This window comes from Ovis aries, chromosome 8 (genome assembly GCF_016772045.2).
Source record: "Ovis aries strain OAR_USU_Benz2616 breed Rambouillet chromosome 8, ARS-UI_Ramb_v3.0, whole genome shotgun sequence".
NCBI classification, from domain to species: domain Eukaryota; kingdom Metazoa; phylum Chordata; class Mammalia; order Artiodactyla; family Bovidae; genus Ovis; species Ovis aries.
The window spans coordinates 9,275,478-9,419,656 of NC_056061.1; the positions used below are offsets into that span (position 1 = coordinate 9,275,478).

The 144,179-nt window shown below is 38.1% G+C and overlaps 1 protein-coding gene across 8 annotated transcripts; it reads right to left on the minus strand.

Moving 5' to 3' along the window:
• Positions 1-11,572: 11,572 nt before the first annotated feature.
• On the minus strand, positions 11,573-111,455 carry IBTK (inhibitor of Bruton tyrosine kinase). Of its 8 annotated transcripts, none has more exons than XM_004011124.5 (29): positions 111,282-111,455; positions 98,167-98,857; positions 85,484-85,580; positions 82,184-82,308; positions 78,219-78,329; positions 76,442-76,612; positions 74,523-74,640; positions 74,254-74,434; positions 72,011-72,134; positions 69,959-70,136; positions 67,016-67,190; positions 65,146-65,745; positions 64,096-64,182; positions 63,183-63,265; positions 63,064-63,101; positions 62,545-62,641; positions 53,881-53,982; positions 51,300-51,417; positions 48,440-48,500; positions 40,816-40,937; positions 39,344-39,456; positions 37,294-37,442; positions 34,676-34,839; positions 33,505-33,597; positions 32,798-32,941; positions 23,977-24,126; positions 14,077-14,148; positions 13,552-13,684; positions 11,573-12,835 (listed from the first exon to the last, which is right to left on the minus strand). In XM_004011124.5, the coding sequence occupies exons 2-29, from the start codon at positions 98,671-98,673 to the stop codon at positions 12,704-12,706; spliced, it is 4,245 nt and encodes a 1,414-aa protein (XP_004011173.3). In that variant the 5' UTR covers positions 98,674-98,857; positions 111,282-111,455; the 3' UTR covers positions 11,573-12,703. The 8 variants fall into 8 exon arrangements, with proteins under 8 accessions (XP_004011173.3, XP_012037839.3, XP_042109104.1 ...); XM_012182449.4 differs by having other exon boundaries at positions 67,016-67,193; XM_042253170.1 differs by lacking the exon at positions 65,146-65,745.
• Positions 111,456-144,179: the final 32,724 nt, after the last annotated feature.

Genomic DNA, 144,179 nt, shown 5'->3' on the forward strand with positions numbered 1-144,179 from the left:
ACTCCACCACAGATTTTTGCCTTAACATATCTAATACAGTATCTAATAACATAGAGTGAAGACAGATGTCTTGTACGTCTTCTGAAACTGGGGCTTATTTTATGGAGGAAACTTGGCTTAATATTTCAAACTTTCATGCTAACCAAGTTCAGGGCACTTGCTTTACATAGTTTCAAATTTTAAGATTAAACACAGGGTAGATCAGTATTTATCTTGAGCAAAAATCAAGTCTGGTTCTCTTTTCTATAAAGCCACCTATCTACTTACTACATTTTTGAGTTTATAGTTAACTTTACAATCTTTAAATTTCATCACTAACTTACACTTGCAGAGCTTAGAAGTCAAACCCTGCTAAAAAGATGAGTGCCAAAAGGGGCTCCCGACCCCAGCTCAGAGGCATCACTTTCAGCTCTCCTGCTCCTCCTTTTTTACTTTCACTTATTTTGAAAACCACTTTATTGAGGTATGGTTGACACAGAAAAAGCTGTATGTATTTATACAACTTGATGAGTTTGGAAATGAGAACACACCATGAAATCACCACCACCATCATGCTGCTGCTGCTGCTGCTGCTGCTGCTGCTAAGTCGCTCAGTTGTGTCCGACTCTGTGCGACCCCATAGACGGCAGCCCACCAGGCTCCCCCGTCCCTGGGATTCTCCAGGCAAGAACACTGGAGTGGGTTGCCATTTCCGTCTCCAATGCATGAAAGTGCAAAGTCAAAGTGAAGTCGCTCAGTCGTGTCCGACTCTTAGCGACCCCATGGACTGCAGCCCACCAGGCCCCTCCGTCCATGGGATTTTCCAGGCAAGAGTACTGGAGTGGGGTGCCAGTGCCTTCTCCTACCACCATCAAGGTCACTGACAAATCCTCCATCATGTCCAGTTTCCAACCACCCCCTTTAATAGTATTTTGCATGTGTCTCTGAGAATACATGATCTGCATGTTTTCAGTATATAATCATGCTGTTAGCTATAGACACTGTGCTAAAATAGTAGGTCTCCAGTACTTATTTTTGCAAGGTAAGTTAGTTCTGGCCCTTACCAGTCCACTGGGGAAAGAACACACACACACACTCCATCACTCCAGGGAAAGTGAGGCTGTGCTTTGTGGGTTGCAACATGGTAGCAGTTAGTAGAACTGGTGATGAGCCAGCGAGATGCTGTTTTGGGGTCAGCCTGATATTGCGGTGGCTTGGGCCATGAGCACGCAGCATACTGATGTTTATTACAAGTCAGTTCTATTGGCTGACCCACAATTACTGAAACTTATCAAACTGGATGACCAAGTCTACTCTTTGGGGGAAATTTTTTAAAAACTCAGGATACATACATTGGACCCAGAAGAGCTCAAATCAGAACCAACTAAAAAAGGATAAAATACTTAAAAGAACAGGGGCTTTATGGAGTTATAATCAACTAATACAAGTGGAGGCCATTCTATGACAAGTTTGATGGGCCCACACTCATTCTGTCTTCCTACCCTGTGAAGCAGTCTTAGAGATATCTCCTGATTTGATAAAAAAAAGGAACTGTGTGTTTGCTTCTTGCTTTTCTTAGCATTTAGAGATGATTTTCAAGAGATAGGGGAAGATGTCTTTTCTCTATCCTAAAACTAGAAATTCTAGTACACAGTAAATTGTGCCTACAATATTGCTGTAAGTAAAAGTTTACAGCACCTTTTTTTTTTTCCATCACTTCATGTAGAGATGAAAGGATTATAGATTCTTTTAATATTTTTAGCTGAATCTTTAAAAGCTAGTTTTACTTGTGGCTGTGCTGGGTCTTTGTTGCTGCGAGGGCACTTTCTCTAGTTGTGCCGAGCAGGGTCTACTTTCCAGTTGCAGAGCGCGGGCTTCTCACTGCGATAGCTTCTCTTGTTGTGGTGCACCGGCTTAGCTGCCTCACAGCACGCGGAGTCCTCCCAGACCAGGGATCTTGTTGTGGTGCACCGGCTTAGCTGCCTCACAGCATGTAGAATCCTCCCAGACCAGGGATTGAACCCAATGCAGGAGGATTCTTAGCCACTGGACCACCAGGGCAGTTCCTGGCTGAATCTTTTAAAAGGGACAATATATTTGCCATCTATTCCAAATGCCATCTATTTTAAAAGGACTATGTTTACAGGATTTTATTTTTTAGGAGCTTCAAATACAAAAGTACTACATTAAGCTCCGCAGCTAAAGAAAAATTTTAAGCATTTGGAAAATCATTTGCATTATAGGTTGATATTAACCATTTAAAATATACCCACTTCTTCATTATCTATACATATTAACTTCAAATTTAAAGATAATTATACTAGGTATGGGATCTAAGGACTTCCCAGGAGGCACAGTGATAAAGAATCTGCCTGCCAAACAGGCACTCTTGGGACATGGGTTTGATCCCTGGCTTGGGAAGATCCCCTGGAGTAGGAAATGGATGGCAACCCACCCCAGTATTCTTGGCTGGAAAATTCCATAGACAGAAGAGCCTGGAAGGCTGCAGTCCATGGGATCGCTGGGCACGTGCACACCACACACACACAGAATCTAAAAAGATTCCATGGACATTTGTTGTTCAGTCCTTATGTCGTATTCGACTCTTTGCGACCCCATGGACTGCAACACACCAGGCTTCTCTGTCCTTCTCTATCTCCCAGAGGTTGCTCAGACTCATGTCCATTGAGTTGGTGATGCCATCTAACCATCTCATCCTCTGTCGTCCCCTTCTCCTCCTGCCCTCAATCTTTCCCAGCAGCAGGGTCTTTTCCAATGAGTCAGCTCTTCACATCAGGTGACCCAGTGTGCTGGAGCTGCAGCTTCAGCACCAGTCCTTCCAGTGAATGTTCAGGGTTGATTTCCTTTAGGGCTGACTGGTTTGATCTTGCTGTCCAAGGGACTCTCACGAGTCTTTTCCAGCACCACAGTTTGAAAGCATCAATTCTTGTGCACTCAGCCTTCTTTATGGTCCAACTCTCACCTCCCTACATGACCACTGGAAAAACCGTGGCTTTGACTAGACGGACCTTTGTTGGCAAAGTAATGTCTCTGCTTTTTAATATGCTGTCTGGGTTGGTCATAGCATTCCTCCCAAGGAGCAAGCGTCTTTTAATTTCATGGCCACAGCCACTGTTCACGGTGATTTTTGAGCCCATGGAAACAAAACCCGGCACTCTTCCTACTTCCTCCCCTTCTTCTTGCCGTAGTTTTTTGAATGTTGACTTTAAGCCAGCTTTTCATTCTCCTTTCACCCTCATCAAGAGGCTCCTTAGTTCCTCTTCCCTTTCTGCCATTAGTTACCACTCTAATATCTGAGGTTGTTGATATTTCTCCCAGCAATCTTGATTCCAGCTTGTGATTCATCCAGCCTGGCATTTCACATGATATACTCTGCATAGAAGTTAAATAACCAGGGTGACAATATACAGCCTTACTGTACTCCTTTCCCAGTTTTGAACCAGTCCATTGTTCCATGTGTGGTTCTAACTGTTGCTTCTTAACCTGCATACAGGTTTCCCAGGAGACAGGTAAGGTGGTCTGGTATTCCCATCTCTTTAAGAATTTTCTACAGTTTCTTGTGATCCACACAGTCAAAGGCTTTAGCATAGTCAGTGAGGCAGATGTTTGTTCTGGAATTCCCTCGCTTTCTCTATTATCTAATGAATGTTGATAATTTGATCTCTTGTTCCTCTGCCTTTTCTAAACCCAGTTTATATATACATCTGGAAATTCTTGGTTCGTGTATTGCTGAAGCCTAACTTGAAGGATTTTGAGTATTACCTTGCTAGGACATGAAATGAGCACAACTGTATGGTGGTTTGAATGTTCTTTAGCATTACCCTTCCTTGGCATTGGAATGAAAAGTGAGCTTTTCCAATCCTTTGGCCCCTGTTTTCCAAATCTGCTATCATATTAAGTGCAGCACTTCTACAGCATCATCTTCTAGGATTTGAAATAGCTCGGCTAGAATTTCATCACTAGCTTTGTAGCAATGCTTCCTAAGGCCCACTTGACGTCACACTCCAGGATGTCTGCCTCTAGGAGACCGGCCACACCATCATGGTTATCCAGGTCACTGAGACCTTTTTTTGTACAGTTCTTCTGTATATTCTTGCTACCTCTTCTTAATCTTTTCTGCTTCTGTTAGGCCCTTACCATTTTTGTTCTGTATTGTGCCCATCTCTGCATGAATTGTTTCCTTGATATCTCAAATTTTCTTGAAGAGATCTCCAGTCTTTCCATTCTATTGTTTCCCTCTAGATCTTTATTTCTATATGCACATAAACATATATAAAACATGGGTGAAGGGAGACTGTAAAACAGAGTATCTGATTACTTCAGAAGTCATGGTCTATCTTGAATATTTGAAATTGAGCTCAGCCCTATAATTTTTTCCACACAGCCTTAGCCTGAGCCATTTATTTTTTATTTTCAAGCAAAGAAGAATGGCACTAGGAAATTTTTTATTGAGGTATAACTGACATGAACATTAGTTTCAGGTGTACAACCAAATGACTCAGTATTCACATAGACTGTGAAATGATTACCATGGATGAACTTAATTAACATCCATCACCATACCTAGTCACAAAAGTTTTGTACAGTGCTGTATAGGACACCCCATGACTTATGTTTTTTGTACCTGGAAATTAGTACCTTTTGGATCCCTTCGCCCGTTTTGCCCAACCCTCACCTCCTACCTCTGGCAATCACCAGTCTGTTCTCTGAGCTCAGGTTTTTTTCCGTGTTGTTCTAAATTACATATAACAGTATATGCCTTTCCCATCTGACTCATTTCACTTAACATAATGCCCTCATGGTTTATCCATGTTGTTGCAATGGCAAGATTTCCTTCTTTTTTATGACTGAATATTCCACTGTGTGTGTGTATGTGTGTGTATCAGTTTCTTTATCCATCGGTGAACACTTAGTTTATTTCCTTACTTCCCCTATTGTAAATAATGCTGCGTATTTTCATTTTCTTCAGGTAAATACCCGGAAGCAGAGTTACTGGATCATATGGTAACTTCTTAAATTTTTTGAGGAGCTTCCACGCTGTTTTCCACAGTGGCTGCACCAGTTTCTCTCATGCCAACAGCTCACAAGGGTTCCATCTCCACATTCTTGCCAAAATGTTTACTTGATAACAGTCATTCTAACAGGTGTAGGGTGATGTCTCATGATGATCTTGATTTTCATTTCCCTGATGATTAATAGTGTTGAGACCTGTTCATGGCCACCTGTTAAGTATTTTTTGAAAAAGTGTCTGTTCAGGTACTCTGCCTATTTTTTAATCTGTTTGTGTCTTCGTGTTGCTGCTGAGTTGTATGTTCTTCGTACATTTGTTCTTTATATGTTTTGGCTATTATTCCCTTATCAGATATATAAGTTGAACATATCTTCTCTGATTCACTAGGCTGCCTTTTGACCTTGTTGGTTTCTCTGTGCAGAAGCTTTTAGTCTGATGTAGTCGCACTTCTTTGTTTTTGCTTCCACCACCCTTGCTCCCAGTGACAAATCGAGAAAACCATCACCAAGGCCACCTACCACCTTCCCCCCCCCCCAATTTTATGGTTTCACATCTTTCATTTAAATCTAACCCAGTCATTTTTTATATAAGACAGTAGTCATTTCATTCTCATGCATATGCTGTCCAGTTTTCCCAACACCTTTTATTGTATGATTTTGGTTCCTTTGTCATAAATTAATTGGCCATATGTGTGTAGGTTTCTATTTTGTTCCGTTCACCGATGTATCTACTTTTGATTACTATAGCTTTAAAATCAGAAGTGTGATGCCACCAGCTTAATATTGCTTTAGCTATTTGAGTTCTTTGTGGTTCCACTGAAATTTTAGGTTCTATTTTTGTGAAAAATGCCACGGAAATTTTGATAGGGATTGCATTGAATCTGTAGATACTTTGAGTAATGTGAACATTTTAACAATAATTCTTCCAATTCATGTGCACAAAATATTTTTTCACTTGTCTTCTTCAATTTCTTTCATCAATATTTTAGTTTTAACAGGCGTTTCACCTCCTTGGTTATACTTATCCTGAAGTATTGAATTCCTCTTGGTGCAACTATAAATGGGATTTCCTTAATCTCTCTGACAGTTCTTTATTAATGTGTAGAAGCACAACAGACTTTTATATGTTGATTTCTCACACTGCAAGTATACTAAATTCATTTATTCTAAAAGCTTTTCGGTGGAGTCTTTAGTGTTTTCTGTAAATAATATCATGTTACCTACAAATAGTGAAATTTTACTTTTTCCTTTCAAGTTTCAGTGCCTTTTATTTATTTAGCCTAATTGCTCTAGGGCTTCCAAAACTCTGTTAAATACAAGTAGTGAAAATTGGCATCTTTGTTTTGTTCCTGATCTTAGACGAAAAGCTTTTAGCCTTTCACCGTTGAGGTATGACACTGGCTGTGAGCTTCTCATATAGTACTTTTCCTCTAAACCCACTTTGTTGAGTCATCACAAATGAATGTTGGATTATGAAATGCTCTTTCTGCATCTACTAAGATGATGATTTTTATTCTTCACTTTGTGGTAGATCACATTGATTAGATGTTGAATCATCCTTGCATCCCTGAAATAAATTCCACCTCATCATAGTGAATGATCCTCTTCATGTATTTCTGAATTCAGTTTCATGTTTTGTTGAGGATTTTTGTCTTTATGTTCATCAGGGATATTGGCCTGTAGCTTCCTTTTCTTGTGGCATCTTTGCTTGGTTTTACTGTTAAAGTAACATGGCAAACATCAGATTCACCTGGAGGCCTTGCTGAAGCACTGATGTGGGGATTCACTCTACACATTTTGGATTCCATAGAATTCAAGTGGAGCCCGATACTTTGCATTTCTCTTAAATTCCCAGTGATGCTGATGTTGCTGATGTGAAGACAATCTGAGAACCACTGATTAGAGATTATCCAGTTTCTTCCCTGCAGTTTAGGAGAAACAGATAGCACTTCTCTCCTTTCCCACAAGTTTTACTTCTGCAATTATGCCCTCTTTTCCCAGCACCCTCTATAAGCACTGACTTCCCACCTCCTATTGTCTGGATGCAGAGACTTCCATTTTTTAAAACACTAAACATGTGCCCTATCTAACCATTATTTCTGTGTCTCATGCATCTATCTATTCACTGCCAAGTTTCTAAATGATATCCTGGAATCAAAACCTCTACATTCTGTTACTTTTCTCCATTACTTGGATCATCTCTGAATTAGTTAAGAGTCCTAGCAAGAATCAGCACTCTCAACTTGGGAAACTATTGAAGGACTGTCTTATATAAAAGTGTGGTCACAGTGGATACTAGCAGTAACCTGGGCTGGAAACAGTGGGAGATCTTCTGCCAGTCCTAGAACGGAATGGGTGAAGGGAAACCAAACCTGGAGGGAAAATGCTGTGTGGAGAGTGAGCTACCTGAGGAGCTGTGACCTGCCTGAGAGACATACGGCCCACAGCAATACCGTGCAGGTAAAGGGCAGGGGAAGAAAAAGCTTTTCTTCCTGTCAGTATGCCAGTATTTTGCTAGTGTTCCAAACTGGCTAATATAACCAGAAACCAGAGGTTGCCTAATGCTGGCTGGTAAAATCCTGGAGTTTAACCCTATTGAGACGTAGTAGAGGGGAGAACAGAGAATGGGTCTGAGGTACGAACAGAATACATCTAGAATCATCCACCCCTTTTGTTCTTCAGCTTATTCTTGTCCTTTATTTAGGCAACAAATTTATGTTCTCAATGTAAGAATCATAGGAGTCCTGAAGCCATCATTTCATAAGAGGTTGATATCAATTTAGCCATACTCTTCTCATGAATACAATGGAACTTTCTCCAGGATAGATCATACATATGTTAGATGGTAAGACAGGTCTCAATAAATTTAAAAGACTGAAACAATACAAGATCCAAATTTAACAATTAAATTAAAAATCAACAATAAAAGGATATTGGGGGGAAATTCCCAAATATTTTGAAATTGAACAATATACTTTAAATAATCCTTGGTTCAAAAATGAAATCAAGAAGAAATCAGAAAATGTTTTGAACTGAATGAAAATGAAAACACAGCATATAAAAAATTGTGGAATGCAGCTAGAGCAGTGTTCACTGGCAAATTTATAGCTTTAAATGCCTACATTTTAGAAAGAAGACCTTAAATCAATAATCTAAGCTTAAACATCTAGAAAAAGAACAACAAATTAAACCTAAAGCAAGCAGAAAAAGGGAAATAATAAAGGTCAGGGTTGAAACCAAGGATGATGCAGGCACAACAGGGAAAGATCTAAAGGAACCACAAAGTTGGTTCTTTGAACAAAACAGTAAGATTAATATGATCAAGGAAAAAAAGAAAAACAGACTACCAAAATCAAGAATGAAAGTGGGGACCTCACCACCAACTTTACATAAATTAAAAGGATTAGAAGTAAATGCTATCAACAACTTTATGCCAACAAACTAGACGATTTAGATGAATTAGAAAAATTCCTAAACATACAAATTATTTAAACTGACTCAAGATATAGAAAATCTCAATAGGTGTATAACATGTAAAGAGAAAGAAACTGAATTAATAATTTAAAACCTTTCCATAAAATCCATATCCAAATTCCAGGACACAGGAAAAAAGGACTATTTAAAACAATCTATGAGGCCATCATTATACTAATTCTAAAGGTAGAAAAAAGAGCAAAAGAAAACCACAGACCAATATCATGAATTACAGAAACAAAAATCCTCCATGAAATACTCGCAAATCAAATCCAGCACCTCTTTTCCAAGGGGCTGTTAATGGTCCATTTCTTGGTAAATCACTGAACTAAATATTTTTCTCTTGTGCACTTTTGTCTGTGTAATTGTTCAAGTTTAATGATTTAAATACACACAAGAATGAAGAGTGCCTATTTCTATGCGTTCAAACGATAAGTAACAGTAAAAGATAAGGACTAACAGAAAAACAAAAGTAATGGCAGAATATGACAAATTCCCTAAAAGGTATAAAGTTGTCAGAGGAAATGGGAACATAATTGATCCATGTATGCTCCTCTATTTTACTTTTTGAGGTGGTATGAGAAGGAAAAAACAAAAACTTTATAAGAAAAATAGAACTGGGATTGCATTTATCATGGATGGGTAGAATTTCAATAGGTGAAGAGAAAGAAAAATTTAGGTAGAAATATGCATGGGAAAACTTTAAGCCTGTCTGGAAGAAACACCAGGCCAGGTTTGGCTCTATCACTATATATACATATAGATTAAAAAAAAAAAAAATCACTGGAAGCCCAAGGTGAGCAGAGCATAGAGGGAGTCACAAGTTTTCAGAGCAGGAAAATATGCTTTGGGGGGTATTATTTTGAAAGTTAAAGAGTTGAATGTCTTGGACCAGGAGAAAGAGAATAGGCTGGCAGTTAAGGGGCTCTGGCAGTTAATTGGACCACTTTCTCAACCTTTCAGGAGTTGGCGAGGTCAAAACTATTCATGTTATTTGCCTTTTTCAATCTCAGTCTTTCAAGTTTCCAGACACTGTATGACTTTTGTTTTCATACCAGATTAAATGTGGAAATAGATATGAGAGTCTAGGGGTCCTTTGTTAAACCAGGTGGTAAAGACCTGAACCTGAAATACTGAGTTACATACTTTTACATATGAAAATATAAAACAAGCTCACTGCCGTAATTTTTGTAAAACAGTTACATTTTCATTAGAAATGTTATTTATGTTAGCATGCGTTGGTTTATGATTTTTTAATTAAAATTTTACAGTCTGTTGTAACTTGCAATACATTTTATATGACAGATATGTAATCAATGTAAGTGAACGTTGTTTGGGGTCCTCAAATTTTTATCATTATAAAGGGATCCTGACACCAAAAGGTTTCAGAACTTTCAGGAAGACTTAAGGACATACAACAGAGTAGTACTGGTAAGAATGAAGTGAAAAATATTAGATAAAAGATATTGCAGAGACAGAACTGATAGGAATTGGACAGTAAATGTAGGGGCAAAATGGTGAAAAAGACAAAGAATTCAAAAGTTTTTGACGTAGGAGAATGACAGATTAAGAGAGAAGGAAATAAAAAAGATCAGAAAGTTTGGGAAAGGCAAAACTGATAAGAATTCAGCTTAGCCAAGCAATAACATGTAAGAAAATGAACTATGTATAGGGTCTAAGATATAGTTTGATGGTCATTTTCAAGCAAAAGATATACATAAATATTACCATGAATATCTTAGATCACTTGTCCCCAGTTCCTTGGTGGAAGGTTGTGGTAGCTTCTTTGAAAGTAGCTCTTAAATTGATAATTATGGAAGCTTCCAGATTATATTTATTTTTACTAAGTGTCTTTTAATATTTTCTTAGTCCTGGCTATATTACTATAGACAATTAGAAAGAGGGCAGTCTGGTGTAGCTGTAGGTGGACCAGACTGAAAAAACAGAATTCTTATTATTCATTTTTTCTGGAGTTCACATTCTTTTAATTTATGCAATAAAAAGATATACAGGGTTGATCTATTAGGCTTCTTCAAATCTAAAATTATATGAATCAGCTATCAATCCCCTTCTCATGAACTAAAACATATATACCAGCTTCCAGAAGAGTTATAGAAAAAACCCAGATGTTAGCTATTAAGTAGCAATATCTTTCTCAATTGACTGTTATCTACTGTTATTCCTCTTTACAATAAGTCCTAAATCCTAGTATTTTGTCCAAAAATATGACTTTATCTAACTCGTAGACTTCTTGATTTTGCAAATTTTAAGCATATGCTGCTCTGACACGTCTATCCCCAGCAATTCTCCATCCAGTCAACACCTTTCCAGGCTGAGGAGTTCTACAAGTGTTGTCATCAATCTTAAAAACCTCTTCATCCCACCGATCCCTTAAATTGCCCACTTCTGGAGTTTTAAGACTTTCTCCAATTCATAAGAGTAAAGATGAATTAATTATTGTAGGCTGAATAATGTTAGGGGGAAAAACCAGTTACTTCCCTAGGCTTTTTGGTCACAATGTATCAGGTTGCTTTCATGCAATCATTTACGAATCAGTTTATAGCAGTGCTTACCTTTCATTTCAATAGCAAAAGAACTCTTTCCACTCCCGCCAGATGAAGTTTTATATAATACTCTACTCTATAAAACAGGTCATAAAGTGCAATTACCCTCAATGAGGTTGGTAAAGACCTAAAACTCCATAGATTTGGTCAGCCCCTGCCCCTCCTTCATATCCCATCCACTAAAGGCTCTTAGGGTGCTTCCCAGGCAGCATGAAGCACGCCAGGAAAATCATCACTTTATGGAATCTTTAAAGATGCCACAATGCATGGAAGAATCAGAGGTTCAAATGCGGTAGAATTATTTCAGAAAATCTCTTTACAGCAACATCAATAACACATTACAGAAGTTGTTTTTTCTCAATTTACTCAAACGTATATAATATAAAACTTTTCACAGCTGCATTTCAGGAAAACTGCCCTTTCGAGTAGTGGCTACAATACATGATTAGGAAGAATCACTGGTAATTCCTCCTATAATAGATGTCAGTAGAGTACAAGATATCAAACACACGTCAACAGTGAAATGGATCAAGATTATTTTTTATTGCACATTTGCTTACAAGTTTGTTGCTTTGGGCGGAGCTAAAAAGCTCAAGTGTTGTTAATTTCAGCCATATTTCATCAACCTAATTACAGCAGTGATTTGCCTGTATGTTCCCCAAGGCTTATTATTTCCCAGAAACATTAACCTTTGCAATTTGTCTAGGCGCCAGAGCAGATTTAACATTTGTTGTTTTAAAATTTTAACCACTCAAAAACAACCCAAACAGCACACTGTAAAGAAAACAATGTTTCTGTCTGTTCATATAATCCAGGCTCAGAAAATCTGATTATGTAACATTGCAAAGGTAACTATAAGCCAAACTTCTTCCACACTATTCAATTCTTATATGTATAATTAAGCATTTATTTTAGAAAATTTTAACACCTTTAGGAACTGATTCTTTCACAATTAGGCTTTTTATAAGGTCTCCTCTCCCTATGAAAAAACAATCCCCACAATGACTCCTAATTTTATCTTAGACTAAGCTGCTCAGAATAGTTTTATTTCCTTTCCACAATACTCCACAGATTAATGTAAAATGGAGAATGTGGTGTTCAAACTGAAATAATATGGCATTCAAACAGCTCAAGCTTTAAAAATCAGGCTAGAACCCAAAGCCTGATGAAAAAAAGACACAAGAAAGGAGACATAAAACTACTATAGCAAACAGAAAATTTTGACCATTAACAAATCAGAAGTAATGGCTGATGCTCCTACTTGAAGCCCATCAATGTCACACTAAAAAAAAAAAATTTGGCAAAACTCTTCTAAATTATTTATCCCAAATGAAAGTTACTTTTAATCCATCACTCTTATATTTTACACTTCAATCACTCATTTTTTCCTTTTAAGACTATTCATAAGAAATAGTTCTACTTAAGCTAATAAGTTTTTCCTCTCACATTTTTACATAAAAGTTACTAAAATCACAATTCTGAAGAATTTCTTTTTTAATCATACAAACATTATATACTTAAAATTCAGTAAAGAAATTATATCCTTTCATATTCTATCCAGAATGATCAGTTACTAAATTTGTATGAACTCTTTTTCCACAGCATTTACTTATAACAATCACAATTTATGAAACTTGTCTCAACTCCATGGTGAACTAGCATCCATGCTTATTCCACATAGGTACTGCCAGTGGTCCCTGTGGTGTCCTTTCAACAATGACAAACTCATCAGGGTTGCCAAATGCTTCATAGAAAACCAACAAATCCTGTATTGCACGCTCCTCAATCTGAAAGGAGGAAGAGAAGAAAACTTGGTTTACTCTTTGAATTACCACTTTCTATGCCTGCAATACAGTGCAATAGGTATCCTGCAAGGAGAAGGGCTGAGGCCTGAGCTAGAATAATCTGATACCCACCTTTCCTTGATTTTAATCTTGAGCAGAAGGAAAAAGAAACTGAAGATAGCTGATGGAATCCATTCATTGCAATCTCTCATCCTGTGAGATACTTCCTGTTATTGTACGGGTTGTCTAGCTCTTTGAGCTCTTTAGGACAACGATGAGTCTTGCCAGTTTCCTAAACCTGGCTCTCTGGTTTTCAGCTAAGTCTATGGAATCTTAGTGTCTCTCAAATAAGTTCTGTTCTCCTTAAGTTAGCCTGGCTGGGTGTCTGTGGCTTACAACCTACGAACTCTGACTGATACAGAAGCCAGGTGGAGAGCTAGGTAAGGCCAGTTCTCTACTGGTCAGTTTCAAGAACTAAAACAGTCCAAAGCATCACCAGTGCTAAAAATATTAGCTTTACATAATTTAATTCTAAATGTATTATCCTGAATACCTTCAATTAATACTTGCTGAATGCTTCAGTTTTTACATTGCATTTATATTTTAATGTGCTAAACAATGCACCTCTGCAAAGCAAATAGAATTTTCTTAAGACCTAAGAATGAAATACAGTATCTAGTTCTTACCCTGAATTAAACCCCAAAAGGTATGTTACTTACTTGAATCAAAGCCAAGGGTTTCTCTCGGCTTCTGATAAGAGCTGCTTCCTGCTGTAACTCCTCTTCTACGATAGATGCAAAAGTGACTGGCGCTGCCACAGAAGGAGCGGTCAGTGAAGAAGACAGCCAGGGACTGAGAGAACAGGAATAAAGAGCTTTCAGTCATCTTGCCAAATTTTTGCACATAAAATCTCCCCTGAAATAGTCTTTACCAGTATGGCACTGTCTCCTTGTGACCTGTAACATAAGGGGACCTGGAAGCTTCTACATTCAAACTTAACGGAATGACAAGGTGACAAAGAAAACAAGGAGAATTGATGTTTTATTTGAATCAGTGCTGTAAGGTTTGGAAGCACCAAAAAGTGGAATAGGGCAAAGCAATATAACTGAAAGATGACTCAGATTGTAGAGCAGAGTATTCAGATAATACATTTCTATTTGATACTGTTCTCAGTTCTTAGTGTGCTCTCCCAGTGCCAAACCAAGCCTAGCTTTGAGGTCCCAAAGCTGATCGCTTCACCTTACTTGGGACTGTCCGGAAGCGGCACATCTGAAACGCGGTTGCCTTCTCGTCCCGGGGAACCATGAGCAGAACACCTGCAAAACAAACGCCGACACTGGAGGTCGACACTTTCGGTAACACGAGTAAAGCTCCTTACTGACAGAAACACAGGGGAGGGGCTGCAAGGCTCTGACTGGAGACAGATTAATCTATGAAGTCAGACTTACCTTTGAAATTGTAAATAAAACAACAAAAATCTCTAGATAATTATAAAATTCTGTGTATAAAATACCATGGGGGAAGATCTTACAAGGTCTGTTCTTCAGAAACAGAGTCGCAGATGTAGAAAACAAACTTCATGGTGAGCAGGGGAAATGGGTGGGCGAGGGACAACCTGGGAGACTGGGACTGATATCTACACTGCTGTATGTAAGACAGATAACCAAGCAGGACTTACTGTGTAGCCCGAGGAGCTTTACTCAATACTTTGTAATGACCTATATGGGAAAAGAATCTAAAAGAGTGGCTATATGTGCAACTGCTTCACTTTGCTGTATCCCTGGACTAACACAACACTAAATCAACTACACTCCCCAAAACAGGTCTGCTTCTAATGACATTCATGTAGCCAATTTATTATAAAAACCAAACATGAGGAAATAGCTCTATGAAGAATGTCTTACATTAATAACATTTTGTGAATAAAAGTGACAGCTTAGCACGAAGCTTCAAAACATATAAAAACATGATAGCAGCCAGTCTGTGAGTGACTATAATAGATAGTATAAATACTGTGAGCAACAAAAATACAGAAAATGCTTTGATACCCCAGAGATTATAGACAGGACAGAAATTTGTTTTATTCAAGTACAGATGACATGCAATGTTAATTACTGCTTACTGCTGTTCAGCAAACTGATTCAGTTATACGTATCTATACATTTCGTTTTTTAAAAGCATTGTTTTCCATTATGGTTTTTCATAGGACACTGAATAGTTTTCTGTACTATACAGCAGGCCCTTGCTATCCATTTCATACGTAATAGCTTACACCTGCTAACCCCAACCTCCCACACCATCCTTCCCCCACCCCTCTTCTCCTCGGGAACCACAAGTTTGTTCTCTATGTCTGAGAGTCCGTTTCTGTTTCGTGGATAGGTTTGTTTGTGTCACAGTTTAGATTCCACATATAAATGACACCATACGGTATTTCTCCTCTGTCTGATCTACTTTATGATAGTCTCTGGGTCCATCCATGTTGCTGCAGATGGCACTATTTCCTTCTTTTTTATGGCCGGGTAGAACTCGGTTGCATCGATGTACCTCATCTTCTTTACCCTTTCCCCTGTGATGGACATTTAGGTTGCTTCCATGTCTCGGCTATTGTGAATAGTGCTGCTAGGAGCATAGGGGCGGCATGTATTTTTTTGAATTACAGTTTTGTTCAGATATACGCCCAGGAGTGGGGTTGCTGTGGTAATTCTACTTTCAGTTTACTGAGGAACCTCGATACAGTGGCCACACCAACTTACACTCCCACCAAAAGTGTAGGAGGATTTCCTTTATTCCACACCCTCTCCAGCATTTGTTGTGTGTAGGCCTTTTAACGATGCCCATTCTGGCTGGTATGAGGCGGCACCTCATTATAGTTTTTATTTGTAGTTCTCTAATGATCAGCAGTACTGAGCATCCTTCTGTGTGCCTACTGGCCATCTGTATGTCTTGCCCATTTTTATCTTGTTGAGTTTTATGAGTTATTTACATATTTTGGAAATTAAGCCCTTGTCAGTTGCATAGTTTGCAAATATTTTCTCCCATTTCATTGGTGATCTTTTCACTTTGTTTATGGTTTCCTTTGCTGTGCACGAGGTTTATTTTTGTTTTTATTTCTACTGCTTTGGGAGACTGACCTAAGAAAACACTGGTATGTTTATGTCAGAGAATGTCTTGCCTAAGTTCTCTTCTAGGAGTTTTATGGCATAATATCTTATATTCAAGTCTTTAAGTCATTTTGAGTTTATTTTTGTGTATTTTTGTATATGGTGAGAGGGTGTGTTCTAACTTCACTGATTCACATGTGGCTGATAGAACAGAAATTTAAAACACACTAAGAACTCACAAACTAGATGAGGAACCAAGATATAAAATGACATAACAGAGAAGAATTTAAGAAAACAAACTTAAAGGTCTACTGACTGTAAAGACTAAAACAACCAAATAGATTCGGTCATCTGAGAAGGCCTCACAGAGAAGACAATAAAAAGAGTATAGAATGAGGGAGGTAAGAAACATTCCTGTAAGGAGAAAAATGAACAAAGGAACTCTGAGAGAGCCCTAGTTGTGGAATTTTATGCTTAGAAAGATACCTAGAAATTACTTAGATTAATCGATTGCCCTCTTTCAGCAATAAGCACATTTAGGTCTAGATGGGCTTTACAACAGGAAGCCAAACAGAGCAAGAATAAATGGGGCCTAAAATACTGACTTTCTGATTCATTTATGCACATTTATTGGGTATATGTCAGTACTATGGTACTGAAAATCAGGTTATAACCCAGTTCTCTTCACTCTGGTAAAACATTTTTTTAAAGGTATTTAAGTAATGATAAAGCAATGTGAGAGTAGATAATTGATATTTATATCAATATGTACCAAGTACTATGGATTCACGGGAGAAATTACATAATATGGAGAAGGGTATATACACTACTGGCTTCACTAAGGAAATGACGTTAAAGCTGAGGAGAGTGGCACCGAAACGGGGCTTGATTATACAAATACAGGGAACAGTTCAAGACTGTTGGCTTAAGTAAAGATAGGTTGTTCTCTTCAATGAACTGATTGACTGGGTTAAGAGATTAAGAGGGAAATAAAGTTAAAATGAAACAGGAAGGTCAGAGTACAAATGCACTAAGAATTAAAATGTTTAAACCTGATGTGTGTGTGGGCAAACAAATTTACTGAGTCTATTTTCATATACATTATCTCACTTAATCTTTCTAATACTCTGAAGAAAGCACCTATTGTTCCTATTACATTGATTAGGAAACTATTAAAAATACTCAAAGAATATTTAATAATTTGCCTGATTAGCAAGCTGGGTAAATGGTAAAGACAGAACTCAAATCCAGGATTTTTCACTCAAAATACAGAGTATTTTCCATACACTGTAACACAGTCCATTAAAAGGATCTTCTAATTCTCTAAGGACTGGTTCAAATATCACCTTTTCTCTCTGTGAACAGAACTGAATATAAGGACTAAAGTATCTTGTATAGGTCTTGTTAAAGCCAAGCAATCAGAACTTACTTAACCTTATATAATTTATAAAGTACTATCATGTGAATTACCTGATATAATCCTTGTAACAAACCCATATGATAGGCATTACTGTTCTCATTTCAGAAAGGTTCACAGTGGACTGCTGTAAGAATTATACCCAACTCAAATCTGTTTTGTAAGATGTTAGAATTGTTTTCATTAATGATTTTCCAATGGATAATGTCATTAGTTATAAATTTACTCAAACATCTTTATCAAAATTTCATCTTAGAATGAAGTAAAATTGCTAAATAGAGCTATGACTGAACAAATACAAAGAAGAGTAAAAGCTTTCCAATAATAAATAACCGCATTATTAAGCCTCAGGTATTTGTAGCATAGAAGCAGACATCCCAACAGATAATCTTATAAAATTTAGCCTTCTGGAAATAAAAGCAACATAAAAGGGCTGGCTAAAATCTTTCAAAGATTTTTGTTCAAAGTGAAGAACATTAATCTTGCCAAATTTAGACTTCAAGAGAAAAACTTACTTTTTGCTCACATGGTTGACAATTATTAAAAATAACTTTGTATTATCACAATTACAAAGATTTTATATAAAATTAGAGCTGATATAATGATTTTATCTCACATGTAGTTTTCCTTACTAAGTAGAAATGCAAGATCACATTTTCTGCCTAGAAGCACATAAGGGGGTATTTAAGTGAAAGGAAAATGAAGAAAACACATTAAAATGAAAATGAACACGGAAGTAACAATAAACAAACAAAAAGTGCATAAACTTCTCTTTTCACATCAGTAAGTAACTTTGCCATTCTTTTATTAGCTCCCTAGCCTGGGGGTGGGGGATGATCACATTTTCTACAATTAAGACAAGAATGTATCATTTGTGGAATGTCCTGAGATGAGTCCTCCATCCCTGCCACTGAGTTCCTAAAGTACTCCTCTCTTCTTGTGCTAATTCCCACTGTTTCCTCTGTTTATACTGCCCTTTCCCCTCTCTTCTTTTGAAAATCCCATAGATATATGGCCGTTTGATCATTATGTTACATTAATATAAATAATCATTTAAATATATAGCCATAAATATAATGATCAAAAGTTAACTGAGATCAAAAGTTCAATTTGAGATTGAACAGGAAAAGTGTTTATGAACTACTGTTCAAACTTTTCCTCTTCAACGAAGTTTTTCTGGACAGCTCTAGCCCATGGTGATTTTCCCTTCTCTGAACCACTCATACAGCATATAGTCATATATTGCTGTGTGACTTCTTTAACACTGTTATATTACACTGTATTTTTGTTCTGTCAGTTAACTTCCATGTATGCATATTTAGACTTACCAGCCAGATTTCAAACATATTTCAGGCTGGGTCTGTGTATGATATTTTTATATATACACCCAAGAGATGCCAGCAAAATACATATATCAAGTGTCCCATAATCTGGTGAATTAATAAATATTCTACTTTATTTGTTATATTTTATTATTTCCTTAAATACAGCTCTCTTATAGTAACATATTTTCTATGATGAAATTAAAAATGAAATCAAAGCTGTTTTCTTTCTCAGTGACCAGAAGACAAAATACTATTTAAAACATTAACTTCCACTTGCCAAACACCCAAGCTATGGATAGCAAGATACTATCTCATACACTCCTCTAACTAAAATGTCTAAAGCACTATAACATCACACACCACTTTTCACAATTAATAGCCTGATGTTATAGCACACCCTAGCGATCAACTATGAAACCACACATCCTTAATATTTTAAAAGATAAACAGAGAAAATTAGAAAATGTTTAAAATACATTCAATACTTAAAATGTAAAAATGTTACAAAACAATCTTAACATTCACACCTTGACATTTATACATCCAAGGCAAACAATATAGCTCATTACATTAAAAACAAATACTACCTGAAATAAGAGCTATAGTTTTGTTTCATTTATTCTTCCCCTCATTCACCAGATGCTCACTGTAGGAAACATTCTAATCAGTGACAAGCAAAGGTCAGTCTTCGTTGCTCTCACTGAACATACAGGTGAACACAGACATTAAAAAAGACTAGTATTTGAAAACACTGGGCTTCCCTGGTAGCTCATAAAGAATCCGCCTGCCAATACAGGAAACATAAGAGACACAGTTCCATCCCTGGCTCAGGAAGATCCCCTGGAAGAGGAAATGGCAACCCACTCCAATATTCTTGCCTGGGAAATCCCATGGACACAGGAGCCTGGTGGGCTACAGTCCATGGAGTCACAAAAGAATCGGACACGACTTAGTGACTAAACGACAATTCAAAAACAGTTAACAAAGAATCACACCAACAGTAAGTTTACAACAGCTCCCATGTTATCCACAGGAATACATCCCTAGTGCCCTAGTGGGTGCCGGAAACTGCGGGTGGCACTGAGCTTCATGCACACCATTGTTTTTCCCCATACATACATACCTATGGCGAAGTTTAATTTCTGCATTAGGCAGAGTAAGAAACTCACAACAATAAAAAACCAACTATATAACAATATAATGTAATAAAAATTATGTGAATGTGGTCTCTGGCTCTTTCAAAATATCTTATAGAAACATAATGCCTTTTACTTCTATGTTCTAAAGTATGATAGCAAAACTAGCATAAATTTTTCCTTCTTCATAATTTCATGGGTAGAAGATTCATTTATAACATAATCTTAGCACCCTAAAGATACAATTAGTTTTTTCCCCCTCTCATTAGCTTGAGAACTTTCCACTTTTTTTTTTTTTTTTCCACTTGAAGCTTTCATTTAAATGGCTTCTCTTTGGCATATTTGCATTGTCAACATCACTACTCCTGTGCTTTGGGGCTGTTATTAAGTAAAGATTACTTGAACATAAGCATCGTGAAACCCTAACAACTGATCTGATAACTGAGACGGCTACTGAATGACTAACGGGCAGGGTACACTGCACAAAGGGACAATTCATGTCCTAGGTAAAATGGTAAAATGGATCAGGTAAAACGGTCAGGATGGGGAGAGATTTCATCACGTTACTCAGAACAGTGCAGAATTTAAAACTAAAAATATTGTTTATTTCTGAAATTTTCCATTTAATATTTTCACACTACAGCTCACAGCAAGTAACCAAAACCATGTAAAGGAAAACCACAGACAAGGGGATACTACTCAAACTGTGGTAAATGTGATAAGTGAGAAGAGCTATGAAGGCATGTAACAGGAAACTGACCCAGTAAGAGAAGTCAGGCTTCTTCAAAGAATTTGACTGAACAGAGACTGGAAGAAGCAAGTCAACAAGTCAAAAGGCAGTTAAGTGGGAAGTAGTAACTGGCATTTGAGAAACTACAAGGTCAAGGCTAAAATACAGAGATCATGTTAAAAGCTAAAGAGGTTGACAGGAGCTAGATTGTATCAAGCCTTGAAGGCCATATAAGAGTTCTAGCTTTTATCCTACGAGGTAAGATTTGCATTTAAAAATACATAAACACTAGCCAAATATGCTATAGAGCAGGATAAAAGGCTATGGCAAGACTTGTTAGCAGTCTTACTCCGATGGCCCAGGTAGAAGATTAAAGTAGTCTAAATGGGGGTAGCAGTAGTGGAGATGGTTTAATACACAAATGGGTATAACAGTGAAGAGACAGAACTGGCATTGTCCTGACAGACTGGATACTGCTGGGAAGATGGCCATGTAAAGCCTGCGAATGACATTTGCTGAGGAAACCAGGAATAGACTGGGTTTGTGTTTTGCCTGTATTTTTGCTTTTACGAGAAGGCTATGGTTTGTGACATAAGAGTTTAAGGTATTTCTGAACATTCAAATAGGATGGCAGCATCAGAGAAGGCAGATGGAGACCTAAGTCTGAAGCGCAGATGACAGATGCGGACAGGCAATGTGAGTCTTTCATGTGTAGCTGATAACTGAGCAGTGAAACTCACAAAACAACACAGAACATAAGCGAAATGAGAAGACAACCTATACGTGAGCTTCAAGGATGATGAGTCATATAAGAAGCCCACGGTGCTGGCAATACGGAGGCTACTTCTGAATTTAGCCTGAATGGTTTCAGTTTAGTTGTGGGATTGGAAGCCAAAATAAAAAGAAGTGGGCAATGACAGCTCTTTTGAGAAATCTGGCTGTGAAGGAAGCAGGGAATTGGGAACAACAGGACAATTCTAGAAGAAAGTGAGGAGGCTGAGTGAGGGATTGACTTCCCTCACCGACCCCCACCCCCTGCCACTCCACAAGTGAGACACCTGTGCATATTCAAAACCAAATGGGAAGAATCTACTTAAAAGGAAAACACTGAACATCCATTAGAAAAAGAGAGACAGTTAATAATTTAAGCCTTCATTAGTGGAACTGGGTTAAGATACAAGTACAGGTATAAATCGAACCTGCGTCTCTTATGTCTCCGCTGAGCCACCAGGGAAGCCCATAATGGCTTATTTAGAAGATCCCGACTGAAATAAACGGGCTTCCCTGGTGGCTCAGCGGTGAAGAATCTGCCTGCCAATGCAAGAGACGTGGACTCAATCCCTGGGTCGGGAAGATCCTCTGGAGGAGAGCATGGCAACCCATTCCAGTATTCTTGCCTGGAGAATCCCATGGACAGAGAAGCCTGGCAGACTACATACAGTCCATGGGGTTACAAGAGTTGCGAGACAGCAAAAGAGACACAGATGTATAGAACAGTCTTTTGGACTCTGTGGGAAAGGGAGAGGGTGGGATGATTTGGGAGAATGGCATTGAAACATGTATAATATCATATATGAAATGAATCGCCAGTCCAGGTTGGATACAGGATGCTCGGGGCTGGTGCACTGGGATGACCCAGAGGGATGGTACGGGGAGGGAGGTGGGAGGGGGGGTTCAGGATGGGGAACACATGTATACCTGTGGTGGATTCATGTTGATGTATGGCAAAACCAATACAATACTGTAAAGCAATTAACCTCCAATTAAAATAAATTTATATTAAAAAAAATTAAAGCAGTTAGCCATAAAAAAAAAAAAAAGAGTCAGACATGCTTTAGGAACCGAACAACAGTGAAAATAAATACTATACAATTAAAACATGAGAAATAAATCCAGTATCGAGGCTGATAAACCTCCTCTTCATAATGTGCTGTCACTTTTGTGTAAGGTTGGTCTTCTCTTCTGTATGAGCAGGGACTATGTTAATTTTGTTCACCATACTAATCTACTATAATGTCTAATATACATCAGCTAATATTTGTTAATATTAAGACATCTTACATCGCACCCAATTTGTATTTATGAGCCTATCACAATAGCTTTAATATTCTCCCTTAATCATAGGTAAACATTATATAAAAAGGTGTATCTATTTTACACATTAGAGTTCAATTTAAGATTTTTGTTTTAAAATAACATTACACTGCCAAAAATATTTGAAAAGTCAGAGACAGATCACGACTTCTTTAGATCCTTTCTAATCTGATTTTCTGTACTATAAGTAAAAGACTCAAAAACTACAGTCATAAATATACATATCTGTAACAAGAAAGCTAGTTACAAAAACAACGAAACTATGTTTAAACAGTTCCTCTAAACCTGCACTTCGCAGTGCTGTTAGAAGACTCTGACACTCCTCAGGAGCTGCCCACAGGACAGGGAAGGTGACAGTAAAGTAGTATGGTTCTAGACTCCTCTCTTCACTCCAGCAGAGAAGTGTATATTACCTGTTTGATATGTTATAATTGGACGAAAGATTTGATTTTTAAAAAGTAGAGGGGGTGGGGATCTGACAGTGAAAAACTGCTTAATCATTATGACAAACAAAATTATTAATCTGGTCACAACTAATATTTTTAATTACATTTTTATTTTGTCTAAAACATTCTAGGGAGTATAATATATAGGAGATGTCATATTAGCAGAAATACGGGAAAAAAGAAAACTCCATTTAGTCAACCTACTTGAAATCGTTTTTCCTTCCAACTTTGACCTATCTAATGCCCCAAGAATGTTTGTTCCCTTTTGAACAATAATTAGAAGAGAATTTAATCATGGTGGGGAACCTTTTTAAAAATACCACTTTTAATCTATGTTTAGGTTTTCATGTAGGCATTTATAATATGAAACATCTTTTCAAAATACATTGGACTTTGACAACCAGTATCACAAACAGCTAGAGAAAAAGATGGAAATACCTAAACAGGCTCAAAAAACCTTGGATGCATCTCAAAATGTATGCTAAGTGACAGAGATTTTTTAAAAAGCATGTGCTGAATGATTCCACTAATATAATAAAACAACAGAATATAAAAGTTAGTCCATAATGACAGAATCAGGTTAGAGCTGCAAGAAGACAGGATGGGGAAGGACTGTAAAGGGGCATGGAGAAACTTCTGAGAATGGTGGTTAATAGTCACCAACCCGAAGAGCTGGTGATAATGGTTTCACGAAGGTATATATATGCCAAACTGCAAATTGTATACTTTAAATATATATAGTTTACTGTAAGCCAACTGTCAAAATATATCTTAAAAATAAACACGTTAATTTTGAATGTAAAAAGAATGTATAAAAAGCTGCCTCAAATTTTTAAAGATTATTTCAGAACATAGAACCACTATAAGAATATTTCAAGGTAGGAAAATTTATTACCTTACAACTTTTGGAGACTGGGAACTTTCAATCCCTTTAAAACAAACTTTTTTGACATGATCTCCTGAGCTCTGGCCAATAACAGATTTCTTTTCTTCTACTGAGAAATCCCGGAATGACTTGGATGAAACTGAATGTTGAGAGGATGCCCTGTAGAAAGACAACAAAGTTCATGGAAAAATACTCATTTTTCTTAAAAGGCTGTTGCTGGAAGTGACAAATTGGTTACAAAGCAATAGATAATACAAGATAACAATTTCAAAGGACAATAAATATAACTATGCAAATAAATTTGACAATTTATAAGAAATGGACATACCTTACTCAAAGATAACAAAAAATAAAATAGAATATCTGTATAAACCTGTATCTAAAAAACTGAATTAATCCCACCAGCTTTTTATTGTAGAAACTAACAAATTGATTCTAAAATTTATATGAGAATACAAAAACCTAGATTAGCCAACTCTATCTTAAAAAAGAAATACAAAACTGGAAAAAGATAAAACAAGTTACTGTAATCAAGACAGTGTGGTATTGACATAATTATTAACAGATCAATGGAATAGATTAGAGAACTCAGTAACAGACCCTCATGTGATAGTTACTTTACTTTCAATAATGGAACTGCTAAAGCAAACAAGTGGGAAAAGTGTTTTTTATAGTAGAAAATAAAAAGACCTTTATTTCACACCATACCCCTCAAATTATTTCAAGATGAATTACAGACCTAATGTAAAAGCTAAGTGTCCTGGAAGAAAATTGAATTACAGACTTAACGTAAAAGCTAAATATCCCAAAAGAAAACAGATTATCTTCATGACTTGGTGGCAAGCAAAGGTTTCTTTGGACATAACCAGCAATGACCATCAAATGAAGGAATGATAAATTAGAGTTAACCAAATCAAAAACTTCTGCTTATTAGAAGATATCATTAAGAAAATAAAAAATATCTGTAAAACATACATCTGACAAATAACTTTTTTTTGGACAAGCCAAATCTAAGATTTATATAAATGTGGTTGAAATTAAAAATAGAAAAAATAATTCTGAAAAAAAAAAAAAACAAAATCAGAGAAACTGCACTATCTGATTTTAATATTTATAAAAAGTTATCACCAACAAGTCAGTCTATATGGGCATAAACACATGCATGTAAGTCATATGGAACTGAGTAGAGTCCAGAATTAGACCCACACATACATGGTCAACTGAGTTCTACCAAAACTGCCAAGTGATAAAATAGAGCAAGGGCAATCTTTTCAGTAAGTTCTGTTGGAACAACTAGATATCTGCATGAGGAAATAAACAAAAACCTTGCCCTGTACCTTACCCACATACAAAGAGACACTTAATCACAAAAGCTAAACTAAGGAAACATCTACATCAAAACAAAAAATGTTTGTAACCTTAGTCAAAGACATGGAGATACTAATACCATCTCCTTCCTTATAAAGGTTGCTATGTGGATTGAATGTTAACTTATGGTAAAATATTTAACAGTACCTGATACAAAGAAATGCTATGTAAGTCTGTTACTATCCACATTTTCATGGCATTTAACAAAGTTTGCTTAAAGAAAAAAGACAATGAGAACACAAATTCTGATATGAAGAAATATAGTCAATTAACAGGCATAATATCTTTCCTTCCTAAAGCCTGACTTAGAAAAAAATCCAGAAATGTAACTTTTTCACTATTCATCCTAAGCATCATTTTCAGAATCCTTAATAAGTCAATATTATAAATAACAATATAAAAAATTTCCTAGTCAGATATTAATTTCATGTTTTATTTCCTCAGAAAACAAAGTGAATACAAATGCTAACCAGTTAATTGCTCCCAAAACTAAAGTCATACTTTGAAGAAACCATAAAATCCACACCAGATTAAATTCATAAACTATTTGGGGTTCTCCATAAAAGATTAGCAAAGCCTTCTAAAATCCTATTATCTTATCCGAATTCAGGGACTCAGTTCAGTCGCTCAGTCATGTCCGACTCTTTGCAACCCCATGGACTGTAGCACCCCAGGCTTCCCTGTCCATCACCAACTCCCGGAGCTTACTCAAACTCATGTTTATTGAGTCAGTGATATCATCCAACCATCTCATCCTCTGTCGTTCCCTTCTCCTCCTGCCTTCAGTCCTTCCCAGCATCAGGGTATTTTCAAATGAGTCAGTTCTTCACATCAGGTGGCCAAAGTACTGGAGTTTCAGCTTCAACATCAGTCTTTCCAATGACTATTCAAGACTGATTTCCTTTAGGATGGACTGGCTGGATCTCCTTGCTGTCCAAGGGACTCAAGAGTCTTCTCCAACACCACACTTCAAAAGCATCAATTCTTCAGCACTCAGCTTTCTTTATGAACTCCAACTCTCACATCCATACATGACCACTGGAAAAACCATAGCTCTGACTAGACAGATCTGAGTCGGTAAAGTAATGTCTCTGCTTTTTAATATGTTGTCTAGGTTGGTCATAGCTTTTCTTCCAAGGAGCAAGCATCTTTTAATTTCATGGCTGCAGTGACCACCTGCAGTGATTTTGGAGCCCAAGAAAATCAAGTCTCTGTTTCCATTGTTTCCCCATGAAGGGATGGGACCAGATGCCATGATTTAGTTTTCTGAATGTTGAGTTTTAAGCCAGCTTTTTCACTCTCCTCTTTCACTTTCAAGAGGCTCTTCCATTCCTCTTCACTTTCTGCCATAAGGGTGGTGTCATCTGCGTATCTGAGGTTATTGATATTTCTCTCAGCAATCTTGATTCCAGCTTGTGCTTCATCCAGCCTGGCATTTCGCATGATGTACTCTGCATATAAGTTAAATAAGCAGGGTGACAATATACAGCCTTGACATACTCCTTTCCCAATTTGGAACCAGTCTGTTGTTCCATGTCTGGTTCTAAATGTTGCTTCTTGACCTGCGTACAGATTTCTCAGGAGGCACGTCAGGTGGTCTGGTATTCCCATCTCTTTCAGAATTTTCCACAGTTTGTTGTGATCTATACAAATGCTTTGGCATAGTCAATAAAGCAGAAGTAGATGTTTTTCTGGAACTCTCTTGCTTTTTTGATGATCCAACGGATGTTGGCAATTTGATCTCTGGTTCCTCTGCCTTTTCTAAATCCATCTTGAACATCTGGAAGTTCATGGTTCACGTACTTTTGAAGCCTGGCTTGGAGAATTTTGAGCATTACTTTGCTAGCATGTGAAATGACTGCAAATATGTGGTAGTTTGAACATTCTTTGGCATTGCCTTTCTTTGGGATTGGAATGAAAACTGAACTCTTCCAGTACTGTAGCCACGGCTGAATTTTCCAAATTTCCTGGCATATTGAGTGCAACACTTTCACAGCATCATCTTTTAGGATTTGAAATAGCTGAACTGGAATTCCATCACCTCCACTAGCTTTGTTCATAGTGATGCTTCCTAAGGCCCACTTGACTTCGCATTCCAGGATGTCTGGCTCTAGGTGAGTGATCACACCATCGTGGTTATCTGGGTCATGAAGATCTTTTTTCTATAGTTCCTCTGTGTCTTCTTGCCACCTCTTCTTGTATCTTCTGCTTCTCTTAGGCCCATACCATATCTGTCCTTTATTATGCTCATCTTTGCATGAAACATTCTTATCTGAATAACTGATACATATCTGATATCTAATATATATCTGATTCTGGCCTAACCACCAAAACACTTTTATATGCATCACTTTATGTAATCTTTACAACAATGCTCCTTTACATATTTTCATCACATCCTAAATTTAAAAGAGCACAACCAAAGCTGAGGCATTTGAATGACCCTCAGATCACCAGAGATAAGCAGAACTGGGATCCAACCCCAGTTCTTAATGATCACAAAATTCATGCTTCGCCATCTAGTCTAACACTGGCTTCAATAAGAATCAAAATAATACTCCTTATAAAGTGCCAAAGATGGAAGGAAAATGATGATTCACACTTAGTTTTGTTATTATGAGCTAATAAGCATCTATTCATAATAAAATCAGCTGAAACCTATCAAATTTCTACCTGCTCAATAATTAAATACAACTGCCTCACATAAGGTTTATCTAAGTAAAAAAACTCACTAATAACTCAATACATGCTAAAGAAATCAATCATGTGAACATATTACAAATAAAGTTACATTTTATTTATAAACTAATGGTTAATATTTATATTATACAATGCTTAAGGTGCTCTTCTAAATGTGTTTCATTAACTCTGTTTACTCTTCACAATATCCTTGTGAAATAGGTCCTGTTTTTAGCCTATTTATGAACAAGAAAACAGAGAAAGATTAAATAATTGATCTGACAGAGAAAGACTGAAAAGTCAGATTAAACACTTAATCTGAATTCACACTGCTACTAGGCAATAGATCCACATTTTAAAGTTCAGGCAAGGTTGACTCCTGATTACCAGGCTTAATCACTATACTACTATGTTCACAGAAAGTCATTTACCCTATGCAAAATTCTTAAATCATATGAGAGAGATTTTCTTTACAGATTTATCAGAAATATGATCTACCAAGGCATTCACATTAAAGATATTTCTTCAAAAGGAACTTACCTGACTTTGACTTTATCAGAAAATTTTCTTCAAAGCACATACATCGGCAGAACATTAAAAAATTAAACACAAAGAACCACACCCCATTTCCTTACCAACTCTCTTTTCCTCCCCAAAATACACATACCTGAAAGTTTCTACTGGCAAACAACACAACTATGCTATAAAATACTTTGTATTATTAGTCACTGGGAACACTGCTGGCAAACACTCTGCCAAAAAAATCTGATGAATGTCTTTTGTAAGTAATTCATGTCTCTAGATACAGAAACTTCACAATCATCTGTATAAAAACCACAAGACGTCAGACTCACCTTAGTGGTAATTTGCAAACTTCTAGATGTGGTAAATAGTGTACACCCTAAAAAAAATTATTTCTTTCATAGCTATTTTATGATAACATCTCCTTAAGAATAAATGTAGGTAACAATGCTTACTTACAAGATATCTTATATTCACGTTTATTAATCATGCATAGTGGTTACTTATAAAATGTCTTATGCAGACTTCTTTAAATGAATTCTATTATTCTTTCCACTGATCATGCCATAATTTGAAACAGTGTCTGATGTCTGATTTCCCACAATTTTACTTTCCTAACTCAAAGGCTCTGGCTCTTTTCCATTTTAGCAGCCAGAGAAACTTAAGAAGCATTTGCAGACATTTGAGGCCACATAAAAAATTAATCAACATTTTTTTCTCAACTAAGGAAGCTCTAAAAAGTGTGCTTTTAATGAGCAAAATTTCTAGCTAAAAAGTTAAGCAACTGAACTTAGTTTATAGGTTAGCTCAAAATGGAATTTGGAAGAAGTTACAGTCATACAGCCAGGCCACAAAGATCATGCATTCTTCCACTCAAGATGGCTGGTGAGAAATGTAGTTTTATTTCTCCAAGTAAAATAAAGGATAATGAAAAGTGATCAGCTCCCATATGCACTTGGTGTTTTCACAACAGATTTAAAAGTCAACTGGTTAGAATTTCACTGTAACGCAAAAACCAGTTATTTTTCATATTTAGCACTGTCACACCTACCTGCACGCAGCAGGAGTACTGTTACATACTGGAAGTCGTCACACAGACTAGTGCATGAATGGGTGCACAAACTAAGCAAATCCCCTACCGCAAGCAGTAGACTTAGGGCTAATCTGCGATTTGCTAATGGACTGCACATTAAGCTTATTATTAAGAAGTTGTTGTTTAGTTGCTAAGTTGTGTCTGACTCTTTTACAACCCCATGGACTGTATGTAGCCTGCCAAGCTCCTCTATTCTTGGGATCTCCCAGGCAAGAATATGGGAGTGGGTTGCACTTTCCTCCTCCAGGGGATTTTCCCAACCCAGGGGTCAAAAACCACACCTCCTATATTGGAGGTGGATTCTTTACTGCTGAGTTACCAGGGAAGCCCGTTACTAAGATAAAAAAAGAATAAAAACATCCTTTAATAATTAAGAAAAATCACATTAGATGATTCATCAGGAGATGAGAAGTAGTTGAAAAAAATCACTATAGCAATGAATATATTCCATATATACAATCTGTAAATCAAATCAAATTAAAATGCTAATTTCATATTAATTTTCTACTTTTTTCAAAGCTGAGCAAATTTTAAATTCTACCAACTTTATTTCGACCAATATTTACAAGAGATATCCTCAGAAAAACAAAGACCAACATTTACAAGAGAGATCCTCAGAAAAACAAATCTATTCCTTTTTTTTCTAATATGATTTCTAGAGAAAATAGTAAGGAAGAAAGTATCAAATAGTATACAAGTTGTTCCTAGACTTGGATTGCAGATTCACAATTAATAAAAGAGCCCACCAAGTAGCCCTTATAATGTATCAAAAAAGAACCCCACATCAAGGCACTTCACTATGAAATTTAAGAACACCAGAGATAAAAAGGGGGAAGGGGGGAAAGAAACTGGTAACATATTAAGAGTTAGGAATTGGAATGGCATTAGACTTCCCAACAGAAATAAAAAAAAGGAACTCTACGAATGATTTCCAACTCAGAATTCTGTTCCCATCTATCAGTCAAAGGTGGCAAGAATAAAAACATTTTCAAAGTTATAAGAGCTCCAAAAATGTACATCCTATACACTCTTTATCAGAAAACTACTGGTTTTGATGTGGAGTTTGCTACCTCAAATCAAAGAGTAAGCCAAGAAATCAAAATACACAGCCTCTAAGAAACTGGGGATCAAACACTGGAAGGAAGCAAAGGAAATCCCCAGGATGACAATTAAGAGAAGTCTCAAAATCATGGTATTATTAAGCATGCCTGAAAAAGGCCTAGTTCAGACCAGAGAACTCAAGAGTTCTAAATGAAAATGTTTCCAATAAAAAACAAAAGTCATAAGTAATCTGGGATGTTTCCCAGTAAGGGAATTAGTTATTCCAGGGAAAAATAAAAGCGTAAAAAAGGAACTAATTCTTTATTGGGGTTGGAATAAACTCTGGTGTTTGAAATAGATTCTAAAACAAGAGTTGGATTAAGTCTATTAGTTGGATTTCCCAACTTGAGTGATCATTGTTTTGTTCCCCCTGTTCATTTACTTTTTGTTTTTTAATAAGGAAACTGGTTGATGGCATGGCTGAAATTGTATTTACTAAGCCCAAAGCTTCCTCGGGCTTCCTAGGTGGCACTAGTTGTAAAGAACCTGCCTGCCAATGCAGGAAACATAAGAGACACAGGTTTGATCCCTGGGTTGGGAAGATCCCCTGCAAAGAGAATGGCAACCCACTCCAGTATTCTTGCCTGGAGAATCCCACGGCCAGAGGAGCCTGGTGGGCTTTGGTCCGAGGGGTGGCAGAATCAGATATGACTGACATGACAGCAGAAAGCTTCCTCATGTGCTTAGTTAACTGGCTCAAACTGCAATATGTTTAGTATCTTGAGAACTAATTTAAGAAGGGTTTTTTTTTTTTGGTCTTTTCCATACTTTTGTTTAGGAAAAACATTAACTCTATTTTAACAGCTACTCCATAAACCTAATAGAGGCAGTGATCAAATTACTTTTGTATATTGCCTTATCAGAAACTAGAACATGCCTTGCATGTAGAAGCTACACAACAAATACCAATGAATTGAAACATTCTACTAAACCCATTCCCTCAAGTTTTACTCTTTTCTTTTTCACTTGGGTTTTCTCATGTCCTCTTTTTTCTGTGATCAAGTTTTAGATTTACTAGTGGTTCTGACATTTAGTCTTCCCGATGACAATCAAAATAAAATGACTTGCCACTCTCTTCAAAATAATTTGCATTTTAATTGGGAAAAAATATTCCTTCTTACAAATAGGAAAAAAATGGCATAAGAAGCAATGCAAGGATCTCCCCACGACCCCTCCTCCCCAATTAAGGGTAATCTCTAGTACCCTCTTCTGTGCTTGAGACAGCAACAGAGTCCTGCCCTTCGTATTTCCATGTATTTTCCCTCTAAAATTCGTTTCCACATATTCTATTAGTGGACTTCCCTGGTGGTATGGAGGCTACCAATCCAGGGGACATAGATTCAACCCCTGGTCCAGGAAGATTCCACATGCCACAGAGCAGCTGGGCCTAAGCACCACAACTACTGAGCCCACCCGCCACAACCAGAGAACGCCCAAGCATACTGATGAGGACCCAGTGCAGCCAAAAATAAATAAAATTTTTTTAAGCCTATTATGATATTAGTTACCAAAAAAGGAGGATGGAAGGGAAGCAGGAAGTACAATCTATTTTACATATCTCAAAATTGCCATCTGAACTCTTTGGAAATGACTCCTATTAATGCTGCATTTATGGTTAAATTCTAATGGAGAAAACTATATAACATATTGTTAACTAAACAGCCCTGCTTAAAAGTGACAATGACAAGCTATGATAACATGATACATACAGGGAATGTGCAAAGAAATTAGGGTGCTAGAGGAGATTTATCAAACTTCTCCATGATATATATTATTTTTATAAAACAATGAAAAAAATAATGCTCTCAAATTACTTTAGCAATAAACATTAAAATACCAAGAATAAATTTTATCTACACATATAAAAAAATTTGAAAATCATGATATACTTGTCAAAACAAACAAAAAAATAAAGCATTTCCCAAGGTCTGATTCAAAACATAAAAGCAAACGGGGAACAAAATATTTGAAAAAACAGGTGGGGGGAAAAAAAACACAAAAACCAAAGCCAAGAACCACCTTAAAAGCTAATGTACAAAGCTTATTTTAATAAAAATTAGAGCATACCATGCATTCGCTGGCTTGGGGCTTTTTGAAGGAGCACTTAAAGCTGTTTCCATGTTATTCATTCCTGAATTATTATCTTTGGTAGTCATTGCAATCATTTTTCGTTGCTTCTGAGAAAGTTTAACTCCATGAGAAATCATTTTTCTAGAAATTAAATTAAATCAATCAGTTTTACTGCTTCTGAGAAAGTTTAATTCCATAAAAACTACTTTTGCTAGAAATTTCTGCTTAAGAATACAAGTAATTATATTGCTTTGTGTTTATTTGTTGACATTTTACTATTACTAGATCAACATGACCACAAGTTTCAACAGTGACCATATATATGTGTGTGTGTGTATATATATATATATATATATAAAATCAGTTTATACTACCAAGGATAAAGTAATAGCTACAATGAGCCCTTGTAATAGTGTGCATAACACTTGTATCAGAAATAGCCTATACTGATTATTTTAGAGGCCAATTCCTGGCATATAATATTGTATTCCACAAGAGCTAGACTATCAACCCAACTCAATCTTTATCACATACTTAAGAAATAATGTTATGGAGGCTAAATTACCTATTTAGAAAAGAGCTTAGAACTAACTTTAACATCAAATGCAGAAAAATAACAGGAAAGATCCAGTAGGTCTTTCTAATTCTTTAGGGCAAAACTATAATACAACATGTTCTTTCCTTTTTATGATTTTGTAACCAACCCCAAATTTGTCTTTGGTGTAGTTCCACACTTTTGTCTGCTTTCTTCAATTTGCATGATGGTTCTGAGATCCATGACAGGAGGGCTGACAGGACTAAAAGACATATAAAGGTTACTTTACAACCCATTCGTTACTTTATACCCAAATATTACTGAAACTGTAAATTATATATAACATCATTAATGAGAGGACAATTTAGGTCCATTTTGTCAGCTGTGGTCAACTTCAAAAAGGATAAATGAAAGGTACTTTTATATATACATACATAAGTAATAATTAAAATGTATCTAAAGTCAAATGTTAAGTGATACATTTTAATAAAGCAGTCTAACATTAATGATTAGAAGATGCTTCCAAGTGTTCCCACAAGTATGTTTACTTAGGCAAAAAAATTTGTAACTACTTTCTGACTATCTTTAGCTCATGAACCATCATAAACCAGGACATCATAATCTTTATTCCAACTGTGCAATAGAGCATATTTCAAAATATTTACACAAATGTTCCAGATGATAGTATAACTAGTAAGGCAATTAACAGTTTTAAGCCTATAATAAACCATACTAGGTAATAAAGATGAAGAACAACCTCAATAAGCATTTTGAAAGAATACTGTATTTTAATTATATTTACTCCTTCAGTTTTAAAAACTGGATTTTCTAAATAAAAGAAAATTATGGATAGAATATATAGGTAAGTTAAAACTACAGTATAACATTAAATGAGTATCTTCTGACAGTAACTGTGAATAACAACACATTTTATGAGATCTTAAATACCCTTTAATGTGCTAAAGAAAAGATAAAGTAAGCCTATAAAAGACAAAATGGTCTTCCTGAGTGGGTGTTTTTACTAATATACACTATTCATTAGGAAAAAAACGGTGGTATCAAGGCACTGTGTGCATATATGTGTTTGCTACGGAGGATTTACTAGTATTCATTAATGACACCACAAAGGCAACTATATTTTGTCTGGAAAAAGAGCCTATTTTAGCTGATTAGTAATTTGTATGTACTTTAGCTGGTAATTTGTATGCAGTTAGATAATTTTCTCTATACTAGAAATTTATATTAATATTTTTAAATGTGCTCCATTAAATTTTTCATTTGACTAAAAATGAATGATATTTTGCTGACAAGTACAGTACAGAACAAAATAAAAATCCTACCTGAAAGAGCCAGAAACCCAATTGGAAGAGCTTGTAGTATCAATTCTGTTACTGGGAATGGGCTGTGGAGCAGTTATTTTAAGTACTGGTGATTTTTCCCATGGTTTTAAATCTTCCCTAAAATATGCAGGAGGTGTACCATTAACATATGATTTAATTTTCCCCTAGAGGTAAAAAAAAAAAAAAAAAAATTTTTAATTGAGTAATAGCAGGCACCCCTAGCATAGCAGTTTACATACAGTTGGTACTCAGTAAATACTGGTTAAACTATATTAAAGAATAAAATTTTATGACAATAATCATCTAGCACTTTTAATTCACTTCTTCTATAGGTTAGTATCTTGATCAGTTTTCAGATCCTCAGTGGCTATAACCTAATTACTGGAAGCTTTGGGAATAATTTTTAGGGAAATAAATCTACATATGAAATCCCTATTTACATGAGCATTAAAGAAAAATGTTAATAAATATAAGTGGTTCAAATAAGATATGAAGCAGTAACCAAAATTAATGTCCATGATTTGAAGATGAAAAAAAAATTAAAGTTTTGTATAAATGTCACACAATTTACTCTGAATATACTTAAAGGACTCTGAATAAAATGAAAGCCAAACAATATTGTCACTTCAAAAGGGATGCTAAAACTATTGCTATTAAAAGAGGTCAAGGAAGTTATTGAAACAGTTATTTCCATTGCCAGGATAGATTCTTCTACTACTGCTAGAAAAGCACTTCAACCTTCGTTTAAACCTCGACTGTCTTCCAGACCAACCTTAGCGTAATATGAATTGCCCCCAAACTTCTACTCTACATAAAAAAATTTAATAAAAACTTGTTTTGTATCAATGCTTGAGGCCTAGAAGACTCTTAATAAAGGGTACATTTTCTGAGGTCTCACAAATTTCTAGATATTCTAATATGTTTTGTGAATGTACAGAGGTTAAAAAAAAAATCTGGTAAGTTAGATGTTTTAATTCCCTACAGATTAACAACTATGGAGTGAAATGTTAAGAGATGTCTAAAATATGGCCTCCCAGAGTTGGCCAGACTAGGAGTTCAGCAGCGTGGTGTCAATTATGCTAGACTGGAAGAGCTCTAATCCTAGGGCTTCCCTGTGGCTCAGCTGATAAAGAATACGCCTGCACTGCGGGAGACCTGGGTTCGAGGCCTGGGTTGGGAAAATCTCCTGGAGAAGGGAAAGGCTACCCACTCCAGTATTCTGGCCTGGAGAATTCCATGGACTCTGTAGTCCATGGGGTCGCAAAGAGTCGGACACAACTGAGTGACTCTATTTCAGATTGCATTGTTCTTAAATACCATGGAGAAAAGATACTAAACAGATTTTGCAATTCAGCTCATTTTCAAAATCACTTTCCCTAGTTTTCACTACTTCTGCTACTACTACTAAGTCGCTTCAGTCGTGTCCGACTCTGTGCGACCCCACAGACGGCAGCCCACCAGGCTCCCGTCCCTGGGATTCTCCAGGCAAGAACACTGGAGTGGGTTGCCATTTCCTTCTCCAGTTTTCCTTTAAAATTGGAGGAAGTTACAGCTCAGTACACACCGGCAAAATTGTATCCGACTCTTTGTGACCCCATGGACTGTAGCCCACCAGGCTCCTCTGTCCATGGAATTCTCTAGGCAAGAATACTGGAGTAGGTTGCCATTGCCTTCTCCATCCTTAGTTTTTAGCTGGTGTTAACTGACATTCCACAAAATAAATTTTAAGTAATCCAGCCATGAATATAGGTGGTGCTACTGGTAAGGAATCTGCAGGAGACACAAGAGACATGGGCTCAATTCCTGCATCAGGAAGATGTCTGGAGTAGGAAATGGCAACCCACTCCAGTATTCTTACCTGGAAAATTCCATGAACAAAGGAGCCTGGTGGGCTACAGTCTATGGGGTTGCAAAGAGTCAGACACGACTGAGCAACTACACATACACGTATATTTCAACTGCCTATACAGTATTGTTACACTTTACATCAATATTATATTTAATGTAGAAAGATTAGAAATATAACATCATAAAGAGCTCAACACTGTCATTAAGAGGAAAACATTAGGCAAATTTGACAAAATTAATACTACAGGTATTATGTCACTAATTATATATATATATATATATATATATATGTGTGTATATATGTGTATATATATATATAAAATAAACCAGTTAGAGGAGTGTTTTAGAGTAAAACACTCGTAAAAAAAGCCCAGTAAAAAAAGCTAGGTTCTTAGTAGCTCAGCTGGTAAAGAATCTGCCAGCAATGCAGGAGACCTCAGTTCAATTCCTGGGTCAGGAAGATCTCCTGGAGAAGGGATAGGTTACACACTCCAGTATTCTTGGGCTTCCCTGGTGGCTCAGCTGGTAAAGAATCTGCCTGCAATGCGGGAGATCTGGGTTCAATCCTGGGTTGGAAGATCCTCTGGAGAAGGGAACAGTTACCCACTCCAGTATTCTGGCCTGCAGAATTCCATGGACTGTAGAGCCCATGGAGTTGCAGAGTCGGACACAACCAAGCAACTTTCACTTTAGAGCAAAAACAATGAAAGACTAAACTGTCTCTAGATTAGAACTTGAACAAAACAGTGCATTAAAAAACAAAGACAAACCTCAGACTTATCTGAATGAAATCCTGTTGTGAAGTCAGGAGACTGCAAATCTCTAGGACTACCCACTCCTGCATAGCTTCCTTCAGAGTCCGATGTCAACAGTTCTGGAAGAGACTCCACAGAATTGGTCTTACCAGACTTTAACAATCCTAAAAGGTAAAAAGTTTTTAAACATGTAAACACATTTACATTAAACATACATGAATTACATTTAAAGAACCAAGTAATTTAATGAAGTAAAAAAACTGAAATGGAGGTTTTAAAACAAGTTTTATTCATTTCAATTACATTATCAATTATAAGGAAGATTATTATTTGGTATCTAATTTAAGAAGTGACTCAGAATATTTTCCCCCATAAAGATAAAAAAGGAAGACAAAAATAAGTAAACTCTATTCTTTTTATAAGAAAGAGTATATTTACTAGTGGAATGTTCCCAAAAGTCAAATATAAATTAATCTAATAAATAATGTCTTCTAACTTTAAGGATCAACACAAATATTAAGTGTTCACATAACTATCCTTGATGAAATTAGCCTCAAACTCAAAATTTCATCAAGAATAGTTTTTTTTTTTTTTTTTTTTGGCCATTAAATTTAACCTTTCAATCATTATTTGCTTTGGCCACAGAAAGAGTAGTATAGCAGGAAGAATACCACAGGGAAATCAAGAAAAAAAATTCTACTTCTGTCTGTTACTACCTGAAATCACATAAAAGTTTTCTGACCTTGCTTCAAGTTTAAAGGAAGGGGCATAAATTAGTTCATTACTAATGTCTCTTCCAACTCTGAAATGCTATGACTCTAACACATGTGCTAACAATACCATTGTTTAAAACAAACCAAATGTCTGCTTTTTCCATAAACCTTTAGGTATTTGGAAAATCACTAGTTCCATGACTGTCTATCCATTTAAATATCTTCCCATCAATGTACCTATGCTTCCTTCTAAGGATGTGAGGTAATTCATCTAACATAGAGAATGAAAAATCACAGAATTTTAAATTTGCAAAGGTCCTAAAATAGGAATCAAGATATGTAGTAAATAAGAAATACCTTTATATTAGCTATCTTTTAAAATATCTTTTATATTACCTAAAACAATTATTCTTCGCATTACTTATTAAACATGTCAAATACCTCATTTGTACTTAAGTTGTTTGTATAAAGCTGACTGACTATGAAAGAAAATACTGTGGATAGAAATTGCACCAGTGTGTCTTACTGCTATAGATACACCTACTATTCCTTGAAGCCATATTGTAGTGTCATTATCTGTTTACACTTCAAATTTTTATCTAAAGAAACTTAAAATTTAGGTAGCTTAATTTAGATCTAATCAGATGAATCTAGAATATAGGGTAGTCTATACCACCATTGGCCTCAACTTCTGAAAACAGAACAAAACGCTGTGAGGGGGTGCTACTCTAGTTTAAAAACACTACAAAAACATTAATAAGCAAAGGCAAGGTCAATCTTAGTAAGACATTAGATTTTCTTTTACATTAAAACAAAAAAGGCTATAAAAACATTTTTGGACAAGTAGGGAAAATTGAGTGTAGACTGTAACACTAGATAGTATTATTAATTAATGTCTTCCAAAGTCTGACCCTCTCCAACCTATCTCCTATCTGCAGAGATCTGATATGGCTGAGCCAAGCTGAACTGTATGCGTAAGATATGTGCATTCTTTCTAGGCTTGAAACACTGCCCTATTCTCTTACCATGTCAACCTGCCTCTTCTTCTTAACTAACCTCTCGTTACTCTGCAAGAGCCAGCTCAGCTATCACTTTCCTCTAACAGATGTGTCCTCTAACAGATCTTCTCAGACTGCTCTGCATGCCTCTCTTGTGCTCACAGAGCAGATATCAGAGTACTTAACCACAATACACACCATTTTCTGTGGCCTCCCTGAGACAAGGATTATCTGTTTCTGTAGACCCAGCAGATGGCATGCAATAGTATTCAACACATGTTAGATGAATTAGATAAGGAAGAGAGTCTTGAAAGATTAGATCAGAAAATACACCCTCAAATAGATTCCACTCACCTGTAGATGGTGGACTCTGAATAATATCTGAAAGATTATAACCTCCAGAACTATCTGACCGTTTACGTGGCTTCTTTTTTGCTTTTGTTTTCGTCTTCTTGACCATACTTTCCCTAGGAAAGAAGCAAACATAAAAGTTATTTTTAAAAAGTTAAGTTAGAGGTAAAACAGAACAATGAAATTTTGAGCAATGGAATACAGCATCTTCATCAAACAGAAAACACAGAAGAATACACATGCTCTGGAGTCCCATGTATCTACGTGGCCCAGAGTTCCACTAAACTTCAATGTGATCCTATCACACTGTAACTCTAGTATTTCCGTGAAAGTCAGAAACAAGCTGGTATATATGAAAATACTTTAAGAAGTAAAATACTGTATATGTTCACATACAAACTATTATAATCTATGATCTGGAACTAGAAATATTTGGTGATAATAAGTCAGATATTTATAAATATCAAGTATCCCAACAGCTACCATCAAACTCCAGAAAAGAGGTTAAAAGAAATTCTTGGAACCAAGAACTTTTCAGAGAGCAACATAGTTGATTATTATACACTTACAGATATATACACTCATATGTAGTAAATTACTTGAACATCCCAAAATTTTAACAGGTCATTTACCAAGTAAGGGGAAAGAAATTCTATAACCAGATGATACACTAGCCTGAAACACAGACTGGAAATTCTAAACCTGACTTGTCAAACAGTCAACAGGGAGATTATGTAGAAGCTGGGATATTTTATTGGAGGACTCCCAAATGCCAGGCACTACAGGTCATGTCTCTTGAACTGGTAGGGTTCTCTATACTAAGGGATCTAGAGGAATGGCTGATGAATCCCCTTGGTTCACCCTCCCCAGAAGGCACACCTTTTCTCTTCTATCAAGGGAGGAGAGGCACTTATTTGGTTCAGGAATAGATCAATGCTTTTTGAATAATTCTCAAACAATGCTCTTTTTGAAATCCAACCACGTACACTGCTCTTCATAAACACAGTGCCTCTACTTCTTAAGCCTGTCAAGAATTCTGTTTCAGTCTTTTCTGTTCTAAGTCATTATTGCTCAACAACCACTTTCCAACTTCCAAAACATTAGCATCTCCTGACTGCCGTTTGCTCCTTTCCCGTTCTCTCTACTCTAGCACAATATGCCCTTTTCATTTCTTTACTATGCTCTCTACAGGGTTTGGAAAGGTACTGAAGATAATTGCACTTATTCAACCCAACATATTAAACTGGAAGGCTATATTCCTTTTATGCTTATGCTTAATTTTGTTATATCTGCAAATATTAATTATGCATTCATATCAAGGCTAAGAATGAACATAATACCTATTTTCTATGTTAATTCTGTAAAAATTAAAAAATTTTCTTTCAGTGTCAATACAAAACTGCCAATAGTGTCCAAGATTGGAAATGGGGGAAGGAGAAAAGAAACAGAAAAAAAAATCCAAATCTAAAGCTTACGAGTAATTCTGTTCCATATTTACTTCTTCTTTCAAAAAGATATCTCCATCTTCTACATCCAAATAGCTAATATCTGGTCCATCTTGATATGGTGTAATGACTCTTCTCTCCATTGCTGGAATCTATAAGAAAAAAGATGTTACTTTTTTCTTATAAATTCTACAAAATGTGTAGAGGAATGACATCACCTACCTTTCTCTCACCCCTTCAATCTACAACCAGTAAAACAGAGCTCAAGAAAGGTGCTTCTGTCCAACACACTAGGACACCAGAGATTTCCGCACATCTGTACATCTAAAGGTATAGGTTGGAACACACAGAGGAAGGAGGCAGAACCCCTAAGAGTGGAGTCTGTGCCTGTGATCCTGGGCCTCTAACCACGGCAGTTGAGTCCACAGCTTCAGGGAACCGAGAAGCAGCAGGCAAGGTGGTACACACATCTCTAGCCTCCTGAAAGGAGTGGTGGTGCTCACAACCACAGGTTACTGGGTAGCAGCGCCAGTGGGCCCCGGAAGCCAGCCCTCAACCCCCACCTCCCACCGTGGTGGAGCCCAGAAACCTTATACGACAGCAGACACAGTGGAGACGCCTGTGAAACTGTGCCTCCTGCCACTCTCATGCTCCTCCTCCCCCTGTGCAGAGGAGACCGTCACAAAGAATCCCAGACACTGGGGAGGGGCCCGACATCCCAATGATGACAGCAGCTCTGGCTGAAGGAAGGCAGTACGGATCAGGGAGGCACAGAAGGAAGAGTGATGGCACTAAGGCACCCTTCTCACAGAGCCAGTGGGAGCTGCAAAGTGCCAACTAGAAAATGTAATCGGACGCAACTCAGGGAAGAAACCAAAACCTAGTGTTACAATGCCACCTACTGGAAAACAAAAGTAAGGACTCTAACTTCCAACCTATCGTTAACTTCAAATGCACCTGCAGAGGAATAATTCATCAAGCACTATATACAACCACAATAAAACAATATCACAAAAAAGAAAATAATTCTCCAGAAACCAAACTGAATCACAGAGTATTTCAATATAACTGAAAGATAATTCAAAATAGCTGCTAACTCAAAGAGCTACAAGAAAAGTCAGAAAGGTGGTTTAATGAGCTCAGGAATAAAATTAATGAACAGAAGAAATACTTTACCAAAAAGATAGAAACTCCAAAAAGAGAACCAAACAAACACTGGAACTGAAGAATCCAACAAATGACATAACGAATGCATTAGAAAGAAATAGAAGTAGAGTTAATATATGGAAGAAAGAATTAGCAAGCTCAAAGACAGAAATCTTGAAATGATACAAGTATAAGAAATAGGAGGAACAAAATATTAAAAAATGAGGAAATTCCTCAAGACCTATCTCTTTTAGCAGGACGACACTAAGGTAATCAGTAACCCAAAAGGAGAAGAGAGGGAGAAGGCAGCAGAGCGCTTAATTAAAGAAATAACAGCTGAGAAAGTCCCAAATCTGGGGAAGGAACTGGATAAACAAGCACATGAAATTAAGAGAACACCAAATTACCTCATACAAAATGACCTTCTCCAAGACAGCTAATAAATGATAAAGTTGTTAAGAGTAAATAGCAAAGTTTTTTAAAGGCAGGCAGTGTAAAAAGGATGGTGGCCTATAAAGGAACCTCCACTAGGCTATCAACAGATGTCTTAGCAGAAACTCTACAGGCGAGGAGGGAGTGAAATGACAGTCTCAAAATACTAAAAGATCAATAACTGTGAGCCAAGAATATTCTATCTGGGAAAGATATCATTTAAATATGATAGAGAGAGAAGGTTTTCTCCAATGAACAAGCTGAGGGAGTTATTCAACATTAGACCTGCATAACAAGACATATTGAAAGCAGTACTTTAATAGAGACAGAAGTAAATAAAACTTTGAGCAAGATGATAAATAGAACCAGGAAACTGTAGAGCATAAAGGTTAAATGGAGAAAAAAGAAAAAAAACTATAAGCCATTGCTGTTTGGTAGCAAACTCACAACATAAAAAGGGATAATTTGAGAAAGCAAAAACAAAAAAGAGGATGAGAAAAACTGAACAGGTAAGCAAGGTAACATACTATCAGCAGAAAAAAGACTTTTTCTATGAGACGTTTTTTACAAAGCTCAGGACAACCACAAAACTTTACGTTACAGAGCAGAGAGATGAAACATAAAAAAAGAAAGCACTGAGAAAAAGACCAAAGAAACCTCCACACCAGAATGACAATAACACAAGGAAAAAGAAACAACAGAGACGCCAAGCAACCAAAAAGCAAAACACAAAATTTCAGGACTAAGGCCTCATCTATCAATAATCACCCTAAATGTAATGGGTTTAGGGTGTCTTCATGAATCAGAGGACAGAGACTAGGTGAATGCACCAAAAAATAAGACTCAACTATATGCTACCTCCAGCAGACACACCTCAGCTGTAAGGACAAACACAAGCTCGAAGTGAAGAGATGGAATATTATACTCCAAGCAAATGGCAGCAAAAAGGAAGCAGGTATAGCCACCCTCATACCAGACAAAACAGACTTCATGCCGAAAAATGTAACAGACAAAAAATGGTCAGTATACAGTTATAAAGAGGACAATTCATCAAGAAGACACTGAAGTTACTAATGTATGTGTACCTAACCTAAGAACAACAAAATATATAAAACAACTATTAACCAACACAAAGGGAGAGAAATGACAGCAACAAATAATTGTAGGGAGTATTTACCACCCACTTACATCAAGAGATGGTCTCCCCTGTGGCTCAGCTGGTAAAGAATCTGCCTGCAATGTGGGAGACCTAGGTTCAATCCCGGGGTTGGGAAGATCTCCTGGAGAAAGGAAAGGCTACCCACTCCAGTTATTCTGGCCTGGAGAATTTCATGGACTGTATAGTCCATGGGGTCACAAAGAGCCAGACACATCTGAGCAATTTTCACATACACATCAACAGATAGATCAATCTAGAAGGAAAGTCTACAAGGAAACAGTGGCCTTAACTGAAACATCAGACCCAATGTATTTGACAGATCAGATTTGAACAGAACATTCCATCCAAATGTAGCAGAATATACATTCTTTTCAAATGCGCATGAAACTTAATCAAGTATAAGCTGCATGTTGGGACACAAAAGTCTGAACAGATTTAAGAAACCCAAAATCCTATCAAATATCTTTTCTGATTACAATGGTATACGAAATTAGAAATCAAGAACAAGAACAATAGAAAAATTACAAATATGTAAAAAACAACATGCTGCAGAACAACTGGGTTACTGAAGAAATCAAAGGAGAAACAAAATTCTACCTGAAGACAGATGGAAATATGATAGAGCAAAATCTATAAACAGCAAAAGCAGTACTAAGGGTTTGTAGCAATAAAGGCTTACCTCAAGAAACAAGAAAAACTTACACCTAGAGGTACTAGAAAAAGAACAAATGAAGACCAAAGGAAATGAAGACCTTCTAGAAAGAAGGAAATATAAATATAAGAAAGGACAATAGAAAAGATAAAGTAAGAGTTGATTCTTTGAAAAGATAACAAAATTGACAAATTATTAGCTAGACAAAGGAAAAAAGAGAAGGCCTGATAAATAAAAGAAAAAATGATACCAAGAAATGTAAAAGAATATAAGAGAATACAAAAATTGGAAAAGCAAGAGGAAATGGACAAATTCTTAGAATCATAAAACATTCCAAGACTGAATCATGAAGAGACAGAAAATCTGAATTGATGAAACATGAGTACAGAGATTAAGACAGTAATCCAAAAGCACCTATAAAACATAGATCCAGGACCAGACTGCTTCATAGGTGAATTCTACAAAATATTCAAAGATTTAATACCTATCCTAAAACTCTTTCAATGAACTGAAATGGAGGGAATGCTTCCTAACTGCTTTTATAAGGCCAATATCACCCTGATACCAAAACCAGACAAAGACAACAAAGAGAAAGAAAATCACATGCCCTTATCTCTGCTGAACAGATACAAAAATCCTCAACAAAATATTAGCAACCTGAATTGAATTATACATCAAAAGAATTATACAGCATGATCAAGGAGGATTTATACCAGGGATATAAGAATGGTTAACATCCTCAAATCAATCAATGTGATATACCACATTAACAAAATAATGCATAAAAATCATGAGATCTTCTCAATAGATGCAGAAAAAGCATTTGACAAAATTCAACACCCATTTAGGATCAAAATTCTCAATAAAGTGGGTATAATATATGAAAAATCTACAACTAAAATACATAATGGCAAAGTATTAAAAGCTATCCTCTAACATCAGGAATAAGACAAGGATGCTGACTCTCACCACTCTTATTCAACACAGTATTAGAAGTGCTAGCCAGAGCAATTAGGCAAGAAAAAATAAGACATCCAAATTGGAAAGAAAGAAGTAAAACTGGCCGTATTTGCAGATGACATGATTTTACACATACATAGATACTCTACACATTCCACCAAAAATCTGTTAGAAATAACAAATGAATACAGCAAAGCAAAGGATGCAAAATCAACATACAAAAATCTGTTGCATTTCTATACACTAAGAATAAGCTATCAGAAAAAGAAATTAAGAAAACAATCACATTTACAATCACAACAAAAAGAATAAAACACCTGAGAAAAGATTTAAACAGGAAGGTGAAAGATCTGTACGTTGAAAACTCTAAGACACTGTCAGAAGAAATTCAAGAAAGTACAAATAAACGGGAAGATATTCCAGTCTCATGAAATGGAAAAATTACCATACTACCTAAAGCAGTCCAACTCAATAAAATCCCTATCAAAATCTCAAGAATATTTTTCACAAAAAATTCTAAAATTTATATGGAACCAAAATAGATGCTGAATAGTCAAAGCAACACTGATTAAAAAGAACAAAGCTGGAGGCATCATGTGCCCTGATTTCAAACTATATTACAAACCCATAGTAATCAAAACCACATGGTATTGGCAGAAAAATAATACAAAGATAAATAAACACTTGCATATATGGACTATTAATTTACAACAAAGGAACAAATATACAATGGAGAAAGGACAATCTCCAATAAATAGCGCTAGGAAAACTGGACAGCCACATGCAAAACAAACTAGACCACTATCACACCATAGACAAAAACTAATTCGCAGTGGATTAAAGGCTTTAAGACCTGAAACAATAAGAGTCCTAAAAAAGAAAACGTAGGTGGCATGCACTGTCATATGAGTCTCCCAGTATCTTTTTAGATGTTTTCTCAGTCAAGGAAAACGAAAACATAAACAAAGTGGATTACATCAAACTAGTTTCTACAGAGCAAAGGAAACCATCAATAAAATGAAAAGACAACCTACCAAATGGGAAGAGATATTTGCAGATGATATATCAAAAAATAACTCATATATATGAATTCAATGATATATTTAACAATAAAAAAACTATCTGATTAAAAAATAAACAGGAGTTGAATACATATTTTTCCAAAGAAGACATATAGATGGCCAACAAGCATATGGAAAGATGTTCAGCATCATTAATTATTAGGGAAATGCAAATCAAGACCACACTGAGATTTCACTGTATACCTATCAGAAAGCTAGGGTCAAAATGACAACACAATATCATATACTGGCAAGGATGTGGAGAAAAGGGAACCCTCACACACTGTTAATGAGACTCTAAATTGGCACAGTCACTAGAGAAGAAGGATGGAGATTCCTAAAAAAATTAAGAACAGATGACCATAACTGGACATGAACAACAAACTGGTTCCAAATAGGAAAAGGAGCACGTCAAGGCCGTACATTGTCACCCTGCTTATTTAACTTATATGCAGAGTACATCATGAGAAATACTGGGCTGGAAGAAGCATAAGCTGGAATCAAGATTGCCGGGAGAAATATCAATAACCTCAGATATGCAGATGATACCACCCTTATGGCAGAAAGTGAAGAGGAACTAAAGAGCCTCTTGATGAAAGTGAAAGTGGAGAGTGAAAAAGTTGGCTTAAAGCTCAACATTCAGAAAATTAAGATCATGGTAACCAGTCCCATCACTTCATGGCAGATATATGGGGAAACAATGGAAACTGTAGCTGACTTTATTTTTCTGGGCTCCAAAATCACTGCAGATGATGACTGCAGCCATGAAATTAAAAGACATTTACTCCTTGGAAGGAAAGTTATGACCAACCTAGACTGCATATTCAAAAGAAGAGACATTACTCTGCCAACAAGGGTCTGTCTAGTCAAGGCTATGGTTTTTCCAGTGGTCATGTATGGAATTGAGAGTTGGACTATAAAGAAAGCTGAGCACTGAAGAATTGATGCTTTTGAACTGTGGTGTTGGAGAAGACTCTTGAGAGTCCCTTGGACTGCAAGGAGATCCAACCAGTCCATCCTAAAGATCAGTCCTGGGTGTTCACTGGAAGGACTGATGCTGAAGCTGAAACTCCAATACTTTGGCTACCTGATGTGAAGAGCTGACTCATTTGGAAAGACCCTGATACTGGGAAAGATTGAGGGTAGGAGGAAAAGGGGACGACAGAGGATGAGATGGCTGGATGGCATCACCAACTTGATGGACATGGGTTTGGATGGACTCTGGGAGCTGATGGTGGACAGAGAGGCCTGGTGTGCTGTGGTTCATGGGGTTGCAGAGAGTCAGACCTGACTGACTGACTGAACTGCAGTGAACTGAATTGAACCGTATTATAGCCAGGTACTCCACTTCTGGGTTTTCATCCAAAAAAACACTTATTAGTAAAGATATATGCTCTCCTATATTCACTGCAGCATTATTTACAATAGCCAAGATATAGAAGCAATGCATGTACCCATCAAGGGATGAATAGATAAAGAACCTGTGTTATATGCCTTTGCATATATAAATATATACATACACATACAAACATACAATGGAATACTACTCAACCATGAAAAAAGATGAACTCTTGCCATCTGCAACAACATAGATAGACTCTGAGGGTATTATGCTAAGTGAAGTAAGTCAGATGGAGATAGACAAATATTGTATGATTTCACTCATAGATGGAATATGAAACACTAATAAACAAACAAAAACAAAACAAATGAACAAACTAAACCCCCAAATTCTCTTTGTACAGAGAACAGAACAGTGATTATGAGAGGGAAAAGCAGGTGGTGAAACAGGTAAAAGGGATCAACCATATGCTGACAGACAGAAGTTAAATTTTTGGTTGGAAGCAACCTGTAGGGTATACAGAAACAGAAATATAATGCTGTACACAGGAAACTTATACAGTTTTATAAATCAACGTCACCTCAATAAAAATAAATAAAACCATTTAAAGCCCATGTTTTTATAATTTCTGGATCTTTGCTAAATAAAAAATAGCAAAAGACTCTGAAGCTTTCCATAAATTCCATTTATAAAGGAATTTAAATAGAAATTAATTTTATCATTGAACATCTTTAATTTTGATTATCATGTTTACCTGTACAGTGGGTACCTAAGTCTTATGTCCTCATTTTTAAAAGATCATAATGAATCAGAATTCATTAGGAATTTGTTCTACTGAGAAGTTGGGCCAAATATACTGCTTTACTTGATACTGTAACTGAAAAATAAAACATAAACCTTACCATTTTCCGGTAAAACACAGAAAGGTCCTTCAAAACACCATCACTTAAAACATCAAGAGATCTAAAAATAAATTATAAAATTCTATCTTAAGACTCAAGTAATTTAATACCTGGTAAGATTTTCAAATATATAGAGACATTTTATATTGTTGAATAAGTAACATTTATTTCTTTTAATATGTCAGCAGCAACAAACTCTTTTGGGAAGTATGTGTGATTATATATTTCAAATATACAGCAAACATATTAGACAAACACACTGAATAAAACTCAAGCAACTCTTACAAATAATAGAAAAATATTTTCTATCATAATAAAGTATAAATTTTCAACTTTCATTTTCTACAAATTAAAATCCTAAAAAAAAAAAAATTAAAATCCTGAAAGAGTAATAATATAATAATATATAATTATATATTACAATCATATGTAATATATAATTATAGTTAGTATAATTAATTAATTATAATCCTACAAAAGAGTATTATATTGCTAGAACAATGGCCTATCAGGTAGCTGAATTCTATCTAGAATTATCACTGTTCCTAATCATCTAAATGACCTTGAGCAACTCACTTTATCTCTTTGAAGATCTTCATGTATAAAATGACATTTGGACTAGTTCAACTGAATTCAAAGAGATTGCAAGGAATTTTACTGATACTTTGAGGCATCAGTAAAATTTTAAATCAGTTTTCATTCTAAAGTACACTTCAAACATTTTTACAACTAATATGAAAACATGGAGAAGGAAATGGCAAACCCACTCCAGTATTCCTAACTAGAGAATCCATGGACAGAGGAGCCTGGTGGGCTGCAGTCCACGGGATCGCAGAGTCAGACATGACTTAGCAACTAAACAACAATATGGAACAAGCATATCCAAATCTGTACCATTCCAGTTTTTTTAGCATTTGAAGATAATTAACTTGTGATGCTATGTCAATTTGGATGCAGCTCCCCTTTCTTAACATCTATTTGCATATTTATTTACACTTCTGAAAAACATATATTTGACTAGAAATGTTTACATTTACACAAACAAATCTTTATTTTAATGAAACTCATGCGAGTCTACTTATGTAAAACTATTCAACACAGCACATGTGCCACCCTTAATACTTCAGCTGGCAAACTGGATACAACGTAGTAGCTGACAACAGTGCGACACATCGTTTTCCAGCATCCTACTTTAGATATGGTGTTCATTTCACACTGTGGTTGATCGTTATCTCACATATTACATGAGCTTAATCTGGCGATGATGAGAAAAAATTGCTATGATTAGAATTACTAATGTCAGCAAAAATAAATGAATTTATTCTGAAACCTTTGTTCTGCCACTAAAATACCAGAGGCATTTTAAATGACATTGTCTAACATCCCATACTATTAATTTGTATTTAGAAAGCATTTTTCACCAAGTAACAAAGATTAAACAGCCATAAGAATTTCTTCTAAATAAAACCCTAAATGTCAATTATTAAGAATCTCTTAATGATTTATCTTTATAAAAATGTAGAAAACTTTTATTTCAAACATGTTTTGAAATTAGTTTTATTAAAAATCATCCTGACTTTGAAAAGTTACTTATCAAACAACTGTTACTACTTCTAATTATATAAATCAAGGTTTTTCTTGATTATTTGCAAAAGAAGTTTCATGGGTTTTTTTATCCTCATATGAGGAAATAAAAAATCTACTTTATAAGGTTTTCATGAAAATTATGAGAATCCATACAACACCTCTAGAATGCTGCCTGGCACATGGTAGTATTATTATCACTAATATTATGTAATTACTATTACATTACTATTACTAGTCATTATTAATAACTATTGTTATGGCAATAAGTGTTGCCTATTATTACAATTAAAACAAAATACAGAATTATATTGGAGACTGACTTTAAAAATGCAACTGACACCAAAAACTCTAATGTGAAATTTCTGTATTCACCAAAAATTTCTGTATTCATCTTCTCATCACTAACTTTACAGTGAATAAATGTAATAAAATCTTGACCTTACACTAAAAAATTAATCTGTAAATTTATTTCATTAAAAAATTCTACTGCTAAAATAGTTGAAAACAATGGGATTAAATTTCTGAAGATTCCTCTAATTCTAAAATGTTCATGACTCCTAAATCATTAGCATCTATCAAATTCTTTTCATCCAGGTACACATCAATAATGTGAAATATTAGCTTATAACATAGGATATAATATTAAACTTATTTTTTCATGTAATGTGTCACTTTTCATAATAAATATTCCATTACCATCAAAACTTGAACACATGTACCACCTTGCAATAAACCAGACCAACTAAATTTTTCAGGCCATCTGCTGCACATTAAGTTTGAACAAAGAATCAATATGTATTATAGGGAACATCTTAAAAGAAAATAAATACAAAGAGAAAACAGAAATCAACCAGTAACAAATTATATGCATAAATATATGTGAAGTAATTAAATGCTGACTTAATTAGTATTACTGATAGTTTCCAAAAGCCAGGTAACAACTACATAATTACAAATTAGCCTAAACAAGCAGAGAGATATGAATATATATACAAATATACTTGTGATAATATTGTCCCATAACCTTCCAACCAGAATGTAAGCTCCTATAACACTGAGGGCAAGGATACTGCCCATTTGTTCACTGTAGTACTGTAGCAATGGCTGGCATATATTATACATCCAAATATTGATGAAATGATTAAATGTCTTACATTTTCACTTTTTCTACAAAGTTAGGATTTATTGTTATTTAGTTTCAAATTACTAACATATTTGCTATTATATATAAGTAAGTGCTTTTGCGACAGTCTATATATAATACTCAACCTACCTTGCTTCAAGTAAAGCTGCCATATTCAGTCCAATAAACTGTAAACAAGAGAGTTTCAACTGTTCAGCATTATACACTGCTGCAAATTCCAGTAGCATAGCAGCATTCTTAAGGGTAACTACAAAGGAAGAAAAGATCCATAAAACAAGATGAAAGGCATTTTAACTATAGCCAATGAAATAATGCTTATTTCTTAACTTGTCAGGTTTGAACATTTAGAAGAAGGAAAACTGAAAGTACTGTCCTGCCAAAAAAATGTTATACTAGGGCAAATACAGAATTTATTTTCCAACCTGATATGCCAAAGTAATTTTAAATGATTCATTATGAGGAAAAATAAACACACAAAATTTTAAGCAAAAGAAAATAGAAAAGGTGCATTACAGTGTCATCTAAAAGCAAACACGTAAGAATCAACAATCTTCCACCTAAATTTTTTGGAATATTTTTAACTTTCACTGATAAACAACAATCCTTTTCATTTACATATCACAGAATATTTATTTCCTCTTCTATAAAACTAAAATGATATACTTATGACTAAGAGAAAGTGAAGGAATCATTCTATAAAATATATTTATGTTAAATCAACTATCAGACTTTACGTGAGTATATTTACATATATAAACACATACTATATATTTAGAAAATAAGTACATTTAAATATTACTATATTATCATTCATGCCAGTGCACACTCAGGCATACTGCACAAAAGATGCTAGATTTTGTTATAATTCTTGTAACTGCATATACGAAGTATGTTTTACTGGAGACTGTCCAAGAAGATTCTGCTTACCTAACATGTAACTTGGCTTCTGAAATCCTCTTTTCTTATTTACTCTGAGCCCCAGACAACCAGAGAAACACAACTATTTTCTACATGTGGCTTCCTTCATTTCTTTTCTCTTTCTCTCTTGTAACTCAATCAAAAGTTATATGCAGACAATAAAGATCTTTGCCTCACTCTGGACTGACCTAAAGTCTCAACTAAAGATGAACCCAAAGTCTCCCATTTCACAGAAATAAAAATGAATCATATAAAAACTTTATAAAGAGTTGTTCAGCTGGTTTCAAGGACTGCCCAATAAACAGACACCAAAGTTCTGGTGAATCCTTCTCTTGCTAGATTCTAAGATGATCAAGAAATTCATTAATAGGAGCAATTGTGCAGCAGGAGCCAAGAAAAAATATTCAAAGGATGCCAGGCAAGTCGACTGAACAACTGAAAATACCCTCAATTTGTATATTTTATACCTACTGCATGTTGTATCATTTAATACAGAGCTGGTCCTCCATACCAGCAAGTTCCACACACAGAGGACCAGCTGTATTCACTGTATTAATACTATACTATTTTACATGAGGGACTTGAGCATCCACAGATTTTGGTATCTGCAGAGGCTCCTAGAGTCAATCCCTTGTGACACTGAGGGACAACTGTATTTCCTTTTCCTGGCTTTTAAGATTATAGCTGTTGCTCTTTTTGATAACCAAGAAGATACTCTGCAGAGCTCAAGTGAGTAAATAAGATACCTGAGCTAAGATAAACTATTAGCAAGTACAAATCAGAAAAATCTAACAGGAAATCTTTTCACACTTCCTTAAGAGGCAAAGAAGGAGAACAAGGATAAGATTACAAAGCCAAGAAACTTTTGTATCAGGCTAAGGAAATTTAACCATTATCTCAAAGGAAGCAATTAAAAACATATGAACAGGAGAAGACACTAACCACATCCTACAGGAAGATTAAAGAAAGAGAAGTCAGAAGGGAGAAAGAGGACTTCAAAGACTACTGTGACACTACACAGAAGGGACGAGTAACAGTGACTCCAACTAGCATAGTGACAGTGAGAATAAAAAGGTGGGGGAATGTGATTAACATAGTTAAGAGACTGATCAGTTTTGACAGCTGCAATTTGGATGTAAAGCACAAAATAATAAAAAAATAACTTTGGCTTTCAAAATGCAGTGTTAGGATGACAGTCCTGCAAATAACTGAAATAATAAGCAGAGAGAGAATTAAGTGCTTCAGAAAAAGAGATACTTTTGATCAAATACATTGATGGGATAGTTATATAAAAATTCCAACAAATACAATTCTCTGGCAGTCCATGGGCTTGGATTCTGTACTTGCACAGCCAAGGACGCAAGTTCATCCCTGATGGGGAAATAAGATCCCATAAGCTGCACAACGTGGTCCAAAAAAAAAAAAATCCAGCAAATAACAGGGTAGTTAAGTATAGACTTACAGACCAGGGCAAGTGCAAAGAATTTCCACTTTCAAACTCTCATCCTTCAGATTGCAAAATAATTTCATGCCATCTTTATTATTCAAGTTTTATGATATTTCCAAAAAATTAACATATTTCAATTATATGACTTACATGTATTCACATATTAACATCTATGAAGTAAGGATAGGCTTACAAATGATGACAAGAAATAATTTTAACTGTCTTGACATTTTTCATGATATAAAAACAGGCCTTTTACTTAAACTGCATCATAAAGTCAATAAAATACCATAAATCCTGAATCAACCTGTGAAAACACTATGATTCTAATTCAAAATTACTCACGTTTTTCAGTTAATGCTACTTCACAAATTTCTTTCAATCGAGATATGAGCAGCTGATCAGCCACCACAAGAACACTACAAACAAAATCCACATTTTGAGATTCTGGAAAAAACAAAAAGTGTCACTCATACTATTCTGTAAACATTATACCTAGGGAAAAAGTTCAAGTAATTAAGATACTACAAAACACTTCAAAAGAGAGTTAAGATGATTAGTTTCTAAATGTTGAAATTGTAAGTATGATAAACAGTAACAACATCAAAATATTTCTATCTCATAGGTAGAAAACTGTTAAAAAAAATTAAAAACAAAACACCAAAATGCCCTGGTTTACATTACGATCATAAAATGGGCAACTTGAGTAGATCTCTTTTCGTCCTAAAGGGCTAGAATGCCTGCCTTATTTAAAATCTCCAGTTATTGTTACACAAACTAATAGGGGGGAAAGTCAATTCTCATCATCAAAGATAATATACAGGTATATGTTAAAACATACACACACACACACAGCGAGGGATGGCAGAGGTGAATAAAGCTCTTAGGTTTATTTAAAACAGATCTGGTCATCTAAGAGTACTTGTAAACTATAGAGAAGTTCCTTAATTTAACATAACCTTGGTCCAGTATACTATTAATGACCTTAAGCAATGCCCCTGAGTCACTGCCAGAATAGCAATATAAATAGGAAAACAAAAAACAAAAAACAAAAAAAAACACCACCATAGGAAGAAAAAAATGGTTAAAAAGAAAAAAAGTAGAAAAAACATTAAATGAGAGGTGAAGTCACTGTAAACGGCAGACTAAGGACTACATCAAAAATTCTTCTACCAAAGCAATGAGAATTATTACAAAAAAATGATCAAAAATCAACTCTTTCAGGATTCTAGAAATTAGCTGAAGGCTCACAATAATCAGGGAGCACTGACTCCAAAAACCTGGCTGAATCCTGCTAAGAACAGTGAGCTTTGGGACACCCCGGCTTTTCCTACTCAGATCCTCCACTCCTGCATTCTCAACAGTAGTCCTGAAAGCCATCACTCCTGCAATCATGGGCTCAAATAAGCAGGTACAGACACTGGAGGTGACAGAACAGTTGTGGGGCAACATTATCAAATAACTGTTATTATTTAACTGATCTGGCAGTTTCCTGCAAACCCCACTAGTAGGGGTTTATTTGCCATGACTCAAAGCTTACCCAGTGTGAACAGCCTCAGAAAAGGGTATTTATTAAAAACAAATAGCAACTGTTTAACACTGAAGCTGTCCAAGACGATGATAAGGGGCAGAGCAAACAAGAGGCAGGTCAAAACTTAAAAAGAATAGCTCGGGGAAAAGATGCTATTAAAACTGAATGTTTGTGTCCCCTGAAAATTCACATGGTGCAGTCATAAGGGTAGGGCCCTGATCTGACAAGATTAGTCTCTTTCTATGAGAGATCTATCCATATTTCCCCAACAAGCTGTTCCATGTGTGTATGCGCTCTCACTCTTTCTCCATACACACTCACACACAAGTGCTGAGGAAAAGCCAAGTAAAGACATAACAAGAGGCTTGTTACACAACACAACAAGTAAGGACATAATAGCAAGGTTATACACATAACCTGTGTATAAGATAGGAAGAGAACCCTGCCAGACCTTGGTCTGAGACTTCTAACCTCCAGAACTATGAATAATAAATTTCAGTCTGTCATTTTGTTATAGCAGTCTAAGCTGACTAATACAAAGGGGCTTTGTCCATAAGGGGCTTTGAAAAGTTTAAACATGTTCCTGTGAATCTAGAAGGCCACACAAACATGGAGGACTGTGGACATGCCCAGAAAACACTTCGGAAGGCCCCCAAACTTACACCTCTGACTGAACTTCAGATTCTGCAAAAGCAGGAAATAAAAGCTAAGGCAGAATTGTAGGCTGCCTGCCTAAGAGTTGAAGCCATGCCACAACACACACAAAGAACTCCTAGGCACAGGCTGGGAAATTTACTGGTTTAGACATTTAAGGAAAATTCTGTCTATTATCTGAATAAGCAGAGACCTCAGTGGTCACATATGACAAAGAATATCAATCTGACAGAATTAGCCTCAAAAAGTCACTAAATAGGAAAAAATAAATAAATAAAATAAATAACCCCTGGAGAAGAAAGAGAATCTGATTTCAAGAGTTGCTACATTATGGGAATTCCCTGATGGCTCGGTGGTTAGTGCCATTGCACTGCCAAGCCCTGGTCAGCGAACTAAGATCCAGCAACTATGAAAGATGAAAAGAGAAACGTCAAGTGTGGCCTATAAGCCAAAAAAGAAAAAAAAAGTCAAGAGAATGTTCCTAAGAATGCCAAGATCCTGAACTATTATAAAGAGTTTAAATCAATTATTTTAAATATGTCCAAAAACAAATTTTAAAAACTGCATCTAAAAATTTAAAAGAAAGTATGAGAATAACATCTCAAGAAATGAAGATTTAAAAAAAAAAGAAATGAAGATTATCAATAAAGACAGAAACTATAGGTTAACTGAGATGATCCAATATGAAGAACAGAAAGAAAAAAAAGAATAAAAACAAACTGAGAATAAGGGATTTATGGAATACTACAAAAAGATACACAGGGGACTCACAGAAGCAAATAAGAAAGGACATAATATTTGAAGAAATAATGGAACTGGAAGATAGGAATTGATATATACATACTTATATATAAAATGGATAACTAATAAGGACCTCCTATTAATACAGGGAGCTTTACTCAATACTCTGTAATGGGCTACATGGGAAAAGAATCTAAAAAAGGGTGGATACATGTATATGTATAACTGATTCAAACTAATACAACACTGTAAATCAAGTATATTCCAATAATTAAACAAATAAATGCTTTAGTGGTATATAAAAATAAAGTCAGTGGTAATCTGGAAAAAAAGAAATAATATCGGGGGGGGGGGGAACTAAGAGTGAAGAAAAGCCGAATGCAAAATTGAGCAGTGAATGACAGCCAAGACAGGTGTAGCTCAGTCACCACGCCGTGCCTAGCTCTTTGCAAGCCCAGGCGTTGCAGCACACCAGGCTTTCCAGTACTTCACCATCTCCCAGAGTCTGATCAAGCTCATGTCCCCTGAGCTGGTGATGCCATCCATCCATTTCATCCTCTGTAGTAGCTTTTAACTCTTAATCCCATAACCTTATCTTGCCCCTCCCCTTTCCCTGCCTAAGAGTTGAAGAGTTCCCTTCCAAGAAAGGGAACAACCCAAAAAACCATCAACCAATGAATGGATAAAGGAGATATGGTGTTTACATTTATGTATACATACATGTATCTGTGTGTGACATACAGTGTAATACTACTTGGCCATAACAAAGAATGAAGTTCTGTCATTTTCAATAATGAACCTAGAGGGTATTATGTTTAATGCTGCTGCTGTTGCTGCTGCTGCTGCTGCTAAGTCTCTTCAGTCGTGTCAGACTCTGTGTGACCCCATAGATGGCAGCCCACCAGGTTCCCCCGCCCCTGGGATTCTCCAGGCAAGAACACTGGAGTAGGCTGCCATTTCCTTCTCCAATGCATGAAAGTGAAAAGTGAAAGTAAATTCGCTTAGTCATGTCTGACTCTTAGCGATCCCATGGACTGTAGCCTACCAGGCTCCTCTGTCCATGGGATTTGTCAGGCAAGAGTACTGGAGTACTCTTAGATGCCTTCTCAGATGCTTAATGAAATAAGTCAGAGAGACAAATACTTCATGTTATCACTTGTATGTGGAATCATGGAATTTAAATTTAAACACAAATGTATATAAAAAAGACAAAAACAGATAAAGAGAACAAAGCAGTAGTAGTTACCACTGGGGAGAGGGAAAGCAGAGGGGCAAGATAAGGTTATGGGATTAAAAGTTAAAAACTACTACATATAGAATGAGAAGGCAACAGGATATATTGTATAGTACAGAAAAATAAAGACATTGTTTTTTTAACAACTTTACATGAAGCATAATCAATAAAAATATTGAGCCACAATGCTGTACACCTGAAACTAATATTGTAAATCAACCATACATTAATTAAAAGAAATACAGAAAAAAAGTGTGATTGTTATAATTACATTAGGGCTTCCCTGGTGACTCATATGATAAAGAATCTGCCTGCAATGCAGAAGACCTGGGTTTGATCCCTGGGTTGGGAAGACCATCTGGAGAAGAGAATGGCAACCCACTCCAGTATTCTTGCCTGGAGAATCCCACGGACAGAGGAGCCTGGTGGGCTACAGTCCATAGAGTTGGAAAGTCAGACATGACTGAGCCACTAACACTTCCAGTTCCATGATTGCATTATATGTAAGCCTCACTGTAACAACAAAGAAAAAGCTACATTAGATACATTGGAGCACCTATATAAAGTGAAGTCACTCAGTCATGTCCAACTCTTTGTGACCCCATGGACTGTAGCCTACCAGGTTCCTCTAGTCCATGGGATTTTCCAGGCAACAGTACTGGAGTGGATTGCCATTTCCTTCTCCAGGGGATCTTCCCCACCCCGGGATTGAACCCGGGTCTCCCGCATTGTAGACAGACGCTTTACTGTCTGAGCCACCAGGGAAGTCCTATATAAAGGAAGTATTAAAAGCTGAAGGCAGAAATGGATGTGAATACAATAAAAGAAAGGACTTTGGGCATCCCTGGTGGTCCAGTGGTTAAGAATATGCCTCCCAACGCACGGAACACAGGTTTGATCCTTGGTCTGGTAAGGTCCCACATGCTGCAGGGCAGCTAAGCCCATGTACCGGAACTACTGAGCCTGCACTCGAGAGCCCACAAGTCATAACTGCTAAGCCCAGGCTCTGAGAGCCTGTGCTCGGCAACAAGAGGAGCCACTGTAATGAGGAGCCCACGGCCTGCAACTAGAGTAACCCCCACTCAGCACAACTGCAGAAAGCCCATGTGCAGCAACAAAGACCCAGCACAGCCAAAATGAATAATAAATAAATAAATAAACATTTTTACAATAGTAGAGGACTTCAATACTCCATATACAACATGAATAAGTAACCCAGACAAAATTAATACAGAAATAGCACATATGACCAACACAATAGACCAAATCACCCTAACAGACATATATATAACACTCCATCCAACAGCAGCAAAACAGACATTCTTCTCAAGTGTACACAGAACACCCCGCAGGAGAGACCATGTGCAGACCCGCAAAACAACAATTTAAGACTGTAATCATATTAACTATCATCTCCAACTACAAGGGCATAAAATTAGAAAAATAGGAAAAAACTGGAAAATTCACAAATGGTCTTGAATAATCAGGAAGTCAAGAAAGAGAAAGCAAAGAAAATACCTTGAGTCAAAGGAAAATGGGGAACACAACATATCAAAATTAAAAGGACAAAAGAATTTCTAAGAAAAATGGTTATACTGATAAATTCCCTAAAAATAAAAGATCTCAAAAGAATAACCTTTGAAGGTTTTTACACAACAAAGAACTATAAAAAGAAGAACAAAGCCCAAACTTGTCAGAAGGAAAGAAATACTGAAGATTAAGCAGAAACCAATGACTCAGACACTAGAAAAGCAAGAGAAAAGACCAACAAAGAGTTGTTTATTTGAAAAGAGAAAATTAACACACCTTTAAGTAGACTAAGAAAAACAAAACTCAAAATTGCAAATGAAAGAGGAAACATTACCACTGATATCACAGAAATATAAAGGATCGTAAGAGACTATTATGGATAACTATATGCTAATGAACTAGACAACCTAGAAGAAATGGATCAGTTTCTAGAAACATGAAACATACCAAAACTGAATAATAAAATAGAAAATCTGAACAGACTAATAACAGAATAAGGAGAATGAATCAGCAGTCAAAAAGTTCCAAAACAGAATGCTTCATCAGTGAATTCTACCAAATATTTAAAGAAAAATTAACACAAATCCTTCTTAAATTAATCCCAAAAACCAAAGAGGGGAGAACACTTGCAAACTCACTTTATGAGGCCAACCTTATCCTGCTACCAAAGACAGACAAGTTAACTACAAGGAAATTACAGAACAATATCCCTGATGAGTGTGTATATAAAAATCCTCAATAAAGTACCAATAAACATAATCAAACAGCACATTAAAAGGACCATACACCATGATCAACTGGGATTTATACCTGTGATGCACGGATAGTTCAAAATGTGCAAATCAATAAAGATGATACACAACATTAACAGAACAGAGGTTAAAAATCATATGATCATCTCAATAGTTGCAGAAAATGCACATGACAAAATTCAACATCAGTTCAGTTGCTCAATCATGTTTGATTCTTTGCAAGTCAACATACACTCATAATAAAAACTGTCAACAAATTAGAAATGCAACAGGGTTTTGTATATTTGTTTTTAACCCTGTAAATTTATTCATTTATTATGTCTAATAGTATTTTGGTGGCATCTTTTACTGTTAGAAATAATAAATGAATAAAGTTTCAGGGTAAAAAAATCAATATACAAAAACCTGTTGCATTTCTATACACTAACATTGAGCTAAGAGAAAGAGAAATTGAGAAATCAACCCACTTTACAATCACATCAAAAAGAATAAAAGACGTAGGAATAAATTTAACCAAGGAAATGAAAGATCTGCATACTGGAAACTATAAAACATTGAAAAAACAAATTAAAGAATATACAAATAAATGGAAAGATATTTCATGTTCACAGGCTAGAACTGATATTGTTAAAATGCCTATTCTACCCAAAGCAATCTACATATTCAATGAAATCCTATAAAAGTTCAATGGTACCTTTCATAGAAACAGAAAAAGTAATCCTAAAATTCACATGGAACCACAGAAGACCATAAATGGCCAAAGCAACATTGAAAAAGTTCAACAAAACTGGAGTTGTCATATTTTCTGATTTCAAGGTCCTATTACAAAGCTAGAGGAAGCAATACAGGAACACCCTGGCATAAAAAGAGACACACAGACCAATGAGACAAAACAGGCCAGAAATAAACCTTCATGTATACAGCCAATTACCCTCTGACAAGAATGCCAAGAATACAAAACAGGGACAGACAGTCTCTTCAGTTAAGGATATGAGAAAAACTAATATCCACATGCAAAATAATGAAACTGGACAAAAAGCAACTCAAAATGGATTAAAGGTTTAAATCTAAGGCCTGAAACCAGAAAACTCCTAGAAGAAGAAGCAGGAAAAGCTCCTAGACACTGGCCTTGGCAATGATTTTTTAGATGTGACACCAAAACCACATGTGACAAAAGCGAAAATAAACAAGTGGTGTTCCATGAAACCAAAAATCACCCCAGAGAGTCAACAGAAAAGGCAACCTTGGAATGGGAGAAAATAATTGCAAGGCATGAGAGATGAATGTCCAAAACATATAAGGAACTCATATAAATTCAATAGCCAAAAGAAAAACTACAGACTTAGAAGACAAACTTCTGGTTACCAAAGGGGAAAGACTGGGGTGAAGGATAAATTGGGAGTTTGGGACTGACATATACATACTACTATATTCAAAATAGAGAACCAACAAGGACCTACTGTATAGCACAGGGAATCTTGCTCAATATTCTGTAATAACCTAAATGGGAAAAGAATTTGAAAAAAGGATGCATGTATATGCATAATTGATTCAGTTTGCTGTATACCTGACACTAATACAACATTATAAATCAATAATAGTCCAATATAAAATAAGAACTTTATTTTTAATGGGCAAAAGATCTTAGACATTTGTCCACGGAAGACATACAAATGGCCAACAGGTAAATGAAAAGGTGCTCGATGTCACTGTTTGTCAGAGAAATGCAAATCAAAACCACAAGGACATGTCACCTTATACCTGTTAGGAAGGCTATTATAAAAAAAGAAACACCAAGATAACAAGTGAAGATGTGGAAAAAAGGTTACTCTTGTGCCCTGCTGAGAGGAGTGTAAACTGGTAAAGCCACTATGCAAAGAGTATGGAGGTTCCTCAAAAAATTAAAACTAGAATTATCATACAATATAGTAATCCCAATCTTGAGTATTTAGCTAAAGGAACTAAAATCTGGATTTTGAAGATACACCTGCATTCCCATGTTCACTGCAAAATTATTCACAATAGTTAAAGTACAGAAATACCTAAATGTCCATCAACAAACTGATTAAGAAAATGTAGTATATATAGAAAACAGAACACACAGTGTATCACTCCTATGACTAAAGACACCTGGTAAATAAAACACAGGTGTGTTCCTGACAAAGTATATAAATGCATCCTCTTTATAAATTTCAGTTCAATTATTAGTCTATTTATTTTACTTCAGACACATTCACATGAGGGGAAAAACAGACAAGAACGAACTTCTGTAGACTATCTATCAAGACTACACTCCCTGTTGTCAATTTTTTCATCTCAATCATATAAGTAGCTGGGTATGAAAATGTTAAATCTAATCTCAACCACTATTAATAATTCTTATAGAGTTCATTTCCACATAGGTAATGAAAATTTTCTATTCCATTCCTTCACTGTTAGTGTATAGCTTATTCTAAATTTAAGCCTTTGTTGATTAATTCAATAAAAGCAGAAAATAAAATTTGTGTAATTTTATCATTTTTAAACTGTATCTTAAATATCTAAAATGTCCTAACTTTTACTAATACCTTTTATCACAACAGCTTCATCAGTATAGAGGTAGTCCAAAATAACTTTCAGTATGTCAGAATGTATTGGCATTTCCAGAGCTGCACAACTGGAAGCCTAAATAAAAGTAAAACAATTAATTTTCAACTACAAAATAACACTACAATCTGATTGAGGTGATCAGTATGAAAAACTTTTAACAGGAATCACATCAAATGCAAAAGAATATAATGTTAAAACACAAAGCTAAAATGAGATACATTTAATTTTAAAATGCCTTATAACATGAAAAAGAATCAAGAAAATCTGAGAAAAAAGAAACTGGTATTCCAAATATAACTCCAAAAAATAATGGAGAATTCATTTAAGTAATTATTTTGCAACAACTTTAATTTCAAAATATTGCTATTTTCCAGCCAGTTTAAGCATAAATAAAGTCAACAACTGAGTTAAAAATATTAAAAAATTTCTTTAGTATATAATTTCCCCAAAATATAAAGCATAATTAGCAGTCTATGTGGTTTCTACTTAAATCTTACCTCAATCCATGAGCTACTCAGCATACTATGAAAATATTCTGAAAGAAAAAAAAATTCAATCAAGAATAGGAATCAATACCAAAACAAATAAATCCGCAACCAACAAAAAGTAAACCTACCAAGTCTAGCACAAAGAACGCATTTATGACAAGGAAATTCCTTTCCATCCACTGATTTCATGGTCACATCACATAAAAATGAACTGGAAAAAAAAAAAAGTTTAACTGAAGCAAAAGCAATTTTAGGATTTGTCTTAACTTTTGATTTTTTTTTAATATGGCACCTAATTAAACGTGGCATATAACAAACAACTTGAGGGAATACATACAAATAAAATATTTTATCTCCTTCCACTTTATGGAAAAAAAATAAGGCCTTACAACAAATATAGTATCTGTGTACTATAGGAACTGTGTACAGATAAATACTCAAGAAAGTCTTCCTTCTAATTTCCCTTTTTCAATACAGCCCAGGTGCTGATTAATATGACACTAAGCGGCATCACAGTCAAAGGTCATTAATTCACTTATTTGTACAACCTATTCCGTGCTAAGCACAGTCTATGTACAACCAGGTTGTTCTCTAAAATTTTCTACCTACGAGACAAATACCTAAAAATAAAAACTTTAATAATAAACATATTTAGAATAATATATTTATTATGGAAAAAAAATTATACTAAAGGAAATAATCTTCATAATGATGAAGAGAAGAGGCATAATTATTTTGGTTTCTGGGTTAACATCATTACCTATTTATAAAAAAAATACAAAATTTAGGGAAATTTTTAAAAATTCTTCATTAGAGAGTAATCAGGAAAAATATGAACTCTATATCTTACTGAGCAGTTAACATTTTATCCATTTGCCTCAACAATTCTCCAGCATTTCCAGACATGAAAAAGATCAATAAAGGTAAGAGGGTATCCACATACACATTTTGCTGCATACATGTGTAAATAAAGAAAGCTCTATTTCCAGTTAGGTCCCCAAAATCTAGAGATGAAAAGTTTATCTTCATTTCCTAACTTACCATTTTTTCTGATTTAGCTTTGGTTTACTACCAGTTTTCTTGGCAATGATACTAATTTCTTCATTTTCATATCTGACTCCATCTAACCTATCAAGGATAAAAAGTAACAATTGGTGACTATATTCCCCTACCAAAATAACAAAAATCCAACAAATGAGCCCACATCTAAACATGATTATATAATCTGTATCACCTAGAAGAGTATCTCAGCAAACCCCTACTCTGTGATAAAGAAGTCATACAGTCTCCTTCAATTTTACTTAATATTTAGAATGTGTTAAACATCATTACTGACAAAAAAACAAGTGAAAGCTATGACACAAAATGCTTCATGGTTTCAATTAGAAAACATGATAAACTCTCCTCCCTTGGCTCCTGCCCCACAACTAAGGTTATACTGCCACAGGCAACATAAATACCTTAAAACTAGAGAATTCCAAAAAATCTGGTTTGTTAAGATGACAAATATTGTCAGGCACTGTACACATGCTTTATGACCAAACTACACCAATAACATAAGTTAAATATTATCCCTCTCATTTTATCTACTGGGAACTGAGGTTCAAGAAGTAAGAAATTTACCCTAGCTAGTTACACTGGAGCTAAGAGGCACATATAGGACTAACTCCAAAGACAGTACTCTTTCCAGAATACCACACTGCCTGCCACTCCAGATCCCTGTTACAGAGACACCATGAGAGTTCAAATCCACGAACAGCCTTCCTATCCTTTAATGTTTTAATCCAGGGAATCCTAGAGATAGCTTTAGCAGAAAACAGAGAAACAGGTCCCTGAAAAGAAAGAAACAGATCCAAACAGAAAGGGGAGGGGGAGAGAAAAGGAGAGAGAAAGGGAAAGTGAGGGAAAGAGAAAAGAGAAGGAAGATGAGGAGGGGATGGAGGAGGCCGGGGAGGGGAAGAGAAGGACCAAGATCAGCAGCAGGAACAAAGCCAAGTAAAGCTGAGCAGGGAAAAAAAAAAAAAAAACAGCAGACTTTCTAAAAGGAAGCTATAATGAGGTACATGAAGAGATACTAAGGAGGAGTCATACCTACTACTTAAATTACTGAAACCAAATTTCTTTGCGACATTTTGCAACAATTTTACAGGATCATCTTCCCCAACACTTTTTACTTTTTTAGAAGATTTGGATTTACTCTTCTGCTTTTCACTAATTGTATGAGCTTGATTACTTTTGTAAACTTCAAATGCTGACTTCTGATTATCTTCATGGGAACTCATTTTATTCGAATGACAATTTGGAGTGCCTGGATATCCTTCTGGTTTTCTGTTTAAATTTAGTCTTGGTTTGAAGCCATGAGTTAAAAAGTCGCAAGTATCTGTGTATATAAACTGCAAAAGGTATTCAAACAGGTCAGGATGAACCTTCTCTACCACAAAGAGATGGCAACCTGCAGAATCTTCATCTTTCCGGTAAACATCTGTGAAATCTAATGCGGTACCATCCGAAAGAAACAATTTCTGGAAAAAGTCAGAACGCACTGCCAAAATATATTTATGTGCAGGGAAGAGTCTACTGCCAACTTGAAATGTCACATCATGGATGTTGTCCATTTCATCCGTTTCCCTCAACAGCTTGCCAAACTCCTCAAAAAAGGATGAGGAGGACACAGTTGGAATTTCATAAAGGCTAGAAATGAAACAAAAATTATTTTCACTTTCAAAATATTGAAAAAAAAGAAAACACAAAAAACCAAGAGCATCCCTAGGCAATTCTCCTAAAGTATAATTTCTTTTTTACTTATTAAACTTAGAAAATCTTTCACTTGACATTTCCAATAAGAATATTGCATTTGACATTTCCAATAAGAATACTACATCTTATTCCAGTAAGAATAAGACATTTCCAAAAGAATAAATAATTTTAGATAACCCTTTAAATATTTTCTATTCCATTAGGTATTTCCCCTAAACTAACACGACAAGAATTAAGTTTTCCTTTGAAAGGAGAGTTTTCTGTTCCTATAGGGAAACACTAGAAAATAAATTGGAATGACTTTTGGAGAAATTTTTTAAATGTATTTTTTAAAGTATTACTAAAAACATTCAAAAGAGTTCAGTACAGTGTTCAACCTTTTCCTGTTTTATATTCTTTCATGTCACAAGTGGAGAATATATACAGAACAGCAAATAAATACTTTAGGTCCCAGACCCCAGAATAAGTTAGAAACTCAAGGAAATAAAGATAAATATACACACACACATCAGTCCATACCCCTGGCTCTTTCAGTACTGTAAGCATGCAATCATGCCTTCCCAATCTACATTTCACTCTTCTCGGTAGGGTGACCGACTCCCCTGGTCTGCCTGGGACTAAGCAGTTTCCCAGGAGAGGAAACTTTCAGTGCTCAAGATGGGACAGACCTGGGCAAACCAGGAGGAATAATAATCCTGTCTCTAGGACTTTTCACCCTCTTCAGTAAGACCCTTGATATTTATCTTAAACCTGTCATCTCTGTACTAATGTGACAGAAGATTTGCACTGAGATTCACAATGCCCTCCAAATGACTCTGCACTACCTCTTCTATCATTTCCCACTGTACTCAATGGTCAGAAATTTTTGTAAACTATGTAACAAATATTTATATTTCTCAAAATCTGAGAACCTACAGGACATCACGAAGTACCAAAGACATCAATAAATTCTGTGTGCATGTGTACGTATTACCTTCAATATTTTCAATAAATATCCATTTATAAGCTAAAACACTCATAATTTCCTATATAATAAATTCTACCTTTGAGTTAACCTAGGAGTAGGATTATATGTCTGAAGTCTCTACAAGACTTGACAACAGCTATTCAATTAAATTTGTACCAGGAACTATTGAAAACAAAAGAAAACTCAATGACTGTTCCTTCTAAAAATGAAATTTAATATAGAGAAGTGTACATTTACCTTGTTTTAGGATCTGACTGCAAGACTGCAAAGTTGCATCCACTTGGATCTGTGCTGACACTAACAGCTCTATGGGCAAAAGTAAGTTTCTCAAGTCGAATTCTTTCATATACACTATTTATATCAGAGACACAAGACACATCTGGTGAGGAATTATGAAGGTTTGATAAAATCTCTGCTAAAAAGAAAAAAATAAACTTTCATTAATCAAGGCTTTATTGAAACTTAAAATGATTTAGGAGTAAATGGAATAGAAAAACAATTAGGAGAATAGGGAAATCTTTCGTCTGTGCTAAGTCTTTTTGAAGAACTACATCTCTCTCTTCAACATAATTTACACCCTATATATTATTTGTCTGATAGAAGAAATTTTGGTGGGTTAATTCTTAATTATTCATGATTTTATTTTATTTTATTTTTTCAATTACTCATGATTTTGTCCTCCACACTGCAACCAAAGTTGTCTAAAAGGCAAATACGATGTTTATACTACCTTTAAAAATTCCTCCGCTTCCATTAAAAACGTCATTTGCTTCCTCCCTTCTTCTCCCCCTTCCATTTATTCAGCACATATCTGACTGGCCACATGTGCTACGGTGATATGGTGCTTTTCAGTGTAGCCCTAGTAATACTGTGGTGAACAAGACAGCACGCCTCTACGATCGTGGAGTATACAATCAAGCCGAGAAGACAGACGCTAAACAAATGCGTTTCTCAGCACAAGTCAGATCAAGGATATGAAAGAAAAATATGGCATGTGCATGCAAGCAAATGTTTCTGCCTGCAGTATGAAAAATGCTTAAAGTAAATAAAGACAGAGATCACTGACAAAACTAAGAGTCCAGAAAAAGAATGAACACTGTAAGACTGAGGTTGTAGCAATCAAACTAGAGAAAGCAGAGATTTCAAAAATATTTGAGATGGAAGTGACAAAACTTGCTGACCAATCGGCTGTAGAGGGTGAGGGAAAATGGGGTGTGAAAGATAGCCATTTACTTAAAAACACTGAAAAGCAGACACATAAGCATGAGAACGTGGATTCAGCTTTAGACCACTAATTATGACAAAGACACGATTCTAAGGGCTCCAACACAAGCCAAAATGCCTCTGGTTACTCTCAAAGTCACTCTCTTTTACTCACAGGGATTTACTAATCTTCCTGACACTCAGTTATTCCAATTTCCATGTTCTTAAAAAACTTATTATGTGTAAATTAGTATCTGTCTCCATGAACTGCAAATATTTATAAATGTATCTATTGCCCCTACAAACTCATGGCTGTCTGAGAATAGGGGCCCATCTTACATATTTTTGTATCATTAAAACCTAGCCCTATATCCAGCACATAGTAAATATACCTTAAATGTTTATAGACTTGCATAATCTATAAAGAAATAAAATACTACAAATCAATAAACTATCCAAAAATCATTCCTTTGTGGCTTTATAATTTTGAAGAATATGTTTATAACTTCCTGAGTAATTATAAATGTTCTTTATATATCTTTTAGCATATAATAACTGATTTGTTCATTCAATAGATGACTTAATGAGGGAAGGAAATATGCTGAATGCTAATGATTACAAATTAACCTTGATTTCACTGTGAGGATATAATGACTATATATCATGGTCCTTGCCATCTTATAATATGATAGGAGACCAACATTAGAAAAATTAATCACAAAGATAAATACATAAAAACAAGTAAAAATAAGCTACAAGATAAAAATACAAAGAGAACATTAAAAGTTAAACCGGGTAACCAAGCTTAAATAATTGCTGAAAACATCTCTGATGAAGCCTAAATTAAGCTGAGATGTGAAAATCAGAAAAGGCCCTGGGACTAACCACAACTGGACAAGACTGAATACCTGAAGGTCAGAGTGTCTGGAGAGTGGTAATGAGAGGGAGAGAACTCAAGAGGAATTCAGAGATGCAGACAAGGGTCAGAGCAGGAGCCTTGTAGGCCGTGTTCAAGAAGTGAGGAAACCATCAAAAAGTTTTTAAACACAGGTATATTGGGATCAGATCTTAAAAGCTCACTCTGGTAAGAGAATAAAGAGAAACAGAGTTGAAAAAAGGAAATGTTTTTTGCAGTGACCATTTGATGTGACTTGGGCTAGGGTGGAAGGAATGAGACATGAAGAGGTCAATGAATTCTAGATTTTCTGGAAGAAAAAAAAAATCAACAGATTACTAACTATGAATGAAAGAAAAACGCTGCTACTAGAGTTAAAGAAAGCAATGTTAAGCAATCCACAAGTTTGTAAATTCACAGTCAGAAAATCAAAAATGAACTATATAATGTAATGAATAACTCCTAGTTTCCATGCTAGCATCTTAAAGTTTTCCTTTATATTCATCAAGGAATGAATAAAACTCGCCTCTAATTATTCAGTAATTATTTAATAAAGCAACCTGTACTTTTAAAAATTCTCAGTGAATATAAAAACCTTATTCTTCCTGTAATCTTCCTCTAAATCCTAAACTACCTTATAAAAGTTTCATTTTATATATTCAAAAAACAAAACAAAAAAACCCCAAAACACCCCAAAGCATAAGCCATTCAATTCTCAATTTGGGGAGAAGGGGATAAAAAGGAATTTGGAAGATTGTTCAAATCCACCTGCAAAGTTTTTTGTTTTTAATTTTATACTGCTCTGTCCCTAGAGCCAAGGCTAGAGATTAGCAATACTCTGTTACTGATGGGAATGTAAACCACGATTTCAGGGCATACTGACAGATAGAAGGTTGAGAATTTAGGATTTAAGTGGATTGAATTCCCTTTGTTTACCTGCACACAGACAAACCAAAATCAAAAGAAGAGAGATAGAGGTAAAATCTAGTAACATTTGTCAGTTAAACCTAATAATAAGTAAGTATAAAATTAAACATTAGCTAGAAGGTACTTTTACATGCTATTTACATATATGAACTAACCTTTCTTTTCAGAACTCTTTCTTTTTTCTTCAAACCATTTCCCTCTAAATCCCTCTCCATCTCGTGTGACAAAAAGAATTTCATTTCTACTTAAAGCAATATCAGAAATGAAGACTTGGCGTGGATAGGCCCATCGACACTGCTTCATAGAACTGTTGACAGATCTCCAGCAAAATACCTAAGATAAAACCAAATTACAGTGGAATAGAAAGCAATATAGCAGCTGAGCAACCAAAAAATGAAATCAACAGATCTTATCTCAAAAACTAAGAGCTCTCAGTATGTTTCAATGTTCATTTTTCCATAGTAAAAAAATTTATAAAAGCCATGATGGTGTATCTTTCAGAAAATACATCAAGCAAACATGAAGCATTAAAAATGCTTCAAAGACACGTCTCTTAAGAAGTAATGTTCAGTGTTACTCATTTGGAGCAAACATATGCTACAATGTCTAACATACAATGTTTAGCATACAATATGCTAAAGAAAACCAAATTCTTAATGCCAAACCTTGAATGTCAGACTTATGAGTAATATTTACAAGAATGAAAACCACCCTGCAAAAATCCAAACTTTACTCTCGAGGGGAATAAAAAATATGTCTGCATAACTCAAGTAAAACAAAATCTCAGAGACAGAACAGTCATCATACACTTCAGGTGCTTCCACGTGGTTCTGCCAGCCTTAGCACTCCCGAGAAATGGCCAAGGGGCTGTTGCTCAAGGACTGAAAATGACAAGAGACCAGATGCTGGGCTTTCCAGTCTATCTAGAGCAGCAAGCCTTTTTTTCATCTACATCATAGACAGGCATTCCAAGCACGATTTCATTTGAAAAATTAATACTACTGATCTTGAAAAGCTCAATCTCCTCATAATTAAGAATCTTAAAGCACAGAATGGTATCAGCTGTTACCATCAGAACTTGTCTTGTCATTTTTAAAGTTACTAATTTTACAGGAAGTAAGTAGCCACATGAATAAACAAGCTAGATCTCTATTTATATACATGAATTATATCCCAAAGTCATATGTTTTTAATATTCAACTTTTTAAATGTAATTCTATGCCTCTGCTTCTTTCTTTTAGTACAAATTAGATCTCTAATTCTTAAAGATAGTTCCCTCAAATAAAATGATCAATCACAGAAGATGTATGCCTACAATGTACCAGTAGGTAGAGGTTTATGATTAATTCTTCAGTTTCTAAAATGTCAATTTTTAAAGCAACTTATAATACCTCAATACACTTATTGTATGTTTTTATTTTATAAACAAAAAGCAGATACCAATCTGTTTTTCCAGTCACAGTGTAAAACTTATTCAGTGTTTCTAATGTATAATACATATTTTTAATTGACAATTTTATCAAAGAAATGAAAATTACAACTCTAATTACTTAAATGAAAAGAAACAAAGAGAGGTTTTTATTTTGGCTGCAACAGGTGGCATGCAGGATCTTAGTTCCCTGACCAGGGATCAAACCTATGCTCCCAGCACTGGGAGTGTTGAGTCTTTACCACTTGACTGCCAGGGAAGTCTCAGAGATTCTTTATATAGCGATCCAGAAATACATTATATTTTCTATATGACAGTTATAATCTCTGTATATATATTTTGTGTACATTTAAGATCAAATTTGAGAGAAAATTTCCAATTATTTATTTTTAATACTGCCAGCTTAGTTTTTTACTTTTTTAAAAGTTATATACCTCATATCTATATAATTTAATATCATTTTTGAATACTTAGTGTATATATCAAATAACTCATCAAATCCCTTACTTCTATTTTAAACACAATAAATGAAATTTTAAAGTACAGTTTAACAACGCAGTACTACGCAACATGAAATGTCATACTTTCTTTGAAATACCAATTAGTATTTCAAGCCAATTAGTATTGGACATCAAAAACAAGTAGGGACAAAAACAAGTAGGGAAGCAAAAGTCAGTAGGAATCCACTATCATAGCAACACAGTTTTACATTATCAGGTCCTCTACAGCTGTCAACTGAGAACAAGATTACTAAGCTTTTGCATAAATATATACTCACCCTTCCAGCTCCATCCATTGCAAGAATGCAAATTTTTTGACCCCCATTTTCTTTCAAATGTTCAGGATCAACTTTGTATTCCATATGCCCCCCAGAAACAAGAACCTTTTTCAAGTTTAGTTGTCTGAATGAAAAAAAAAAAAATTCTAGATTAACATGTTTGCTATAATATACCAGCTCAATTTTAAATACATTACTATTCAAACAATAATTTAGGGTGATTGCCGTGAAAGATAAAGTAAGGTGATTTGACCACTGGTATCCTTAGTCCCTCCTTTTATGAGTTTCCCCTACACAATGACCATTTCTTTCTATGGCAAGTTTCTACCTACTCAGATATACATGCTATGTACCTAAAACCCCATGTGTTAACATACACATTCTCCCCAGATTAAGTAACTGGTAAGGCGAAAAAGCTCCTATATATTATCTGCATTCTTAATAGAAAAAATTTAAACAAAACAGAAATCCTTTCAAAACAAAACAGAAATCCTTATTTCAAATATGGACAACTTTAGATACAGCTACTATAAAAATACTTAGTATTGCTAATAACCCATCCACTAGTCAACTCATTACACATTTCATCATATCTACACATGTGATGCCTATGGCACTGTGTGAAATCTGCCTGCTACTACTCCAATGACTGTCCTCTCTTTCAGGTATTTTTAAATGTTTAAAAATATTTTATTTTAACATTTTAACTTATATTTTACTTAAAAAAATTAAAAATGTAAAATATTTTTTAATGTTTTTCTTTTCAAAATTACTACGCTGTAACAAAAGAATTTTCTTAGGCAAAACTTGGATGTAACATATTTATGTAACTTAATGTTGTCAGGGCAAGTTTTATAAATGCAAAGCAACAACAAATTCTTACATTCCATAGATCATCTCATGCTCAGAAAGAAACCTACATAACTCAGTTCTAAGAAACATGTTTGACCACATTTTCATATTTTTATAACTGAAATATGACCTTACAATTGGTAACTTTCCAGCTGTTAAACACAGAAGATAAGTTGTGTATATTAACAGTTGACATCTTCTGTTCATAATGGTATCTGTTCAGGAAGTTACCATCTCACTGACACTAGAAAAAGCACATTTTGTCGCATTTCAGTTCAAATCCCTGATTACTTTAAAAGTTGGCTGGCTACTCTCTAGAATTCCTACACATGCCTACTCCCACTAACTGAGCTACTGTACCTGTTCGAAGATCGATTTCTCTACTTGTATTTGTTACTACACTTATAATGAAATACGTAAACCAACAAAATAGTAGTCTGAGAACACTTTCTATAAAAGCATAATACTTTAAAATGATGCAACAAATATGACAAGCAAAAAATTACTGTCAAATCAGATATAGACTAACCAACTATATTAAATACTGAAAATGTATGAAAAATACAGGATTCTGCCCTTAACTTACTTCATAATGGTTTTTAAGCACTTGCTTCTAAGGTAATTCAAAATGAAGTAACAGATAACACATTACAAATATGGTTTATGCACAAAAGACAGAACTCCAGCTGACTCATCTCTACTTAAACCTTAAGTTTTATAATTCCCTGCTTTAACTGACTTTTTGATTAGACAGCCGACTACTTGTTTACCACATGCTACTATGACGACAGAGGATGAGATGGCTGGATGGCATCACTAACTCGATGGATGTGAGTCTGAGTGAACTCCGGGAGTTGGTGATGGACAGCAAGGCCTGGTGTGCTGCGATTCATGGGGTAGCAAAGAGTTGGACACAACTGAGCGACTGAACTGACTATAATATGTTATTATCAGATAAAAACTGGCTATATGAAAATATACCAATTAGGTATAAATACTTGGACTGAATAGAGGGTACAGAATATGATTAACAATGTTTTTAAGTAAATGTATAATGGCTATACATGAACCAAAGATGATTGTGTCACAAACCAAGAATTATGATTAATCTAGTTCTGTGCACCTGAAGCATGAAAAAGGGAAACTTACAGGTCATGTTTAACCATATGTTATCTTAATTCAGAAATACTCTTTACAACCCTACAAAGAACTTTTATATATATTTACTGAACATTTGCCAAAAGATTATCATCTTAGGCAAAAACTCTTGATTTTCCCACCATTCAATGTTCCCATTTGACACTTCAGAGAATAACATAAAGCTGAAACTCAGATATTTGCTGGAAGAGTTGAATTATTAAGGTATGTTTCTTTCACAGAAATATACATACTTAGAAGCCAGCTTCTTGCACTGATAGTCTGCAAGTAAGTAAATGTCTCCCTTTGCGGTGACACAGACAGTAGCCCCATCACTAGCAGCAACCAAAGACAGAGTGATGTCCTTATGATGAAGGGCAGAGACTTGACGAGGAGCAGTTACACACTTTTCCCCATTGGGATCTAGTAAATAACCTAAAAAATTACATAAACAAACAAATCACAAAATACCCATTTTAAGAACACAATTTATTTTTCAGATATTGTCATCTGGATTTCTTACCCAGTTGTCCACCATTTAGTCCCATAGTGTAAACAGCTTCTCTAGTCCACAGCACGGTATGAAACCTGCCAGCTGCTACTCCAATGATTGTCCTTCCTTTCAGATACTTTGCCTGCATCTGTTCAAAAGACAAGTACGGCTTCACTTTATTATGTATCTATAACTAACAGAATTTTGCAAAAGATCCAGCAGACCAGGGTAGCAAATACAGGGCATACTTGCTGCCAGTAACCCCTTCAAGTGCTAACGACAGTCATCACCAATAGATCTCAGCACTAATACTGACTTCAACTCCTCTCAGAACATAAGACATTTTGATGCAGCCACCTTAAGTCAGCAGTTTTAATATATAAAAAACTTTATATAAACCAAATCATTAAACTTTTGTTAACAAGCAATATAAACAACAGGCATTCTGGTTCTTATTAGAAAACATGGTACTTTTACATTTGATATATCCTGAGTCTCTCAACAGTAACACTGCTGACAGTTTGAATCAGATGATTGTTGTGGGGGACTGTGTCATAGAAGGTTCAGCAGCATCCTTGGCCTCTGTCCACCAGATATCAATACCACTAACCCCACCCCTACACCCAGCTGTAACAACTAAAACTGTCTCTAGACACTGGCAAATGACTCTGGGGCACAAATCTGCCCTCACTTAAGAACACTGGATATGTCTGTAACAAGCCAGAGCTCCAAGATAGCCACACAAAGAGAATGAAAATGTGAGTAAAAGCTACCATTCCTAAAGAAGTCTACAATATGATTAAATATCTACAAATTCCACAGTTGGTTGAGGAAAATGGCTTCTAAGAAGTACCACAGATCGGAAACTACCTCTAATTATCTTGGAGTAATTACTATTGATTCACTAGCCATCCAGAATGCAAAAGCATTGGATTTTAAAGCTTTTATTAATAAAAAAAAAAGTATATCTAATAATCATTTTAAATCCAGAGAATTAAATCAGTGAAGAATTTTAATACCAGAAATGCAAAATTTTATGAGTTGAAAACACATGTGTTATAGATGATTCTGCTGCTGCTGCTAAGTTGCTTCAGTCGTGTCCGACTCCATGAGACCCCACAGATGGCAGCCCACCAGGCTCCTCTGTCCCTGGGATTCTCCAGGCAAGAATACTGGAGTGGGTTGCCATTTCCTTCTCCAATGCATGCATGCATGCTAAGTCGTTTTAGTCGTGTCGGACTCTGTGCAACCCTGTGGACAGCAGCCCACCAGGCTCCTCTGTCCAGGGGATTCTCCAGGCCAGAGTACTGGAGTGGGTTGCCATTTTCTTCTCCAGCAGATGATTCTAGTAATATATTAATTTAAAGCAGCAGTCCTGGCCTGTGTACTAGGTCCCTGAAGGTGAGGGAAGGCCACCTTCTGCTGGTAGTGGTACAGCAGAAAAAGGGACAATGGAAAACAGAACAGTGGCTTTCCAGCTTGCGTTCCCTCGAATAGACTTGCCAGGTGAGAATGCTGTGCAGAGACAGACTGACCATGAAGCCAATAAGCGTAAGCTTCTGGGGACCTCATTTGCATGGCCTCTTTTCTACTTATAAAAAATTTGTGTTTTTTTAAGGAGGGCCTCAAAATTAAGCTTCAAACCCCAAATATCTGGATCCCCCTCTGCTAAATATCTGGATCCCCCTCTGCTTGTGACCACTTGTAAGTAGAATCAAAGGCAGTTTGCTGCCTAATATCCCAAGTGCTTTCTTTCCTTCTCACGCCAAACAAATTTTAATTTGTACTATGCTCAGTTCCTCCTGTGAAAAATAAAATATATACCACTGAAGAAACACACACCATTGACTATAGGTAAAATAAGTTGCTCTTATCACCACCTTCTATCTTTTTGTCCATATAGGTTTTATGGCAATGGTCACATTATTGTTTAAAAAAGAGAAGTTTACCTGTCTGGGTACATTACAACTGGAAGGCGGAGGAATGAGTCCTAATTGATGAAAAATATTTAGACCAAATGTATAAACATATCCATCTTCAGTTAATACAACAGTGTGATCCTTAGCAGCTGCTACTTGAGAACAATTATGACCACTCAGTCCTTCCACAAGCCTAGGGACCTACAAAATAAAATTAACTTTAGTATATTACATTAACCATTTATATAAAATATACAAATAGAATCTGAGGATATTACATCCCAAATGACATGACTGCTGTATGGCTGTATCATTCATAGGCAAACTCTACAATTCAACAAGGAGGGGGATGAATTTACTAGGACACAGACATTGCTTTATAAATAAAATACAAAATCCCAGTAAAACATTTTAATAAAACAATTGGATTCGATAAATGATTTTGAGCCCTTATCATATATCATACACCAAGTGCAAATTTGTTTGGTCTGAACAAAGGGCACTCTTTAACCGAAGTATTCACTGGTGGAGTGAAGCAATAAATAAAAATACAGGAATCAACACAGCCCTTCAATGATTACCAAACAATATTATATTCCTTTAAAGTCATCTGTTCTGGGTTCAAATCTTAATCCAGCCATTTACCAGCTGCTGCTGCTACTGCTAAATTGCTTCAGTCGTGTCTGACTCTGTGCGACCCCACAGGCGGCAGCCCAGCAGGTTCCCCCATCCCTGGGATTCTCCAGGCAAGAACATTGGAATGGGTTGCCACTGCCTTCTCCAATGCATGAAAGTGAAAAGTGAAAGTGAAGTCACTCAGTCATGTCTGACTCTTAGCGACCCCATGGACTGAAGCCTATCAGGCTCCTCCATCCATGGGATTTTCCAGGCAAGAGTACTGGAGAGGGGTGCCATTGCCTTCTCTGCATTTACCAGCTATTTGATCTCAAAAAATCTCTTAACTTCTCTCATTTTCTTCATCTAAACGCAAAATAATAGTATTTTGGATGATAATAAGATCAATATAAGGAGTAAATGAGTTGGTAAGCACAAAACAACCATCTCTGGCTCAGAGTAAACAACTGATAAATGAGTACTATTATTACTATTGTCATTATGTATAAAATGAGGATAATAAGGCTATAACTTCACAAGGCCGTTTAAGGCTTAAATCAAGGTAACAATACTAAATGGAAAGCATAAACAATGCCTAGCACATAATATACCATTCAAATAATAGAAGCAATTACCATAGCTTGCTCTCCTTTTTAAAGACCTCTTAATCGATGAATATGACAAAAGTCCCCTCAAAAAAAAAAAAAAAAAAACTTAAAAATAAACTAGTATTTTCCTGAATGTAATGATTATTAGGTTTTCCCAATTAGCTGACTCAATTTTGTGATTATATAATTATAATTTTTGTGAAAATATTGGCTCAATTTTTAGACCACAAATACCTTAATGAGAAGTTAAAAATGAATAAATCTTGGACTACAACAGGAAAAATGGTTTACAATTAGTAAACTCCTTTTAAAATTTCAACTATGGAAATATTTTAAAGCTTATTTTTATATACTATATCTCCTGACTCAATACTTGCTATAAGAAAAAATTTTTTGATGCTTTAGAATTTTATGTGTTTAAATCTTTATTTTAAACACAATATGCCAGGAAAGTAACTGATCTTTTAAAATCAATTATCAGTTGGTATACTATTTTCTCCTTTCAGTTAGTTAAAAAAAAAAAAAATTTAGTTAAGCGAAGCTTCCAATCTATCAAATTTTACCAAAGTTATTATTTCAATTACCAAGCATGTCTGTTCATCTCCATGGCCTAATCGTCCTCCAGGACCATGACCACAGGTGTAAACCTGCCCTTTCTGAGATAGAAACACTGAGTGAAATTTACAAAGCACCACCTACAGGAAAACAAGAGAATATCATTAAATGTCTGTATAAAATATCCTTTATTTTATAAAAAGAAATAACAGAATATTACTAATTGTTTAAGCTAGATAATGGGTACATCAGGATTCATTATACTATTCTCTCTACTTCATACCTGTTTAAAATTTTCTGAAATAAAAATTTAAAATATATACTGGTCTATTTTAAAACTATGTCTAAAAACACCAACAGATGGGAAAAAATAAATTTAGAAGGAATTAAGCACATGTAACCCCGAAGAGACTAAACAAAGGAAAATATAAAAAGTAACCAATTGTTTTCCAATTTCATAAAATCCCACACAACAAGAAGAGAACAGAATTAAATACGAAGTATAAAGATTACCAGATAGTGATATAATACTAAAGAAAATAGTAGAAATGCTGCAAGAATATTTTTTCAATATCACCTATACAGAGGGAGTGGTGGGTAAACAGTATGTCCTTTTTATATCTCTGAAATGTCTCAGTTCAGTTCAGTTCAGTCGCTCAGTCGTGTCTGACTCTTTGCGACCCCATGAATTGCAGCACGCCAGGCCTCCCTGTCTATCACCAACTCCTGGAGTTCACTCAGACTCACGTCCATCGAGTCAGTGATGCCATCCAGCCATCTCATCCTCTGTCGTCCCCTTCTCCTCCTGCCCCCAATCCCTCCCAGCATCAAAGTCTTTTCCAATATGTCAACTCTTCGCATGAGGTGGCCAAAGTACTGGAGTTTCAGCTTCAGCATCATATCATTACAAGACTTTAAATAATTTATACTGATTTTCAAGCTTTTTTCAAGGCATCATCAGTACACTCATTTTACCTAAATACTATTTAAAAATCCTTTTATCTTTAAAAAATTTGCATTTGTATTTCTTATGCTATCCATAAATATTTCTAACTTAGTACATTAAAAAAGGATTAAGAAATTTAAAAATCCTAGAATTGTTTATAAGAATATTATAAGCTGAACTGCAAGTGCTATTTACACATATCCTTAACCACTTGGCAAGTTCTGTAAATACTTTTTTATAGAGCTTGTTTTTTATAGAAGAAAGTTTATCAAAGACTCTAGGTCTTTGATTAAAGAAAAAAAGTCATTTATTTAGCTATACCACAAACATCTAGAAAGTCTAAAAATAAAATAAAAAACTGTATTCAAATTTGTAATACAAAGTTAAAATCTGTAAAGGAAATATTATTTTATGAAACTGAAATAATACATTTTGTTCAATCCTATATTCAACATTAGAGCACCTCTGTAATTTCCAACTTCCTTGGTGGCTCACTGGCAAAGAATCTGCCTGCCAATGCAGGGTTCAATCCCTGGGTAAGAAAGTGCCCCTGGAGAAGGAAACGGCAACCCACTCCAATATTCTTGTATGGCAAATCCTATGGACAGAGAGGAACCTGGCGGGCTATGGTCGACAGGGTCTCAAAAGAGTCAGACACAGCTTAATAACTAACAACAACATCAAACAACCAATGCCAGAGTATAAGACCTTCAACTTTAAAACCTCTGAATTTTTTAAAGAGGCAACTGATCAAGGATTTTCATCTTAATTATCAGGAATACATTAGGCTAATAACAATAATCTCTGTCCCACGGCAGTCAATTCATCTGGAACGACAGAATCAGCTGTTTTTCAGTGAGAAGTGCAGCTGTCTACATAACCAGGCATTCAGTAAATAGTGCCAAACACCTGTTTCCTTTTTTCTTACTAATTTACACTACTTTCCTCTCAAACCTATCCATAGTGTTTGTGTTTCAACCCTTATTTTGTGGTGAAAAAAAACCCTTTACATCCTTAATTTCTTCACAAAATACTTAAGTGTCCTTGTCTTAACTGAAATGTAGCTTTGTTTTCATGTACACTGTTTCATCCTTAACCCTACCAAGTGGAATATGCTCAATTCTTCTATATCCTTCTATGTATCTTAGAATCAGAAGGTACAGTCAGCCAGCCCATTTCCTGATGCCTCCATGACTCCTTCACATTTGTGTGAAAATCTCTGCTCCTGAAAAATTTTACCTCACCAAATCTGACTGTATCTTGTACCAAGTCAGAAAAGGAAAACAGGAGCCTTTCTAAGTGCCTCAACTCTGATCAATCATTCGTGGCTGCTGACAGGTGAATTCTGAGGACTTGCTCCAATTCACTTTAAAACAGAGACGCAGGGAAGAAGAGAGTGGGACTGAAGGAGGAGGGCAGAGGAAGTGTGCGCTGTGATTGAGCCACAGTATCTACCAAAAGCTCCCTCACGTTCTCTAGAGACTCTGACCCCAGGCTTAAGACTCTGGTCTGTCCCAAGTGCTTTCAGCATCCTCCATTCCTTCCCAGTCTTTGTATTAACAGACGGCTAGCCAGAATCAGGACACCCGATCTGAAGAACTGAGCATATTCCACTTGGTAGGCTTAAAGGATGAAACAGTACACACAAAAACACAGCTCACTTCCGTTAAGACACGGACACTGAGTACTTTGTGAAGAAATTAAGGATGTAAAGGATTTTTTTTTTTTTTACCACAAAGTAAGGGTTGAAATACAAACACTATGGATAGGTTCGAGAGGAAGGAAAGTGGTATTTGGCACTATTTACTGAGTACCTGGTTATGCAGACAGCCCCATTACCCCTGATACCTCCATTGCTCCTTCACATTTGCGTAAAAATCTCTGCTCCTGAAAAAACCTCCCCTCACCCAATCGACTATATCTTGTACCAAGTCAGAAAAGGAAAACAGGTGCCTTTCTAAGCTTTCAGGACACCACTCTACTCTCTACTTTCGTCACTCTTTATTCTCATGTGGGCTCCTATTCTTGCCCTCTCAAATTTTAATATTCTCCAGGGTTTAACTCTTATTACGTTTTTTAAATTGCTAATCGTGATACATTAGTGACTTCTGGTGTGAAAAACAGTGTCCTGCTGCTGCTGCTGCTGCTGCTGCTAAGTCACTTCAGTTGTGTCCGACTCTGTGCGACCCCAGAGACGGCAGCCCACCAGGCTCCCCCGTCCCTGGGGCCCTAAATATGGTGGCTGTATAATTTATCATCCAATAATTGGGGGAATAAAAAGGGACGACAGTTATGATTACATCAGGGGGGAAAAAATGAAGAAAAGGACTCAGCAGACATACTCTGAGTGTAATTTTCAGATTTAGAAAATGAGATTTATAGCTTTAAAAATTATTAAGTAGAGGTTGTTTAGGAGTGGCAAAATTAACACTTCAGTTAAACTTAAAAACTTTGAAGACTATCCAGAGTACAACTGAAATGAAGCTCAAGAGGAAGAAACGCTGAGGCTAGATATGTATTGTACACACAGAGACACACACATACAGAGCATTATAGAAAAAGATGAGTAGGTCAATAGTACCAAAATCCACTGAAGAGGGAGATAACCAGAATTATGATATAAGGACAAAGGCAAAACCTTTACAATTATCAATTAAAATTTTACAGTTAGTTATATTTAACAACTCAGGTTCACTTACCTAAAACTAACAACAAATTGAGTTTCAACAACAAATTCACTTGAGAAACAATTTGAAGAACTCTAAATGGAAAAAAAAGCTAGAAAACCCAACAGAAGTTCTACCTTGAAAACACTACTACCTGTACAACGCCTTCTAACTTCTAATGCCCCTTATACAAACGTGAATGTGTTAGCCACTCAGTCGTGTCCAACTCTTTGTGACCCCGTGGACTGTAGCCCACCAGGCACCTCTGTCCATGGAATTCTCCAGGCAAGAATAATGCACAAACATCTCATAGTTTTATGATACTTTACACAGTCTAATTATGATTAAGACTAACAAAATCTTAAAAGAATTAGTAAAATACCTGCTTGATATAAATCCCACTCCTGGAGAACAGATCCACCAACTCTGGATGATGTTTGCTATTCTGGCTTCCATGACCCAGGGTGAAATTTGTATTATCTCCCCAAGTGTAGACATCTGTAGGATCTAAAATGAAAATTAGTTTTTATATTCTATCACATTTTAAACAAGTATCAGTGTTGTTTCATTACACACTGAACTAGTCAATTTACTTCAAATATGACTCTTTACCAAAACCAAACTACCGTATTTAGAAAGATACTACCAAAATTTTGTATTATCCATCTATTAATTTAGTATAACACTCTAGAAACAGAAATCAGAAGATCCAAAACAGCACAGGCCTGTCTCAATGAAGGCAATTTAACATGTTGAACCCTTGTTTCTTTAGCAGCTAAGATTTAACAGCCAAATGAGTAAAATACCACCTGCCATATTCACTCAGCTCTCAGGAAAATACTACATATAACTATTTACATGTAGACGTCATTAAAATGGTTCACAGATGCAGGTCCTAAAGAAGCACACGGTATTGGTTTCTATTATTACATGAAGACTATTTTCGAATAGTTTGCTCTTGATAGATGCAAAATCACACTAGGAATTACGGAAACAAAAATGAAAATGGGATAAAAATCACAGCTAATTATGATATAAATCTTGATTTTTATTTTGGAATGCTTATCAAGTTCTTGAATGGAACAATAACTATAACTTGCAATATAGTGTCCAAAACAGAAATAAAATGAAGAACATGTCCTCACCTAGATTGCTCATTAGTTAAAATGCAAATTAACTAGCGTCCCCATTTACATCTCTTCTTCTTTTCGATCAATTTACATTCACAAAGCTCACAGGGCACAAAAATTGAAAGGATAAGTGCCACTACAAGAACGAACATGTGGACAGAAGAACCACTTCCTTTCCCTTTGACCTTAAATGCTGTCCTTTCTCAACGCACATCCATCACTTTACAGTAGCTACAATTCCAGCTGCCTTTATTTGTCGTTCAGTCACAATCATGACCAACTTCTTTGTGACCCCATGGACTGTAGCACACCAGGCTTCCCTGTCCTTCTCTATCTCCTGGAGCTTGCTCAAACTCATGTCCATCGAGTCAGTGACGCCATCCAACCATCTCATCCTGTCGTCCCCTTCTCCTCATGCCTTCAATCTTTGCCAGCAGCAGTCTTTTCTAATGAGTCAGTCAACTCCTCGCATCAGGAAGCCAAAGTTCTGGAACTTCAGTTTCAGCATCAGTCCTTCCAATGAATGTTCAGAACTAACTTCCTTTAGGATGGACAGGTTTGATCTCCTAGCAGTCCAAAGGACTCTCAAGAGTCTTCTCCAACATCACAGTTCAAAAGCATCAATTCTTCGGCACTCAGCTTTCTTTATAGGCCAACTCTCACATCCAAACATGACTATTGGAAAAACCATAGCACTGACTAGACGGACCTTTGCTGGCAAAGTAATGTCTCTGCTTTTTAATACACTCTCTAGGTTGGTCATAGCTTTTCTTCCAAGGAGCAAGCATCTTTTCATTTCATGGCTGCAGTCACCATCTGCAGTGATTTTGGACCCTAAGAAAATAAAGGTCTGTCACTGTTTCCATTGTTTCCCCATTTTTTTTGCCATGAAGTGATGGGACTGGATGTCATGATCTTAGCTTTGTGAATGTTGAGTTTTAAGCCAACTTTTGCACTCTCCTCTTTCACTTTCATCAAGAGGCTCTTTAGTTCTTCTTCACTTTCTGCCCTAAGGGTGGCGTCACCTGCATATCTGAGGTTATTGATATTTCTCTCTGCAATCTTGATTCCAACTTGTGCTTCATCCAGCCTGGTATTTCACATGATGTACTCTGCACAGAAGTTAAATAAGCAAGGTGACACTATACAGCCTTGATATACTCCTTTCCCAATTTGGAACCAGTTCATTGTTCCATGTACAGCTCTTACTGTTGCTTCTTGACCTGCATACCGATTTCTCAGGAGGAAGGTAACAATGGTCTGTTCTGATCTCTTTCAGAATTTTCCAGTTTGTTGTCATTCACATAGCCAAAAGCTTTAGCGTAGTCAATGAAACAGAAGTAGATGTTCTTCTGGAATTGTCTTGCCTTTTCTATGATCCAATGGATGTTGGCAATTTGATCTCTGGTTCCTCTGTCTTTTCTAAATTCAGCTTGAACATCTGAAAGTTCACGTACTGCTGAAGTCTGGCTTGGAGAATTTTGAACATGACTTTGCTAGCATGTTAGATGAGTGCAACTGTGTGGTAGTTTGCACATTCTTTGGCATTGCCTTTCTTTGGGACTGCAGTGAAAACTGACCTGTGGCCACTGCTGAGTTTTCCAAATTTGCTTGAGTACAGCAGTTTAACAGCATCATCTTTTAAATTTGAAGTAGCTCAACTGGAATTCCATCACCTCCACTAGGCTTTGTTTGTAGTGATGTTTCCTAAGGCCCACTTGACTCTGCATTCCAAGATGTCTGGCTCTAGGTGAGTGATCATAGCATCATGATTTTCTGGGTCATGAAGATCTTTTTGCATAGTTCATTTGTGTATTCTTGCCACCTCTTCTTAATATCTTCTGCTTCTGTTAAGGCCGTACCATTTCTGTCCTTTATGGTGCCCATCTTTGCATGAAATGTTCCCTTAGTATCTCTAATTTTCTTGAAGAGATCTCTAGTCTTTCCCATTCTATTGTTTTCCTCTATTTCTTTGCACTGATCACTGAGGAAGGCTTTCCTATCTCTCTTTGCTATCCCTTGTAACTCTGCATTCAGATAGGTATATTTTTCCTTTTCTCCTTTGACTTTTGCATCTCTTCTTTTCTCAGCTATTTGTAAAGCCTCCTCAGACAACCATTTTGCCTTTTTGCATTTCTTTTTCTTGGGGATGGTTTTGATCACCGCCTCTTGTACAATGTTGCAAACCTCCATCTACAGTTTTTCAGGCACTCTGTCTATCAGATCTAATTCCTTGAATCTATTTGTCACTTCCACTGTGTAATTATAAGGGGTTTGACTTAGGTGATACCTGAATGACCTAGTGGTTTTCCCTACTTTCTTTAAGACTGTGCTTTTACTCTTATACACATAAATGTATACTGAAATTAAAAAGTATAAAATAAACCTAAGTGTTCTGAAAGAAAATCAAAGTTATCAACCTATATATATTAGAGTAAAAGTCTTTGCAGATATCCACACACAAATTTTCTCAGGTATTTTTATAACAATAAAATTTCTTTAAAATTTTCTAAACTTTACTTTAATGGAATATATTTATGGAGTTTTCTTACCAGTATTTTTGAATACTACATGAGTTGGTCTATCCTTCATTACAAGATCCAAAGCTGACAAGCCTTCTTTATCTTGAATATACAGATTAACACCATGCTAAAAAAGGAAAAAATGTGCGTATAGATACAGACATACATGCATATATTTTTAATTACTTATCTATAATCAGTAACATTTATATTTATCAAGTCAGATGATCAAACTATAAAGAACATGAAAAATAAACACCTAATAACAATCATCTCCTATGCTCATAAAGATTTATTTCTCACACAGAAGAAAACTAAGAGAAGTCAAATATCCAATTCTTGGTAGAATAAAGAACCATAAAATGTAAAGAAGCAACATTTAAAACCAAAATGAAACAAAAGTCTAAATCAACTAGTTATGAAAGTTTTCCACGGCCACGAAGGTCAATTACCTAGAGGCCCTAACTCTGAGAGTGTGTGTGTGTACATACAGAGTTTCTTTTTTTTTTTTTTTTGGTATTTAAAAAACCAAATTCCACATCCAGATAAGGGGGGTAAAGATTTCAACACAATGGCAAACAACAGTTTTTACTTTTTGTATGTTTATTTTTTCAGATTTACTGTATATAATGTGATCACCTATGCTCCATCTTTTTGACTTAAATTATGTTATATCTACTATTGACATGAAGACTATCATATTTTTTATTTCTATTTGTGTGATTTATATCTTTCCACTTAAAATTTTCTACGTGCAATTTCAGAGCATTGTCTCATCACTTACAGTTAGACTGTGTCTTCAAAGTCACTGCTGAGGGCACAGGTTCAATCCCTGGTTGGGGAACTAAGATTCCATAAGATGTGTGGTGTGGCCATAAATAAATGTGAGACTGTGCATTTGTGTGTTTTAAGAATGAATTTTAATCTACAGTTTTATATCTCCAGAATTTAAACATGAAATAGAACATTTTCCATCCCATTTATTTAAGGCAGTTAGTATACCCGATCCTTAGTACATACTTACTGTCTTTTAAAATATAATGGGAAGGAGAGGAGAAGTACAATGTTCAATTCATATTACTTTTACATTACAGCTTTTTAAATACAAAAGGTACTCCTTTTCAAAAATAACAGTATTTGTTGACAGTTTAATAAGGCATTCAACAATTACTTTTTAATTTTTAATCTAATTTTTCATACAATTAATTTTTAATCTCAGTTTCTTTTTGCTAAGACTTATTACTTATTTTGGGCTGTGCTAGGGCTTCGTTGCTGTGCTCAGGCTCTCTCCAGCTGCAGGGAGCAGGGGCTGCTCTGCCGCGGTGCCCGTGCTTCTCCTGTGGCAGCTTCTCTGGCTGTCCGGCAGGGACTCGAGGTGCATGGCCTTCAGCAGTTGCGGCTCGCAGGCTCCACAGTAGTGACACATGGCTTAATCGCTCCGTGCCACATGGGGTATTCTCAGAGCAGGGATCATAGCCATGACCTCTGCACTGGCGGGTGGATTCTTAACCACTTAACACAGGGAAGCCCTCAACAACTATATTTTAACTGATGTGAGTGATCACTGCCTATCCTCACACTCTGGAGTTATAGGCTGAGATGGAACCATGAAATTTTTAAACTTTAACCATAATATGTTAGAACACTGTCTTGGGTTACTTAAGAAAGGGACTCTCCTCTTATCTTGTAACAATGAATTTTAATAAACTAAAATTAATTCTTTACCACGGAGCCACCAGGGAAACCCAGTCCATGGCATTGCAAAAGAGACAGACAAGACTTAGCAACTAAACAGCAATACCAATTCTAACTTCACTGTGTTCTAGACAGTAACGACATCTGATTTCACAAGGATTGTCAATGAACAAAAACTACTCAAGGTAGTGAGCTGACAAATAAAGTTCAGAAGTGATCTTTTAATAAGATCTTAATAAATTTAAAAACGTATGTTGCTTATTTTCTAAGTTAGATATACTAAATCCACACAGAAAGACCTGATTTGACCTTTATACGCGTAAAAAGGGCTGATTCCAGGGCAGTGTTCCAAGTTATGAATTTGACAAACAGGATCCCAGAAACTTAGATCCCTGCAGATTTTACTTTACCAGTTTTATAAATTCATCCTAAACTTTACTGGATCCTATTTGCATCTTCTTAAATAGCCCCAAATGCATAAAGGACTAGGAACTTGTTTTGCCTTTGGAGTTCCCTATATATGGTGGTCTCTGATACTTTTTAACATGCCCACTTTAAACTCTAAAGGTAGAGGACCAGTGTGTAGTCTATCTCATTTATTTAAAGATCAACTCTTTACATATTCCCCAAAGAGGAGATAAATTCGCCAGCTTACTAAATAGCATCTAAGCATAACAAAAAAAAAAAGCAAAAAAGGATTTTTTTTTTCATTACAATAACTCTAGCACTGAGATCACTGCCTAATACACATCAGGCACTGAAGAAAAATTTCTGTTCCAAATACTTTACAAATAGGTTATCATTTAGTCCACACACTCTTATGATTCAGCTAGTTCTTCCATAAGAAGTTTCTGCTGAGGGTTTTCATCTTTGGCAACTGGGAACTGACAGCATGGGTGTATTTTTATTGTACAATTTTAGCACTTAATTTTAAAATTTCATACTATAAAGTTTTTATCAAATGTAATTCATTTAAAATGTGTTTTTCTGTATAGGCTCTTCCTGGTCATCCATAACACCTTAAATGCCAGAGTTGTCAGCAGGAGCGAAATTGACAACAAACACCTCTATCATTGCAGCCCCTCCAATTAAAGAGTTAAAAGGGGAAAAGAAAGAAATCTGGACTAAACAAATGCAGATGGATTACAGCAACATGGGAGTACTCAGTGGAAGAAGGACGTTTCTATGGGATATTTTATCAGTGGGAAGCATCCATGTTGGATGTCTATCATTGATCAGAAGGACGCTTGATGAAAATCAGACAGCCAAGCCAAGAGCAAGGTGGCCCAAGGCACAATGTCCTGGCCTCTCCTGGCCAAGGCAGCAAGAATGACTGAGGATTTCTAAAGGTAAATGCAAGCCAAAGGGAGGGAAGGTCCAAAATTCATACCAGAACCTATTTCAAACTGAAGACCCAAATCCTCACACCTGAATGGCAAACCCTAGGACAGCAGAAAGCCAAAGGACGTTCTCAGGCTTGAAAGGGTCAGCAGTCACCCAGTTTCCAGCAGAAACTACAGGGAGAAAGCAAAGCAGAGCTGACGGATACTGTAGCACTTACTAACCCAACTCTTCCTATAAGAGGTTATAACAAGGGAATTAAACTGATACCCAATGGTTTTAGATATAACAGGAATTCACAGTACTACTAATACTTAAGAAAAGCTTTTCTTCACTGAAATTCCCTGGGGAAAAAAAATGAGGACAGTACTATCATTATCCTTTCTTTTATAGCTGAAACTGAGGTCCAAGATTCAGTAACTCATCCAAGATGACTTGGTAAGTGGTAGACCTAGAGAGTTTAGCTCCAAAAAGGATATTTTGCTATTAATATATACTGAAAATCATTTTGATCAGTAAATGTTACTACCTAAAGACCACGACCCAGATAATCACGATGGTGTGATCACTCACATAGAGCCAGACATCCTGGACTGTGAAGTCAAGTGGGCCTTAGAAAGCATCACTACGAACAAAGCTAGTAGAGGTGATGGGATTCCAGTAGAGCTGTTTCAAATCCTCCAAGATGATGCTGTGAAAGTGCTGCACTCAATATGCCAGCAAATTTGGAAAACTCAGCAGTGGCCACAGGACTGGAAAAGGTCAGTTTTCATTCCAATCCCAAAGAAAGGCAATGCCAAAGAATACTCAAACTATCACACAATTGCACTCATCTCACATGCTAGTAAAGTAATGCTCAAAATTCTCCAAGCCAGGCTTCGGCAATACGTGAACAATGAACTCCCTGATGTTCAAGCTGGTTTTAGAAAAGGCAGAGGAACCAGAGATCAAATTGCCAGCATCCACTGGATCATGGAAAAAGCAAGAGAGTTCCAGAAAAATATCTATTTCTGCTTTATTGACTATGCCAAAGCCTTTGACTGTGTGGATCACAGCGAACTGTGGAAAATTCTGAAAGAGATGGGAATACCAGACCACCTGACCTGCCTCTTGAGAAATCTGTATGCAGGTCAGGAAGCAACAGTTAGAACTGGACATGGAACAACAGACTGGCTGCAAATAGGAAAAGGAGTACGTCAAGGCTGTATATTGTCACCCTGCTTATTTAACTTATATGCAGAGTACATCATGAGAAACGCTGGGCTGGAAGAAACACAAGCTAGAATCAAGACTGCCGGGAGAAATATCAATAACCTCAGATATGCAGATGATACCACCCTATGGCAGAAAGTGAAAAGAAACTAAAAAGTCTCTTGATGAAAGTGAAAGAGGAGAGTGAAGTTGGCTTAAAGCTCAACACTCAGAAAACGAAGATCATGGCATCTGGTCCCATCACTTCATGGCAAATAGATGGGGAAACAGTGGAAACAGTGTCAGACTGTATTTTTTTGGGCTCCAAAATCACTGCAGATGGTGACTGCAGCCATGAAATTAAAAGACACTTACTCCTTGGAAGAAAAGTTATGACCAACCTAGATAGCATATTCAAAAGCAGAGACATTACTTTGCCGACTAAGGTCCGTCTAGTCAAGGCTATGGTTTTCCAGTAGTCATGTATGGATGTGAGAGTTGGACTGTGAAGAAGGCTGAGCGCTGAAGCATTGATGCTTTTGAACTGTGGTGTTGGAGAAGACTCTTGAGAGTCCCTTGGACTGCAAGGAGATCCAACCAGTCCATTCTGAAGGAGATCAACCCTGGGATTTCTTTGGAGGGAATGATGCTGAAGCTGAAACTCCAGTACTTTGGCCACCTCATGCAAAGAGTTGACTCATTGGAAAAGACTGATGCTGGGAGGGCTTGGGGGCAGGAGAAGGGGACGACAGAGGATGAGATGGCTGGATAGCATCACTGACTCGATGGATGCAAGTCTGAGTGAACTCCGGGAATTGGTGATGGACAGGGAGGCCTGGCGTGCTGCGATTCAAGGGGTCGCAAAGAGTCAGACACGACTGAGCGACTGAACTGAACTGAAAGACCACTATGCAAACAACTGTTTTCAAGTCAAAAACAGAATATAAGCTCCTTAATGTCTTACAATGTGACCACAAGTTCCTTGAGGACAGGAACTTTGTTCTGCTTTGTTCCTCTCTGGTCCTCCACAAACAGGGTGGGAGCTGTTGGACAAGGAGATAAGTTCCTTTAGGGGACACACCAGGGAGCTGGAGCATGCAGAGGGAGAGCACAGAGACTGCCTGTATAACTGTCCTCGTACAGACCCGCCCCAACCCAGGCCCTTCTTAGGCCGTAAGCTGTGCTTTGGACCAGAAGCCTGCCGCTCAAGCCAAAGCTCCAGGAGAGGGTACAGGAGTGTATGGAACTAAGGCCTCTTCTGTGCTCCCAGAAGCTTATGGACTGCAGGAGAAGAAGCTTGGCCTCTGTGCACTGGTGCTGAAGAGTATCTCAGAGACAGAGTTCCGGGTGAAGCAGAAAAGAAGACCTTTGCACTCCTTTAATCTGGCCTCACGTGTTCTCCTGGAACTGTAAAGATGGCGGAGGAATAGGATGGGAAGACCACTTTCTCCCTCACAAATTTCTCAAAAGAACATTTCAACGCCGAGCAAACTCCACAAAACAACTTCTGTAGGCTGGCAGAGGACATTAGGCAACCAGAAAAGCAGACCATTGTCTTCAAAAACAGTGAACCTCTCTGAGTGTCCCTCAATGTGGAGAAACTTTTCATCTTTAACCTAGATGTTTGATCATCGGTGCTGTATAGATGGAGAAGTCTAGAGGCTACTGTAAAAATAAAACTGAAAACCAGAAGCAGGAGGCTTAAATCCAAAGCCTGAAAACATTAGAGAACTCTTGAATTCAGGGAACATTAAGCAATAGGAGCTCATCAAATGCCTTCATACCTACACCGAAACCAAGCTCCACCCAAGGGCCAACAAGTTCCAAAACAAGACATACCACTCAAATTCTCCAGCAACACAGGAACACTCCCCTGAGCTTCAATATACAGGCAGCTCAAAATTATCCCAAAACCTTTGATGTCTCATAACCCATTACTGGTCACTCCACTGTACTCCAGAGAGAAGAAACCCAGCTCCATCCACCAGAACTCCAACATAAGCCTCCCTAACCAGAAAACCTTGACAAGCCACTGATAGAACCCCACCCACAGTGAGGAAGCTCCATAATAATGAGAACTCCACAAATTACCAGAATATAAAAAGGCCACCCCAAACGCAGCAATATAACCAAGATGAAGAGACAGAGGAATACTCAGCAGGTAAAGGAACAGGGGAGTTGCCCACCAAACCAAACAAAAGAGGAAGAAGTAGGGAATCTACCTGAGAAGGAATTCCGAATATTGGTAGTGAAAATGATCCAAAATCTTGAAATCAAAATGGAATCACAGATAAATAGCCTAGAGACAAGGATTGAGAAGATGCAAGAAAGGTTTAACAAGGACCTAGAAGAAATAAAAAAAAAGAGTCAAAATATAATGAATAATGCAATAAATGAGATCAGAAACACTCTGGAGGCAACAAATAGTAGAGTAACAGAGGCAGAAGACAGGATTAGTGAAATAGAAGATAGAATGGTAGAAATAAATGAATCAGAGAGGAAACAAGAAAAACAAATTAAAAGAAACGAGGACAATCTCAGAGACCTCCAGGACAATATGAAACGCTCCAACATTCGAATTATAGGAGTCCCAGAAGAAGACAGAAAGAAAGATCATGAGAAAATCCTTGAGGAGATAATAGTTGAAAACTTCCCTAAAATGGGGAAGGAAATAATCACCCAAGTCCAAGAAACACAGAGAGTTCCAAATAGGATAAACCCAAGGCGAAACACCCCAAGACACATATTAATCAAATTAACAAAGATCAAACACAAAGAACAAATATTAAAAGCAGCAAGGGAAAAACAACAAATAACACACAAGGGGATTCCCATAAGGATAACAGCTGATCTTTCAATAAAAACTCTTCAGGCCAGGAGGGAATGGCAAGACATACTTAAAGTGATGAAAGACAATAACCTACAGCCCAGATTACTGTACCCAGCAAGGATCTCATTCAAATATGAAGGAGAAATCAAAAGCTTTACAGACAAGCAAAAGCTGAGAGAATTCAGCACCACCAAACCAGCTCTCCAACAAATTCTAAAGGATATTCTCTAGACAGGAAACACGAAAGGGTGTATAAACCCGAACCCAAAACAATAAAGTAAATGGTAACGGGATCATACTTATCAATAATTACCTTAAACGTAAATGGGTTGAACGCCCCAACCAAAAGGCAAAGACTGGCCGAATGGATACAAAAACAAGACCCCTCTATATGCTGCTCACAAGAGACCCACCTCAAAACAAGGGACACATACAGATTGAAAGTGAAGGGCTGGAAAAAGATATACCACGCAAATAGAGACCAAAAGAAAGCAGGAGTGGCAATACTCATATCCGATAAAATAGACTTTAAAACAAAGCCTGTGAAAAGAGACAAAGAAGGCCACTACATAATGATCAAAGGATCAATCCAAGAAGAAGATATAACAATTATAAACATATATGCACCCAACATAGGAGCACCGCAATATGTAAGACAAATGCTAACAAGCATGAAAGGGGAAATCAACAATAACACAATAATAGTGGGAGACTTTAATACCCCACTCACACCTATGGACAGATCAACTAAACAGAAAATTAACAAAGACACGCAAACTTTAAATGATACATTAGATCAGTTAGACCTAATTGATATCTATAGGACATTTCACCCCAAAACAATGAATTTCACCTTTTTCTCAAGTGCTCATGGAACCTTCTCCAGGATAGATCACATCCTGGGCCATAAATCTAAACTTGATAAATTCAAAAAAATCGAAATCATTCCAAGCATCTTTTCTGACCATAATGCATTAAGATTAGATCTCAATTACAGGAGAAAAACTATTAAAAATTCCAGCATATGGAGGTTGAACGACACACTTCTGAATAACCAACAAATCACAGAAGAAATCAAAAAGAAATCAAAATATGCATAGAAACTAATGAAAATGAAAACACAACAACCCAAAACCTGTGGGACACTATAAAAGCAGTGCTAAGAGGAAAGTTCATAGCAATACAGGCATACCTCAAGAAACAAGAAAAAAGTCAAATAAATAACCTAACTCTACAACTAAAGCAACTAGAAAAGGAAGAACTGGAGAACCCCAGAGTTAGTAGAAGGAAAGAAATCTTAAAAATAAGGGCAGAAATAAGTGCAAAAGAAACAAAAGAGACCATAGCAAAAACCAACAAAGCCAAAAGCTGGTTCTTTGAAAGGATAAATAAAATTGACAAACCATTAGCCAGACTCATCAAGAAGCAAAGAGAGAAAAATCAAATCAATAAAATTAGAAATGAAAATGGAGAGATCACAACAGACAACACAGAAATACAAAGGATCATAAGAGACTACTATCAGCAGTTGTATGCCAATAAAATGGACAACCTGGAAGAAATGGACAAATTCTTAGAAAAGTACAATTTTCCAAAACTGAACCAGGAAGAAATAGAAAATCTTAACAGACCCATCACAAGCACGGAAATTGAAACTGTAATCAGAAATCTTCCAGCAAACAAAAGCCCAGGTCCAGATGGCTTCACAGCTGAATTCTACCAAAAATTTCGAGAAGAGCTAACACCTATCCTCCTCAAACTCTTCCAGAAAATTGCAGAGGAAGGTAAACTTCCAAACTCATTCTATGAGGCCACCATCACCCTAATACCAAAACCTGACAAAGATGTCACAAAAAAAGAAAACTACAGGCCAATATCACTGATGAACATAGACGCAAAAATCCTCAACAAAATTCTAGCAATCAGAATCCAACAACACATTAAAAAGATCATACACCATGACCAAGTGGGCTTTATCCCAGGGATGCAAGGATTATTCAATATCCGCAAATCAATCAATGTAATTCACCACATTAACAAATTGAAAAATAAAAACCATATGATTATCTCAATAGATGCAGAGAAGGCCTTTGACAAAATTCAACATCCATTTATGATAAAAACTCTGCAGAAAGCAGGAATAGAAGGAACATACCTCAACATAATAAAAGCTATCTATGACAAACCCACAGCCAACATTATCCTCAATGGTGACAAATTGAAAGCATTTCCCCTAAAGTCAGGAACAAGACAAGGGTGTCCACTTTCACCGCTACTATTCAACATAGTTCTGGAAGTTTTGGCCACAGCAATCAGAGCAGAAAAAGAAATAAAAGGAATCCAAATTGGAAAAGGAGAAGTAAAACTCTCACTGTTTGCAGATGACATGATCCTCTACATGGAAAACCCTAAAGACTCCACCAGAAAATTACTAGAGCTCATCAATGAATATAGTAAAGTTGCAGGATATAAAATCAACACACAGAAATCCCTTGCATTCCTATACACTAATAATGAGAAAGTAGAAAAAGAAATTAAGGAAACAATTCCATTCACCATTGCAACGAAAAGAATAAAATACTTAGGAATATATCTACCTAAAGAAACTAAAGACCTATATATAGAAAACTATAAAACACTGATGAAAGAAATCAAAGAGGACACTAATAGATGGAGAAATATACCATGTTCATGGATCAGAAGAATCAATATAGTGAAGATGAGTATACTACCCAAAGCAATTTACAAATTCAATGCAATCCCTATCAAGCTACCAGCCATATTTTTCACAGAACTAGAACAAATAATTTCAAGATTTGTATGGAAATACAAAAAAACCTCGAATTGCCAAAGCAATCTTGAGAAATAAGAATGGAACTGGAGGAATCAACTTGCCTGACTTCAGGCTCTACTACAAAGCTACAGTCATCAAGACAGTATGGTACTGGCACAAAGACAGACATATAGATCAATGGAACAAAATAGAAAGCCCAGAGACAAATCCACACACATATGGACACCTTATCTTTGACAAAGGAGGCAAGAATATACAATGGAGTAAAGACAATCTCTTTAACAAGCGGTGCTGGGAAAACTGGTCAACCACTTGTAAAAGAATGAAACGAAATCACTTTCTAACACCCCACACAAAAATAAACTCAAAATGGATTAAAGATCTAAATGTAAGACCAGAAACTATAAAACTCCTAGAGGAGAACATAGGCAAAACACTCTCAGAAATAAATCATAGCAGGATCCTCTATGATCCACCTCCCAGAATTCTGGAAATAAAAGCAAAAATAAACAAATGGGATCTAATTAAAATTAAAAGCTTCTGCACAACAAAGGAAAATATAAGCAAGGTGAAAAGACAGCCTTCTGAATGGGAGAAAATAATAGCAAATGAAGCAACTGACAAACAACTAATCTCAAAAATATACAAGCAACTTCGGTAGCTCAATTCCAGAAAAATAAACGACCCAATCAAAAAATGGGCCAAAGAACTAAATAGACATTTCTCCAAAGAAGACATATGGATGGCTAACAAACACATGAAAAGATGCTCAACATCACTCATTATTAGAGAAATGCAAATCAAAACCACAATGAGGTACCACTTCACACCAGTCAGAATGGCTGCGATCCAAAAATCTGCAAGCAATAAATGCTGGAGAGGGTGTGGAGAAAAGGGAACCCTCCTACACTCTTGGTGGGAATGCAAACTAGTACAGCCACTATGGAGAACAGTGTGGAGATTCCTTAAAAAATTGCAAATAGAACTACCTTATGACCCAGCAATCCCACTTCTGGGCATACACACCGAGGAAACCAGAATTGAAAGAGACACATGTACCCCAATGTTCATCGCAGCACTGTTTATAATAGCCAGGACATGGAAACAACCTAGATGTCCATCAGCAGATGAATGGATAAGAAAGCTGTGGTACATATACACAATGGAGTATTACTCAGCCGTTAAAAAGAATTCATTTGAATCAGTTCTGATGAGATGGATGAAACTGGAGCCGATTTATACAGAGTGAAGTAAGCCAGAAAGAAAAACACCAATACAGTATACTAACACATATATATGGAATTTAGAAAGATGGCAATGACGACCCTGTATGCAAGACAGGAAAAAAGACACAGATATGTATAATGGACTTTTGGACTCAGAGGGAGAGGGAGAGGGTGGGATGATTTGGGAGAATGGCATTCTAACATGTATACTATCATGTAAGAATCAAATCGCCAGTCTATGTCTGACGCAGGATACAGCATGCTTGGGGCTGGTGCATGGGGATGACCCACAGAGATGTTATGGGGAGGGAGGTGGGAGGGGGGTTCATGTTTGGGAACGCATGTAAGAATTAAAGATTTTAAAATTAAAAAAATAAAAAAATTAAAAAAAAAAAAACTGTGCAATTTAAAACTCATGATTTCTGACAGTTTTTAACTTGCGTTTATTAATGAAACGATACCAGGGTATATCTCCAAACATTATTTGTCTAACCAGTACAACAAGCCTAGATTTAATCTACTTCATGGGAAATTTAAAATAAACTGATTCTGGGAAATCTCACGGACAGAGGATCCTGGCGGGCTACAGTCCATGGAATTGCAAAGAGTCAGACACTACTGAGCGACTAACACTTTTTAGGCTTCCCAGGTGGTGCTAGTGGTAAAGAACCTACCTGCCAATGCAGGAGATGCCAGAGACATGGGTTCAGTCCTTGGGTTGGGAAGATTCCCTGGAGGAGGAAATGGCAACCCACTCCAGTATTCTTGCCTGGAGAATTCCATGGACAAAGGAGCCTGGTATGCTACAGCCCACAGCGTTGCAAAGACTCGGGCATGACTGAAGCGCCCTAGCACGCATGCAACACTGATTCTGATTATTAATTTTTTAAACAACTATAAAAACTCTGCCTTTTCATACTGTTTATGGACAGCAAGGAGGTCAAACCACTCAATCCTAAAGGAAATCAACCCTGACTAACCAATGGAAGGCCTGAAGCTGAAGCCCCAATACTTTGGCCACCTGATGTGAAGAGCCAACTCACTGGGAAAGACCCTGAGGCTGGGAAAGACTGAGGGCAGGAGGAGGAAGCTGCAGGGAACAAGATGGTTAGACAGCATCACTGACTCAATGGACATGAATTTGAGCAAACTCCGGGAGATACTGAAGGACAGAGAAGCCCGGTGTGCTAAGTCCACGGGGTCACAAAGAGTTGGACACGACTCAGTGACTGAGCAAAATAACAATAAAAACTTAATCCCTAGCCAAACAAGAAATGAACACACTACTCAAATCAGAGTCCTTATATGATTTCAATAACTAGCACCCTTTTAAAGTAGCTAATAATATAGTTATAGAAAAGGAAACCATACTTCTTAAAAATACTGAAAGATATATAGTACTGTGTAAGTGACAAAATGTTTGGGATTTACTTTAAAATAACACGGGGTGGAGAAAGTCAGTGGAGACATATTAAATATGTAACACAAAATTGGCCAATAGTTTACAATCTAAAAATGGTTACAATAGTAAAAGATATCAAGTTCTTATCAACCACAAGAACGCCAATCTCTTCATGGAGATTAAGAAAAACACATGCCAGATCAAAAAGTTTTAAAAAAAACAGATGACACTTACCTTCAGTAGAGACCAAACACAATCAATATGTCCATAAAAAATGCTTCTATGCAAAGCTGTCCATCCTGACTCCTTGTCTTTCACCAAGGGATCCACTCCTTTCTCAATAAGCCAATCTAACACTCCTTTTTTTCCACAGGAGGCAACAAGGTGGAGGGCATTCCGGCCAAAGGCATCCTTGATGGTTGCAGCATTGTAACAATGACTGGAGAGAAAGGCCTTAATCTGGTTTTCACTCCCCTTCGTTACCACAGAAAGGACATCCAAAGCATGCGTCAGGGAGCGACACTTTGATGTGCAGTCAGGGATGGAAGAACTCATCCTAATTGTTTTTATGCAGCTTCCTTCTTCAGAATAGTCAGATAATTTAAAAAAATGAAAAAGCCAGGCCACAGAGCTGCTATTCAGAAAGACTGATAGAGAATAAATGGCCTGCTTAGGGTTATAATTTAAATCTTCCTGGCAACAGTATAAAACTATATATGTTTGTACAATGTATTTTGGCATTTAAATCAAAAAATTATAAATAACTCTATAAAGTTTATATCAAATACAAGTTCTTTCTTTAAAAAAGGAAACTTTCCACAGTTTATAAATTATTCCTGGAGTCAAGCACCAAGGGGGAGTGAGGAGGGGAACTCCCCCTCCACACTGTGTGATCCTTTTAAATATCCATAATTGCAAGGGTGACCTGTAAGAGAAGGAGAAACAAAGTGAAACTACAGACCCTCTCTCTCACTCAAGCATTTCACAAGACAATCATCCCCTATGTAAGCGCCTCTGACTCCCACCTTCAAAAGCGAGCAATAGCAGGCTCTGGCTTCAGTCGCTCCGCCTCCCCTGTGATCCTCTCCGTATGGAATTTGTGGCGAAGTTGAGAGCTTCGCTGACAAAAGCTCGGCCTCCTCTCCCAGTTTTGATAAGGGAGGTGAGTTCTGCTTGACTATAAGCCTGTCTGAAAGGTGGCTCCATCCACCCCCACCGAGAAAGCTAAGGAGGAAAGGAAGTGGGTCCACCTGGCAGCCACCTTCCAGCTTGTTTGCCTGGATTCTACAACGTCACCATACAGATGACTGGAAGGGTCTCTCACATCCGAGGTATGTCTAAACTCTGACTTCACTCAAACTTTACCTCAGGATCCAGGCATAATGGGTAGGTATGTATATGGGGAGTGATGAAGTTAATTCATTTAATCAGGCCCTGCGTGTATCACAAACCCAAGCCTACGTCAGTCCACAGTTACAGATACACTCGTCCAGGAAACCTAACACCAATCAATCCTCCAATTCTGCTTTGGTGCGCTCACCTCCCAGTACAAAACAGGACCTGCACGCCTCAGTAGGAAATCCCCAACCTCCTAGTCAAGCACACCCTGTTTCAGAGTTGCCTCTTCCAACATTCTGCAAAATTCTCTCTCTCTTGCCCAAAATCCCCTGGAAGCCTGCCTCACTGCTAGTGAGAACTGAACTCCCCGCAATCCATGGGTTGTTTTCCCTTCAATAAAGAACGGCAAAGTTGTTACCAATATTTTTAAATTTTGTCATCCGACAGGAGAGAGAGAGAGTGTGTGAGTGAGAGAGATGAGGAAGGGAAGAAAGGACAGAAAGGAAGAGAGAGGCACTACTTTGTGCTATTCCTGCATTTTAGGAGATTTCAAGCCCTGAAACTGCAGTCACCTGTCCCTACTTCATATGTAACTTTGAAAGAAATGAATTTTGAGGTCATCTTGATATTGTTTTTTAGGTGGCCACAGTTTTGCATTATCTGCTCTGTTATGGTTGCCAAAAAAAAAAAAAAATTAACCAGGTTGTAAAAAAAAAAAAACTTTTCACTAATAGAAGAAATTTTCACATACTGAGATATGGAGAGGTCACTCTTGCTTATACATGATCTGGCTTTAAATTTATGCTAACTAAAAACAGCCTGTCTTATGGCCTGTCAAACACAACGTACAACTGCTTTTACCATTAAAGAAGAGTGTGGCTCACCATCCAGTAACACAAAGCTTGAGTCACAACCCACTGCAGTAACACACTGACCGTACGTCCTGAGGAAAATTTAGGATGGGAAAAACAGGATGAAGCATTCTACACTGGGGATCTACAGGCTCCATGATAGGTAAGACAACCAGATTCTCGCACCTCCCCACACAGAGAAAAACACTACAATCATTTACTTGAGATATCTGTCATTTGTGATTAGCAGTACTTTTACCAACATGTATGCTTGACTCTATGTATTTCCCAGCAAAAAAAAAAAAAAATCATGTTTATACTGACTCCTCCCAAGTTACTGAGATGTTGTTTCCTGGGCTACAGTCTGCAGTTGAGTTGGAATAAAACCCTCATTTATTCTTACTATGGGTCACTGGTTATTTGCATCGACATCACCTTCACACCCATAGTATTCTGTATCTGTATCAGTCATCCTCTCAGCGTTTTTCCAGTCTCATGTTTAAGGTTAACTTCTGTGTGTTACTCTGGAATCCGCCTCTTCTTCCAGAACCTTCATTACTTCTGTCTTGTATTTCTACACTCTAACCAGTTATACCTCCACAAGCTATAAACACACTTAAATCTACTGTCTTTATAGGAATCCTACTTGAAAACTTTACCCCTTAAAACTGAATGATCAGGCTTCCTCAGTGGTCCAGTGGGTAAGAACCTGCCTGCCAACACAGAGGACATGGGTTTAACTCCTGCCCCAGGAAGATCCCACAAGCCTCAAAGCAACTAAGCCAGTGCGCCACAGCTCCTGGGCCTGCACTCGGAAGCCTCCAGCAGACACAGCTACTGGAGCCCACGTGCCCTAAAGAGCAGTCCCCGCCTGCTGCAACTAGAGAAGGCCCTTGTGTGCCAATGAAGACCCAGAGCAGCCAATTAAACAAAATTTTAAATCATTATCACCAGCACCTCCACCACCACAATAACCAACACTTTTACAATTTAGTATTTACTAAGTGCCAGGCACCGTGCTAACATTGTTTTTTCTGCCTGGAAGGTTCTTCATCACAGAGGGAGATGTTAATAAAACACCAGGCATTGGAACTTTCCTGGTGGTCTAGTGGTTAAGACTCCATGCTCCCAATTCAGGGGGCCAAGGTTCAACCTCTGGTCAAGAAACTTGATCTTGTAACTAAAGACCCTGCATGCCACAACAAAAAGATCCTCCGTGCCCTAACTAGAACCCAGTGCTGGTTCTAAATAAATAAGTATTTTTAAAAATATGCCAAACAACAAGTATCAAAACAACTGGATAGCTGTCTGGGGGGGGAAAGTCTATAAACACTTATTTCATACCTTACACCAATATAAATTCCAGATGGGTCAAACATAAAATATAACACCATAAAAATACTAGATGAAAAACAAAGAGACTCTTTTTTATAATCTCAAAGCACAAAAAGTCCCTCTAAATGTGACTTAAAATCCAAAAGTTATAAAACTCCAATGAATTCCATCAGTTTAAAACATACATAAAAAACTTTAAAGACAAAAAAGGAGAAAATTTTTCCTTTAATATATCATCTATACAAAATAGTAAGAGACCAACAGAATTAAAGTCAAAGAATGTGGCCAACTTTCTCACACAAAAAGGGAGGTGGGGTGGATTTAAATGGATTTTTAAAAAGAAACTCATCTCATTCAAAATAAATGTAAATTAAAACTACAATGAGACACTAATTTTATCAGAAAGACAAAGATCAAAAAGGTTGATATCACTATGTATAGACAAGGGTGTGGAGAAATAGTACTTGGTGAGTGTACACCAGTACAGTTATTATAGACAGCAATTCAGTAATATTTGCTAAAATTTAAAATGCACATTCCTTCTGACTCAAGCAATTTTACTCCTAAGAGTTTATCCTGTAAAAATATATCTATGTGTGAAACAGCATAAGTACAAGAGCAGTCACTGCATCAATGCATGAAAAAAATCTTCATAGTTAAGATAGTTATGGTATGTCCATGCAAAAGATTGTTCATGTATCAAAAAAAAGGCAGCTATATATTTTCTAATATGAAATAGCCTGCAAGATAAATTGTAAAATGTTTCTAAGACTAGATGCACGTGTGATGCCACTTATGAGAAAATGTGTATGTAAGCACATGTTTACACATGAAAGATGTTTAGAAGAACATACAAGAAAATGGTTAACAGTGGTTGCTTCAGGGAAGAGCACATGGCTGGAGACAGAAATGCAAGGCAGACTTACGTTTTACTACAAACCTCTTTTGAATGCTTTAACAAGTGCATGTACACATTTTAAAATAAACATACATCTTAAAAACACACATAAATGCTAATGTGTTGATTAGAGAGGCCACAGGCAAGTCAAGAAAACTCAACCATCACACATGAGCCTCTAGTCTTTTTTGAATATGCTAATGTTTCTTGCTTTGCCCTTTCAGATCTAGAGAAACAAAATATTATTTGTCAACCACCTGATGGAGAAGCAAATGGCAACCTACTCCAGCGTTCTTGCCTGGAGAATCCCAGGGACAGGGGAACCTGGTGGGCCGCCGTCTATGGGGTCGCACAGAGTCGGACACGACTGAAGCGACTTAGCAGCAGCAGCAGCAGCAGAAGCAGCCACTTGATAAACTACTTATCTTCAGTTTCTTCACTGTTACAAAACTAAACACCAACATACTAGAAATTTTATATCTAGAGGGGACTACTTCACATTAAGCATTTCTCCATCACCTTCTATTTATCATCTCCTAACTATCTTCTCCTGTCAGTACTTTTGTCTTCCGGATTTTAAATGAGTAGTCAATCCATCTATAATGCCTTGATTTTAAAGCTTTTACAGGAGAAATTCTACATAAATTACCTTTTCCAAGGTATCAAATTAAGTTCCCAAAATACTTTTTTCATTTTATTTTCAATACGTAGTCAGCCTTTCATATCTGCAAGTTTCACATCTGTTAATCGAACCAAGCTTGGATTCAAAGTATTTAAAAATTCCACAAAGTTCCAAAAACAAAAGCTTAATTTTGCCTCACGCTGACCAACTATATTTACATAGCATTTTCAACTACAGTTGGCCCTTGAACAACACAATGACCCTCTCATTGCCAGCTTTCCCTATGCTGCTGCTGCTAAGTCGCTTCAGTCGTGTCTGACTCTGTGTGACCCCATAGAGAGCAGTCCACCAGGCTCCCCCATCCCTGGGATTCTCCAGGCAAGAACACTGGAGTGGGTTGCCATTGCCTTCTCCAATGCATGAAAGTGAAAAGTGAAAGTGAAATCGCTCAGTCGTGTCTAACTCTTTAGCGACCCCATGGACCGCAGCCCACCATCCTCCTCCATCCATGGGATTTTCCAGGCAAGAGTGCTGGAGTGGGCTGCCACCCCATGCTAGGTTCCTCCTATTCACAGTTCCATATCTGCAATTTCAACCAAAGGCAGATCTTGGTAGTACGGTAGTACACATTTATCAACAAAAATCCAAGTATAAGTCGACCTATGCACTCCAAATCCATGTTGTTCAAGGTTTAACCATATTTACATAGCATTGGCGTTGTATTTAGATATTGGAAGTAATCTAAAGACAATTCAAAGTATACTTGTATGCAAATATTAAGTCATTTTACATACAGGACCTAAGCATCTGTGGATTCTGGGATACCACTGGGGTCCTAGAACCAATACCTGACTGATACCAAGAGACTTCTGTATTTATATGAAGGACAGAGGAAAAACAGTTGTATGACTATTTAAAGGGACATAAGTGAGTTTACATGTACGTACAGGGAAAACTTCTGTGCAGCAGACATAAACATTCCAAATCCATATTTTCCACTCCCATTTCAAATCACACTCAGTCAGAAATTCTAAACCTAGTTGGTCCCTAACTGTTATGATTTCCCCATTTGGAAATGACAGCACAGAACTAGCGAACTCCTAGTTCTTTCTAGCTCCAGTTCTGTTTCCCCTAGACTACATGTAAACCAGCTAACACAGTGTTCAGCAGTTAGTAGACATGAAGACAAAGTACCAAAGCCTCAAGTAGTTTAAAATGTTAAACTGGAAAACATGATAGGTGGCAAAATAGTCACAAATACTTAATTCCTTTGAGGCTCTAAAATTTTGTGTTTTCAGTGTCTTCCTAATACCTGAAAAGAACCACTTACATCAATCACTCAAACCCTACATGCGATAATTAAGGTACAAGAGAAAAGAATTCCCTGATTTGTTATGATACATAATTCAAGCACTTAATGGGAAAAGAGAATATTAAATCTAAATAAAAGTGACACTATACAATATGTAACAAGAGGCACATACAGAGTACTATGAACATAAATATGGAAATGACTAAGAGCTAGTACTTCTCTCAATCCTACATATTTGATTTCAAATATAGCAATGCCAGCTGTTACCAATCATGTAACTACAAAGTACAGTAATCTCTCCAAGCCTTCATTTCTTCACCTGAAAACAGAGACAATGCCACCCACCTCACAGAGTTTCTATAATGATAAATGAAGCTGCTCAGCATGGTATCTGCCACCAAATGTATATTCCACAAATAGTAGTTTTTATTACTACCATTTCTTCAGTAACAAAAAGACAACTTTTATTCCAGAGCTCATGTTTGGTCTTGCAATATCTCTGTCACTGGTTTCCGAGCACTCTCCTCCAAGGAAACCATACATACCAAAGTTACCAATGACATACAAATTGCCAAATATTACTTGGGGATAATGTTACTTGACGTCTCTGCTGTTGAATCATTACCACCACATTCATATCTCCAAGGAGTACTGAAAGGACAGGGAACCACTGAAGCATTTACGCACAGGCTCTCTCTCCACCACTTCTTCCAAAGGCATTTTCCCTTCCCCTGACATTCAAATGCTGGGCTTCTCTCAGTGTTCCACTGAGTCTTCCTTTCCTAATTCATACTCTCCTTGGATAGTTTCGATCTCTTCCTGTCACTTTAACCTATGTGTTCATAATCCTCAAACCTGTCCCCTGCCCTCATGTTTCCCCTAAATTCCTGGCCCAATGCCTAGTGTTAACCCAGGTCTCCCGCACTGCAGGCAGATGCTTTAATCTCTGAGCCACGAGGGAAGTCCAAGCTATTTCTATAACACTATGCTGCCTCCTCAGTGCATCTACAGGTCACAAGATACTGCAAAAACAAAAATACGTAGAGCCTAAGGGCTTCCCTGGTGGCTCAGATGGTAAAGAATCTGCCCACAATGCAGGAGACCCGGGCTCAATCCCTAGGTTTGGAAGATCCCCTGGAGAAGGGAATGGCTACACACTCCAGTATTCTTACCTAAGAAATCCCATGGACAGAGGAGCCTAGGGAGGGCTACAGTCGTGGGATTGCAGAGTTAGACACAACTAAGCAACTGACAGTTTTCACTGTTACTCTTGATAATTCGAAAAATTCTGTTCTCAATATTCATCAATAATACTTGAGTGAAAATACAGCTCATTTAACAATTGTATTGACTGAACAAGATTTATTATCTAGTACACAGTCTACTACCAGCGGGTCACAGTTTAGTACGGGGGAATGAACTGCGTAGTAGAAGGGAATGAATTTAAGCAAGTTCTAAAAAAAATCATGATTAAAAATCTATGGTAAAGATATAACAAGTGACTCATAGCAATGTAGAGTCAATAGGAGGGATAGAGAGATTTCCCAAAGGATATGTATTAACGAAGACTTAAGATGAGCACATGTCAGCCTGGGTTTAATGGGCATTTGAGGCAGAAGTAAGAGTAAATATAAAAGCACTAAAATCTAAAATCACCTTGGTCCATCCTGAAAATTCCAAGAAATTCAGAAAACAGAAATGCATAATGCCTAATATATATATATATACACATATACATATATATATACTGGATGCTCTAGATTATAGACAGTCTTACGTGCCTTTCTTTAGGGATAAAGAAAGTAAGCAATCAAAAACATATTTAGGACCCTGAGTTGATTAGACATGGTGATAACTTCTAGGTTTCTGGCTTGGGCAGCCAGGAAGAAAAATAGAGGGTAAATACTTTAGAAATCAGAGAAAACAAACTTAAAACAAAAGGAACAAACAAATTAAAGGTGAAAATTTGTTTTATATGTGATGAAGTGTTGATGAGAAATTGAGTGGAGGAGTATACCTAGCTACAGGCAATTGTTAACCTTGAAGACTGGTTCACTATAATGGTGCCAGTCACTAGAGGTTGAGCCCTCAACAATGGCTCATAATCCTATGTATACACTTGGTTAAAAGTTCAGTTATATTCCTAAAACACAAATCTGATCATGCTAGTCTCTGAAATATTTAAGACCAAAATGAAATAATATATTTCATGTGTTAATAGCCTTGTGACCTCAGAAAGAGGATGCCAGTTAGACTTGGCGATTACGTAGCACATAAAGTTCAGACTGTGAATTCAGAACACTGAGCTAGTAACTCAGATACACCACTAATTAAATTATAAATTACCCTCGGCACATCACCCATCGCCTAAGCTTCAACTCTCTCCTGTAAAAAGGGAATAACTATCTCCTGAGTTGTTCTGAAAAATTAATGAGACAATTCATGCACATATAAGTACCCAAGAAATGTTATGAAAGAAAAAGGAACATAGTGATATATATAGATCAGAAAATGGAGTAACTATATTAAAGTCCCTTCTACTTGGAACGTTTTTACTCAAACCTTTACAAGGCTGCCAACTTGTCCATGGCTTACAAACGTTATGTCCACCATCTTTTGAACTTTCATATGGACAAGCATAGTGCTTTACATAAATGAACTAACTTAATCCTCTTTCCAGCCTGTATTGCCCTGTATATATTACTATCTTTACTTTACAAAGAGGAAATTGATGTAAAACCTTGATGTAAATTGATGTAAAACCACACAGATAGAAAACAGTGTGAATTCTACCTATTCTCTCTACCCAAATTGTTCTTTCAAAATGCAGTTAGGAAATCTTCAATAAGAACTAGAATGCTGCTGCTGCTGCTAAGTCGCTTCAGTCATGTCTGACTCTGTGCGACCCCATTGACGGCAGCCCACCAGGCTCCCCCATCCCTGGGATTCTCCAGGCAAGAACACTGGAGTGGGTTGCCATTTCCTTCTCCAATGCATGAAAGTGAAAAGTGAAAGTGAAGTCGCTCAGTCAAGTCCAACTCTTAGCGACCCCATGGACTACAGCCTACCAGACTCCTCCGTCCATGGGATTTTCCAGGCTAGAGTACTGGAGTGGGATGCCATTGCCTTCTCCAAAGAACTAGAATAGTGTGGCAGAAAACAATTACCCTTACTTGTAGTCATAAGAATTGGGCTCCTACTATGGATGTGGTTTCAACAAGTCCTTGCATTACTAAGAACTTAAGTTTTCTGAACTGTGTCAAACTTGGGATGCCACCAACCAGTCTCAAAAGAATGTCTGCTAGCAGCTGGTGACCACGACCTTACTTTTTAAAGGCCTCCTCTTATATTTTTAGACAATGAATTTGCTTTAAATCATATGTTAACAAGATGAGAAAACACATGTGCAGAGACCAATAGCACTCGTTATCCATATGTTAATACCACATCAAGAGTTAAAACCTACCTAGATAAAACGAGACAAATGGCTAGAAGTCTCCCCAAAGCACCAGGGCCAGACTGGGTTTCTGACTTACTCTCCTGAAAAGAAATGTGACCGATTTTGTCTATTAACATTCACACTGTCACTTGTCTAACTACTTCTAACTGGGTCTGTGACACCTACATCAATCATACTGGGCTAACAGGGCAAAGAAAATGTGTATGACCATGCCAAATAGCTCCATTTCTCCGGACAGGGTAACCCAAGCTCTGACTCTATCTAGACCAGGATCAAAACTGCTACCAAACGTAACCTGGTTCTTACTCCTGCTTGGGCCCCTGGTTACAAAATATTCTTTTATTGATACTTGGCCCCTGACTTTTCCAATCTAGATTATTAAATTTTTCTCTTCCAAATTATAACTGTTTTGCATCAAGATGATGGTGATGGAGAGATACCAGCCACTCCTCAGAACAGATCCTGCCAAAATAACAGCAGAAGTCACCCTGGGTTCCTTGGTGAGACAGAACAAGAGCTCTGTGATCCCAACTAGGTAGAGTGTATGAGCTCCATGTCAGTCTAAACAAGCTAGAGAAGACAGACCTTTGCCCTTCATCCTCCCAATAAAGACTTCTTGGGGTTCATATCTCTCAGGGGGGCTTTGGGGCAGACATTACTTCGTCAATAAAGGTCCATTTAGTCAAGGCTATGGTTTTTCCAGTGGTCATGTATGGATATGAGAGTTGGACTATAAAGAAAGCTGAGTGCCGAAGAATTGATGCTTTTGAACTTTGGTGTTGGAGAAGACACTTGAGAGTCCCTTGGACTGCAAGGAGATCCAACCAGTCCATCCTAAAGAGATGAGTCCTGGGTGTTCATTGGAAGGACTGATGCTGAAGCTGAAACTCCAATACTTTGGCCACCTGATGCGAAGAGCTGACTCATTTGAAAAGACCCTGATGCTGGGAAAGATTGAGGGCAGGAGGAGAAGGGGACAACAAAGGATAAGATGGTTTGGATGGCATCACCGACTCAATGGACATGGGTTTGGGTGAACTCCAGGAGTTGGTGATAGACAGGGAGGCCTAGCAGGCTGTGGTTCATGGGGTCGCAGAGTCGGACATGACTGAGCGACTGAATTGAGCTGAACAATTTCTCCCCTGTGGACAGAAACTCCATAAATACCAGAAACTCCATAAAAGCAGGACAATGGAAGAGTCTGGGCCCTTCCCAGATAAGAAATAAAAGACCGCTTATTCCTCATTCTTGAAGTTAAGGCGACCTTGCGGTCTACACATGAAAGGCTCCTTAGAGGTCAAAAAGGGAGGAGGCATCACCTCACAGTAAGTGATGTCAACTACCCATAAGCCTCTGCACTAGAATCCATCTTGGCTAAGAGATGAGCAGGCACACATGGGAAGTTTCTAAGCTATACTAAATACAGACTCAGAAGCAGGCAAATCAAAATGACTGGCAAAATGAAACCCGGAAGGCCTAAAAAGTAATTCAAACTACCATGAGGGCACAACTCTTTTCTGCCTAATAAATACATGTTTCACTTGGGAAAAAAAAAAAAAAATTGGATTCCTACCATCTAAAACCCTGTTCAAGTAGCTTAATCTCCCTAATCCAAATTTCTTCATCTGTAAAATGATAACAACTTGCCTTATGAGTGGAGACCTTGCCTACAAAGATTTTAAGTTCCTGAAGGGTGGGAAGGGAATGCCATACTAACCTATATTTCCCACAAAATTATAATATGTATTCAACCAGTAGGATTTTTTTTGAAGAGCTCTCTAAAATCAAAATATCCTCCCTAAAGACTTGTATCTATGTTAACTGTTACAAAGCTACAAATTATAGTGACTTATAATCAAAGAATATTTAAAATTTTAAATTCCTTCTGTAAGCCCTGAAAATATTTCACCTAATTTTAAAACATCAAGACTTACTACTTTAGCAAATAATTTACCTTTATCAATACTGTATTTCATTCTAATGTTTTCTCAATTATTCTCTGGGTACAAGAGAAAAAATTCAACACTGTATTAGCACAAAACCCAGTTTCACAATTGAACAATTCCCCAAATTTAAGGGGGCAAGCACATCTCTGGAGATGGCAAAGAATTACCACCCTATTAATGATAATAATAGGTCCCTCCAGTGGTTAAGATTCTGTGCTCCACTGCAAGGGGTACAGGTTTTATCCCTGGTCCTAGTTGGGGAACTAAGATCCCACATGACACAGGACATGACCAAAAGATTAAAAATAATAATAATAAGCTAACTTTGAAATCATTTATAAAAATTAACCAAGTAACACTTAGCTCCTTATGTAATATGGTCTATTGAACTTTATGGTCTTGAAGCATAATGTACAATTTAGCATACTGAGAGCCATGGACACAAGTTTTTAAAAAATTTTTTTAAATAACAGAAGAGCCACTTTTTAAAATTCCTTGAAATAAGCTGCTTTGACTAAATATCTGTACTTTCTGCAAGGATCTATACTATAATTCTTTTTAGAAAGCAGCTCTTTCTGCCCTGTATCAGTTTCTAAAATCCATAAAAATCAAGGAATTCAAATTAGAAAGGGCAGGGACTTCCCTAGTAGTCCAGTGGCTAGGATGCTGGGCTCCCAGTGCAGGGAGTCCAGGTTTCATCACTGGTCAGGGAGGTAGATCCCAGATGCCCCAACTAAGACCAGTGCAGCCAAATAAATAAAAATTAAAAAGTTAAAAAAGGTGGGGGGGGGCAGTGAAAAGATCAAGGATCTATGGCAGGATATGAATTTGGACATCACGGGCATAGAAACACTGGTTCTTTTATCATTTCTGATAAATTTCGACTTTAAAACTCCCTACCTTCCATGCATGGGGGGGGGGGCCCGCAGGGGGGGGGGGGAGGTGTCACATCAATTTCTACTTCCTGACCTGTCTGGTGAACACCCTTTACGTTTTATTACCTACGCTGGAAATACGGATTCACGGAAATCCTGGGTTACTTATTTCGCTGCTGAACTAAAACTTTATTTTTGCTTTTAGAAATCCGCAACATGATACAAGAACAGAAGGCCTCTATCCTGTCTCCTCCATCCCCCAAGAAAAGAACGGGTCCCTTTCACAGAACAGTCGCTTCACTCTGCACTTCATCGTTAGCATCCCCAGAGTGAACCAAAACTTCTGTGACGCGACGAAGGGGCTGAGGGATACGGGCGCCTCGAGGAATGGCTTCACATTCACGCTCGAGGGACAGTGACAGGAGACAACCACCAGAAACGAGCAGCGCGACGTCGCTGGAAGGCGTGGCAGGAGAACCGCTAAGTAGCGCGCTGCCCGCACACACCATTCATTAGCTCGGGGAGGAGGCGGGGAGGTGGCCGCTGGGACCCGGGCCACACGGCCGGCCTCGCGCCGCCTCGCGCGGAGCCCGGCGGCCTCGGCGCCGCCGAGTCCCCTGCCCGCTGTCCCCCGCACCCTGCGGGAAGATCACACCGTCCCGTCGCCTCTGCCCGGCTCCATACGGCCGGGCGCGGCCGAAGCCTCCCTCACCAGTCGCTAGATGAAAATACGCCAGTGGTCTCCGCGGGGTGGGCGCACGGCAGCGCAGGGACTCATCCTCAGTGAAAGCAGCAGGAGAAAGCGAAGGGCGCCAGTGGAAGCCGGTCCCCAGGCCCGGGTCAGCTCTGAAGGCGGCTGCAGCTACAGCCGCGTCTACAGGCGCCTGGAAGGGGGGTGGGAGGTGGGTCCGGGAGGAAAGGCCGGCGCGGGCGGGACCTAGGAATAAGACGGGCGCTGATTGGTTGGGGCTCTTGTATGCCTCTTGAGGATTGGCTAGTGTCTGCTCAGAAGGCCTCGCGTGGCAGCACCGAAACTGTGGCCTTGCCCTGGCGCCCTAAAGGAACTTGACCCCGCCGGCCTTGGGACTGCCAGCGCTGGCGGGTGGGGGTGTGCAGAGGGGGACGGCGGGGTTGGGGAAGGCCGCGGTCGGGGACTCTTAAACCAACGGGGGTGGTGGAAATGTCCGCCTCGCGTCAGCTGTCGCCCAAGGAGAAATCCTGTTCGCCCCCACAGCCGGAGACTTGGCAGCTCACGATAAACCCTGGTGGAGAGACTGAACTTGGGGAACCTGGACGGATCCCTTGGTCATCACGCAACAGAAACCAAAGGCGTAGGCACCCGGCACCTGAGTTTCCTCCCCGACGCCCTACCAGTGGGGTCACTGAAAAGCTCAGGGCGCGGTCTGGCAGAGAGGCAGCATCGCGCCTCCCACACCCAGATGATCCGGGGGCGGGGGGTCACTCCCTGGGTCAGAAGGCGTCAGGGACTTCTTAGATCATGGCTGTGCGGGTCCAGCCGCCGACCCGGCGCCCGCCGGTCACTCTGCCTGACGCCAGGCTGGCTCTATCCTTTTTGCGGCCCTTTAACTCCGCACGGAAGGGCCGTTTTTTAAAACAGTCGCGTGAAAAATGAGGGAGGAAAAGCAAGCAGCCAATAATCGATACTAGGGTAGCGAAAAAGAAACACCCTGCCTGGGAATGCCTAATACTGTAGGGCCCGGTCAGTGTTTGTTCGGGGAGGGCTGGGTGACTCAGAACAAACAACTCGAAGTCAGGAGGTAGCTGTGCGGCTCTGCCACGTGGTCAGTTATACAAGCCATTTAATCTCTCTCATCTGTAAAACGACAGAGTTGGACTAAATGTCTTCTTTGGGACGGCCCATTCAGCTGAACTCATTCAGGAGCCTGCCTTGTGGAAGCCTAAAGACACCCAGCTGGTTAGTGAAGAGAATAACTAGCTCTGTTTTGTCTCTTCGCCCCTTATTCTAGGTGCCCTTCTTTGACAGGTAACAAAAACTAATTTATAATGTAAACATTAAAGTGATTTTGAAAATAAGCTATGTTTGATGACTTTTATATTCACGCACAAAGCAGCTAGCAATGGCAAGCAAAATAATGTAAATAAATGCACTGACCAAAAATCAAATATTTTATCAGTCTCTGAGCAAATTAATTGGCTTTTTGGAAGCCTCCATTTCCTCATTTGTAAAATAGGAGCAACAATGCAATTACCATTGTGAACATGTAATTATATAGAGACATATTGCACTTAGCAGAGTGCCTGAAACACAATAACCCTTCCTAAATGGTAGATGTTACTTTTTATAAATAAGTATTTCCTTAGCAGTGGAATTATTCTAGTTCCCTAGCAATTATTCCATTTATTTTAACAATAGCCAGTGTTAGGCACTTGTAAACAATAGGGATCCAATTAGTGAACAAAACACTTACATAGACCCAGGTAATCCCCCACATAAGAACTGTTTGCAACTTGTACAAAAACTGCAAATAATACTATGATAAATTGAAGCTTCCAAAGAAGTGACACTTGAACTAAGATTGGAAGAATGAGTAGATGATAACAAGATGAAGCAGGAAAAAAAGAACACTGCAAGCCAAAGGATGTGAGATTGCTCCCCATTTCCCTGGAAGATTAGATGTCTTCAAAGATATACTGGTAATTTGCAGGACGGAATACTGCAATGATTAGGAAATAGTACAAATAAAGGAAAATGAAGTGAAAAACGCATTGGAGATGAGGTTAGTGAAGGAAGAGATCAAAATTAGCCATTAAAAAAAAATTCTCTTTGTGCTGACACAGAAGAGAGAGAGCTATACCAGTAGCAACTATTATCTGTGTGGTGGGTTATTGGTGACTTTTAATTTCTATCATTTTGAATTTTTTCTATCAATTTGAATTTATTTTTATTTGCAATAATTAAAGTTACTTCATTAAGTTAAAAAAAAATGGAAGTTTAGAAAAATAGTTGACTGGAATCTCCAAAGTAGGCATAGGAAATTCCCTGGTGGTCCAGTGGTTAGGATTCTGTGCTTTCTCTGCCAAGGGCCTAGTTTCCACTCCTAGTGAGAGAACTAAGAACCCAGATCCCTTATGGTATGGCCAAAAAATAAACAATTTTTTAAAATTAGGCTTAAAGCAAGAAATCTAAGGATGGCTTTAGAAGATTACAGTGATTTAGAGGCAGAGAAGTAGGAAAATAGTCCAGGCATCAGGAATGGAGCTTGAAATGAGGCCAAGACGGAGCATCGCAGAGATGTTTGAACCACACCATTTCCAATAAACTCCATAAATGCCACTTTTCCCATGTTAATTAATTGTGCTATCCTTCATAATCAGAATGCATTGTGCTACCATTGAAGTTGTACAGAGACAAGGAATACAGTACTCCCCCTACTTCAGCTGGTGACAGAAAAAAGAATATCAGAATTTGTATGGTTGCAATGAACCAAAACCCTGACCTGCTCAAGTTTTGCAAGAGTGGTTATCACTACTGGAAGATCAGCAATGCACTGGCCTACAGATGATGAGAACTTTATTGTTTGACCTGATTTTCTTCTACTCCAAACTGCCTTCCAGGTAAGAACGCTTGGCTTGAAGCAGCTTTCTGACACCCACCTCGGCTTTGCCACTAGGGAAGATAGCACTGAGCCCTCTGCCTCAAGCACAAAAATCTCAGGGCCCCTGATGTACCCTGATATTGTCTCAGATTAGGTGAAGCGTAAGGGCATCATGACTGACAGCCTTTATTAGAGTTCTATAGTGGCTCGGTGGTAAAGAATCCACCTGCCAATGCAGGAGACATGGGTTCAGTCCCTGAATCTGGAAGAGGCCCTGGAGAAGCAAATGACAATACACTCCAGTATTCCTGCCTGGGAAATTCCATGGACAGAGAAAACTGGGCTGGCTATAGTCCAGGGGGTCGCAAAGAGCCAGACATGACTTAGCAACTAAACAACAAATAATTGAAGCAGAATGACAAGTAGTTTCCCAGAAGAAGACAGGGTACAATGGCAGATAAAATTAGATAACTCTTCATTGGAAGGACTGATGCTAAAGCTGAAACTCCAATACTTTGGCCACCTGATGCGAAGAGCTGACTCATTTGAAAGACCCTGATCCTAGGAAAGATTGAAGGCAGGAGGAGAAGGGGACGACAAAGGATGAGATGGTTGGATGGCATCACCGACTCAACGGACATGAGTTTGAGTAACCTCCGGGAGTTGGTGATGGACAGAGAGGCCTGGTGTGCTGCGGTTCATGGGGTTGCAAACAGTCGGACATGACAGAGCAACTGAACTGAACTGAAGGTATTTCTATACTATTAGATCCAGGGGTTATGGTCTCTGCTGCATCCTCCCAATGGGAAAATTATCCTTCTAATTCTCACTTAGAAGAGGCAACCTCCTCACAAATCTGTGATGCCTTCCCTGATGCCCTTTCCTAATAGTTATCCTCCCTTCTCTAGTGGTTCTATAGCTTATTCATATTACTGTGTCACATTGGGTTGTTTTAGATTTATTAGCTTTATATGTGGGTGCAGTACAAGTAACGGTCCTGAAGGCAAACTGTCTGAATATAAAAATTTACTTCTATTATTACCAGCTTCTGAAGGAGATCAACCCTAGGATTTCTTTGGAAGGAATGATGCTAAAGCTGAAGCTCCAGTACTTTGGCCACCTCATGCGAAGAGTTGACTCATTGGAAAAGACCCTGATGCTGGGAGGGATTGGGGGCAGGAGGAGAAAGGGACAACCGAGGATGAGATGGCTGGATGGCATCACGGACTCGATGGACGTGAGTCTGAGTGAACTCCAGGAGATGGTGATAGACAGGGAGGCCTGGCGTGCTGCGATTCATGGGGTCACAAAGAGTCGGACACGACTGAGAGACTGAACTGAACTGAACTTGAGACCTGAGGCAAATTACACAACCACTCTAGGCCTCAGTTTCCTCACCTCTGATGGGCTTAACAGTACCTCCTTCATAAAGGCCTTATGAAGTTTATGACTTCATATATATCTCAGTACTGCTATTAGTGGGCCTAACAAACCTTGATATCCCTGAAATCTTCTGGATGAATATATTTTCATGAGCGAGTTTGAGAGGTGGGATTGGGAGACCCAAGAAATGACCCACAAGATGGCAGTGTTTGAATATAACTTTAGAAATATATAAGCTTGAAAGCAGAGTTCACCAATAAACCCAAAAATTCAAGGCAAATACTGGAGAAATTCAAGACCATTTCAAACCCTACATGAGGCAACAAAAATTGTGAGAAATCAAATCTATGGATTTGTCAAGCTTAGCATTCTTTTCTAATCAGGACAAACTCTATTTCCCCTTTACTACAAGAATTTGTAGTGCTCGTTTCTCAGCCCACCTTAGATTTGCTTGTGTTCCTTCTTTGCCTAATTATGTGATTAAATCAGATTATCACCACCACTGCTTCTTTAAGAAGAGGGAGTGGGAGGAGGAGGAAGTGGAGGAGAGGCGACTAGGGAGGAGGAGAAGAAAAGCAGGTTGGATTTAAAATGTCAGGCTGGGCACATACTGCATGCCACAAATCTGTAGACCTGGCAGGAAAAGCATCTTTAAAATTGAATTTTAAAATTCACAAATGAGTGCATTGGAAAATAAGAACATTGGCTCTTGATGGTCCAGAACTTAGGAGGAGTCTCTGAAAGATGGAGAGGAGGCTGGATTGGACAGTAGAAAGTAGTAACAGCCCCAAAACAACAATAGAGGACTGCTGCAAAAAGACAACAGCAGGGCCGAAAGTGTTCCACATCCAGGGTGGCTGTCAGGAGCAGAAAGGAATTCATACTAAGCCACAAAGTGATTAACTGGACTATCACAGCAGGAGCAGATAAGCTAACTGAAATCTTCTTTAGCCTCCCTCTTCAATGAGCACAGCTGGGATATTTGCCTCCAGGTAGAATATAGGACCTTCAGTTTAAAAGACAGGACAGTGGCCATGCGGAAGGTGAAACCTGGATTAATCAGGAAACTCTTATACCTCAACACTAGCTACTAGCTATTCCTGTTCAGCAGCATGACCCGTCCCTTCCTCATACCCCTAAAGCAAGACAGGCATTCAGGTGTGGCTATAGGTCCTATTCCTCCCCACAACAGACATAGCCTCCTCCACAAACAATATTGTTCTAATCTCTTTTGTGCGCAGATGAGCACAAAACTAAGAATCATCAAATATTTAAGGAAAACTAACATTGTGAGAAATATACATTTACAGATCGAAAGAAGCTCAGCAGAACCTAGGCAGAATAAATTCAAAGATAGCTATGCCCAGAAACATCATAGTCCAATAGTTGAAAACCAAAGATGAAGAGAAAGCACTCCGAGAAAGATGTAGTATTATATAAAAGGAAGAATGACTTGAATCACCATGGATTTCACATCATAAACCATGAAGATGATGTGTGTGTGTCCTAAGTAGCTTCAGTTGTGTTCCACTCTTTGTGACCCTATGGACTGTAGCCTGACCAGCTCCTCTGTCCATGGAATTTCCCAGGCAGGAATACTGGAGTGGGTTACCATTCCCTTCTCCAGGAGATCTTTCCAACCCAGGGATCGAACCAGCATCTCTCATGTCTCCTGCATTGGCAGGCAGCTTCTTTACCACAGTGCCACCTATGAAAAGGACAGTAGGTCAGTATCTTTAAACAGCAGAAGAAAGAAAACTGTTAACCCAGACATTGTCCCTCAGTAATGAAGGCAAGAGTTGACTCATTGGAAAAGACTCTGATGCTGGGAGGGATTGGGGGCAGGAGGAGAAGGGGACGACAGAGGATGAGATGGCTGGATGGCATCATGCACTTGATGGACGTGAAGCTGAGTGAACTCCAGGAGATGGTGAGGGACAGGGAGGCCTGGCGTGCTGTGATTCATGTGGTCACAAAGAGTCGGACACGACTGAGCGACTGAACTGAACTGAACTGAACTGAACTGAATGAAGGCAAATGAAGATATTTTTAGAGAAACAAAAAGTAAGAGAAGTAACTGTCATCAGAACTGGCCCACAAGAGATGCTAAAGCTCTTCAGTGGGAATGCTGCCAGTCAGAAACTCAAAATTTAGGAAGGAAGGAAGGAAATACAGTCAACTCTCAGTTTTCACAGATTCCGTATTTGTGAATGCACCAGTGGGCTAAAATTTATGTGTAACCCGTAAGTCAGTACTCAGAGCTTTTCCAGTCATTCAGGGATACACACATTCAGGGACTCAGGGCAGCGGAAACTCTGAGTCACCTATTGCAGGTGTTCTCAGCACGTTCAAGATGGGATCAGGAGACAAAGCTCTGCCTTCCTGTTTTAACTCTCAGGATGCAAACAGGTGTCTTTATACATTGCCACATTTTTTGCATTCTTGTGCTTTTTATGGATGATTTTGCTCTTTAAAGTGCCCCCCCCCCAAATGGAGTGCTGAAGTGTTCCTAAGCCCAAGAAGTCTGTAAAGTTGCTTTGAGCAGAAAATACATGTGTTAGATCAGCTTTGTTCAAGAATGAGTTATCATGGCCATCAGTTTAATGTTAAAAAAAAAATCAGTTCAATCTTGTTTATCATTTCCTTGGCTGTGCAAAAACTTTTAAGTTTCATTAGGTCCCATTTGTTTATTTTTGTTTTTATTTCCATTACTCCAGGAGGTGTCAAAGAAGCTCTTGTGATTTATGTGAAAGAGTGTACTGCCTAAGTTTTCCTCTGAGAGTTTTGTAGTTTGGGGCCTTATATTTAAGTCTTTAATCCATTTTGTGTTTATTTGGGGATATGGTCTTCAGAAGTGTTCTAGTTTCATACTTTTACACATAACTGTCCAGTTTTCCCAGCACCACTTATTGAAGAGGCTGTCTTTTCTCCATTGTATATTCTTGCCTCCTTTGTCAAAGATGCAGTGCCCATAGGTTTTTGGGTTTATTGCTGGACTTTATATCTTGTTCGATTGGTCTGTATTTCTGTTTTTGTGTCTTGGTGTCTTGATATTGTCTTGATGACTGTAGCTTTGTTGTATAGTCTTAAGTCAGAAAGGTTGATTCTTCCTGCTCCATTTTTCTTTGTCAAGATTGCATTGGCTATTCAGGTTTTTTTGTTTGTTTGTTTGTTTCCGTACAAATTGTGATTTTGTTGTTGTTGTTGTTGTTCTAGTTCCATGAAAAATACCATTGGTAGTTTGATAGGGATTGCGCTGAATCTGTATATTGCTTTGGGTAGTATAGTCATTTTCACAATATTGATTCTTCCGAATGGGAGAAAATAATTGCAAATGAAACAACTGACAAAGGATTAATCTCCAAAACATATAAGTAGCTCATATGGTTCAATATCAGAAAAACAAACAGCCCAATTAAAAAATGGGCGGAACACCTAAACAGATATTTCTCCAAAGAAGACATATAGATGGCCAATAAGGAGATAAAGAGATGCTCAATATCACTAATTATTAGAGAAATGCAAATCAAAACTACAGTGAGGTATCACCTCACACCAGTCAGAATGGCCATCATAAAAAAATTTACAAACAATAAATGCTGAAGAGGATGTGGAGAAAAGAGAACTCTCTTAGGAATGTAAATTGATACAGCAACTATGGAGAACAGTGCGGAGATCCCTTAAAAAAACTAGTTATAAAACTACAACATGACCCAGAAATCCCACTACTGGGCATATACCCTGAGAAAACTATAGTTGAAAAAGACACATGTACCTGCGATGTTCATAGCAGCACTATTTACAATAGCTAGGACACGGAAACAACCTAGATGTCCATCAACAGATGAGTGGATAGAGATGTGTGGAACATATATACTGAGCAGAATATTACTCAGCTCATATAAAAAAGGAATCTGCTTGTAATGCAAGAGACCTGGATTTGATCTCTGGGTTGGAAAGATCCCCTGGAGAAGGAAATGGCAACCCACTCCAGTATTCTTGCCTGGAGAATCCCATGGACAGAGGAGACTGGTGGGCCACAGTCCATGGGGTCGCAAAGAGTCAGATACAACTCAGTAACTAAACAGCAACAACAAAAATAAAAATACAACATATCATTTGTATGATGCAGCTAAAGTAGTGCTCATATACAGAAATTTATAACTTTTAATACTTACGTTAGTAAAGAAGAGCAACCAAAAATCAATCACCTAGAGAACAGACTTCTGGACACAGCAGGGGAAGGAGAGGATGGGACAAATTGGGAGAGTAGCATTGAAACATATGCATTTCCATGTGTGAAACAGATAGCTAGGGGGAAGTTGCTGCGTAACCCAGGGAGCTCAAGCTGGTGCTCTATAACAATCTATAGGGTGCCACGGGGTGGGGAGTGGGAAGGAGGTTCAAGAGGGAGGGGACATGTGTATACTTATGGCTGATTCACGTTATATGGCAAAACCCAACAACAATGTAAAGCAATTATCCTCCAATTAAAATTTTAAAAAAAAAATCAGTCACCTATGGTTCCACATTTAGAAGCTAGAAAAAGAAAAGCACTGTGAATTCAAAGTGAGGAAAGGGAAGAAAATAATAATAACATCAGAATTCAATGAAATTGAACAGAGAAAAAAGTAAAGAAAAGTAGCAAGCTGCAAACTACTCTTTGAAAAGATTAGCAAAATTGACCAACTCCTACCTTGAGTTAGTTGTCCAGAAAAAAGTGAAATTTGAGAACTGACAAGAATTTCAAAGGCTTGAAATTATACCCTACTTGGAAAGCTAACTAGTTAGCTTATCACAGTTTCAGGGATGCTGGCACACTTAATGGGATTCCTGGGCCAGAGGTAAGACTTTGTTGTTCATGGCACAGCAAATGGAGTGAGCTTTCTGTCTGCATCACTTCCTTTTGAAACAGGAGGGAAGGAAGCAGAGCACAACCTTTCAAACAATGAGACAGTGAACTTGCCGGCGGTACAGTGGGTAAGAATCCAGCTGCCAGTGCAGGCGACGTGGGTTTGATCCCTGGTCCAAGAAGATGGACCAGGGATCCACGGTCCATCTTCTTGGACCAGGGATCAAACCCACATTTGATCACATGCCACGGAGCAACTAAGCTCGTGTGCCGCAACTACTGAGCCCATCTCTAGAGCCCCAAAGCTGCAGCTACTGAAGCCCATGCACCTAGAGCCTGTGCTCCCTAGCCCCTGCTTGCTGTAACTAGAGAAAACCTGTGTGCAGCAGTGAAGACCCAAGACAACAACAACAACAGCAACAACAAAGAATGAGAAAGCCACAGGACATGGTAAAAACTAGTTAGAACCAACTAGATCCAAGATAGTGGAAGATCTGACTTTCGATGGACCTTGAACCTCAATATGTACTCATTGTAATACATTAGCATAAGCTAAGTGACATACCCACCATGATGGGCTTCCTAGGTGGCGCTAGTGGTAAAGCACCCTCCTGCCAATGCAGGAGACATAAGAGATGCAGGTTCGATCCCTGGGCTGGGAAGATCCCCTGAAAGAGGGCATGGCAATCCGCTCCAGTATTCTTGCTCGGAGAAGTCCATGGACAGCTACAGTACATGAGATTGCAAAGTGTTGGACACAACTGAGCGACTAAGCACAGTATACAGCACATTTTTATAGGCTGGGTAATTTCATAGGCTAATGAGTAGAAGGATTGTAAACTGAGCAAAGTCACTGAAGCGATTTAGCAGCAGCAGCCTGGAGCATTCTTGAACCCCTTTGCAGAATTCAAGCTCCCTCCAGCCTTCAGCCACCAGATCAACTGGAACCTAAGGAATGACAAAGGCTGACCTTTTCTGATCCTCCCGACTGCTTCAGTCAACCAAACTTGGACTCTCTTATCCGCTGCCCCAGTTCTATGCTGAATTCTCGTCTGCTCAAGCCCCTTCAGGAATATGAATATGCCATCCCAGTCCCTTCATTGAATATACATGTACCCTTGGCAATTTTGCTATTTAGGGAGACAGTGCTTTGGGGGAAATCCCTGGTATTCTCTTTACTTGCTGCAAGTACTAAATTCTTCTTTCTCCTACTCTTTGGCTTGGTTGTGTCTTTTGACTCAATATCCACCAAGACGTAAACCTAGTTTTCAGGTGACAGAGACCCATGGGTAATTGTCTCTCAATAAGAACCCCAATTACCAGTATCAGGAATGAAAGTAAAGTCATCATTCTAGATCCTACAGACATTAGAAGGAAAAATAAGAAAACATTATAAACAACATTAGGTTAGGGGGTCTGCCTTTGAGGAATTTGGGATAGATATTGTCTGGGAAAGGGTACAAGAAAACTTTCCAAGTTGGTTAAAAAAATATATGTTGTATCTTTACAGGGGTGTGGATTACAAAACCGTATGCATTGTCAAGACAACAGATATGCACTTAAAATTTGTGCATTTCATTGCTTAAAAGTTACCTCAAGAGGAAAAAAAATAGTAAACAATATGAACTTTAGCAATGTTTTATGCCAACATATTTAAGTGTAAATTAATGCCTGCTATTTACTATGTATCAAGAAATTTAATTTGGAGAAAAAGATGAATGATGATATGTGATAAGGGAAGTATATTAAAAATGTTTACTGTAGTTCACAGTAAAACTCCTCCAAATTTGTTGCATGTTTAAAGTTTTCAAAATAAAAAGAGGAAAACTGACTTAAAAATTGTATAACTCAGGGGCTTCCCTGGTGGTGTAGGTGGTTAAGAGTTTACCTAGCAACACTGGGGACACAGGTCCCATCCCCGATCTGGGAAGACCCCACATGCTGCGGAGCAACTAAGCTCACGCACCACAACTGCTGAGCCAGAGCTCTAGCATCCACAAGCAGCACCTGTGACGCCCGAGTGTCCTAGAGCCTGTCCTCTGCGGCAAGAGAAGCCCCTGCAGTGAGAAGGCCATGCCCTGCGACAAAGAGTAGCCCCTGCTCACCGCAACTAGAGAAAGCCCGCACACAGCAACAAAGATCCAGCACGGCCAAAAATAAAGAAATCTTTTAAATAAACAAGTTAGTCTGAATTTTGAAACAAATTGTATAAATCAATTACAATGTATGAACTTGATTTGGATCATAATTTGAACACATAAGATGCTAAAAATGATGAGACACTAGGGGAAATCTGAACACTGGCTGATTACTTGTTAACTGTTTTTATGCCTGTGTAGGATAAGTTCCCAGGTCCCATAGTCACTCACCCTTACTAGCAAGGTGCATGCTATCCAGAATTTTGCTGTCAGCATCTGTGTTTCTTCCCTGAGGGCTTTCTCTGCCTGCTGAAGTCTTGGCCAGCCCTTGGCTGGCTGCAGGGGCTGAGGAGTTACTGCTTACCAGAGCAGCTTTCTACCCATGTTTAACTTACAGCCTTCCCTTTTTCGTTACACTTCCTCCTTTTCCCTACTGGGGCTCCTTCTCTCAAACAGACTATTTGCATTCAAGTCTATGGTATATTACGAGTTTCTGGAGGAACCCAGAGTATGACATTGGAATAATGACATTTTAGTTATGTTTTTTCAAAGTTCTTCATTTTTGGAGATACATATTGAAATAGTCACAAATAAAATTATAGCTTGGGGATTTGTTTCAAAGTAATCAAGTGTTTGTAGGGAGAGCAGGTAGAGATATGAGTGAAAGACATGGCAGAATCAAGATATTGTTGAAGTTCATTGATGATCATGGGTATTCATTTTACATTTCTGTCTACTTTGTGTATGTTAGAAATTGTATACGTACATAATTATTGCGTATGTTAAAATCTCTATATGTTTCTAGTTTGTATGTTAAAATCATATATATATAATTACATATACTTTGTATATATTTGAAATTGTACTAATCGTACTAAATGACAAGTAGGAATTAATGATGATAAGGGAGGTCTGTTAGGAACCTTGGGCACAAACTCTGGTCTGGGTTCTATCAAGCAGATCTACCGCCAATGGGTCAGTGGGTCAATGTGAGGAAGACCTTGGTTTAAAAATGGATCAGGGAAACTACGTGAATATTCAAAGCAACTTGATTTGTAAAAGTTCCAAACCAGAAACAACAATATCTTTCAGTGGGTGAATTGTTCAATAAACTATGGTATATCCCAAGTTATGGTATACCCATAACTTGGTATACTACTCAACAATGGAAAGGAACTAACTTTTCATTCTTAACTAACACAATAATCCAAATGGATCTGAAGGGCAATGAGCTGAGTGAAAAGAGTGAAAAAAGTCAACCTTAAAATATCATACATGACTGCGTTTACTTAACATTCTTGAAATGATGAAGACAGATTAATAGTTGCCAGGGGTCAGCAACAGGAAGAAGTAGGTATAACTATGAAAGGATAGCACAAAGAAAATTTCTATGGTGATGGATCAGTTTTGCACCTTGATTCCAGTGATGGTTATACGAATCTATACATTTGCACAGGCCGGTACACACAGACACATTCACACATATACACATAAATGAATTCACACAAAAAAGTGACAAAATCTGAATAAGGGCCATGGATGGTACCAAGTGAGCTTCCTTATTTGGTTTGTGCTATAGTTATATAAGGGCTTTCCTAGTAGGTCAGTTAGTAAGAATCCGCCTGCAATGCAGGAGACCCTAGTTCAATTCCTGGGTCAGGAAGATCCCCTGGAGAAGGGTTAGGCTACCCACTCCAGTATTCTTGGACTTCCCTGGTGGCTAGACGGTGAAAAGTCTATACATTTGCACAGACCTGTGCACAGGTCTATAGTTATATAAGGGTTTTTTCTGGTAGCTCAGCTAGTAAAGAATCCTCCTGCAATGAGAGAGACCTGAGTTCTATCCCTGGGTTAGGAAGATCCCCTGGAGGAGGGCATGGCAACCCACTCCAGTGTTCTTGCCTGGAGATCCCTATGGACAGAGGAGCCTGGTGGGCTACAATCCATGGGGTCACAGAGTCAGTTATGACTGAGTGACTAAGCACAGCACAGCATAGTTCTATAAAATGTAATTATTTGCGGGGGGGACGGGGAGACTGGGTGAAGGGTATAAGGGACTTCCCTGAGCTATTTTTGCAGCTTCCTGGGAATCTATAATTACTGCAAAATAAAAAATTAATATATTTTCTAAAAAGCAAAGAAATGGAAATGAAGTTTAAAAAGAAAAAGCATTCAGATTTCAAAGGTAATTAGGGTGAAGGTCCTAGAACTTGAGTTGCATATTCAGTGTTGACAGTGCAAAAGAACGAGCTTCCTTTCCTCTGTCCATAAGCAAGAGAGATACAGTCTTCACTGGATAACCCAGTAGCCTAATTATTACAGGCCCTGTAGCCTATAAACCCGATTATAAAGGTTCTCTCAGAAATTATAAGTTGCCCAACATCTCAATACATTCCTTATAGGCTTAAACTAGACAATGCAGGCTCTGTTGTTTGCACTTTTGAATGCTGGCTGGTTCTTATTCTGAGGGTTTCAATTGCATATCTTAATTATCTGAGAGATTTAAAAGGGTGATCAACAAAGCCTAAAGTATATCTCTATCCACTGAAACCACTGAGAAATTGATATCAGGCTAGAATGTAATAAGGTTACTCAATATCCCTCAAGAATTTCTTTGTTTTGAGCCTGAATGTAGCTGCTTGGTTACCTCTAGATGCAGAGAGAGCTGGAACTTGTAATAGTCGGTGGCCCTCCCTTTCCGAGGTTTTTTGTTATTCTGAAATCCCAAAGAAACCAGAATTCTGGCATGTCTTCTGTGTCCAGAATGTGGGTTTTTCTTCTATAGCTCACTCACGCTACGCAACACGGCCCTCCCTAAACCCCCTGAGTGACCCATCCTGGTTCTCAGATGGAAGGAAGACTAAGCCTCGGAAAACTTCCCGCTTTTGTGCTCAGTTGCTCAGTTGTGTCTGACTCTTTGCAACCTCATGGACTGTAGCCCATCAGGCTCCTCTGTCCATGGGAATCTCCAGGCAAGAATACTGGAGTGGGTTACCACTTCCTACTCTAGGGGATCTTCCAGACCCAGGGATCAAACTCACATCTGTTGCATTGGAAGGTGGATTCTTAAACACTAGCACCACCTGGGAAGCTCCTTCCTGCCTTTAAGCACAACATTAAGTGAGGGCTCTGAAAGGGGGATACTAAAGGCAGCTGCACAATTGCCCTCTACTGTGAGCAGAGCAGGAGTGGACAAGAAGACCAGCATAGGACCAGAGGAGAAAGCGAGAGAATAGACTGAAACACACTGTTCAGAAAAACGAAGTAAGACTCAGAGAAATTATCTTGGCCTAAGTTAAAGGAGGAGGAGGAAGACAGCCAGGATCTTAAGGACCTCATTTCCCCTATAACCCTTATGACTGCTTTGCCTTCAATGTGTATGTGGATTTGGCTCCTTGCTGGTGTTGGCAATTTGCTCCTAATTTGCTCAGCCTTTAACGTGAAGAAATTAACTTAACGAAGTTCACAAGAGCAGAACCACGTGAACAACTTTATTTGAATAGAAGCTTTCTTTGGTCCCAAACAGAAAAGGTCATTGTTAGTGTACTTCTGTGCCCTGATCCCAGTTTTAGGTTTGTGGATAAAATGCAGCTGAATAAGCACTTCCTAAAAATTTACATCATTGCCCAATGGACCTGCCCCCAAATGGACAGAGAGGTACATGTCACAACTTGTATAGCAACTTCTTCTTCACAGATTTGTTTTTTTAAGTCTTCTGAAACTGCCACCATTAGATACTTAGATTTTTGACCAAAGACAGAAACAAAGCAACGCATAGTGAATAGTATCGTAGTCACGGTACCTCTAGACCGGCTGAGGCCCTCCATTCATTATCATCATCATTGCCTACTTTTCTTTGGTGTTTTCCAGTTTGGAAGTTACTTTAACATCCGTTGTCTCCGATTATGATTTTGCTTCTCAGCAATAAATCCTGAGAAAGAAGTAGGGACTTACAATCAAAAGGTTTAAAATAAAAAAAGATGATGCTCTAAGTGACTTGCTCAAGGTCACAGAGCCAGTAAAAGATTCCTCATCCATCACATCAGAAACAGACTAAGCCTGCCGCCCCTGTCATGCTAACGGGTTACCTGAGAGAAAAGCGAGCCCCGGGGAATTTCCTCTAATCACCCCACATTAGCTGAACTGCACAGATTGCCTTCTACTTCCTCTCAAATCCCATTGCACTTGCCATCTGTAAAATTCACCTGAGCTCGTTCTCGCATTTTTGCCTTGTCTTGCTTTTTAAGAGTTGAATAAGTGAATGGGTGAGTGTTGTGTGTGTGTGTGTGTGTGTGTGTGTGTTTTCCTGCTTAGTCGCTCCAGTCACATCTGACTCTTTTTGACCCCACGGACTGTAGACCTCCAGGCTACACTGTGGGATTTCCCAGGCAAGAATACTGGAGCGGGTTGCCATGCCCTCCTCCAGGGGATCCTCCTGACCCAGGGATCGAACCTGCGCCTTTTATGTTCCCTGCCGAGGCAGGTGGGTTCTTTACCACTAGGGCCTCCTGGGAAGCCCCTGTGGGTATGTTAACACCATTATTAAATATAGCACAAAGACTAGAAACAGGAACCTAGACTTCTGCATTCTCACAAAATTTAATGCTGCAATACTTATAAATAGTTTTTATTTGACTTTAATTAAATTAGATAATAGCATGAGAAATATGGACTTTGGCCCTAAGAAGATAGAGAAAAGGAAAATTTTAGTGGAGGAAGAGCAGATATTTTTAAGCCTATGGAGTCTACACTCATTTATCATTCTTTCTTAAATATTTTCATTTAACAAAATGTTTTTCATTTATTTCATTCTTAGATTTTTTTTCAGTATTTATTTATTTGGTTGTGTCGGGTCTTAGCTGTAGCCCTTGGGGATCTTTCAACCAGCATCCCCAGCATTGCAAGTCGGATTCTCAACCAATGGACCACCAAGGAAGTCCCTTGCCATGACTTTTAATTCCCTGAATTCTTGGGGCACATGCCTGCGCCAAACTCAGTGGTAATCCTGGGTCAACCTACACCTCAGCCTTCTTCACTCCTTACCTTATTTATGCTGGAGACAAGATAACAAGTAACAGGAAGATGAACACACACTTGTGTAAATAATGAAGGGTATCTGAACTGAGAAGACCAAACGTAAAACTGCCTTCCAACGTGGCTTCATCTTAGAGCTCAAATGATGTGAGCAACACCAAGCTTCTCTTTGTCATTTCATGTTGCCTTCCTTGGGGCTGGCTTTGTTCTCAGGCCAGGCACTGCTCCACCACCTTCTGGTGTGCAGCAGTGCTCCTGAGAATTCTGATGTCATGCTTGTTCCTGCTCCTTGGTATGTGACCTATTTTATCTCACTTGTACATGTTCAGTTGTTCAGTCATGTCCGATTCTTTGTGACTCCACAAACTGCAGCCCACCAGGATCCTCTGTCCATGGGATTCTCCTGGCAAGAATACTGGAGTGGGTTGCCATTTCCTACTCTTGGGGAATCTTCCTGACCCAGGGATCAGACCCAAGGATCAAACCCTTGTCTCTTGCGTCTCCTTTATCAGCAGGCAGATTCTTTACTACTGTGCCACCTGAAAAGCCATTGGAAGCCTTAGGGTTCTAAAATTTTGAAATAATCTTTTTTTCCCCCCATCATATCCAGTAGGGAAAAAACAAATATGTGTCCCAGCATTCTTGGTAAAAGTCCTAGGCTGTGTGCCCACTACTGAGCCAGTCACTCTGGCCAGGTAATTCAGACAAACTGATGATCTTCAGTTCTGTTCTGTGTTCCCATATTGGTGCTGGAAAGGGAATTAGTTTCCCTAAAATCTCATGGATCCCAGCTAGAAATCAGTAGCTACTAGAAAGAGGGAAATACACACTAAAGAAGTGGAGGTGTCCTCCACTGCCCTTTATCTTGACTGAAGCATGTTCCTAGAAGAAATTAAACAATTATGTGTAATTCACAAATGAAAATGTGTGATCTCTAATGTCTGCTGGATTCTCATTGCATTATTCTCCCTCCTTCACAATTCACTCTCTACTGAGCACTTCTCCTTGGCTTATTGATCAAGTATCTTTCTTCAAAAACCAAACAAAACTCACCCCAACTAACGGCACTGAACTATTACCTTGTTTATCTGCTCTCACAGCCAAACATTTGAAGTCTTCACACAGTGGAAACCATAATAAAGTGAGACAAAAGTAAGGTCCCTGCAATACACAAGACACCAATCATCACCGTCCTCCAGCTAATGAGAGTGACGGCTACCTCCTTACAATCTTCCCTCTAGTCTGCCCTCCTGATATGATTTATTGAGATACCCAGAGCATAGAATTGCCCTCACTTTTTGGTAGTGAGTAAACCCCTCATTTCCTATACTCTCCCCGCAATTACCCAATTAATCCAATGAAGCTCAAATCCAATAAATAGTTTCCTTCTAACATGCTCTTTTGCAAACACCCCTTGGTTCCTCATGGTGAGCATTCACATTCCTTTGCAGTGAGTAATACAACCAACTTGTTCAACTAAACATATGTACCTGGTGGTCTTTGGCTGGAGGGTGTTGGCAGCCCTTACTATATCCATTGATGTATTCACTGAAATCCATTAAGTACCTTTCGTTTCTCTCCTGAATTACTCCAGCAGCCTCAAAAAAAAAAAAAAAAAAAAGATTTTCCTTGTTTCCAGTCTTATTTCCTCTAATCTATATCCCAGAGTCCTTTCCAGGGTGACCTTTCTGAAATTCAGATCTAATGATATCACTTCCACGATAAAGTCTAAGTATTGGAGCCTAGCCTATGACACCCTCCTTGCAATCACACCTCCTAACTTATTAGTCATGCCCTCTCCAACTCCAGTTCCACGCCCCAGTCATGATGAATTTGCTTGTAACTCTTTCAAAGCACTTTTCTGAACTCTGGCATGATCTTTGGACCGCTTGTGATGCCAAGAAATCCTCATCTAGCTCATTTTTATTTGTTCTCCAGCATTTTATTTGGTTTCAAGACATGGCTCAAACATTTTGTCCTCTGAGAAGCCTTCCTGAATCCCTCTGGGAGTCATTGGTCTGTGTTTACTTTTCTCATATCACGTATCATGCTGTACTGTATTTACTCATCTGTTTTTCTATGAGGTTGCCAGCTTCTCGAGGACCATGACCTTGTCTTATTCATCCTGATACCCTCCCATGAGACATCATACCCAGGTTCTTCTGCAATGTTTGGAAATGGAAGTGGGGAGTGGGGTTAGGATACTCAGGGAGTGAGAACAAACTGCTTTGTGGATGGAGCCTAGAGATGACAAATGTTTTGCAGTTTATGGGACAATCCAGCCCAAGAATTATCTCAGAGATTTATCTCCCCCAGGGACTTCCCTGGCAGTCCAGTGGTTAAGACTCCGAGTGCCTACTGCAGGGGCCCGGGTTCAATCCCTCGTCAGGGAACTAGATCCTCTGACTAAAGATCCTGCGTGCCATAACCAAGACCCAGTGCAGCCAACTAAATAAATAAAAAGATCTTTCTCTCCCAAAATGCCAATAGCATCTCCATTGAGAAACAGCCCAGATTCTATTCTACACCTATATTCAACAAGTGTCTGTTGGTTGAAGTGAAGCAAAGTGAAGTGAAGTGAGGTTGCTCAGTCATGTCCAACTCTTTGCGACCCTATGGACCGCAGCCTCCCAGGCTCCTCCGTCCATGGGATTTTCCAGGCAAGAGTGTTAGTTGAAGAAATGACTAAATAAACATGAACGAATAAGTACAACACCATAAGCATGAAAGAACAAATCAAGAGGGAGAAGGTCAGGGAGCACTGTATTGGAGATGCAAGTGTACCCCCCAGGGGAGAAATCGATTGGCAAATTCATGCTTTGACAACTTAATTTTTTCTCCTGGTCATATTTGCTGTCCCTTTCCCCAGGGATTGTGAGCGCAAGGTACAAACTGGATTGAAAGAACTAATTCAAGTGAAAAGATTCATACGAAGATATCTGTGTGGGGAGATAAACCCAGGTTGTCTAGAAAGTGCTGGTGCTCAGTTGCTCAGTTGTGTCCCACTCTTTGCAACCCCATGGACTGTAGCCCACCAGGCTCCTCTGTCTGTGGAATTTTCCAGGCAAAAATACTGCAGTGGGTTGGTATTTCCTTCTCCAGGGGATCTTACTGACCCAGGGATCGAACCTGTGTCTTCTGCATTGCCAGGCAGATTCTTTACCACTGAGCCACCTGGGAAGCCCCTATCTAGATTGTGGTGGTGGTGGTGGTCATGTCATTTTTGTAAGGCTTCTCAGAACATTCGGCCTCTAATATTTACCTCATCTTTTTCAAGACAAGATGTTTTAATTCTGATTTGAACTTTATAGTCAACCATTTAACCTAAGGCCCATTACTTGCAGCTTATCGTTGCTGCAAATTAAAATCCGCAGGGAGCAGACATGCACTGTGGTTTTATTTGCCACTGTAAGTACTGTGTGACTCACATCCTCCCTTGAGGGGAATCTCAGCTAGGTAAAACTTTTCCAGGGCTCAACTTTTTCTGGAATAACTTTGTCATTAAAGACACAGGTACTGAATCAAAAGCTAATTAAATAAAAACTGTCAATAATTTAATCTGGGATTCTAGACCCCTTTAGTGAATAAATGATTGGTACCCAGCGTCTTTTATGCAAGGATGCCAACTGCTTCCGGGTCCCAGCGCAATTGTTTCTAGTTTTGAAGGCAGTGTTTTAAACTCTCTCTGTTTACATACCGAATGACCTAAAAATGATTTCGAGGTAATACCAATCCATAAATGATTAACTGATGATCAGGATCTAATCTGAACTTCAAAAAATAAAAGGCAATCTTAAAAACCTTTAAAAAAAACTTTTATTCACATTTTTTATGGAAAAACTTTTCTAAACTTCTAAGTTCACTGGAGGAAATCATAGTAAAATCTTCTCGTAAGGATGACCATGAAGGACTTCTGTTCATTTAAATCATTATAAAGCCCACACTCCAAAGGTTTGATTTTTTCATTTATGGGTGGTAAAATGAAATATTGCTGTAAAAGAGAGATAAGGGAGGGACTTCCTTGGTGGTCCAGTGGCTAAGACTCCATCACCTCCCAACGCATGCAGGGGGTCCTGGGTTTGATCCCTGCTCTGGGAACTAGATCCCAGACATTCTGCAACTAAAGATCCTGAGCACCACAGCTAAGAGTCGGTGTAGCCAAATAAAAAAATTAAAAATATATCTGTTTAAGAAAAACAGAGAGAAAGAGACAAGGGAATTGTGGAGCTATTAATATAGGAGAGAGCTACAATCAATTGAGAAGATCAGAATAAACTTCTAAATTGAGTTATTTGTAAACGAATTGAAGGATGAATAGGCTTCAGGGGAGCATCAGAAAACAATCTCTTATTTCCATGATTGCCAATGTAGGAAAATATTGTGAAAGATGTTGAAATGGACCAAAAAGATCTGGGTGACACCAATGGGAAACTAGGTGAATTAGCTCATATTACTGGGCCCCTGGGCCTTTCAGTGTCTATGAGCTGCTTTACAGCACTGTAATTTTTACACAGATAGCAAGGCCTCAGAGAGCTCCTGTTCCCAGACAGGTGGATCCATTTGCGGACTGTCTAGCTCCCCAGCATTGCATACGGTCAGTGTAGGCACCTCATGTAGACTCCTGGTGCCAAGTCCTCAGGCCCAGGTTGTCAGCAGCATTTATACTGCCTCACACCGAGGTCTCTTCCAGCAGAGGCTGATGTCTAAAGCAGGCTTGGATGGCTTTCCCAGTGGAGCCCATAATATCGGTCCTTCCTTCTCAGTTCCTGCCCACACATCTGCCTCACTCCTGTCCCCAACACCCAGGAATCACCCTGTCCCCGCCTTTTTTAAAAAAACATAGCTAAATTTTCTCTTAAGACAATATAACCATAGACACTGGGTTCTAGTCTAGTGCCGTGAAGATGCAAATATCTGTTTGTGTTTCTCCCTGTCCATCCATCACCTTCTCTTTAACTGTAGTTTTAATCACTGAGTCATGTGTGTCTCTTTGCGACCCCATGGACTGTGGCCTGCCGCACTCCTCTGTTCACAGGATTTCCAGGCAAGAATATTAGACTGAGTTGCCATTTTCTTCTCCAGGGAATCTTCCTGATGCAAGGATCAAATGCGTGTCTCCTGCATTGGTAGGTGGATTCTTTACCAATGAGCCACCGGGGAAGCCCTCTCTTTAGGACCTGAAGCATAAAATTCCCTCTGTGGATGAGAACTATAACATGGGGTCATGGGTCCCTGAGAGCGCTCAAAGTAGGAAGCTGTCTCATAAGATGAAATGTCCTCTTATTTCCTAATTATGTCTATTATTTCAGTTCAGTTGCTCAGTTGTGTCTGTTTGCGACCCCATGAATTTCAGCACGCCAGGCCTCCCTGTCCATCACCAACTCCCGGAGTTCACCCAAACCCACGTCCATCGAGTTGGTGATGCCATCCAGCCATCTCATCCTCTGTCGTCCCCTTCTCCTCCTGCTCCCAATTCCTCTCATCATCAGAGTCTTTTCCAATGAGTCAACTCTTCGCATGGGGTGGCCAAAATACTGGAGTTTCAGCTTCAGCATCAATCCTTCCAAAGAACACCCAGGACTGATCTCCTTTAGAATAGACTGGTTGGATCTCCTTGCAGTCCAAGGGACTTTCAAGAGTCTTCTCCAACACCACAGTTCAAAAGCATCAATTCTTTGGCGCTCAGCTTTCTTCACAGTCCAGCTCTCACATCCATACATGACTATTGGAAAACCATAGCCTTGACTAGATGGACATTTGTTGGCAAAGTAATGTCTGTGCTTTTCAATATGCTATATATGTTGGTCATAACTTTCCTTCCAAGGAGTAAGCGTCTTTTAATTTCATGGCTGCAATCACCATCTGCAGTGATTTGGGAGCCCCAAAAATAAGGTCTGACACTGTTTCCACTGTTTCCCCATCTATTTGCCATGAAGTGATGGGACCAGATGCCATGATCTTCATTTTCTGAATGTTGAGCTTTAAGCCAACTTCTTCACTCTCCTCTTTCACTTTCATCAAGAGGTTCTTTAGTTCCTCTTCACTTTCTGCCATAAGGGTGGTGTCATCTGCATACCTGAGGTTATTGATATTTCTCCCGGCAATCTTGATTCCAGCTTGTGGTTCTTCCAGTCCAGTGTTTCTCAATATATACTCTGCATATGTTAAATAAGCAGGGTGACAATATACAGCCTTGACATACTCCTTTTCCTATTTGCAGCCAGTCTGTTGTTCCATGTCCAGTTCTAACTGTTGCTTCTTGACCTGCATACAGACTTCTCAAGAGGAAGGTCAGGTGGTCTGGTATTCCCATCTCTTTCAGAATTTTCCACAGTTCGCTGTGATCCACACAGTCAAAGGCTTTGGCATAGTCAATAAAGCAGAAATAGGTATTTTTCTGGAACTCTCTTGCTTTTTCCATGATCCAGTGGATGTTGGCAATTTGATCTCTGGTTCCTCTGCCTTTTCTAAAACCAGCTTGGACATCAGGAAGTTCATGGTTCACGTATTGCTGAAGCCTGGCTTGGAGAATTTTGAGCATTACTTTACTAGCGTGTGAGATGAGTTCAATTGTGTGGTAGTTAGAGCATTCTTTGGCATTGCCTTTCTTTGGGATTGGAATGAAAACTGACCTTTTCCAGTCCTGTGGCCACTGCTGCATTTTCCAGATTTGCTGATATATTGAGTGCAGCACTTTCACAGCATCATCTTTGAGGATTTGAAATCGCTCAACTGGAATTCCATCACCTCCTAGCTTTGTTCATAGTGATGCTTTCTAAGGCCCACTTGACTTCACATTCCAGGATGTCTGGCTCTAGGTGAGTGATGTCTATAAAACCCAGGAAATTTTAATAAGAAACCTAGCTATTCTAGAAATATATTTTTGGAATCACAGACATGCTTAATAGGACTTCCTTGGTGGTCCACCTGATAAGACTGCCTGCCAACCCGGGTTTGATTCCTGGTCCAGGAAGATTCCACGTGCCGCTGGGCAATTAAGCCCGTGCACCACAACTACTGAGCCTGAGAGCTCTAGAGCCTGTGTTCTGCAACAAGAGAAGCCAGTACAATAGGAAGCCCTCACACCACAACTAGAGTAGCCCCCGCTCACTGTAACTAGAGAAAGTCTATGCACAGGAATGAAGGCCCACCAAAGCCAAAAACAAACAAACAAATAAATAAATAGTCAACCATTACTATCCCTGGAAGTCAAATAGGCCTTAGGCAGCATCACTACAAACAAAGCTAGTGGAGGTGACATAACTCCAGTTGAGCTCTTTCAAATCCTAAAGATGATGCTGTAAAAGTGCTGCACTCAATATGCCAGCAAATCTGGAAAACTTAGCAGTGGCCACAGGACTGGAAAAGGTCAGTTTTCATTCCAATCCCAAAGAAAGGCAATGCTAAAGAATGCTCAAACTACCGCATAATTGCACTCATATCACATGCTAGCAAAGCAATGCTCAAAATTCTCCAAGCCAGGCTTCAACAGTACATGAACTATGAACTTCCAGATGTTCAAGTTGGATTTAGAAAAGGCAGAGGAACCAGAGATCACTGCCAACATCCACTGGATCATCGGAAAAGCAAGAGAGTTCCTGAAAAACATCTGCTTCTGCTTTATTGACTATGCCAAAGACTTTGACTGTGTAGATCACAGCGAACTGTAGAAAATTCTGAAAGAGATGGGGATACCAGACCACCTGACGTGCCTTCTGAGAAATCTGTATGCAGGTCAGGAAGCAACAGTTAGAACTGGACATGGAACAACAGACTGGTTCCAAATCGGGAAAGGAGTACATCAAGGCTGTATACTGTCACCCTGATTATTTAACTTCTATGCAGAGTACATCATGAGAAATGCAGGGCTGGATGAAGCACAAGCTCAATCAATATTGTGTAGAGAAATATCAATAACCTCAGATATGCAGATGCAACTACCCTTATGGCAGAAAGCAAAGAAGAACTAAAGAACCTCTTGATGAAAGTGAAAGAGGAGAGCGAAAAGTTGGCTTAAAACTCAATATTCAAAAAATTAAGATCAAGGCATCTGGCCCCATCACTTCATGCGAAATAGATGGGGAAGGAACAGAAACAGTGACAAACTTTATTTTTGTGGGGGCTCCAAAATCACTGCAGATGGTGACCACAGCTAAGAAATAAAAAGATGCTTACTTCTTGGAAGAAAAGTTATGAGCAACCTAGACAGTGTATTAAAAAAGCAGAGACATTGCTTTGCTGACAAAGATCCATCTCATCAAAGCTATGGTTTTTCCAGTAGTCATATATGGATGTGAGAGTTGGACCATAAACAAAGCTGAGCACCGAAGAATTGATGCTTTTGAACTATGGTGTTGGAGAAGACTCTTGAGAGTCCTTGGACTGCAAGGAGATCCAACCAGTCCATCCTAAAGGAAATCAGTCCTGAATATTCACTGGAAGGACTGATGCTGAAGCTGAAACTCCAGTACTTTGGCCACCTGATGCGAAGAACTGACTCATTTGAAAAGACCCTGATGCTGAGAAAGACTGAAGGCAGGAGGAGGAGAGGGTGACAGAGGATGAGATGGTTGGATGGTATCATCAATTCAATGGACATGAGTTTGAGTAAACTCCGGGAGTTGGCGATGGACAGGGAAGCCTGGCATGCTGCACTCCATGGGGTCGCAAAGAGTCGGACACGACTGAGTGACTGAACTGAACTGATCCCTGGTGGCTCAGATGGTAAAGAATCTGCTTGCCTTGTGGAAGATCCAGGTTTGATCCCTGGGTCGGTAAGATCCCCTGGAGAAGGGCATGGCAACCCAATCAAGTATTCTTGTGTGGAGAATCCCATGGACAGAGAAGCCTGGTGAGCGACAGTCCACGGGGTTGCAAACAGTCAGACATGACTGAGCAACTAACATAACTTGTTTCTAGTTTTATGAAACTGGAACAGCCTTACAGTTGCTGCCAGTCCTAAGTTCATTGTAATGAGAATGGCTCTAGTTCCTGGTTAAACCAGCTCACTCTCTTCAGTAGACATCTTCTACTACTGCAGGCATGAATTTGTTTTAGGTGCTATTTTTTTTCATTAATAAAATTATGTGCCAGAAACAGATCAGAGCCCCAGTACTGTGTTCCAAACAGCTTTCCATGATGAGTGGGATCTGAAAAAAGTTACTTCACAGGGAAGGCATGAAGCCCACAATTTAGCATCTATGTCTCCTCTAGTCACATATTCTTGAGAAGGGTGACACAGAGAGAGAGATTCCTAGAGGAGCATCTTACTACTGAGTCTCATGATTTTACTTTTTTTTCAGACCTTTGGCTGGCCCCATTGGCCTATGAGATCTTAGTTCCCTGACCAGGGATTGAACCCACACCCTCTGCATTGACAGGTGGTGTCTTAACCACTGAACCATCGGGAAAGTCCCTCATGATTCCACTTTTAAGAGCAGCATAAAATAGTGTCTAATAAGTTACCAGAAAGTTCAAGCACTAAGAGAAACCAGAAGGACATAGGAGGAAGGCTTTTCTTACTATATGCCCAGGAAAACTCTGAGTTAATGCCTACAGAGAGAAGAGAAAGAGATGCCAACATAGACTAGTATTAGTTTAATTGAATCTCCATATGTGATTTGATTAAGACTTCTGAAGCGGGGGCAGAGGATGGGGAGGTATATATAGGGTTGTAAGATAGTGCATTCATCACAACTTTGCGTGCCATGTTCTGGTTATATAATTATGAAATAATTAAACTGCCCTCATAAAATTATATGAACATTAAATGATTACATTTTAGAAATGAAGCCCTTGATCCTGCTCAGTTTCTAACCCGTAATAAACTTGGCACCACTGGAGGGAGTTGGAAGGGAGACAAAAAGTGAGCATGGCTTGGCATTCTTCCACTAAAATTCCTGCTGTGGAAGGTTGGCCCTTTCAAAGAACACCAGATACCAAACTGGTATTTAATTTAAAACTCTTTAACAACAACTTGCCCAACAACCACTTCAACTTCACCGCATGTCAATTCTAACTAGCAATTATGAGACTGCTGCTAATGCCATCAACAAAATGGGAAACTTTGAATTAGGGAAGTAGAGGGATTCTGAAACCACAGCGATCAAGAGCCCAGCATCCTGTTTCTGAAAAGGCAAATTCTACAGTAGTTTAGCCAAAATTCAGAACAGAGGTTTTGAGTCCTTTTTAACTGAAAACTGCTTTAGACAGGTGTACCTCATTTAGTTACTTTCTAATTAACACGGCAAAATGATAGTAAAATCCATGTTCTAAAAGCCTCTATCCTGAAACATTCGTTTTCGTCATATTCATTTTCACAGCTAACAGTACCTCGATGAAGAAAAGATTAAGTGGGAGGTGGGAGGGAGGTTCAAGCGAGAAGGGACTTAATGTATAAACTCTGGCTGACTCATGTTGATGTATGGCAGAAACCAACACAACATTGTCAAGCAATTACCCTCCAATTAAACCTAAATGAATGAAAAAAGAAAAGATTAAGACCAAAGATGTCCTTTTGTAAATGTCAGGGAACCATGAGAGGAAGACCGAACTTCCTTAAGAAGAAATGCCCCGATGATGGGATATTTGGGGAAATTAGGGATCTTGACTGCGATTCAACAGATACGTATCTCAGCAGACATTCTATGAGGGCTGTCATCCTTTCAAGTACCTCCTATTCGAAACATTTTAGACTTGCCCAGCTTGTCTTATATTTCCATTTACATTCGTGTTTGCCAGTTTATCCATAAGGTCAAGACAGAAAGAAAGCAAGCACAACAGGAAGAGGGCCTGAGAAACACATCTGAGGTCTCTCAGGTCAGCATGGTAAGGACCAATCTCTGTCAGCTGCTAGGAAGCACGTGGTGATTGACACATGCAGATTTGATCAGCTTCTCAGTGCTGGTACCAGAGGAGAGCCCTCTGAGAAAGCCCAGAAGAAGAATTCTATCTTGGAAGAAGATAGAATTAGAAGTGGAAGAAGCCTACAAAGCCCACAAAGCCAAGCCCGCCTCAATTCCAAATGCGAAATCAGTCTTCAAAAGGGCACGCTGATCCTTGGAAACACAAATAAATTAGACCATAGTTTCTGATTTGGCTTCATTTTTTCTAATTTTTACTTTCTTTCTATGTGTGTGTGTGTGTGTGTGTGTGTGTGTGTGTGTGTGTGGAGGGGTTGTTTATTGATTTTTAACTTTGCTAGTGGGGGCCAGCTTTTCAAACTCTGGTCTTGTCTGTGTAAAAGCATATCCTTTTCATAAATATAACTGATTAAACCTTTGGACACATTCACATAGTTAGCATTTAAGAACAATAGGTTTAAGTGAGAAGAGTTGGAAGAGAGCATCTTTGTATTTTCAGTGGGATGATCATTGCTGTTTTCTTAGATTATTAACATTTTTCTCTTCTCAGCAGAATCTGTTTTGCAATCTGAAGTGGAGTGGCAACAAAGTTTAAAGTTAAAACAGCAGTGCAACAGCAATTCTTCTGGATTTCCAGCGTTTTTCTGGCTCTCCACTAAGCCGATTAAAACTTTCTCAGTGACAAAAAGGGCCCCCATGATTGGATATCCCCATAGGAGGTAAATCAAAACTAGAATCAAGCCTGGAGATTCTAAAAATCAGACCCTAATACTAATAGTAGCAATTGTTTTCTAGGTTCATTTAAACAGTCCCTCAATGAAACGTGTATTAGTTGCTCAGTCGTATCTGACTCTTTGCCACTCCATGGACTGTAGCCCTCCAGGCTTCTGCTGCTGCTGCTGCTGCTGCTAAGTCGCTTCAGTCGTGTCCGACTCTGTGCGACCCCAGAGACAGCAGCCCACCAGGCTCCCCTGTCCCTGGGATTCTCCAGGCAAGAATCCCATTTCCTGGAGTGGGTTGCCATTTCCTTCTCCAGACCTTTTAAACATCTGTGCCACTAGATGGCACTATATAGACACCTTTATTTTCACTTTTCCCATCTCAACAAAATCGGAAGGAGGCAAAATATTAAGTAAGGGAATCCATTCAGTCCTTGAAATTGCTATCGTTTATTAATTTAACGAAATCTTTAAATTATAAGCCTAAATACTTTGTAACCAAGTTGCCAACACTGTAATTCTCTAACAGCAAGTACAGTTCCATTGATGAGAGATTGGCTCAAAAGCAGCTTTAGATGCGGCAGCTAGGAAACTGAATAAGAAGGTCAGAAAATTGATAATACGTGAGAGGGCATATAGGAAAAAAGAACTACATTTACAAGAAATTGTCTAATCTTGACTTCTCTTTGGTTTCCATTAAAACTCGCAGTGCCTCAGAAGACAGTCAGTGTAATGTTCCATCAGTAGAGCTGAAATTTATTCTTTTGTTAGACCTTGAGGATTGGAGACGAAAAGGCCCATGCTAGCTAGCAGGAGACACAGGAAGAGATTATATATGCAAATCATTCCATTGCTCTCTACCAAGAGAAGGTTTGTCTTGTAATATTTCTTTTAAGTCGCACAGAGAAATCTTTGGTTGTTTGCCAAAAAGCAGAACTGGGAGGTTAAAAAGAAGGGGAAGAAAGGAAGAGACGATTTGAAAGGAGCATGCAAAGCTGTGATAAACAGTCAGAAGATGTGTGATAACTGCAGGGTCTGTGATTTCTTTCTTTTTATTTTTTAGGAGCTGAGAATGGAGAGGATCTGAGGGGTGGGTGAGGAATGCAAAGCAGTTTGGAGAAGCACGGTTAAGTGTATTCAGGCCTGGGGAACTGAGGACATCTGGTCAGATACAGACCAAAAGTAACCTGGGAGGCTAGACTGGCAGTGGGCAGGCATAACCCAGGTCACCTGCCTTCCTAATCCAGGATGGCTACCTCTTGATCCCCCTTCCCAGGAGCAGATAGTAGCATTCCACAGAGTGCCAGATGCTGCTTCTTTGCCCGAAAAAGACAAGTGGAAACTGAGACAGAATTTTAAAGACATCAAAGAGCCTGAGTGAATTATGGCATCCCTGGAGCTGGCCGTGCTACTGGTCCAGTAAGGTCACGCAGGATGAAGAGGAAGGAGCTGAAGACTGGTAGGGATGGGAGTAGCGGGTGATAGAGAGCTGGTTTGAATGAGCTTTCTTCTTCCTCTAGCGTAGAGTCAGTAAACTTGGTTTTCTTTGTACTTGAGCTTACAAACACTGGCTGCTCTCTGAAAAGGTCACCCTGCTATTCAGGCAGAATTTGTGACTCTCAGCAGCTGGGAATACCTTGGAACCAAAGAGAACTTATTAGGAGAGAAAAAAAAAACAACAACAACCCGAACTCAATCGCTAAGCCAAAATATGGGGGAAAAGATTAACCTCTAAAGGTTTTTTTTTTTCCTTTAATTACAACAACACAACATTTCTCTTTGATTCATAACCTTAATAAATTCTGCTTATCATTTGCAATAATTCTAAGTTATTCTAAAGACACTTTTTTATTGTTAGGAAAGAGTTTCATGTTAGTCTAAATTACTTTAGGAAAGAGATGCCCTATTCCATCACTAGAAGTTATGGAAAAATCCATAGGAGGACATGTTTTATTCGCCCTAATGAAGGAAGAACCTAATAAAGGATTGCTGAATTTTGGAGAGAGGGGAGCTGTGTTTATTATACCCACAATAAAATGTTAGGCTGCTACATCAGAAAAGCCTTGGTTCATTTATTTTGACACAAGCATTTGAAATAATTTAGTTTCCTTGGTAAATGGTCTGTAGAGCTCTTTGCAGTGTTGTTAGCTAAAATATTATTAATGTGAATTCACTCAACACATCTCATATTTTTGCTGAGAAGTGAGATGTGAACATTGCATTTTATGGGAACACAAATTGGATGAGGGGAGCAGAGAGAGGCACAGGGATGAACAAACAGTGGGGTTGAGTTTATGAAGTTCTGCCCCCACTGGCTCAGTGGGGAAGAATCTGCCTGATGCAGGAGCTGCAGGAGATGAAGGTTCGATCCCTGGGTCAGGAAGACCCCTGGAGGAGGGCATGGAAAACCATTCCAGTATTCTTGCCTGGAGAGTCCCATGGACAGAGGAGCCTGGATGGCTACAGTCCATGGGGTCACAAAGAGTCGAACAGGACTGAACTGACTTAGCACTCACAGGGCAGGAGCAACAGGAAAAAAGAAATCAGGAAACTTAGATTTTGCTATCAGTTATTCAAATTCAGCTTAAAAAATAAACTCTGTGGTTAATAAATGTACTGGGGATGGTTTCACATGAACTGTGGGCACATCGCCGGGATTTTCCTAAGCATAATTCAGCGTCATCTGGTTCCCATGTGCTAAATTCATTCCCTTCACAAATGTTCCCTGTGTCCTCGTTCATCTAGTATTTCATTAAGTTGATGCTCATCATCAAATTCTAACGTGACAATGCTCCCAGCCCTACCCCAGGCTGCATCAGGGGGCCCTATTCTGTGGCTAGGAGGTTGGTTGACCAGTTATCCCAGTTTGTCCAGGCCTGAGCAGCTTCTTAGGATGCAGGATTTTCGGTGCCTAAATGGGGACAGCAGCAGATAAACTGGAAAAACTGGTCACCCCAGCACTGCTACCCCCCACCCCCCTGAGTAAACTTCCAATAGAGCTCTTATAAACAGACTACCATTTTGATTTTATCTCTCTCTCTGGCTCAGAGGATAAAGCGTCTGCCTACAACATGGGAGACCCAGGTTCGAATCCTGGGTTGGAAAGATCCCGTGGAGAAGGAAATGGCAAGCCACTCCAGTACTCTTGCCTGGAAAATTCCATGGATGGAGGAGCCTGGGAAGCTACAGTCCATGGGATTGCAAAGCGCTGCACACGACTGAGTAACAACCTCACTTTCTCTCTAGACTGAGTTTCTTGTCTCTCTGAATCCCCAGCATCTAGCACAGGGCCTAGTACTTCACTGACACGGATGTTTGTTGCACACTTAAGCGAATGGAGAGACGTAAGGAGAGAATGCCAACAGTTTTCCTTCTTTATTTCCCCATGAAGGGGAGAAACTTATCCTGTCTGTGTTGCAGTCCTATTATAGACGTGCTCATGCTCAGTCACGTCTGATTCTTTGTGACCCCATGGACTGTAGCCCTCCAGGCTCCTCTGTCCAGGGGATTTTCCAGGCAAGAACACTGGAGTGGGTTGCCATTCCCGTCTCCAGGGGATCTTCCCAACCCAGGGATCAAACCCAGGTCTTCTGCATGGCCGGCGGACTCTTTACCGCTGAGCCACCTGGAAGGGAAGCCCTTACGGAAGGTTTTCAGAGAAAGGAGGCCATCTGAAGAAGGCAGGGTTTCAACTGAAGCCCAGAAATTCCTGGATAACTTGGGCACTCTCTTCATAAGGAAGAGGCCCAAGGAGACACCCTGAGCTGCCCATACTCTCCCCTTTATGGGCAGCTCAAGCATTTTCTCTTTTAAAATGAATTCTTTTACCCTCTGGCTTTCCATTCTGGGGCTTTTATAGCATTTATTTGTCTCCTCTACTACTCCGAAAGTGTGTCTGTGTGCTAAGTTGCTTCAGTCGTGTCTGACTCTTTGCGACCCTATGGACTGTAGCCCTCCAGGTTCCTCTGTCCCTGGGATTCTCCAGGCTTGAATACTGGAGTGTGTTGCCATGCCCTCCTCCAAGAGATCTTCCCAACCCAGAGATCAAACACACATCTCATGTCTCCTTCATTGGCAGGCAGGTTCTTTACTACTATCGCCAGCTGGGAGGCTCTGAGGGCACTTTTTAAAAATTGAGGTACAGTTAATTGACAATTTTGTGTCCATTTCAAGTGTACAGCAAAGTGATTCAGTTACATGTGTGTGCGTATACATATGTGTGTATATATATATGCATATATATACTTTTTCAGATTCTTTTCCATTATAGGTTATTACAAGATGTTGAGTATAGTTCCCTGCGCTGTACAACAGGTCCTTGTTGTTTACCCATTTCATACATAGTAGCGCATATGTGTTAATCCCAAACTCCTGATTTATTGCTCTAAGGGCATCTTGAATTGTCTGTCTCTTATTTGTTCATGGATCACCAGAAGCTATCATTGTATCTGGTCCATAGTAGGTGAGCAATAAAGGAACAAAAGAAAATGTTGAAAATACAGAGGAATTCATTCACAAGCATTTCATCAGACTGACGTAGACATCAGGGGTGCTGAATTTAATGAGAAGAGGCTCATAATAAGAACACAGACTTAGTAAGCACTCTGTATTATTTTATTTAATCCTCACCACAAACTTCATGAAGTTTGAATCATCCCATGAAGGAGGAAATGAAAGGTCAGAGAGATGAAGTAATTGCCCAAAGTCCCAGAGTTCACAAGAGGCACAGTCCAAGCTGGTTTCACATTCCATTTCATCTCACCGGCTTTTATCTGGGGACAGAGGTTTTTGATGTGGACAAAGAAAGCAGGAGTTTGAAAAACTACCTCCAGTATGCATTAGTGATGAAGGATGGGTATGGACAGGACATGCTGAGAAGGACATACATTATGACTGGAAGAATTTGTGGGGACTTCCCTGGTGGTCCAGTGGCTCAGACTCCACACTCCCAAGGCAGTGGGTACAGGTTCGATCCCTGGTCAGGGAATTAGATCCCACATACTGCAACTAAGAGTTTGCATGCCGAAACTAAGACCCAGTGTAA

Bases quoted from the DNA above. Each gene is read 5' to 3' on its own strand.
- IBTK (XM_012182449.4), bottom strand. From the start codon at position 98,673: ATGCCAAAATACATTGTACAAACATATATAGTTTTATACTGTTGCCAG. The intron at 40,938-48,439 runs GTAAGGTTTATG...TTTTTCTTATAG, and splicing joins CTGTGTTTTACCGGAAAATG to ATTCCAGCAATGGAGAGAAG. The intron at 33,598-34,675 runs GTAGGATTTTTA...TATGTCTTTTAG, and splicing joins TGGGTTTCTGGCTCTTTCAG to TCCTGTCAGCCCTCCTGTCA.